This window comes from Mugil cephalus, chromosome 6, assembly GCF_022458985.1.
Source record: "Mugil cephalus isolate CIBA_MC_2020 chromosome 6, CIBA_Mcephalus_1.1, whole genome shotgun sequence".
Taxonomy (NCBI): domain Eukaryota; kingdom Metazoa; phylum Chordata; class Actinopteri; order Mugiliformes; family Mugilidae; genus Mugil; species Mugil cephalus.
Window position 1 is genome coordinate 26,722,419 of NC_061775.1, and position 128,005 is coordinate 26,850,423.

Consider the following 128,005-nt stretch of genomic DNA (forward strand, 5'->3'; position numbering starts at 1 on the left):
CCTGCAAAATTGCTTGATCTGTCAGCTGAATTAGAAGAAACCTTTAGAGACAAAAAAACAGAAGCCTGACAAATGTAGATCAGACAATGTAGCTGGAGGGATCTCAATCCAGACTAAAACACGCAATACATGGAGACATGACCCTTGATCGTTCAGAGGAAATAGCTGCCGTACGCTGTCTCTAAAGGCTCTTATGATTGTTCAAACAGAGGGGTCTGCCATCTGCAGGGAAGCCTGAAAATAGTCTTGAAGCCATTTCCTCTGGCTGTGTGACAGTGCCAGGGGAGACAGCACAATACCAGTGATTACATTCTGATAAAGGCAGTAATTTCATTTCGCTAGGCTGGAGCTGGCATGTGTGTCGAGCAGATCCCAGCGTTTCGCCGTCGCCAGATGTCTCGATGTAAAGGCATGTTTCAGAGCCATGCTGAGTTTAACCGCTCACATCATGGCTGCTTCTTTTCTTGCTTTCTCGAAGATGCTTTCTACTAAGAGCATCTTTGTTCCCCCATTAACTGCTAACCACCAACCAACACCACAGCTAACCAGCTTCCACTGCAGACCTCATGAATCTTTAAGGAACTGCAAATCCATTTTCTTTCACAGCTTATTCTTACGGATGGAGTAAATGATGGGATCACGGATGTTCTAGTCTGGGTCTGGTGGAAAACTGTTCATTCATTCATTCATTCATTTTCTGTAAGCGTCTGTAGCCTATCCAAGCTGTCATTGGGTGAGAGGCGGGGTACACCCAGGACAGAAAGGCCAGTGATTTGAACCTTCTTGTTGTGAGGCATCAGTGCTACAGAAAGATGTTTGAAACCATAATTTGGGAAAGCCAATATGCATCTGTAGCTAGTTCTGTTTTACAGTCATTGATCCCTCTGAAGGCGCTGCAGTCCTATTTGCATTTCCCTCTGGGGTCTCAACCAAACTCTGAGCATTTATGGACTATTTGGCAAAAATGTCTCCAGGTCCTCATCCATGTTTGGTTGGTACAGCAACACATAACAGCTGGTGCTAGATCTGTGGGCTTCTCCACCCGTATAACTCTGGTAATGGTTGACGCTGGTAGCTACGTCCATCTTTTTATTCATTCATATCTATGGCTGCGAATAACCTGAGGTTTCACTAATTGACATTTTGAGTTAATGACAGTTTAAAGTCCAAAGCAAGAGATTAAAACCTTTCTGTAAAAACACAATTCCGTTTAGGTAATAATTCTTACTTGTTTCCATGCCACATATGTCCAGTATATACAGTGCATGTTTATGATTCATTTGCATGTTACAGATGAATTGCATATATACATGAAAAAGACCTGTGCAGGAGAAGATGCAATATTGCACAAAGACTCTGATTAAAAATGTACGGACTGGTCAACAAATTCTTCTTGCCTGCTTGCATTGTCAATTCATTAAAAAAATTAAAAAATAAAATAAAACCACAGTTCTCTCTGTCCTTCTCCTGTTTTTTCTTTTTTTTTTTTTTGGTGGTGTCTCTCCTCCCTGATGTCTCTTGTGAACGTTTAAAAATAGAAAACACGTCTGACTTGTGTATTTAGTACCGGTCAAGACCGGAGGACGAGAGGACAGGGTCATTATGGAATTGGAACAGCGGTGTTCTCGATGCATTCTGGGATACCTGGCTGTACCAGGTAGTCCTGTGCTGAGACACATGGTACATGGGCAGCAACATAACAGTGACATTTCACAACAACAAAAGTATAAAAGGAAAAGACAAGTACCTGAATAACACCCTCTGGTTTGGCCATGCAATCATCTCCTGCTCACCTGAAGCCTGTCTACCTATTTAGCTCTGCAGAATATCTCCCCCGGTCTCTCAACAGTTCAACCTGTGCAAATGACTCACTGACCACGACTGACTAATCTCAGACCAGCTCTGCAGCCAGATCTGCAGTCCTGCTCAGCACCACTCCACCTGCTGATGGATAACTTCTACAGCTTCCCTCCTACCAGCCTGTACCTCAGCCAAACAGCTACAACCAACCACAGCCGGCGGTCCACCTCACATCTAATGTCCCAATTCAACACTTTTCTGTCTGTCGTTTCTCTTCCTTGTGACACTTGATGATGACACAATGTTAAAGTTGATTGGAACCCACCAGAAACATCGCAGTGTCTATTTTTATTTTTGTTATAATCCGTGGATTGTGCCATTAATGCCACTGGAGTTACAGAGGGAATCCATTCCATCTCGGTGAAAGTAATTGGTTCTGAAGAGACTGCGGTCCGAGCTTTTGGATTCCTCTGAGCTTATTTATCCTCGCGACTCGATGCACTGGAATAATCTCTGAAGCGTTGGTTATATCTGTGGGGAACTCTGGATATTCTGGTATCACACATCCTGATTGAGTGACAGCTGACACATTTTCCATGCAATGCAAAGCACTAGCATGTGGAGACAGGAAAAAAAAAAAGCACACTTTTAATAGCTAGAAGTTTGTGACGGCCATAGCGTCCTCTGAGGATTAATGAATTACTCTGTCGTGGGAAGACAGAGCTGGTGAGCACTCACGCTGAGGAATGACTGCAGTGCACTCGTCATTTCTCATCCAGGCCCGTAGAGACGCACGGAGACGAGCTTCAATGGAAAGGCTGAATGTTTTATTAATCACCACAGCGTTGTTCTTTGTGTTGCTTGGACTGTTAATTCTGGACTTAAATTATCTCTGAAGATGCCTGAGGTTTTTCTTCCTCTGTCTGTCAGCAAAGGAGCAGTTTTTTTTTCCTCTCAGGTCGGATCACGTTGCTGTAGCATGCTAGGTAGATGTAGATGAACTCAAGATAAATGCTCCCTTCTGTCTGCAGCATGACCTCTTAGCAGCTGACTGTCACAACACATTTGTGCGGCAACAACGTTGCGCTGTTTGGGGTTTGCAGCTGGTTCAAAGAGGTGATTAATCACGGAGGCAAAACTAGACAGAACCTGCTTCATGCTCATCATGAGATCACTTACAGAGCCATGACTGCTAACAGGAGGATTTTGCTATTGATAATTTGCAGCACGGCGGCAGCAGAGGTCTGATTGGAAACGCTTCAGCTGAATTAATTTGTTGTGTGTTTACAGCGAAAGGAAATTTAGAGTCTAGACTGTTTGAATGAGGCTTAGTGTAAGCATGGCGTTGTTTTGAGCTAAAGGCTAACATTAGCCTGCTAACATGCTCACAACATAACATGCATAAAGTATAAAAACCAACAAAACTGTGACTGAGTCACTACTAAAGAAGAAATGAAGCGATTACGATTCTTCTGAGGTGAATATTGATGTATGTGCCTAATTTTGAGGCAGATAAAAAACAATTGCGAACTTCATAGAAAAGTCACGATTCATTAAAGACACAGAGACAACAACTGGCAAGCGTGTCCACCAGGATCTGTATCCAAGGATTTAATGGAGGTAGATGCCTTGAAAAAGAAGAAAATGAAACAGCAACACTGAATTCTTGTCAGACTAACACTGTTTGGATTTAATTATGGGAGCGTTTCAACTGAGAGAAATAAAAACCACTGCATGCAATTAGACAGGCCTACAACCAATCAGACAGAATTTGTTGGAAATAACTTCCACCACACAGCGTTCAGACGACATGTATGACTTGATTAGCCAGTTCCCGACAGAGCAATTCAACTCGCCACCAGAAAAATGTTGTGGTAAGGGGGACATTGAGCTGGTTTCCAGGAAATAAAAGTCAGGAGCTGACTGTTACGATTCATCATTTTGGCACAATGAATTCCTGCACGTTCTCATGAGATCTGGTTGGCAGTGGAAAGCATAGCATCCGTAAATATACAGCATTTCTAGCTTAAGTACATAAACCTTTTTTCTTGTTGGGTCGCCTGGTTGCAGCCTGGCTCCTTTTTCCAGAGTGCAAATTCAAACATGGACAAACAGCATCAGTTACAGCGACAGAGCAAACATCCAGAAGGTTCCACGCTTTGATTCGTCGTGACGTTAACTTCCATTCGATAACTGGTTAAACACCGCTCTGTCTTTCACCGGGCACACGTTCAAAAAGGCTTTCAGTCCACGTTTAATGTTTTCATGCATGATGTGAATCCTTTGTGCACGTGCGCAAATAAACTGACTCCCATCGTCATTCACCCACATAGAAAAGTTTACACATGACGATACAACAATCTGCTCCTGCCGCTCGCTTGGCTTTTACATGTGCTATCTGATAAGACTACCGCGGGACATTTGCTCAAACAGCGCGGAACAAACGTAGCTGAGATGTGCAGATGTCTCGATACTTTCTTCATCCCGTGGAAAGTAGCATCATTACACAGAGACAGGGGGAATGAGAGTCAGCCAAAACATTATGACCACCGAAAGGAGACGTAAAATAACGTCGACCATCTTGTGAAATTTAAGTGTTCTACTGGGAAACTTTGGGACCTGGTATTCATTTGTGTGGATGTTACTTAGACCAGACCCACCTCATAGCAATGACATTCCTTGATGGCAGCAGCCATCCCCAACAGGATGCAGCCTGACTCAAACACACAAACAAAAACAGTTCACGAGCAACTCAACAAACAACAACAACACCAAAAAAACACGAAGAACAGCACAAGGTTGTTGACCTGGCCTCCAAATTCACTAGATCCCGAACTGACCAAGTATCTGTGAGATGATCCACAGATGACCCTCCCCTCAAAGGCCCCCGCTAACAACATTGTGTTACCAGAGGCATTTTGGATGCACAAGGGTCATAATGTTTATGATGTTGCCTGCAGCTGAGAACAATCTCTCACACTGAACATTGTTTACAGTCCGAGTTAGACTCTCTGAGGCCCCAGTGTCACTTGAGGGTGGTTACGCTTGGTATTTTATGCCGGAGGTGCTTTGTTGGAAAAAAAGTAAACTCCTTCCTGCAGAGTGTGATGATCCTTTAAGTGGGTCCACTGCTCCGTCTTTTTGTTTTGTACTGTTGTACATGTTTATTGGTTGGTTCTGCTGCCTGTCACTACCGGATCAACTGCGATGATATAATTATTATTAATTATTATTAGTGAAATTTCATTTTTTTTGTTGTGTGCACAGTTTACTCAGTTAGGTGCAACACAAAGGCGGAAAGTTGCACCTAATAGGCTTAATATATATATATAGTATAAAGTAATGTACTCTATTGTGCAGTCATGTTTTATTTTGAAATGTGGTTTGAAGTCATCCCAGTGGATTTTCCTTGTTGTCCTGTTTAATCTGTGTACGGTTGATTAGCCTCCTATCGACCGCGGGTTCTTTGTGTTTACCAACTTGGCCTTTTCTCGCTGTCTCGCTGAAATTCACTTAACTTCGCAATTAATTGTATCCATTCTGTTTAACGTTCGCACGCTTTACAATTGAATTTAGAGAGACTGCAATAGTTGCAAGAGTATACTCGCAGGACTCGCCGTTAATTATTACACTCTGACCTTTGAATGACTCGGCTGCAGGTTTTTTTTTCCCCCGCGAGCTCGTCCACATTCACTTATCATTGTGCTGCTGCCTCTCAGCTCTGTATGAGTTCAGTCAACCCCAGTTTCCCTCTGGACCTCACTGCCGCTGTGTGAAGTTGTTCAAAGCCTGTTACCGACTCCACTCTGGGGAAATCTAAAGCTGTGCAAAGAGCGGGACTTCTCAAAAAGCCAAAAACATAAGTGTTGAACTCTGCAGATGTGGAAGAGGCTGATTGAAGCACCGTCAGTGAATCCACGTGTGCCTGTGGGACCATAAGAAGCATTGCATGGTTCTTCCTTGCAGCGAGGCTGCTCACCAGAGTCTCCATGGCGATGACAGAGCGAGGACGAGGAGTGGGGACGTCTGAGAGGACCCATGCGGAGATCTCCATTGATCTGGATGAGGCTGGAGCTGGAGAGGGTGATTCACTCGCTGCAACAAAGAAAACAAGAACTCAGAGCGGTGAGAGAATATAAGGACGGCAGAGAGATCAGAGCTTTTTAAAAGATAAACCACGGCTTGTTAAAGTCGCACTTCAACTCACACTTTTGTCAGCGAGGACCTGACGAAGATGGAGGCTGATAATCAGACTGAAGGGCCATTTCATTCTCACCTGGTGAATCACAGTGACACCGCTCTCCTGTCTCTGTACAGTACATATGGTTTGCATAAGGACAGAAAATGGAAGCAGTTAGACTGGCGTTAAGTCTTTTTTCTTCATTTCGATCTTCTTGTATTAATTTGATGGAATTTTCTACCATTTCCACTTTTTTCCATTTTTATTTTCTTTCATCTCCAAAGAGTTTTGATGCATCATCTGTTCCAATCTTTCTGAACACTAAACATGATTCCACATCATTCTTCTGTATTGCAAGGTGAAAATAAATGTTTGGGCGGAAGTCGTAATCAGTAGCAACAAATCATTTCCTGAGTCAAATTTTGCACTGGGTGACAGTAATCCATTTATTTTTATTTTCCCCCAGGTTCTTCTTTTGAAAGTATGACTGGTTAATTTTTCTTTTGTTCAGGAAAAACAAATAACCTGCACATTATATTACTTTTTATTTTACTTTTAAAAAATGGAGTAACACAATATTTTATAAAAAGACAAAACTAGATTTTTGTGAAAGCACATTTTTGCATCTGTCGCCATCTATTTGTACGTTTAACGTGATTCCAGATCATTCAAATAAATTAGCGACATTTTCTCCTCTCCTCAAGCCAGATGATACATTTTTATATATATATATATATATATATAAAAATGTATCATCCACCTCCACCCCACCACCGCCTGGAAAGGCCGGATAAGCCTCCCAAGGGGTAGCACAACCCAGGAAACATCCTCACCAGGTGCCCGAAATACTGCAACTGGTTCCTCAGACATGCAGGAGCTCAATGATGTTCGATACCAATGATTTCCGTTCCGATCCAATAAAACGAAGACACTGTTCTCTCCTCTTCTGTCCTCCTCATCATAAATGCCTCATATTCTGTGCTGTGGTTTAACCGGTTTTATTTTTACAAGGTTTGTTGTGTTGCCACAACTCAATAGTTTAGTTACTTTCCACCGTGTTCCTACATCACCTCCAATAACTGAAGTATTAAAAGAATGAATATTTTGATTTGAGAAGCGATTTTAAGAGCATAAAGACCTGGTATGGGAACATTTCAGCATTGATCCACACATCAGAGCTTTAGCTGCAAATAAAGCAAATAATTAAGAATACAAAAAGGTAAAACTGGCATTGAAACGAATTTACAAAAATAACATATTTTTACCTTCTTGCGTGAGGATGTTGCTCAATAAACCAGAAAACAGACAATCAGGAAGCTGCAACTTTAGCTGGCCACTGTTAGCAGCTGGCTGGCTAGCAGCTAATCAAGCTAATCTAGCTACGTTAGCTGGCCACTGTTAGCTCTGACCTCAGAGACCTCAGGGTTGAATTTAACTTCCTGAGACACATGCATTTCTTTGGGATGCATCTTGATTTATTAAACATTAAGATCTTTAGTTATTGGGGATTAGCAGGACTGAAGAAGTGTAAAATATAACCATCATCTTTGAACTGAAAGTGGGTTTTTGAAAAAAATATGTGGACATAGGGATTATTTAACTGTATATTACAATTCAAGTGTGTCGATTAAATCCCAATGTCCTCAAACGAGTACTCAGGAATTTGTTATATTTGCATGGCATATAAAACTAGAATAGAATAAATAAACCAGTACATGTCAGGACAAACGTGTCTCCTTATGAAGACAACACGTCTAAATGAAGCTGAATAAGCTGCTTCAAACCCAAAGCATAATGTCCCCATATGAGGACGCCGGTTTCTCAGGTGGTTAACTAAACTAAAAACAAAACAAAGATTAAAAGCTCTCTGGTTCAGTATTTCAATTCCAGACAACGTAGCAGTAGTTTGAACACATCGTGACGCTTAAAGGTTGGAGAAAATAAATAGACAGGAATGCTGTGGGAGGCACAGAGCTTGGACAGTTTCCAAAACAGGGGCAAAAACCTAAAAAAAAATGCAGTTTGGGAAACACTGCTGTGGGAAGACGCTCCCCAGAGACGCTCGGTTATGTGGCTCTTTAGCTCACGTCAGCGCTGAAAAGGAAAAATGATTCAATTTGACTGAATCATGCTAAAGTATAAATGAGTCTTTTGTCAGTGGAAGCAGAGATTACACCGACACTGACAGCAGCGGCGTATAACTGAGAGGAAGAAACATTTTCAGACAATGAGAATAAAGCGAGGCAGACGGAGACGGAGATGGGGGGGGGAGGGAGGGAGAATGAATCTCCTCTCCTGAATGCCTGCCTGGCCTTTAATACCGCCGATCCTTTTCTTCCAGAGTGTGTGTGAGTGTGAGTGTGTGTGAGTGTGTGTGTGTGTGAGTGTGTGTGAAGTGGACTCGTTGTAAATGTTCCTTCCCGGACCTTCATAAATCAAGGAGTGTTATGAGAGGCCCCGGCCCTTCTTTCCTCATTCTCTCGGCCTCTTCCTCCGGCTTCTCCGCAGCCTCGGCTTTTCAGGTAGAAACTCTTGTTGCCATGGCGATCTCAACATCGCCGCCGTTGCCACAGCGCGACGAGGAGGTGCGTTGCATTTTCATTCCCGAACGTTCCCTCCGGTTCGATCCACCGGAATCGGACGTGACGGATCGGACATCACCGGAACTTATTCACGAATGACTGAATGTCAACATGTTCTGATTGACTGCTCTGACCCGGCAATCTTTCCTTTATGCTGAGTGCATTCTGGGAAACGCTCCAGCTCCTCGCGTCCCCTTTGAAAGAACGACACGAAAATGAATCTGCTCATGACAACTAAATATGGACGGCCCTAATTCTCTTCTGCCGGTTTCGCAGCCAGGCTAAATTTACTACAGCGCGAGTGATTAATTGAGCGATAATCAATCTGGCTGTTGAGATGCAGAGAGATTTCTTAATTGGATCTGAAATAGATTTTTGGTCAGCTGCCGTCAAAATAATCTATTATAAACTATAACAGAGCTGCTCAGAGCTGTGGGCGGGTCAGTCCACTAGCGTGCATGCAAGCCCTGCATCATTAAGTCCAATGCAGAGCAGTAGTGATGGGCATGAGAATGACCAAAAATGGTATATTTTTTCATGCATAATCACGTGTTCACAATATTTTCTACTGTTTGTGAGGGATTAATGCAGTAGATTGGCTAAAGACGGACTATTTTACTGTGATGGTGAGTAAATATTGTAGAATAATTAAACACTAGTAGTAAAACTGGTTTGTTAAAACTGGCCCAGTGTTTGCACTGAATGCTCTGAGGATATTTACAGCTCTGAGATTAAAAAAAGATGAAATCTCTTGTCACGGTTTCATTTATTTTGACATATTTAAACATATTTAAACTGCTACGTCTGTAACATCAATAGCAGCGCGATCGGCTACCGTAATAATTATAGTCTGTGCGCAACTTCTCATTTATAAAAAATTAAAATTGGGGACAGGTCATCCAAACGGGGACTGTCCCCGGAAATCGGGGACGTCTGGTCCCCCTAGAAAAACCCAAACAGCCGACACAGAACCTTTGTTTTTTTTTGGCAAGTCTCCTTTCCATCCTCACCACGCCTCTAAGTGACACAGTCACATCGTGTGTGTTTAGAAACGCTGCACTGAAAATGGTCCGGTCTGAAACGGTGTCTTGTGGTGCAGCGATTCCGGATGCTGTGTAATCAAATACACCGTTACAAACCGCCCAGACCTGATAAACATCCCACACTCCAGACTGTGGCGTGAAAAAATCACTATTCACACGGGTGAGTCTGGTTTAAGCCTAGAGAACGTTACCTGCCTGACTGCACTGCATCAAATGGTGAAGGAGGAGGAGGATGGTTTGGTTTTTATGACGTCTTATCTCTGGCGAAGAGCAAACTTCACAGCTCCGCTGCGCTTCAAACTTTGCAGCAACAGTTTGAAAAGCGTAATTTTCTCTTCCATCATGACTGGTGCAGAAAGATCGATGAGTTTGGTGTGGAAGAGCTTCACCTCAGCTCCATCTAGCACCTCCGGGAAGAACTGGAAAGGAGATTGTGAGCCTGTTCTACTGAAAAAAATCAGAAAAACTACAAAATCTTGTGGAAAGCCAAGTCCATATTAAAGTTTATGCATTTGAATACAGTGTCAGTACAGTCCCTGCATAACTAGCTCATGATTCTCTGAGGAAACATCCTTTATGATTTAATTGATTCATTTGGGGTTTTAATATTTCTATTTACACAAGGGTGAGTGCACACAGGACGAGAGCAGCTGCAATGTGGCGACAAGAGACAATAAAGAAATTCGAGGAGTCATAGCGACGCTGGGAGACTTGAGACGAACGGAGATCAAGTTAAACAAATATTAGCTATAAATGGGAGCGAGTATTAGAACTGGTTGACATGTGGAATCAAGGTGCGAAAGGGGTGAAACTTCTTGTGTTAAGGACGATAACGGTTCTTTAGAGTATTCTTCATAGAGGAAAGAAAACAGGATGAAAACAGTTTTCTCCAACTACAGATAAGTATCAGGTCTTATTATTTTAGCTTCTCTTCATTGGCTCCTTTTAAAACCTAGAACAGAATCCTATTACGTAAAAAGACCCTTAAAGGCCTAACTTTGATCTTAAACTGCAGGTCTACTTGTGGTTCTCTTAGCCTTCAGCTATCAGGCTCCTCTCCAGTGAAACCAGCTCCCAGTTTGGGTTCGGGAGGCAGACGCCCTCTCTACTTTTAAAGTGAGGCTTAATTCTGAGTTGCATTTGTGCTCAGAAGTTGGAATTTCCGAGTTCTGAGTTGGAATTTTCTACGGGAACACCCCCTGAAGTCGGATTTACAAAGATGGCTGCCGCGTGTTGAAATATTATTAGAAGCTCCTGTAATATTCCGTTTATTAGCTCTTCTGATTCGTTTTTCTTGCATTCAAACAGTCGTACAGACAGTCTTTTTTCCACATACATATGTTTAAATACTGTTACAGTTACAGTCATTTCTTTCATGTGTTATATGGGAACTACGAGCTTATGTCGCGCTAACAACGGCTAAAAACAACAGCCTGGTAAAACCAAAACAGCACCAAACACCACTGTGGCAAACTGTGATTAATAGTGTATTTCTTTCTACATTTTAATTAAATATTTAAAACTTTTGAATATTTTTTTGAATTTTTTTATGAATTTCTGCCTCTTGTGGTTAAAACTCAGGAGTGGGTTCAAGTTATCTGCTCCATTTACAATTTGTGTAACTTAAATAGCCTAAATTTAGTTTAACATTATTAGTAATAATATTAGTTGATAACAAGATTTAATTTCACATTGCACTTTGCAAAAAAATATTGAACACACTAAGTTATATTGGGACAAGGTAAGAGCTTTGTTGGAGGCGGCCGTCGTATTTTCTAACTTCTGTAACTGGAACTCTGATAACTCTTCCCCAGTGCAATACATGGAACTTAAGACTTTCCTCTTGATGAAGCTTATAGTGAGAGCTGAACTCAACCATCCACCAGCTGGAGGACGGTTGCAATGTTACTACCTTCTTCTCTCTCTGGCTCTGAGCTCCAGTTCCTAATTTCTCATGTGGTTTCATACCATTGTGTGATACGACTTTATAGCATGTTAGCTGGTCTGTGTCCCGCTCTCTCCCCCCTCACGGTTTCAGGCTGGGGTTTGTAAGACGCCTTGAGATGGTTTGTATTGACCTTTCATGCTTAAGACTTTCTTTTTGATCAGGCTTATATTTAGGGCTGGACTGAACCATCTTTACTTGTGCTGCTACAGGTCTAAGCTGCTGGGGGTCGATGCTTAGAGCACATGTCCTCTACTCTCTTCTCTGTCTTGCACCAAGCTCCTATCCCTTCATTTCTTTTCCCCGGCACTGAGCTAAGATTTCTACTGATGCAATTGTGTGATACTGTATTACTACTGCAGCACGTTTCAGGCCAGGTTTTGTAAAGTGCCTCAAGACAATTTGCGTTGTTATTGACGCTATATAAAATAAATTGAATTGAATTCATGCCATCTGTTAAAAAATGAAACCGTGTTCTTGTATCTCTGATCCTCCAGTTGTATTTTTCAGCCATCTGCGTTCTGCCCACCTCCCGACCAAATAACTGCGCATTTGTACGCATCTTCTTGCCTTGTTATTAGTGATCACCAGTAATTATACGTTGTGTGTGTGTGTGTGTGTGTTTGTCAGTTTAATGCAGCTCTCCGGCTCCCAACGTCAATCAATTAAACACGCAGGGTGTTGTTTCTCGCCTCCGCTCCGCCGTGGAGGTTGTTGTTGGAGCTTCGTGCAGAAGCTGAGACTTGTGATCGATCAGGATCAGCAGCAGCTCCGTCCTTCTAATTCTGTTGTTATGAATTGTGAATTGATTGGTTTTCTGGTGCAAATCATAGCTCCGCCCCCTCGGCTCATTAATTAGTGTTGTTTTTTTTCATGATCGGTTCTTTGTGCCTGAAGGGTGTTTTTCTCTGAATCCTCTGAATGCACCACTGAGACACTGAGGTTTTCTTTGCCTTAACTCTTTCTTTCCTTTCATGCAACTGCCCCCCCCCCCCCCCCCACACACACACAGATATCGTAACAGCCACCCCCAACTCCTCCCCACCTCCACCAACCTTCTCCCAACCCAACAACACCCCCCCCAATTACCCCCCGAGCTTCCAGCAGCACTCTCCACATCCTCTTGCATTGAAATGTGTGCCAGTTGCCATGGCAACCCCATACAGCATACAGCGGCATATTATTCCCCCTTTCAGAATTCAAAAGAGGATCAATTAGAGATGATGTCACTGCGTCAAGAGAAACACTCAAATCCTGATCACAATTGCTCCGGAGCGGCCTGAGGCCTGTGTGTGTGTGTGTGTGTGTGTGTGTGTGTGTGTGTGTGTGTGTGTGTGTGTGTGTGTGGTTTTAATGACACACAAACAGTGATATGAGAATGAAGCAAAAAATAAATAAAAGAGAAGCAAGTATTCATTCTTTTCTCTGCAGCTCAGAGACTAGAGGTGTCTGAGTCACCACTACACTGTGTGTGTGTGTGTGTGTGTGTGTGTGTGTGTGTGTGTGTGTGGGAGGGCTGGATGGCAGCGTGTGAGTGGGAAACACAAGAAGAATGAAATACATTTGAAATTCAGCATGAATTTTAGATTAGAAACATAACTAACACGTTGCAGCTCTCAGAAGAGGAGCGGTGCTCAGCTCCGAGGCTGAAAAATGAGCTGCACATCAGATCCGGGCTCCTTCACTCGGTCAGTCCTCTCACGGCTCAAACTGATACAATAAGCCGTCTCCTAATTCTACAACGCCGCTGCAGCTCTGTCGCCTCTCTGACAGAACGCGGAGCAGAGGAACAGGGGACGTTACCCACCGACGCTAAATGCAGCGTTTATTTCCTCCTGGATCCCGATGTGTGTTTAGCCTTTTTCGCCAGGAGAGCAGACGTTCCCCGTGTGTTTTTTCCGTTCTCCTCCTGCAGATACGCTGGGTTTTTTTTACATCAGTCACATAGAGGGCGAGCCGGGGGAGATGTAGAGGATGTATTTTTAGAGACGCTCTCCCGCCTCCGCTGCCAACTGTTAGTAGTAAGAGAATTAGATTCACAGCTTTCACACTGGATTGTGCGTTGAATGTGAAAGTAAAAATCAATCATGAGGTGTGAAATTAAGCTGTTGTTCCAACGCAGGCCTCAAAAAAACACCTTCTGTGCTTTCTAGTCTCTGCAAGAGATGAACAAAAGATATTGACGATGATGATGACGGTGGTGGCGGAGGAGATGAGATTTCAAATCATTCCATGTGAGAGATATACACCAATCAGGCATAACATTATGACCACCTTTTATGACCATGGACATGGGTCTTCTGAGCTCGGTGTTGAATGTTGTTAGTGGGGGCCTCTGATACTCGATCAGTTTGGGATCTAGTGAATCTGGAGGCCAGGCCAGGCCCTAACAACTGTGTCAGGCTCCATCCTGCCGCCATCAATGAGTGTCATCGCTATGGGGTGGGGGGTGTGTCTGGTCTAGGTGGGTGCTACATGTCCTGAAGTTTCCCAGCAGAACGTTAAATTATCACAAGACGTCCTGTCAGTGGTCATAATGTTATGGCTGTTCAGTTGTCTCTCCCTCCAGATGTGTTGAACACCTCCTGACACATTCCGTGTGTTTTGTCTAGTATCTGTCCACGCTGTCCGTGGTCCTGACCACTTTTATTTGAATTTCTGACCCAACATGATGACCTCTGTACAACACGCGCGCACACTCTCACGCGCACACACGCAGGCGCGCACGCAAGGCTGCATATCGATGTATATATAACCATTTCATTTTTTTTTTTTTTTTTTTTGCGTTGAACTCTGTGTGACTGAATTATTTCATTCAACGTAACCATTTCGTGTCTCGCGTCGATCAGGCCAAATTGGATTTGTGCATTGTTGCGTGCGCGCATGTGTGACAGTGTCTGCGTGCGGATGAGAGAGAGAGAGAGAGGGAGACATAGAGAGAGAGGGGGTAGTTGAAATGCGCCTCACATTCTTGTGTGGAGGGCGAAGCGAGCAGTCGTCCGCAGGGCAACGGCATCGAGACTTACAACTGAAGCCGAAGGAAACCTTCTTCCATCTGTGACTTTTCCTTTTCTTTTTTTTTTTTTTTAACTGCAGAGATAAGGTTGTCGCATCTTTCCTAGAGCGACGAGCCGTGGAAGTGCATTTCTGCCTAAAGTTGAGTCTTCCGGAGTCTTTGAACCTTCCTCAGCACCGCGAGCGTTGGTCCGCGTCCTGCGGAGGCGCGCGAAGGAGCCGCAGCAGCTGCGGGAGTCAACGTTTACAACCTCTCGATAAAATGGTAAGATTTGCCGCGGACGCGTGAATTGGAATCGCGTTTAATCTCGATTTTTTTTAAGGGGGAGGGAGGGAGGTCGACGTCCCGGAGGATGAGGAGAGGTGCGCGTGAGGGAGGGACACAGACACGAGCACGCCGGGATCTTGCGGCATGTGTTGGCTGATCTCAGGTTCCTTCTCATGTCAGGGCGCGTGTTTGCACAAGATCAGGCATCAATAAGCGTCGGACGTGAGATTAGAGGCAGAATGTAACTGATAGCTACAACATGCGCTGCGAGATATTAGTCAATTAGTCCGTGTTTATGGTTTTTAAATGAGGTTCAAATCATCCCTGCAGCCTTTTGCAAAAGCCATTTTTTTTTTTATCATTCTGAGTTCTTAGATGAGTCTGGTTGTCAGTGCAGGATGCATTCAGTCATACATGCGTCCAGGGAATTAGATCTGTACGTTGCACATGCAGCAGGAATCCTGCAGGAATTCAATTAGTAATGTTGGCTTTGTTTTCTGGAGGGGTGGATGTGTAATCTGTGATCTGTGAAACCAGGCCTGTGGATAAAACCTGTGTGTGACCTTGTGATGCATCTTTACTGTCACTGAATCACAACTGCTGCTTTTCTGCTTCATGTGTGTGGAAGGTTTTTAAAAACCTGTCGGTCACAGCCGCCCTCATCCACCCATCTGCCTCTGACAGCAGAGCTGTGCTTCCTCTCAGCTCTTACTTTTAGTTTGTTTTTTTGTTTGTTTGTTTTTTTACATGTTCATGCATGGTTGAAAAGAAAGGGTCTGTGTTCACGTATCCCAGCACGGGTGTGAGAGCCTGCATCTCTTTGGTTTGATCACACTGATAAAAAAAAAGAAAGAAAGCGCTACTTTGTTTACATTTCTGAATGCTCAGCTGCAGCCTCATTCATAAAGAGCGATGAATGAGTGACACGTCCGCCCCGAATCCTGATTCGAGGGCTGAGCAGGTGCTTTAAGTGGCGATATCGTAAATAATAAAAGACTCACCGTGAGAGCTGTGTTTGTGTCGCATCACTGAACTGAACGTGTGAGAACCAGTTGAGCGTCTGAGTTGGTTTATCCCAAAAGACAACAACTGTTCTCGGGGCTGTTCTTTGTTTAAATGGACGGTTCACATCAGGGGCAAACCACAGGATCCTGTTTAGATTCTTGCTTGACTCGCCATCACGTCCATAATGCGGCGCTGAGATGTTTCTGCTAAAAGCTCAGAGAAGACACGAGGAATCGTAAGAGCTCCTCTGTCTCTGAGATCTCAGCGATGCTGACATGTAAATGGCCCAATTAGCCCGGTAGTGTTGGCCGGCCTGAGCAGCAGCAGCAGCGGAGGGAGAAAACGAGGGCGGAGGAGAGAGGACATTAGGCGTCGGGCCCAGTCTCAGCACGGAAACCTTGTAACACACCCAGTACATCGCTAGAGCCCAGTGTCATTTAGTCGCGGACGATTCGCTGATGGATGAGGCAAAAAATGTGCAAAAAATGGTTCTAGATGCTGCACATGCAGTGGAGGTTCTGTGTTTGTTTGTCTGTTTGGTTTTTATTGGTTCATGCATTCATGGCTGCGAGATTCAACGGAAGGCGAAAGATCTCAATGCGATTTGCATCATTTTAAACGTATTTTGCTCCAAAATGACATCAGAAATTAAAAGGTTCACAGTTTTTTTGGGGGCTACCGGGAGAATTGAGGATTCAGTGATTCCAACTTGCAGAATATGTGAAATTCCACCTGTTTGCTCTTGCAGGGCTTTGGTGAATGCATAGAAACACCTTTTTCTAATTGATCTACTAAACCCTCATATGTTGTATAAATGACTGAAATTGGTCGCTTCACCTTTGACACTAGAGTCTTTGAGGCAGCTTCACCATCTTCAACAGTTTCCTCCTACGTAGTCGTCCAACACTGAAGCAGATAATCTATTCATTCTACTATATTCAGCCGCTCTGTGTCCCATGCAAACATCCCTCAAAGGGTCGTAGGAGCTTGAAGCCTGTGATCACAGCTGACACCAGGCTGAGGAGGCAGGATTCACCCTGGATGTCAGCAGTGCATCACACAGCTCCCACAGAGACACAAATTACCGATATTCACTCTCACAAGCACAAACTACGGCCACACAAGCAACGACAATGAACCTAACATGCACGTTAGATTAATTGCACATTGAAAAGCATTGTTTCAAAAAGGGTCTGTGCATGTTTTGTTAATTCCACTTATCTGCTTATAAAAACAGAAATGTAAAACGCAACCCACGCAGGTTTGAAGCCTTCCAGCTGTGAGGCGAGATGGTGTCGTGGTTAACGCTGCCGTCTGACAGATGAACGTAACAGATGCATTATGCAGGACTTTTTAAATAATGGTACGTTTTCTGTCTGTTGGACAAAAAAGTGACATTTCATTTATATTTCTTGAGTGGTTGCAAAGTGGAAATATCAAGCTGCACCGAACCAGCGGGAAAGCGACGTGCGGCGTCTCTGTATTCCAGTTCTCAGTGGAGAGTCGTGAATATTAAACCCCATTACCGCGGCTCTTTGACCCGCGGAGCAGAAGCCGTCGGCTGAGAGCAGATCAGTCAGCGGGTCGGTTGCGGGTGTTGTGATTCACGGTGCAGTCAGGCAGGAGACGAGGTCGTCCTGCTGCTCGTCGGGTCACGCTGGGAAAAAACTGTAGGAGTCAAAGGACTGAAACGAGGCTGCACATGCTCCGTCACATCCTCACGCTTCTGCTGCTCTTTACTGTCACACCTGCTTCACGTCATAACCCGTCTGCTTGCTTTGGGTTTATGTCATGTGCACTGGAAGAAGTCGTCATGTAGATGTCGTGCGCTTGCTTCAATAATCTTCATGTTGTTATTGTTGTCCTTGATAAATCCCATTTCCCATAATCCCCGGACATTTTGAATGTCCCAGGTGGAGGTGAGTGCATCACCAGTCCTGACATATTTAGACATGTCTAAGGCGGAGACAGAGCTCTGCAGGTTTCGGTTCTGAGTAGTTTCGTCATGGTTCATACTGAATACAAGCATTTTTGTTGCATTTTTAATATACCAGTATTTGATTACAAAGCGTTGGGAAAGATCCAACATGAGACACTGTTTCTGACCATTTTCAGTGTAGTGCTTCTAAACACGTATGGTTTAACTGTGTCACTGTGAGATGTGGTGAAAATGGAAAGGTCCGAAAAATGAAGCAGCAGAACGAGAAGACTTGTGCCAAAAAAAGGTGCCGTGTCGGTTGTTTGGATGAACAGACATCGGGACAGTCCCTGTTTTGGATGACCTGTCCCCCGACTAAAGCTTTCCCCAAATTTAGCTTTTTATGAATGAGGAAAAAATATTGCGCGCATACTATAAATATTACGGTAGCGGGTCACGCTGCTGTTAACGTTACAGAAATAGCAGTTTAAATATGTCAAAATAAATGTAATTGTCCCTTTTTCTTCATTTCATCTTAATAACATTTAACTTTTTTTTGTTTAATCTTCGAGCTGTAAAGGAATTTACTACTAGTGTGGGATTATTCTACAATATTTACTCGTCATCACAGTAAAATAGTCCATCCTCAGTCAATCTACTGCAGTAACTCCTCTCTCAACCAGTAGAAAATGTTGCGAACATTGTGTCATTTTGAAAAATACTGTGATTTAGATTTTTTGGTCATACTGCTCAGCCCTGGTTCAGGTTTGAGTTTTTATATTAACTGCAGAGATGGAGAGCGATTTGTCTCAGATTCTGGAAACTAACCCTTTAGAGAAGAAAGATATTAAATCAGAGATAAGTTACAGGAGCAGGTTGAAAAGAGACTGGACGTCCTGTCGTGTCTGTCTCTGTATTACTCTACAGAGATCCTATTAAATTTGTCCTCGACCTAAAATAAAATAAAGCCAGTGATGGTACGGAGGTAGGTCAGAGCTTTGAGTGTAGAATATGAACTTGCTGGAGGAGTTTCTGAGTGAAGCAGACAATGTGTTGGCGACACTTAAATATACCGAGGCCCGAATGTGGTTCGGGTGTTACCTGGCGTCCGTCACATCTCTGCTTTACCCTCAGCTTTGCCTCACAGGCTACAGACAGACAGACAGACAGACAGTCCTACACATGGATCCGCTGTATTAATGAGAATCTCTTGGAGTTAATCTCTTGGAGACTCCAGAAAGCGTCTGGCTGACTCATCTGAGACTTCCACCGGCTGAGCGGCCGTTGACACATAAACACAGGAATGAGCCAAGAAAGCTTCATATTTGGTTTCTTCCTTTCTTCACTATAGACACACACAGCTCGGGTTAAACGTTCACCAAATATATAACCAATGACTACGTCCGGTGCTGTGACATAACATGAATAAACACCTTTCATGCTTTGGTCAAAGCAAACGGAACATTTACTGTAGCAGCAGCATTTTGTGACACATTGAACAACGTTTCTGTTTGTTTCTGCACAAAATGTTTGTATTGTCCTGATGTCCTATCTTCTTCTGTCTCTACCCGGCTGGTTTTAGGCAGACGAGTCTCTCCACATGAGCTTAAGGTTCTGCACAAGGTTTTATTTCTATGAAAAGGTAGTTTTTCTTTGCCACTGTTGCCTCCATGCTGCTCTGAAGGTTTCAGAACAGATTTTGTGAAGCGTCTTGGGACTATTTGCGTTGTTATTGAAGTTATATTTAATTTAATTGAACAGAATTGTTGGAGGGTCCGTGCAATCTTTTTTAAGTATTTCCTATTCAGTTTGCCGAGTCAGAACCAGAAACTGGACAAACAACTGTTTAAATCCAAAAATAAAAAAATAAAGCCTTAATTCTGTAGTCTAAAATGAAAACATTGGTATTAGACTTAATTTTCTCTGTACTAACTTCATTTTAAAAACTAAAAGTCTAAAACAAAACACAGCCGTATTGTCCTTGAATGAAGCAGGACGTAGTCTACTCTACATCGATCCGATAGCAAATAAATACAGGGCTAATAAATAAACCTATTAGCTGAAATGTTGTCATTTCGACCCAAAGATCTACATCCCATGGAATTCTTCTCTTCCAACAATAACATCATCAGTGTCGGCTGTGTGATGCTGCTGTGATTCTAGGATGTGAGTGTAAAACTCTGTCCATGTCCACGTTTTACTTCAGGTTGGGATGGAGAAGCTCCTGCTCTTGATATTTAGAACGATACGTCCAGTCTAAGCCACAACCTCCAGGTCTGAGCGATGAAGCCCACGTGCAAGAAGCTGCAGTTCATCGAGTGGCCACTAGAGGCTCCAAAGGGAGCAAATCCCCATAGACCCCCATGTTAAAAAGCCCAACTTTACAGCGTTATTACACATGTTTACAGCCTGGTACAAAAAACAATTAAGGTTTCAAATTCTGCATAATTAAGGGCGTTCCTGCTTTGAGTGACAGGTGGTAGCCTGAGCTAACAGTTAGCGCCCACTTCTGGCTTCATTTTCGAGGTTCAGAATCCAATGGGTGACGTCACGATGGGTTTGTCCATAGTGGAAACAGTCAGTGGTCCAGTTGTAAATCTGTGGTCATGGATCATTGTTTTCAGCACTAAATAAATCTGTTTTTTCTGAGACTGAGACTATAAAAATATTTGAAATCATTAACTGATGAAAACAACTTTTTCTTCTTCACTTACAAAAACTTCTTAACGACTGTTTTCTCCTTCAGTTCTAATCCTGGTTCCTTTTTATTTTTCATTTATTGAAGGACGAAAGGTACATGAACTTATTTAGCCTTTCTTATTTCAATTACCAGAAAACTCCACTTAAAGATTTTCTTTAACAACTCAATCATCAAATACACCATTACTCATTTCCATCTATTGACTCGTTTCTGGGGGCGTTGCAGTTTTAATTCAACAGTTTCCTCTAGTTTTTATTTGACGCCTCAGTCTTGTCGCTGCACGGTTCCCAAAAGAATTGTGGGAAAAAACGGGACATAATGGGAGCAAGAAACCAGGCCAATTTTCTCTCTCCATCTCCCTGTAAATGCGCACGCCTCCCCCCTCCGTCCCCCAAAATAATGAAGCCTAAGTCATGTCTGCGTACATTAATTCCTCCCATAATTCCTTGGGCTAAATGCGGAGCCGGAGACTTGAGTGACTTACTGTGATATTCGGAGGGAATTAAACGGGTCCGGGGGCCGGATTAACACGTTTGGTGATGAATCGTGAAGCGCAGGCGAGATTAAATTTCTTCTAAGGACGACGCGTACACGGAGAAGAAGAGTTGAGGGTTGTTTTAGTGCGTGTTTTTACAGCTGTCAGAGCCGGGACCAGAACGTGTCCACGGGGACCGAACTGCTCCGGCAAAAATCAGAAAGGTGGTGCACACGTTCTCCTAATGAAGAGCTTCCTCTCGTTCTCCTCTCTGCAGCGTCGCAGGTGAGTGATCATTAGGGAATCCTTCTTCCTGCTTTACTCCCGAGAGAAATAACTCCACTTCTCACGCTCCCAGCCGAGCTTTTTCTTTTTCTTCTCACCAACTTTACTTTCATTAAAAGTAGCACGGAGACGAGCGTCCGTCCGTCCGTCCGTCCGTGCGCTTGCGTTTAGTTTGGACCGTGAAACACACCCACATGTGTGTGTGTTTCTTTAATGAAGTGTGTGCTCTTCAGACTGAGCATCAAACATTACACACACACACACATTGAGGCTGACAGTGTTGAACATGAAAAGCCGCTGAGACTCATTAAGTCTCTGATTACAGCTCGGGGAGGAGAGTCCTGAGCAGCTGCTGAGCCAACACACACACAGAGATTTATGAGAGTCATACGAGTGTTTTAAGTTTGGATTAATTAGCTTCTTATTTAAACAAACCTTTGTGCTCGACATGTTGTGGTATCATCAGACTTGAACGCGCTCGTTGGTTTTACCCACAGCTCTGGGTGCGACTGAACGTACACGACCGGTCAAAAGTTATAGAAAACAATCCTTTCTTGCTTTCTTTTTTATTGGAATGTTTGCAGTTTAATGATAAATCATGAAATCAGTATAAAACCCAAAATCTATTCTAAACTTCAGACTCATCACAGTAACCAGCTTCACATTCTTTCTTTCTAAAATAGAAATCAAACATTTTTCAGAGAGTTCTTCCCAGAAATCTGCTTTTCTTTCGCTCTTCTGTCCAGTTCATCATAAACCAGCTCCATGTGGTTAAAGTCTAGAGTCTGGGCCATGTTTCACTCCATGTTTTCAAGCTTTGCATCTTGTTTCTATCCTGAGATAGTTCTGGTTTAGCTTTAGACTAAAGTTTTTGGCTCATTATCTTGCTGTAGGATGAAGCAGTAACCCTCCTTTTGCACATTTATATGTCATCAACAATACAAATTGTCACAAGATGTTTTACAAATACTGTAGCCTGAAACGTCCGGAGAAAAACTTTCCCTTTTAACAGGAAGAAACCTGGAGCAGAACCTTAGATAACCTCACAACTGGTTCAGAACAGAAACAAAAGGAGGTCAGTAGTTTCACGTGATGGGAGGATGTGGAGGATGAGTGTTAAACTTTTATTCAGGAGGATGGAGGAGCAGAACGTTTGTGGAGTAGAGAACACGAGGTACAAGCTCCGCTCTCCACACTGCATTAAGTTTGACAGAAAGATTTATTGGACTGAATCCACTCGACTGAAGGAGAAGCTGCAGGGGAGGAAACTGAGCTGCAGGTCATTCATGCCCAGAATACACAACGCTAACTGTTAGCGCTCTAATGGTTAATGGCTTGGCTGATTGCACTGTCTGTTGCGCATCGGCACACAAGACACTTTATGTAACCACACACTGAGGCACTTCACAATGTCTGTATATCCCACGTGGATCGGACTGTAATTCTTACTTACTTATTTTATTTTATTTGACTCTTATTCCTATGTCTGTGCCTGGTTCATATATGATCTTTCCAATACTTAATAAATGATATTATACTTAATAAAAGATACCTGACCCTAACAAGAGACGTCCGGGCATTTCTAAAACGGTCAGATCGGATCAGGTATCAAGCTTCAGCCTGATCTTCTGTAGTTATTTATTCTAGTTCTGCTATAAACCAAAACCACATCCCTCCCTCCAACTGTTTCCTTCCTCTCGTTGGCCAGATGAAGCTAAATAAAATAAATTAAGAAGCAGACAAAGCTCCCAAGAAAACAAAGAAGAACCAAAATCCTGGTGCGATGAAGTCAGACAGTCAAGGTGATAGTAGTTGATCATCATTCAATACAACCACCTGATGAAATCAGGCAACAACCAGCAGTGAATGCTGCAAAGTTTAAAAGAAGAGGAAAGTTTCCTGGAGACGTCGTGTGTCACGTTTTAGGATTAAAGTAAGATGTTATAATGACAATGTAGGATTGTAGGAAAGAGACTTGGATATGAGACTTGTAGAAGAAAAGTTGCTGCCGTCAATTACAGTAAAAAAACAAAAATAACAGTTTGGTTTCTTGGTTTATTTGGTTTGAATGTTTTATTCGTGCTCTTTGTTCCTGCTCTGATTCCATTCACCTGTGTCGCCTCGTGTCATTTGTGTGCTTCCTTCCCTCATTAGTTTCAGCTGTGTTTGCATATACATGTGACCCTCGCGTTGCCTTTGGTTGAGTCATTTGTTGAGTTACTGCTGTTCTTTGTGCCTCAGTTCTGCTCCTCATAGTTCCACAGTTTTATTTTCTTCTGGCTTTTAGTTTTTGACTAGCTGAGTTTTCATGGCATCATTTTTTTGTTTCATTAAACTTCTTTGTGTTTTCTTCCTGCTTTCCCTTGTGTCTGCGTTTGGGTTCTTCCTCCTGTCGTCATAGCAAGTATGTCCCGACCAAATGAATCCAACAAACAAAAAACGTCCTAGAGACAAAAACAAAGCCCGGATGCCCAAAGACACAAATGTCTGGGGAATAAATCGTATGCATAGTCCACCCCATGTTTGTGTGATTGCTGAATGTCTCTGCTGCCGTTAACACCAGCTGTGTTTCCATTATAGTTTTTCCCAAAACAAAAGTGATGTTTCTGAAATTTCGATAATTGCTCTTTGTTTGTTTTTCCATTGAAAGGCATTTTGCAAATGAGCTGTAACTCTCAAAGTCTCGTCTCAAAATATCCCATAATTCTCTTAAATTCTAATCACTTTGAGAAAGATGGACCTCAGATGAACTGGTCACATGACCCCCTGCATCATCTCTGATGACGGGAAATGCGTTAAAAAAAAAAGTGTTTCCATTGCACTTTTGCGATAAACGTTTATATCGATATGTCTGAAAAACCACCTCATGATCAGTGGCGTTTTCTCTCGGAGGCCAAGGGATCGGCCATGCGTTCTCTCTTTTTTATCAGACTGTAGCTGACATCAAATAAAAACACTCTTCTTTAGAGTTTCAATTGTTCTCTGTTATGTCACCTCATCTCTTCCTTATTTCTCTAATTATTGAGGATTTTACAATGTGTAAAACAGCGCCCTCTAAATGTCACGTGGCCAAATACGGTATTGCACTGTTGTCTGAAGGGAAGCCAGGCAGAGTTTGCGTCCCTTGGTAAAAAAATAATAATGATGATGAACCAATCAGATGAGGCTGCTGTCATGACACTGCTCATCTGTGATTGGCCAGGACCGTGTCAAGAGAAACCATCCACTGTTTGGATTCCCTTTGGTCTGAGGCCAACATGGCGCCATCATCATCAAACCATTGAATGAAATAATGCGAGATTAGTAAATCTGTGTTGACATTTCGTTTGAAGAATTAGTATTTGTGATGGGGGATTTATTTATTTATTTTTTCAAAATGTAGGCGCTTTTATTGCCATATTTCTAGGGGGATGAATAAAGACTTATCTTATCTTATCTTATCACAGATACCAATCACATAATCACTCAAGAGAGGGAACCCAGGCACAAAGTAAAGATTTAATATTTCAAAGTAAAAACAGAAATGCAACAAATTACAAAGGAAAGAGACACAGGTGGACTATTAAAAGTAAAACAGGAGGTAGAACAACAAATAAGAGACAATCCCAAACTCAGTAACATGGGAATAAAACTTAAACCAGTTTGTCTTCCAGCACATTTAGACCAATCAAGGAACGTTTCTCTTCAAGCAAACAACGAATCGTGTCTTTAAAATAAGTAACAGTCCTGATGTAGAGTCCCAGGATCATATAATATAAATGCTCATCATACGAGCAGGAGAAATCCGCCCCCTCCCCTCAGCACACATACCGTCATATACACAAGAGGAAATTACACTTTGGCTTCCTGACAGCTCGATACACAAAAGAACTTTTATGGCTTCCAGTTTATTTTAGATGCTTTCATTGAACCAAACAGTCAGTAAACATTCAGCCCCGTAATGAGACCGGAGAGGTTTTTGCTGCCGGGGGGCGGGGACGCGTGGTGAAATCCCTCCGAATGCTGCTGACCTGGAGAGACCAGAACAGGGACCAGAACCAGAACGGAGACCGGAGCAAAGAGACAGTGAAGTGGATCTGATGAAGTGGGAGGTGTCGATGGTGTCGGTGTTGTAGCATCCGTCTCTCATTCACTGAATCGATGGGTTGAAGTCATCAAGGTCTCACTTTCCACTTTCATAACTTTTACTTCCCCCCCTTTAAAAAAACAGCCTGAGTGCAGATAAGAGAAGACACAAACGTTGATGTAATATAATGTAGTGTAATGGTCTTTTAGCAGTTGTAAGCGGATATAAACAGGATGCTCAGTGAAGATTCAGCCCGGCAGGAATCTCCTTTCAGTCTTTGTTTCCATTAAAACAAAAATAAATTAGTTTTACTTTGTACTAGTCTGTTTATATTCCTCCCTAAAAAAAAAAGATGTTAAAATGAAGTGTTAATTGACACCAGATGGAACAGAGTTTCCTTGTAATGAAGATGCAGATGTTCATATGATTCACTTTGTCCCTCTCGTGTATAAAAATACGTTTCTATGGATCTGGCTGCATGTTTGGGCTCAATGTAAATCTGCAGAATAATTTAAAGACTGATCACATGCCTCGGGATGTAACTGAAAGCTTTAAGAGTGTAATTTTATTTATAATTCGCTTTTCATCCAAGGATCTCAGAGTTAAAAGAAACAAGTATATATAAATATGTACTGTTCAATTGCTTGTTAACACAAATAGCTAATCAGCCAATCACATGGCTGCAATTAAATGCATTTATTCACGTAGAGGTGATCAAGACAACTTGCTGAAGTTCAAACCGAGCATCAGAATGAGGAAGAAAGATGATTCAAGTGACTTTGAACGTCTGGTTGTTGTTCTGAGTGTTTCAGAAACCGCTGATACGCTGGGATTTTCACACACAACCATCTCCAGGGTTTAACAGAGGATGGTCCTACGCACTGTGGTCTCCAAAGCACTTAATGACACACTCCCTCCGGGTCCCATCAAACGCACACAGTCCGTCCATCTCGCTGCCAAAGACCGCACGTTCCCCAAGAGGACGGACGGCGCCGCCGACCCGAATCTCCTTCGCTCCACCAGCCTGGGCGTCCCCAGTGCTTCTCCTGAAGTTCAGCACAATCTCAGGCCTCACACTCCGGGGAACTCAGGGGGACGCTGCGCCGAAAACCACAGCCAAACACAAAAAAAGTCCAGAAAAAACAACACAGAAACAGCACAAAAACGACAAAAAACGACCAAAAACAAGGCACTGAGAATCAAGAACAAGTCAGACAGCAACTGCCTGATGCTCTCATGTCAATGAATGTTTCCAACCCAAGTATGACACCAAGAATTAAGAAGGAGGTCCAGTCTTTTACTATATTTTTACTATATATGTAGGATACAGCCTGACATACCAGCACTTTATGAGTGAAAAGGTTTTCAGGGCAGCTTTAGAAGAGTCCAGGCTCCGTGCAGCCCTCAGGTGGATGGGGAGACTGTTCCATAAACGAGGTGCAGCTCGGAGGATTGTGGAGTGATGAGTTTTTGTGGGTATACGGGGGTGAATCTACGGGGATTTATCTGAAATGGACCGGGGAATCAGCGCAGTGAGTACAGGACGGGTTGTTATGTGCTCATAGCTATAGACTCTCGTCAGGATCCTGGCAGCTTCTGGATGCACTCGCCAGGAATCCTGGTGAAGAGTCCGTTGCTGGAGACCAGTCTCGAGGAGACAAAAGACATGGACGCGCTTTTTTAGGCACCTGGCAGGGTTGAAGAGGGGGCGGAGCCTGGAAATATTTAGAAGATGGCGGAATGAATGCTCGCACCGGTGCTTGATATGGTCATGGAAAGTCAAGTGATGATTAAACGGAGCGAGAGGGGGATGATCAGACTATCAAAGGAAAGTTGGGATGTGAGTGAAGGCCTCTGTTTTATTACTGGTTAGTTGTTTTCCTACTTATATGGGCGACGCCATCTTGCAAGTTTGGCCCCAGAGTCTGAGCAGTACCACTACTACTTCTATACTTATTGTTCCACATTTGAGTGGCCGTCATGAAGTCCACTTTTTATACAAACTCAGAAAATACCTGATTTTTCTACCATACAAATACCAGACCTGTACTTTATGGCTGGACCTGAGTCTGAGTGCGGTTCAGTTATAAGTGTAGGAAGTGGAATTCGATGTGACGGGACGTGCTTCATTTAGCACCAAGTGAAGAAACTCAGCCTCCTAATGATTTCGCTGGAAGTCTTTCTTTCTCCTCGTGTCTCCACTCTGCCAGATCGCCTCTAGTGTTTCAGTTGTGAACATTTTTTTTTTTTTCCCACAGAAATGAATTAATGGCAGATTGTGCCGCTAGCGACTCACCGTGAAAGCTTTTCTATGGAAGAGCATCAGCAGCCATTATGATGGTGGCTTTGGCAAAGCTGCAGACTCCCATTCATATACCCATCGTTTCTTATGTTTCACGTATTTTTTTCACTTAATAAGTCTTTCTTCAGCAAAAATATGAATGAAGGGTCTGTCTGTGTGTGGCTGCGGCTCATTAATATTCAGAGAGCGTGCAGGACTCTTGATGCCACGTAGCTTTGGGTGAAGGTTAAAAGTTAAAATGATTCTTAAATGTTTTTTTGTACGTTAGAACAGAAGGACCAGAAGGAAGGTTCCTGGTCCACGTGGTCGCGCTTCGGGTCCAAACTCAGCAGTTTGCTCAGCTGTTGCTCTTGACAACGGGAGGAGGAGGGGGAGGGGCTCCGGGCTGGCAGCTCCTCGGCGGAGTAGGAACCGCCGAGCTGCCAAACTCTCCCCGTGGGACGAGGCCCGAGCGCTCGGCGCTGCCACTTGGCTTTGTTGGTGCAAAGCCTCCAGGCCTGCGGCGCCGTCAGGCTGCGCTCACACATGCACAGGAGCACGGGCTCGTTACAGACACTCGACATGCTCGGTCACTGAAGCCTTTTACAGCGAAGTGTCTTTGTAACAGAGTCCTGCACTTGATGCTGTGAAGGAAAGAAGATGATCGGAGTGTTTTCTCTGTGCTTCAAACTGATTTTCAATAGAAATTCAAAGCATCAGGCGTCTTATTCTTCTGCAAATGATCAAATCTAACAAAAGTAGTTGGATTATCAATTTCATTTTCAGTTGTAAACAAGACTTGGTAACGAACTGAATGTGTTAACGTTTCCTCTGTTTTACTTTGGTGCAGATTCAAACTTTGTGATTTACGAGTGACGTCCAGTATTGAATCGATTCACCGTCCTAAGTCTAAGTCTATGTGTTGTTGTGTTGTGTCTATGTGTTGCTGTGTTGACCGCTAACGAGTAGAGTCGCCACTGTTACCTTGAAAAAGTAAACCAATTACTAATTAGTCCATTAAAAAATAACTACTCAACTAGACCATAATATGTGTAATGTTTAAATTTAACTGGGCGCCAGACAAACAAGTTTATCATTTAAAATGTCAGGTACAGAAAAAACATATCTGAGGCCAAAAGGAAATAAAAGAAATGAAGGTCAAAAATCAGTTATTCGTCTTTTGTCTTTTCTTTAACCAAAATTTCAGGGAAATATGTAGAACAACAAAAACACTTTTAAAAATCCGTAACAGATAAACATCCCAAATGTCCCAAGAGGTCAAGACACGTTCAATGCCTCAAAGTAGAAAACGAAACAATTTCATTGTGACACCGTAGCTTTGTTACACAGAAAAGTAAACACTCTTTAAAAAAAAAAGAAGAAGAAAGAAACGCAAGCAAAAATAAAATAAGATTAGATTAAATTAGTTATTACTTTATTAGTTACATTCACTTTATTGGAAGTTTATTTGTAACAAATCCAAAATGCGTTTTAAAATTTTGCATTTTCATTGTGTTTTTAACCATTTTAACTGATAAACTTCTTCATCTCTCCCTCACTTACTGTTTTTTTTTTTTTTCATGGTGGAGGACGTCTCTGCTTCTTGCTCTGTCAGCTTCACTAACACTATGACTGCAAATGTTTCTTTAAAATCGATGTTTCTGAAGCTCGAGAGTGTCGCCAGCACACAGATTATACAGAGTGGACAGTGAACCTTAATATTGATTTCTGTAGCTGACACAAACTCTAAATAGAGGCGGTATTTCCATTGTTGTTTACGTGTATAACTTTAATCTGATTACTGGTTTGGAAATGGTAACATAAATATGTTGCATTTCCTGTTACGTCTTCCCCATTAACCCTTAAATAATACCATGTAATACCCTGAATACCCTAAACATCGTTCTTTTAGCCTGAAATTTGACTTTGACCCAAAATACATGAGATGTGAACCAATTTTTCAAGCCACCGTGTCCCTTTAAATGTTCCACCTCTGCTCTGAATCCAGAGACCAGTTCATAATAATTATTATATGATACAGTAGTGAGGACTCAGTGTTCAGTGGTTATATTATTAAGTCCAGAAGTACCAGAATGTCACTAAAATATATTCAAATCATTATGACTTTTAACTCTCTTTAAATTCTTACATATATTACATGACATTATACTGTGTAAGAGATATTTTTCACCAAAAACGAGTGGTGTTAAACTTGCTCTTTGAAACATTTATGAAGGATTCATCATTATTTTTTTAAGTGGCATGGCCTTTTCTGTGAAGGTACAGAATATGAACAGCATATAAGAGTTAAAAGCCTTTCGATGCCAGTGGTTAGAAATAAACGAGGCATATTTCCGATGAAGTCTGCAGCAACAGAGGAGCTGAACAGAGAACCGACCCAAGATTGACCCAAAGACAACAGCTCCACGGCGGCTCAGAGCCGCTGGGACCACACACTGGAAAATGCATCGTGTTTGCGGCTTCACACAGTGAGATGCACAAAATTACGTCTGCGATAAATCTGCAAGAAAAACCCATCACTGCGTGGAGACTGATGCAAGGATGTTACCACAACATTATCGTGCAGCGTGTTTTCCATCCTCCGTTAAGAGAGAAACTCCAGAACCCGGCTGAGCTCAATCAGGATCCTCTAAACATTTTAAATGAGTGCTTTCCAGTTTGGATTTGCTCTACAGAAATGTAAACAGACACTTAAATGAGAGCCGAGGCGATTCAAGAGATCCTCCGTAATGTATGCGTCTGTGTGATCTAGTCAGATGTAATATAGACAAACTGTCTCTCCACTGTTTTTCAGATCCCGAGGTGAAACCGACGTCCCGTTTGTGTTCGTCCGTGCGGCCGTGAGGAGCTCGATCTTCAGAACAAACTCGTGACTGTGAAGTAGAAAATGTCTGCTGCTAACATCAGCCTGCTGACCCTCCTCTTCCTCCTACCTTTGGTAAGATGTTAATTTTTTTCCCTTGTGCTCATTAAATGTTAATTGTGTATAAGTTGAAATATGTCAGACATGTTTAACCATCATCTGCAGACAGTCTGTGCAGCACGCTGCCTTCACATGAAGCCTGTGTTTACCTCCTACTTTCATTTTTGCCTGAGCGTGTTCTTCGTTAAGTCAACCGCTCGTTATCTTGCTAAACTGTTAGTGTCTGTGGTTTCGAGTGTTATTCCGACCTGCAGCTGATTTTCACCAGATCCACAACATCCATTTGAAGGCAGCACACAACTTGTGAAGTTGGGGCTTTCAGCACATTTCCACTTATTTGGTCTAAATAAGGTCTTTACGGTGACCGCGGTAAATGCGACCACGTCGGAACCAGAGGTAAAGAGGGTGGAGACAGGATGAAAAACAAAGAAATTTTTCAGAAAACCAAGATGACAGGCGTTACGTAATGTAGTAAATGTATTTGGGATTTTTTTATTCTGCTTCTGTGGTTAATTTTCAACCACAAACGTTGATTTCTGGTTTAGTCTATTCTGCAACCAGCCTCCAGGGGGCGATCATACATCCCTCATACATACATCCGACCATCAAATGCAAAGCTGTGGATACAAAATATCAACATTATATTATATTGTTGATAAAATATCATAAAATTCTGTGCGACTAAATCAGAATATTTTACCATCAACGTCCACCATTCCTGAAACACTTGTAAATTTGGAAACCAGTAGTAAACAGTTTCACCATTTACTGTGATTTGAAATTAATAAATCACAAAAAACGTTTGTGAAAGCACCATTTTTTTTTTTCAAAGAAAACTATACGACTAAATTGCAACATATTCTTTTTAACCTCCATCTTTTCCTAAAAAAATCAGCGAATGCATCAGAACTTTACCCAACATTTCCACTGAGGTATGAGAACCACAAGCGGCGGTCGTTCACGTAGACTCTTCATTTTATTTAAAGGCAGCAAAAGCCTTTAGGATAAAATATTTTCCTTTGGTTCCTCTGTGTCTGTCTCAGTGAGTGAAGACATCAATATGCAAACATCCTCAGCAACAGGTGGAGCATCGTCCTAAATAAATTCAGTGAGCAGGGATTGATTTTTCACACACTTGTTCGGTCATTCACTCAGTTAAAGGAAGCGCCTGCATCAATAATTCATTGATCAGCACGAAGCCGGAACGACGGGTGACGACGTCTCGTCATCATTTATTCATTGTTCGCTCAACATTTATTCCTTTCTCTCATCCGTGTGTGCGAGGAGGAGGAAGACGAAGGTCCTTCGGTGAGGAAGGTTATTTTATTACCTCGGTTTAACGTGAGTCATCAGCCTTGAAGCTGAAGGGACCGACGTGACGCAGGAGAGATGACGTTTGTTGGAGAAGACGAGGAACAATATGGAGTCGGCAGCCGATACACACAAGTGTTTAGTCGTACACGATTAGCCGTAACATTATGGCCACTGACATTTGAAGACATTTAATCTGTGGTCAGTGGTTGAGATATATCAGGCAGCAAGTGGACGTTGTGTCCAGAAAACCAGTGTTTAAGTATGAAAAATGGTCAAGTGGAAACATCAGGATCAGAACTGGACCAAAAAGGCTTAGAAGAAGAAGATGTCCTGACTCATTTAAGGAACACAACTATGAGTTCAAGGTGTTTGATCTTGGTCTCTAAATTCCTTCAGATCTCAACCAGATCCAGCATCTTCCGAACTTTCTCCAACTTTCTACTTGCAGGATTTTCAGGAATCTTCTCAGGAGGCAAAGTTTTTTATTGTCATTTCAACCAGCTGCACTAGATAGTGAGATGAGAGAACGTTCCTCCGGGAACATGGAAGCTACATGAAGACACAAGAACTGAGCATTTGTGCATGTGTGCGAGCTGATGCAGACATTACACAACAGAACAAACGGTGCAAGAACGAGAGACAGAGCAAAGGATGCAAAGATTTGTGCAAAGGACCGACAGGCTACAAGTAACATGTTGTGTCTGTGCGACCGGCTCAGTATTAGGCAGGTAATTCATGCTGGAGGATTTGTAAAAAATATTGGAGACCACACACATATTTTCTGCCCAGAATTGAAATCTTACTGGGAAGGGATTTGTAGTATGTTTTAGGAGCTTTGTTCCAACTACACTATATCAGTGTAAAGAGAGATTAATGACAGATGGAAACAGCAAAACTCCATGTAAAATATGACTTATTCTTAAACCCTGTAATTGCATATCATAGAATATCCGTGTGAGATCAATCCAGGATTGATTTTAATGTGGCTCAAGTCCACACTTGTGCCACGTAACATATACTTTTTATTTTACTCTTCCGGGGTGATTCTTCTCTAGGTGGATGTACAGGACGCCATGAATGCTTCTTCTTATTATAGATTTTAAACTAGTTCTCCCTGGTGGGTACTTTGCACTGTTTGCTTTGATGCTGATGCCTGAATGGCCTTAAGATGAGGTTGAGTAATTTTGATGTGCATAAATTTGAATAAAAACCTGCAGATGTTTCGGCAGGTGGTCATAATGTTATGGCCGATCGGTGTACATGGCAGTTCTGTGGTTGTGTTATCACATGCAGATATTTATGTGTTTATACATTAAAACGTAAAAATCAGCTGAGCTCAAACTAATCTGTGCTGCAGCTTGTTTTTATTTCAGTGAACGTAAGATTTTCAGTTCACATGGAAGAATTTAACTTTAACAGATTTAAATTTAACAGACATCAGGAGTAAATACAAGTGTGAAAACATGTGTCATGAAGCACGTTCTCACGCAGCGTAGAAGATGTTTGACCTGATTTCTATATAGCAAAGTGATTCAGGGCAGACAGAAACGATATAATTAGTCACACAGCGGAGAGATTAACACAAGCACAAACACTCTTCTTTAAACTTCTTTAAACCCTGAAGCTGCCTCAATCGTTCCATGTGCAGTTAATCTGAATCAAAGATTGAGGCCGAGCCAGAGTCAGAGTTTGAAGTTTAAAGCTCTCAGTATTTTTAATGTGGTCAGCTGCTAAATTTACCCCGTGACCCAGATGTGTCTTTACCCCGGTTTTCCCTCCACAGGTGTTTGTACCTGATCAGACTCTGGTGGAATTAACACCTGAGAGGTTTCACCTGAACGTTTTAGTTATTCTAAAAAACAACAAAAAAAAAAAGTATGAATACGTCCTTATCCATCACTGCATAAAGCTCCACCCAAACGATGTGACTGCCCCGGCCCATCTCTGCAGGAGCATAATCAGTTCCTACCACGAAAAGATTTGAAGTTGGTAAAGGTGGGAATTATCTGCAATTACGCAGTCACTGCAAATGCATCGATCTTATGCATAATATCCATAAAAATCGCCAACTGTTTTAAGAGGACTTGCAGTTGCCAGAAAGAAACTTATTTCTAGAAAATAAAATAAACAAGCTGACATTTGTGTGATCGAAGCAGTAAAGACAAATTACGTATATTTAACTTCACAGTACTATGAGTAAGATGCAATTTTATCTCTGATTTGAGTTTCTGAGTCGTCTCAGCTCTGATTGAGTCACTATCAAACCTCCGACCAACGTATGTGGCTTTAAGATGATTTTCCACTTTAATCACCAGCTGGTCACCAACATTCGCTCCATTTTACCGTGTGAAGTCGTTCTCTTGTGATGTTCACAACCTCCCAAGTGTAAATGTTCACGTCAGTGTGAGTCCACAGTTTGTGATGCGTTCGCTGACGAGAGTTTGCTGCACGATTTTATACCAGAAGCAGGAAACACGGTGGCATCCCTGCAGTCTTCGGTCTCCTCCAGTCTGATTTATTATCAGTGTTAGAGTCTTTCTGCACCAGGTGCCGGTACAGTGGACGATTTATTGCCGCGTTGTCACGATTTATGTCCGGTGTAACCTCTTAAACATCGAGCATTCGGAGAACATGCTTTTACCTCCCTGGCCTTCGGTGCCGGGACATTAGGGTGGTGAGTGCATGCTTAGACTGAAGCAAAGAAGCAAAAAAAGCTAAAATAATGCAGAAAAAAACTAAAATACTTGATGAGAAATGAAGCCAAGTGATGATTCAGAGCTTTAAGGTTGATGTTAGTGATTCTTGTCAAGGAATAAAATGACTGTAAACTCTTATAAACCCAGTAACTGCCATCTACCAAATGTTTTAAGGTGGAATAACATCCACATTCATCCAATAAACTGTGTTCAATCCCACCATGTGTGTCTAGAAATCGCTGCCCATTAATCATTCAGCACTTTGTGGATTCACTTGTTCCACATCATGCCTCCAAACTACCCTGTTAAACCCGTGATGCATGAATCCCTGGAGAAGCAGCGTTGACGTCAGCGGGTAAATGTCCCTCGGCTCATAAAGCAGCGACCGGGCGTCTCCTGGACTGACGCCAGCTCGGAGACGTGAGACGACGTTCTCACACCTCCGTCACCTCCGCGTCTCGTCCTCAGCATCAGCATCTGCCAGAGCTCCCGTGATGAAGGCGTCTCTGGACGCGACCTCCGTGTCTGGAGCGGTGGTTCTCTAACCCGCGTTAATGTCAGGCGTGGACGAGGCCTCCGGGACTGAGTCTGTCATCGTGAACTCTGGCCTCGAATCGGCTGCAGCAGAGCAGTTTTCTCCGCAGTGTGTCCACGGTTCTTAACAGATGGGAGTAACGCCTGGCACGGCCCGATGTGAAAAGTCCCCTTTCCTGCCCTGTTTTCCATGAGAATGATGCCCCCTCCTCCTCTGGGTCAGTTTGCCCTGGAATGAATCTGTGTAACTGGTTCAGGGTCTAAAAAATCCCAGAGCAAAGACGAGGCTTGAACCACATGGAGAAACTAATGAAGCGGCGTCGTGTTGTTTTTTCCAGGTTTCCAGCCAACAGGTTCCCTCCAACTGTGTGACCAAGAGGGAGCAGGAGAAATGCCTGGAGATGATGGCCTTGGATTATGACAATCCAGAATTTGGTAGGTTTTTGTGAGTCTGTTTTTTTGATGATTTATCAGGGAGCTCATCAAACGTTAAAAGAACAAACAAACAGATTAACAACAGGAGCATGTCATCATAAAATCTCTGTTTGTGGCATAAAAATCAAAGGTTGGTTGGAGGACTGTCCAATTCCGTCCCATCAAATGAAACACAGTCTTTCATGAATATACACTGATGCTCTAATATGAACTGGCTACACCAGGTTAGAACACACACTGACAGACTTAGATGTCTACACCAGTGGTCAATCATTTCCAACTCAGGGTCGACATTTAAGTCTCAAAAATGTTTGTGGTCCACCTCCAACTCCATAAATATGGAGAGGCTATATAACGCATTCTCACAGCACTTTTATTTATTGGAGATAGAACATAAAGGACTGAACTGAATGCATGAGAAATATGTTGGAAGCTCCACAGTCACCAACACGGCATCTGTAACGTGTTGCAGTTTTTAAGGAGCTGTCCATCAGCACCACACACATATACACACATCAATCATTTAAGGAGCTGTCCATCAGCACCACACACATACACACATCAATCATTATAGGAGCTGTCCATCAGCACCACACAGACAAGCTTTGTGTAACAGGCTAATTAACAAATGATTCATAAATATCCTTCAACAATGGAGAAATGCTTTCTCATATATAACAATCTGAGATCCAATATCAGATCCAAACAAAATCCAAATATCAAAAAAAGCCCATTAAATCAATAGGCTTATAAATGAACACAAACCTGATGTAAAGACGAGGCTGGTAAATTACAAAGACCTTAAATCTGCCGTCTGAAGAATAACACATTTTAATTTAATTATCAGTGTTTCAATAATTTTGACATGAATTCTGTTTAAACATTTAGCTCTGATTTTTCCACCATGACGAACTAATCAGCCTTAATTATAATTCTATGGTTTCTTTGTCAGTTAACCTTCGTGATTGTATCTGATTCATAAATCTGCTGCAGAAATCTGTCTTTCTAATCATCCGACCTTAAACTGCAGCTCTTAGGCGGCTGATACATTGTCTGCCATGTCACCTGTTTTGTCTCCCCGTCCCGTCCTCAGACTGCCCGTGGTTCTGGGACAACCTGACGTGTTGGCAGCCGGCCCGGCTCGGTGACGTGGTCGAGGTCAACTGTCCCGAGCTCTTCTCTCAGCTGATGAACGAGGAAGACTACGGTCAGTTTCTGTTTAATCTTCAACTTCAAATAGTTTTTTTAGTGTTGAGATTTTTTATCAAATTTTTTGGGAACATTTCGTTTAATCTTTACTTCAACAGCGTTTTCAGGGTTGAAACAATTCACAACGATGCGCACTGATGCATTCATGTTTTTTTACGTATTTTTATCCTGTAAAGTCTTTGCAGTTGTGAACAAATGGAAATATAATATCTTGCATGTATTTGTTACCTGATGTTAGAGGTTTGATGAAGCCACGCATTTAAAAAAAAAAGAAAAGAAAAGAAACTTACAGGCCTAAAAGAAGGTTTTTCAATAAAATGTTTAAAATAACTGTATTTTCATGAGTTTATGTTAAATCAAGTCTCACCAAACAACAAAAAGATCTAAACTAGTTTCCAGAAATATTTGCCTAAAAGTAAATAAAAGATTAAATGTTTCACATAAAAGTTTAAACCCAAAGTCCAGGTTAATTGTAACAGCCCAACTCTTTAGGAATATGATAATTTAACGATTAATTTAACAATTAAACATATTCAAATAGACCAACCAGATCTCAGATCAAATGAAATATCAGATCTGCTACATGCTGCATGTTGTAGCATTGAATTTATACATCCATCTTTAGTAAGAGCTCATGAATATATTGCAGAAATATTCAGCATCCGTCCCCTTGACTCGCGCTCCCCCAGATCTCACCGAAAAAATTATCATCACCATCAGAGGATCTGCATCTCTTCCTGATTTCACTCTAAAAATAAAGCCTGTGTTCGCTCTAATCGAATAAAGAGCCGTGTGTCCACAGAGCCGGGGAAGGTGAGTCGCAACTGCACCGAGTTCGGCTGGTCGGAGACCTTCCCGCACTACGGCGACGCCTGCCTGAGCGAGGAGGGAAACAGCAGCCACACGGTGAGTCTGAAGGCGCCGCGGCGTCTGCAGCTGGTTTCACAGTTTCGCTTTCTACCCCGAGGACGCTTTTTAATCGTGGGCCGTGTTTCCGTGTTTCAGGACACGTACTTCGTGTCGGTGAAGGCTCTGTACACCGTGGGCTACAGCACCTCTCTGGTGTCCCTCACCACGGCCATGGTCATCCTCTGCAGGTTCAGGTGAGGCGTTAAAGAGCGGAGTTCCTCACAAAGCTTTCATGAACCTCACCTCCATCCAGTAGTGATGTTCGATATCCTAATCGATATCAACCGATGTCTTTTCCCGATCAGATTCTGAGTAAAATTCAGACTAGTTACCGATATGTTTTACATCTTAAAGAAGAGGAAACCTCTTCGAGGTCTCTCTTTTAAAGCGCCTACCATCCTTTCACGAGGGAGAGTCATCTGAGAACCTCATCAGCGTAAGATGGAGGGCGGGAGGAGCCAGGGTTGAGGGGGTGGGGAGGATGTTCTGATCCAGAATAAGAAGTCAGACTGTGGTGGTGGAGCTGGTTTAATTCCCTGCAGAGAAGAAGACGATAAAGAGCCAAGAGTCTGTGTTTGTTTTGATTTGGATGTGTCCCTCTTAGTTCTCTGGACATGGAGTCTGCATTCCTCAGATCAGCTCTGAGGGCGACTCAGAGGGGAAAGGTGATGGGACTGGATAAGAAGCGCGGCCTCTTCTGTTCGCAGCTGCTTTTATTTTGACAGAGCAGCGTTTGTCACATGTCAATAAACTTTTAACATTTATTCTTATTAACTTGATTTCGTTTCCAGTTTTGCTTTTGCATTAAAATAAACACATTAAATGACATTGAACTAATATCCAATATTCATTAGTGAAATAACGATCTATTTATATTCCAATACCAAAAGATCCTAAAGATATTAATCTTATCTTCGAATTCCAAACAAATCGTTGGGTCTCAGGAGGTTAACGGAGCAGATCTAATAAAGCATCTTTAGAGTCTTTTAATCAATGAAATCACGTGATATTCAGTGTGTTTATTTTCCTTTTTTTTGCCACAGGAAGCTCCACTGTACCAGGAACTTCATCCACATGAACCTGTTTGTGTCGTTCATGTTGAGAGCTATTTCTGTCTTCATCAAAGACGGCGTGTTGTACGCCAAGGAGGACAGCGAGCACTGCTTCATACACACTGTGAGTAACGCGGGCGCTGCCAGGAACTAGCCCGCTAGCTAACGACGTTTTACAGCCGCCCTGAACTCACGCTCTCCTCTCCTCTCCTCCGTCGGACATGTCCTCTCCTGAAGCTGGAGTGTCGCGCCGTCATGATATTCTTCCATTACTGCGTCCTGTCCAACTACTTCTGGCTCTTCATCGAGGGGCTCTACCTCTTCACTTTGCTGGTGGAGACCTTCTTCCCCGAGAAGAGATACTTCTACTGGTACATCATCATCGGCTGGGGTGAGACGTCCACCACGTCACATGTTAACCCTTAGATGCTCGACGTACCAGCATCTAAAATGACCCCAATTAGTATTAATGCGTTTTATGCTGAGAACCTAAGACATTTCTTTCATATTGGTTAAAGATTGTGTTTTTTATTGTATTTTGGTCGACAAAAGAATTTGAATTTATCACTTTTTATGCTTTTAGCAAGGAAAAAATAACCAATAGTGATCCTTAACATGAGAATGATTTCACATTTTACGTGATAATAATAATAATCGGTTTTATAGAGCGCTTTTAAATACCCAAAGACTCCTGAGGTAGTAGTGGTGGTGGTGGTAAAGTACCTCAGATGTCTTCAAAGCAGTAATTCGATGATGATAACATGACACTATAACACAAAAATTCATGGAGATGGAAAATAAGTTCATATTTTCTAATTTATTTTATTTTGAGGTATGGTGCGTTGTGTGTTGCTGTGTAAAAACAACCGTCTAATGCATCAGACGTGTAGATAAACAGTAAAAGTCAACGACAGTCACAGCTGATACAAATCAAAGGTTTCCAGAGTTAACCTCTGAAATTCCATAGAAAATGTATAGAAAATGATTTTTTGATGTATGTAAAAGTGTGATGCTGATACAAAAAATGTAACATTTAGACACAAATCCAAATGTCCTCATGTCAAAGGCGACTTATTTGAGGAACACATGGAAGATTAAATGATAATAATAGTAATAATATTCCCGTGATCTGTGTCCTGACAGGAACCCCGACCGTGTGCGTGACCATCTGGGCCGTGCTGAGGCTCCACTTCGACGACATGGGGTGAGTTGTTGTCGCAGTTGTGACGAGTTTCATGTTGAGGTTCATGTGTTCATCCTGAGCTTTCTCCTCTCGCCCGTCGCAGGTGTTGGGACATGAATGACAACGCTGCCATCTGGTGGGTGATAAAGGGACCGGTTCTGGCGTCCATCATGGTGAGGACATGAATAAATACAATAAAACAATCCTTCTTTCATCAAAGATACGTTTATTCTTACACGATGCTTTGTTCATGTTTCTTTGTGCAGGTCAACTTTGTGCTCTTCATCGGCATCATCATCATCCTCGTGCAGAAGTTACAGTCCCCAGATATCGGCGGAAATGAATCCAGTATTTACCTGTAGGTACTTTTGATTTGACATTTAACGCCTGGCAATGAATAAAAAGGTTTGATTGGATAATTTAAGATGATGAATGAGCCTGACATCCAAAGAAATTAAATTATATTCAACTGTCAACAAAAATCTAAAGTAATGTGATTACAAGCAACATTTGTCTTTACCTAACATGGTCGAAAACGAGTAGGAAGAAGCTTTATTTGATCCTTCTCTCTTTTCCATTTATTAATAAAATGTATTTACTAAAGAAAATGTACATTTGTTAGCCTGTTTGTATCAACTGCAATATGAGATTATGTAAAATATTTCTCAGCTTTAGCTGATTTTAGTGTTTGTTCATGCTGATATTGTTTGATCAGAGTTTTGATGCATCCTCTCTTTGCATTTTGAACAAGTGCTCAACCTTTTCACCATGAACACCCTCATAACAGATGATTCATGTGCAGCCTTGGGGTATTTTTTTTTTATAAAGGAGAACAATCAGCTCGATGCTAATGTGACTCAAACTGATGCTCGTTTCGGTTTTGCTTCGTTTTTGTTGCATCAGATTTTGCGGAGCTGCAGTTAAACGTTTGAGTCGGTAGCTTCAGGATCCTTGAGGCTGTTTCCACTCGATCATTGACAGAATCCATCATCATCTCATTTAAAATGATTTCATGGGTTTTACAGTTAAAAGAAACTCTGATGCTTCAGTTTAAAATAACTGTGATTGATTGTGATTTAGGATCTAGTTCATCGTGTCGATGCTGATGATGGTTTTTTCGTTTAACTGCAGGAGGCTGGCTCGCTCCACGCTGCTGCTGATTCCTCTGTTCGGGATCCACTACACCGTGTTCGCCTTCTCCCCCGAGAACGTCAGCAAGAGGGAGCGTCTGGTGTTCGAGCTCGGCCTCGGGTCCTTCCAGGTGAACGTTTCTCCAACGGCCGATTCAATTTAGAAGAAAAGAAAAAACGATGCTTGATGTTCGCACAGTGGAAAATTCAACTTTGAGCAGCGGCCAGAGAAAGAAAGGAAGGAGTTTAGATTCTGGTCAGGCCACAGAGAGAGAGAGAGAGATTTAGTGATTCATTCTGCAAAAAACAGACACAAATAAAAAAGCAGCACAATAATTTCACTTAATGTCGGAAAACGGGCGAGATTAAGTCCAGTTTATTTACTCCCGCACATTCTACATAAATTATTAATAATAATTGTTTATCTACCTCTTCCTTTTACGTTACTTCTTATTATTTCTATATATATATACATACATGCATTCATATACACATACAAATATACATATTCAAAGATACAAGTATAATTAAAAACATATATACTTTTTATATATAAATAATATGTACGAAAAAAAACATGTGTTTTCTTCTTGTGAAAAACATTTTTCTACATGTTTTGTAAGTTTATAAAAAGCCTTTTAAATAAACTCCATCAAGAGCTTTACACTTGGAGCATTTGGAACAGATGGTTCATTTAACAACTCTGAAAAGTCCTGACGATAAATGAAGATTTGTTTTGTTTATTGCTCCAACTGTGTTCATCCATCCATTCAATGAAGATAATTAGTTTATTTCATGCTAATTTATTATTAGAAGCACTTTGCATCTTCAGTGGGAAGGTTTTGCAAACACAGGAGGAGTCGAATGTTTTCCTCCTTAACTGAACATTTTACTGAACATTTCAGATGTTTATATTCAGTCAGACCTGTTTATTCTTCTCCACATTAGCCGCTGATGTTTCTGTCTCACGCTCTGACCCCGTGTGTCTCCTCAGGGCTTCGTGGTGGCCGTTCTCTACTGCTTCCTGAACGGAGAGGTAAGTCTGCTTTAAAACAAACCATCCAAAAACACATCATGTCAAATAAAACAGCAACAACAACAACACATATTTATTCATACAATAAGAGCTCAGGTTAGAAGTCTGAATAAGCTTGAGGAAATGATTTTATATGGGAATATTTACAGGAAATCTGATTTAAATTAGAATTTACAAGAGAAACAAACTGATTTTTTGTTGGATGTTCATGTCCAGAATTTTCTTACATGTGAAAAAAGCCAAAGTAAAGACATAAAAGAAAACAACAACTTTAACTTTAAGATATGGTCTAAAAATATATGCAAGAAAAAATAAAGTAATAAAATAGAAAAAAATGTAAACTCATTCATTAGACAGATAATAAAAAATAAAATATATTGTTTAAAAATATATAGTATTTATAAGTATAAATAAAACATACAAAATAAAATAAAAATCTAAAAAATATTAAATGTATAAACATCGTACAGTTATAATGGTAGAAGAAGAAATACAAGGCAAAGTCGTTATAAATATACAATATGTGACAGTATAAAATATGGACATGACCTATATGATGTATATATGTAGATAATTATGTTAAATACAACATACAAACATCCAGAAGTAAGTGCATGTGTGTAGATTGTGTATATATGAAACTATACATGAAGTATAAATACTGTGCAAAACATATAAGATATGTCATCACTTTATCAAGTATAAAAATATAGAATATAGAATAAAATATTCTATAAAAATATAAGTGACTCATGTTCTCTGGTGATTCATCCTGTTGTTTTTAGTGAGTAGAGACCGAACCCAGTGAGTGTAGAGAAGAGTCAGAGGTGCAGTGAGCTTGTCTCTTTCCAGCGAGGTCCATTAATAATGACCTTGTGAAGTATATCCCTCAAGGTGCAATCGGAGATCAAGAGGAAATGGCGCAGCTGGACGGTGAACAGGTACTTTGCTGTGGACCTGAAGCACCGGCACCCTTCGCTGGCGAGCAGTGGGGTGAACGGGGGGACGCAGCTGTCCATCCTCAGCAAGAGCAGCTCGCAGATCCGCATGTCCAGCCTGCAGGCGGAGACGCCGGCCACCTGAGCGCCAGCGGCGGCGGCGGCGGCGAGGACGGGCCCAAACCCGCCCCGCCCACCCTCGTCCCGATGACCAGCCTCACCAACCCCTTCCTCAACCCCTACCCCGACCCCTACCCCGACGACGACGCCATGATGGAGACACAGCTCAACTCCAGCGACCCGGAGCAGCCTCTCGTCTGAACGTCCTCCACCTCCTCCACCTCCTCCACACATAAAAACGAATCTCTGGATCCCTGAACACCTTCTTCATCCAGGAGCCTCGTCCTGAATCTCTGTAAATATCCGTCGTGTTAGTGTCGCCGAGCAGAACCCGAGGGACCAGGTCTCCACCGATCATTCCAGTCTGTCTGAGGACGTCTCCTAGACTCGTGTTTTCCTCTTTAGAGTAGCTGCTGTGTCTTTGTTTGCAGAGACAGAACCGAGAAACCGAGACACTGCTCACCCCATGATGTACATACTGGTTTTAGACACAAACACTAACCCTCTCTTAATGTTTTAATATTTAGCTCGTGTAAAAAAAAAGACGTCTCCAGGGCGACCTCGTCTCCAAGGTGACGCGTTCACTGCCTGTGGGTGGAAAATGTGTTTGTCTCCGCTGCTTCGGTTTGGACATTTTTTTTTTTTTTTTTATTATCATTATTTTTTAAATGTGTTTCGTGGCTGGATCGACCCTTTAACAGAAACAGAAACAGTTCGACTGCCCCCCCCTTCCACTGATCCACTGATCCGCTCTCATGTACAAATAGTGACTGTGTGAAGTTTTACGGCGACTGATTTGCACCAATGTTACAGATGTTGAAGACAGTATTTATCAGAGGGACGTATTTTCTACAGTCGTGTTGAATGCCAAAAAAAAAAAAATAGTTTAAAGAAAGATAAAGAACCTACACATGCACCAGGGTTTGATGCCGCCTCCAACACACACCTCATTTTAAACCTCAGTCTCTTTGCAGATCGGTGCGTCTGTGGTTTTAAAAACAGCCGCTAGTACAGAAAATGTCAATGCATGAGGTCGCATTTACCGTCGGTGTGCTTTTTGACAAGTTTAGTGTTTTCACTGGACGCTGAGTGAAATGTCTCAGTGTTTATTGAGACGCTGCTGAGGCAGAAACAGCAGAAATCCTGTTTTTTTTTTTTTAAAGCCTCAGCAGCAGGAAGTTCCTGGTCTAAATGAAGATGTAGATCAGAAACATCACAGCACTTCACCTTTTTGTTTTAGGGATAAAACGTTTTGAGAATTCTTAGCGTCTCCGGCGAAGCTTAAAAGACGAGTGCGCTGAGACGGATGCGACTTTTCTTTTTCTTAACTCGGTCGGGGTGATTGTCTCTTTTCGAAGACGAGCTCTGTTTCTGTTTTTCCTCTTGCACGGCTGTACCTGTTTGCAAAGGCTGAGCGAGCTTTGCGACTGATGTCACCGCAGATTTCTAATCCCCCGACTTTGTGTCTCCAGAAGTGCCTTTAAAGCACAAACACAAGTATTTTCACTTCTGTTGATCATTTAAAGCAAGATAAAAAAAAAAAAAATAGATTTGTCTTTTAATTTCAAAACAAAACTGCAAAGCAAAGAAAAATAAGGGTTGAACAAAGTGCTTTTATGATGCTTAAGACTAAATCAGAACCTGGAGGCCTTCAAAGAACATACGACCGATTTAGTGTTTGTCAGTGAGTCAGAACTCAACAGGACACGTTTTCATTTCCTTGATTTTAAAGGCACTTTTTTTCTCTAATAAATGGGAAATTACTGGACTCGTGAACCACTGGAGAAGTCTTTTAGAAGATTTTGCAAAAAAATAAAAACAAAAAAAAAAAGAGACATTTTCTACTTTAATTAATGGAGCTCTGTTCTGAATGTCCACAGAGTCTGAGAGAAGACAAACCGGGGACATTAAAAGCTCCAGGACGACGACAACGTGACGTGACTTCTTTGAATAGCATGGTAGATTTCTGCTAACACACATTATTTATAACTGGTGATAATAGAGAAGCACATCTCCTCCTCACCTCAGTGTTTTTACCGTAGTTTGAAGCCGCAGAGTGAACTCTGTTTCTGTTGATTTACAGGGAAAAACTACGTCTGCATGGAGCTTTTGAAGCTGACGTCATTCGTTTTATTGTAGAATGGATTGAATCCGTTTTAATTTCACACTTTAAATTCACGTGTTCAGTTTTATGCTTTGACTTTCAGGGCTCCGTAGTCTCCGACATCAAATCACTCCCGTGATGAACCAACGTCTGTTAAAAGAATTAAAACACCGAATTTAAACAGATATTATCACAGAGGATTCGACCTCAGCGTCACAGAACACGGCCGCGTGTTTAAACTATAACTGGACCAGAAGGTTTTGAGGTTTTTAGACGTCTGGGCTGCGTTTAAGGTTCAGTTCTGATTCTGTTTTTACCAAAATTACCTTAATTTACAACAACATCCAAGCATTTCAACGACTTCCACTGAAACCTCCTGAGACCTGAGCTTTAGTTTGGTTTGCATTTTTAATTTTTCCAAGGTATGTGTGATGAGTGGAACCTAAAAACTATAAAAACTAGGCATCATCATTGAACAGGAAGTAGTTTTTGAAAGAAAAAAATATGTCCTTATATGTGGACATGGGGATTATTTCACTCTATATTATGATAAAGTCAATAGTGACAAACTAAGGACAAATAATGTCCTCAAACAAGTATTTGCTAAAAGTTATAGTTTGTTACTATTGATGGAATTTGTTACATTTGTTTGTCATGTTAAACTACAAAAGTTAATAAAGATAAATAAACAAGTTTCAACTGTAAAATTTGATGAGGTTTTGTTACGTGATCGGCTGCAGAATGAATCCACTGAAATAATGTTATCATGTTTTTACAGCAACTATTGTCTAGTTATGAGGATAAAAGTTTAAATGAAGCAGAATAAGCTGCTACAATAGAACTTAACGTCCCCATATGAGGACGCAGGGTCTCAGGTTAAAAAAGTAAAAAATATAAAATCCATTTGAGTTTTGGAGCTTTTTTTGGAGGACTTTTGGGCTTTTTGCACAGAAAACCAATTTGCTCAAAAGAAATTCTAATGTTTCTCATGTTTATGATTCATCAGGTGACGTTAATGATGATTCTTTGCAGCATTAATACTTGAGAACAGTCTCTGTTTGTGTGTAAATGTCAGTACAGCCAATGGATTTTATTTAAATGACACTGACCTGCAGCCTAGACGTCTAAAAATCTTTCACTTTCAGCTGTTTAGGCGCCTTTAGTCCTGTAACTATCCAGACCAATGAGGGCTACAGAGAGATAAAGAACGAAGGGCTGACCGGAAACTGTACTGTCCTCTTGTTTTTGCTGCTGTTGTTGTTGTTGTTGTTGTTGTTGTTGTTATTGTGAGTGGACGTTCGGGTCCGACCTGCAATAACAGCAGCTGCAGATCCAACAGCAGCCATAAGGGGGCCCCGTTTCATTTGCAGACCACCGGCCTCTTCCCTGGTTCAGCTGAAGTCGTCACAGTCACGACAATCTCGTTTCTGTTCACGTGTCCGTGAGTTCTTCTTTCCTTTCAGTGTTGATATGAGAGCAGAGCCTTATCTTGCCAGTACTACGTTGATGTCAAAAAATGTTGCTATTATTATCATCATTATTATTATTATTATTATTATAAGAATAAATATTCCTTTGACCCTGTGGTTTTTGAACTATGAAGTAGTTAAAGTGTTTGAAAGGTGTGTAGCCGACCTTTGTGACTAAATAAGCTGCAGTTTATTAAATGTGCAAGACAGAAACAAGCTGCCGACGTCGTTCCTCGTAAATGGAGTTTTTCTGTGGTTCCAAGTGAATAGTTTGTCATTTTAAAAACCTGCGCTGTGATTGTTTCTTTTTTTTATATATATATATATATAAATATATTTTTATTCTTCATCTTTCAGCGGTGGTCGTGTTTGCTAAGCGTATATTGATGCCTCCGTACTCTCTGATAGGCCGATGCATGCGTCTTAAACCCGTTTAGATCTCATTTGACCAGCAGGTGTAATCTCTGAGGGAGGGGTCCGGCTCTCGGGTCCGGCTCTCGGGTCCGGCTCTTAGGTCCGGCTCTCGGGTCCGGCTCTCAGTCCGGCTCTCAGGTCCGGCTCTCAGTCCGGCTCTCGGATCCGGCTCTTAGGTCCGGCTCTGGGACGGACCCGTCGATCGAATGCTTTTCCTTTGAATGTTGACCTCTGCAGACATGAGGAAAAGTACGGTGCCATAAAAACTGCTGCCCTCTTTTTATCGTTCTTTACTGCACAGCATGACAAGGAAGCTGGTTTCAGATGCTAATTCTGTTTTTTTTTTTTTTTTGTCTTGTTTTGTCTTTTGTTGAATCGCTTCATTCTACTGAAAAATCTCCTGGAATTGGTTTAGAGGAGAAAAATGGGGCTCAGCAGTTTACTGTGTACTGATGGCTGAATGTAAAAAAATAAAAATAAAGCTGTGAGCCTGTTTCTTTCTGCTGAAGGCCTCTTTGTTCTCACATGATTTCACATTTTATCCTTTTTGTTTTCGTGTGTGAGCATCAGGTTTTTTTTTTTTTTTTTGTATATTAAGGAAATATCGACAATAAATGTTTTTAACTTGTTGGCTCAATGCTTTTGTTTCTTAGTGGTTTGAAGAATGTCATGTTTGAAAGAAAAAAAAGTAAATAAAATTGCATAAAATTGTAGGTTTGCACAGATGTCAGTCAAACCGGAGGAGGCAGTGCGGTTGTTTGGGATTATTTTCTGTGGCGGATGAATACAAATCTGGTGCTGCAGGAGGAAACATGTCGGGCTGAGTCAATGTAAAGTGCAGGTGTTCATGAAAACAAAGAAGCAGCTTTTGAAAACCTGCATATTTTGATCAAGTATGTTTTCATCCGCAGCAGAAAAAAATCTCAAACGTGCACAAATTCCTTCCTCTCACTGCAAAAACTCATCTTAAAAAAACGTAAAGGATGTTTCACTTAAAATATGCTAAACATCTGCCAATAGAAGAGGGAAATTTGACTTGCAAAGATTTTCTAAAAACAAATAGATTTGTGTTAAAAGAGAAATATTAACAGAAAAGGTTTTGTACTGTTTTTCATCTATGGGCACGAGAATAAAACAATGAGTTTCATTTGGTCAGTATCTGTTTTAAGAAATTAAAAGGAGAACACGCTTGAAATAAGAAATTCTAACTAGTTTTGAACTCATTTGTGTTCAAAGTTCTCTTATTCTCAGCCTTTAATTGTTGTGAAAATCTCAATAATAACTTATAAAAGCTTATTAAGATAATTTAGGAATAAAATTAGTCAAATGCTCTAACACACAAAAAAAGGATTAGAAGAGGATTATCGTAGACAAAAAAAACAGTATTCCATGTTTAGTTGTTTTTAGTGAATAACTGAGATATTGTTTAAACAAATACACGTTACAGAAAGATTTATGTCTTCTATAGGAATAAGTGTTGAAAGTAAAAGATCAGGGGTGGCAAACATGTGGCCCGTGGGGCCAACGAGAGTCCACAATCTGACCCACCGCAGGATGAGTGTTTTAGTAAATGCTGCATATATATAACTAACCAGTAGATGGCAGCACTGTGCTGAAATTACACTTTTTCATCTTAAGAATTTTCAGGTTGTTCATAAAAATGTTTTGTAAAAGGATCGTTCATTTAATACGAACGTTATCACAACGCACTTATTCGCACTAAAACTAAAGAAAAACTCATTTTATTTAGGGCATATCTTCAGAGGGGGGAGGTACTGTTGGGGGACTCGCCTTTTTTCTATTTCTTTAATTCTTTCTGTTGCTTATTCTTTAAATACACATTAACAAGAATCCAACATATTTTAGTAAACGGATAAACGGAGGCAGATGACGTTATCTTTCAGCACTTCACTCATTCAGAGATACAGGAGCTGACTGAACAGAGACGCCACACTACACCTGTCAATCTAAGCCTCCTGTAGCCAGTAGGCCCCGCCCCTATCGCTGCTGAGCCAATCACAAGACTGCATATGACACTCTGTCAGGTTCCCTCCAATTCTCTGAGAGCCTCTTCAGTCCCAGGTGAAATCCAGAAGCACGCTGCAACGTTAGCAGAAGAGAAGCTAACACTGCCTGGTGCATACAGGTATGTTCATATTTATGGCAGTTTCACATGTTTGAAATTAAATATATATATATATTTGAACCTGTGTATTATTTTAGTAGCTTAATATACTAAAATGAGTGACTATGCTTCACAGCTGTGACTGGTTCACTTGGTAGAAGCGTGTTTCTGCTTTAGCATTTCCATCGACGATTCATTGTCTAATTGATTGTTTTGGATCAATAAAGATGGAACACATGAAGGAAAAGGTTCAGAGACACAAACATGTGTATGACTCGTCTTTCTGACGCTGAATGTTGAAAGTGAAGCAGGAAGTGGAAACAAAAATTAAGGCCAAAAATGCAGACGCAGCGCCGACTAGTGTTTGGGTGGAGTTATTACAGAAGCAGAAATGTCTCAGTGCAGGTAGGTTGGACGTCTTGGTGTCCCATTACTCTAAAACAGCCTTAAATGTCCCCACCAAATCACCCCAGACCAAAATAATCAAACACCAAACCAGAAATGTTCAGTCGTGTAGTAAACCAGCACCTGTAAGAGAAACACTCACATTTAAGGAAACTTATAAAAAAAAAAACTTAAATCAAATAAAAGCTTTAAAAGTCTTTTCATTTAAGCACAACACAGACGACCATCAGTCCTGATGCTCAGCCAAAAAACACGTCATATTTTATCACAAGCTTCATTTAGTGACACAGATTTTAAATGCAAAAAAACAAACAAAAATAAACTACAGAGCAGGTTTAAATGAACACCTGCACGGAAAAAACACGGAAACAGTTTGAGAAAGGCACTGTAGTGGAGTAATGTCGTCTTTTTTTTTTTTTTTTCCAGGCAATACTGTTCAGATGTTGAGGTGTACATGTGTGTCGCACATACATGACATAAATAAAACACCAGAGCACACAGCCGTCAAACTCAGGGGAAACTTCCCCTTAGCATTACCATTAGCATTAGCATAGCAATTAGCAACCAGGCTTCAGCAAACCTATGCTAACAAACTGGAACATGTACAGTAAAACTTTCTCCACGTTATACAATAATACAGTCTATTAAAGAAAAAATATATATATATGGCAAAAATGTGCACAAACAAACATTTCATCAGCTATTTAAATACATTTTTTACAGTAACAAGGCCATTAAATGTGGTTGTTGTAGAAATAATCAACCGGACGAACTGTAAAGTTGTCGTATAATACGTGTAAACTCTGCTTCAGGTCTATTTACATTCATACGAGGACGATAATCGGGCAAATAAATAGGTTTTACAGTCTCGTGCTCCAGATGTGTGCGATAGTGCACTGTGCAATCAGTAACAACACAGAATAAAACGTCACAGTGAGACAGTGAAGTCCAAACTGGAAAAGAATATCGAATAAAGTCGTGAATGTAAATTTTGTTTCCAAACTAAAGTGACGGATACATTTATTTAGCTGCTGCAGGATTAACTCAGATCCACCGAGATTTAAACTGATGCTCGGTCAGTTTACCCAGAATTCACAGCACGACTTCACATTATGACTTTACACTAATACTTAAGTCATCGTCTGTCTTTGCAAAACCAACCCCGGAGGTTTGAATGTGATCAGGCATAACATTATGACCACCTTCCTAATACTGTGCAGGTCTCATTACTGTGGTGACTCATCAGAGGATGGACATGGTGTTTGTAAACCTGATGTTGTTAGTGGGGGGGTGGGTGGGGGGGTCTTTGAGGGGAGGGGCCTCTGTGGATCATCCCACAGATACTTGATCAGTTTGTAACCTAGTGAATTTGGAGGCCAGGTCAACACCTTGCGCTGTTCTTTATATTTTTGTTGTTGTTCCTAAACTCTTTTTTTGGGGGGGTTTGCATCCTGCTGGGGTCAAGGAGTGTCACTGCTATGGGGTGGGAGGGTGTCAGGTCTGGTCTAGGAGGGTGCTACATGTCTAAGTAACATCCACGTGAATGAAAACCAGCAAAACACTGAATTGTAACAAGACGGTTTAAATGTTATTTACTCCTCCTGTCAGTGGTCATAATGTTGTGGCTGATATGTGTATCTGTAGTTTTACAGCAGGTCAGATACATGTCTGCAACTTATTTAGCTGCTCTGTAGCTTTTAACCTCGGTCCATTTGCAGGCACAGACTGTCTGCTGTTTAACAGATTATCCTGTTTTAGTTTGATAGTTTAATGTAAATGAGCACCACATATACACAGCACACGTTCTTAGATTTATTTATCCTGTGTGTTTTTTGGTGAATTTCTATAAATGACGGACGTTCCCGTCTAGTTAACCGCTGCGAGGCATTTTTGAGTCGCCTCTGGTGCTCACGCTCCTCCTGACTAATAAAAGGAACATCTGTTTTGTTGAGTTTGCAGCTTAGCAGGTAATTATGTGTGTGATACGAAAGATTTTTAAAAGGTGAGAAATGATTTGTTGGTTGCGGGTAAAAGGAGGAGGAGGAGGAGGCAGCGCTATGATCAGTGGTGTGTTGTTTAAAAGGTACCTCGCAACATTCAACAATCAGGCTCTGTGGTTTTTAGTCTCTGTTAAGGACCAGACAGAGGACAGGAGGGGACAGGAGGGGACAGGACGGGACGTCCTCACACGCTGGACACGTTGCTGGGCACGTTGTTGGGCGTGAGCGTGTGCGTGAGGGCGTGCGCCTCCGAGCAAGGCTGCTCTTTGGGGCTGGATTTGTCCAGGACGGAGATCTGGGTGATGGTGCTGCTCTCGGTGAACAGCGTGCGCCGCCGTTGGCTGTATCTCAGGTAATTCTGCATCTGCCACTTCCAGAAACGCTTCTTCAGCTCAGCCTGCACCTGAACGCGAGAGCAAAGGAAACACATTCACAACACGGAGAACAGACACTTTTTTTTTAACCTGCAACGTACAGATTAGTTTAGTTTATTTAGTGAATTGGGACAATGCACATTAATCAGCATCAGTGTAAATGCGCTGGATAAATTCTAAATATCAGCCGTAGTCTCTAAACAACAATCATACAATAGACAGTTACAGAACCAGACACAGACAATGTCAAAAAAAACCCCGTCCCATCTGACCCACAATTATAAAACCTTAAGTATTTTCTCCATCATGTTCACACTCATTTTTTGTTTTGTTGCACGCTTCCTGTTTTATTCTGAAAGGATTTGTCTTCCTAGTGTTCGTCGGTTTTACTTCCCCTCTTTGTTCCTTTTCCCGCCTTTGTTGATTAGTGACGTGTTTCACCTGTGTCTTGTCTCCTCATGTATTTAAGCCCATCCCACCATGTTTTCTGTGTCAGATTGTCTTAGAACCGTGTGTCTTTGTGTTCCAGGCTTCTTAGTAACTTCTGTTTTGCTGTGTTGTGTATGACCAGTTTAATTCTCTTCGTTTTTGGATTTCTGCCTGTTCCTTACCTGCTCGTTTGCTTGTTTCATCCTGCCCTTCCTTGTGTGACCTGCTGCTTCGCTCTGATTAAAGATTCTGGACGTGAACCTTTGCCTTCCCTTCCTTTTGCGACTGGGTTCACGCTCACCAGTCCTTTCACACGTGTTCCTAATTTCCTGCCTTTCCTCTTTGCTGCAGCTCGCAGGTGCAGCCCTTCACATTTAACTAAAATTACATATCTTAAATCAAGACAGAAGATATATATATACCAAAAGGCAAAAAAACAAAAAAAATCTAAACGCAAGACCATTTACCATTAGTTTTGAGATTTCAAATTTGCCTCTTATATTGATAATTATGCTTATTTTAAGTCACATAGCGCTTCATTGTTTTTTTCTTGTACATTACCCTCCTGTGAGCCTGCGTCCTCATATGAGGACATTAAGTTTTCATTTCGACCTGTTGTCCTCATAAGTGGACGCTTTAGTCTAGTGGTAGCAAAGAGTCCGTACGCAAGAACTCGATAGCGAGCTGGTTCATTCTTCAGCTTTTCAGTGGGCGAGGTACAAAACCTCATCAGATTCTACGGTTCAAACTTATTTATGCTTTTTAACTTTTCTAGTTTGATGTGACGCGCAAATTTAACAAAGTCTGTCAATAGTAACGAGCTACAACATCGCTAATTAGCAGGTACTCGTTTGAGGACGTTGGGACTTTGTTATTTGTAATTCTGTCTAAGGTATTAAAATTATAATAAGTTTATGTATTGGTTCATATTAGTGACTTTTTTGTAATATACAGAGAAATAGTTTTTAGTCTGACTATAATATGAGGACATTCTTAGGTCCTACTGATCCCAAACACCCGGAGAAATTAAAAATGCATCTTTGGAGGTTAAGTTGTGTTTTTAAAGCTCCTTTTTAGCTCCAGTTTTCATAAACGTTTGTGTATTAAATTTTAATTTTTGAGGCTGAACTCTTTTCCCAAGTTGTTGAGTTGTATTAAGTGTAACAGTTTATCGATTTTTATGAACATTCTGCAGAAAAATAATAAAAAAATCCTTGTTCCTTGATCCTTGTTTCGTATTCTCATCAGACATCTTTGTAATATATGAAACCTGATGTTGCACCCGAGTTTATTAGGTCCATTTTGTGCAGTCAAGCTTTAAAAATCCACTCTTTAAAAAGGCTGACTTCAGTGTGAATCCCATCAGAGTTCTGTTCACATTCAGTCTAATCAAGAATCTAATCAGCTGGAACAAGTGAAATCACCTGTTGGTCTGCAGAGCCGGTAAAAAGGTTTCTAAAAGCTCGAGAGCAACGTAGTTAAAAACCAGTCTGGAAACCTCAAGCATCATTTAGTTTTACATTAACTGTGAAAAAGCAGCAGCAGCTTCCCCATGAGAATTATTCAAATTTGGAACAAATCAGAAAGAAGAAGGACGTGTAGTTAATGGACAAAAAGATTTACTTACCTCCCCGTTCAGGAAACAGTAGAGCAGAGCCACGACGAAGCCCTTCACGCCACAAGAAATGTATAAAGAAACAAAAAAAAAAAAACACGTCACATTTTGACAGTTTATTTCTTCCTCTTTATATTTGAGCCTGTGTTCTGTGTTGTACCTGAAAGGATCCCAGACCCAGCTCGATGAAGATTCGAGCATCTTCTCCCGTGTTCTCTGGCAGGAATGCAAACACCATGTAGTGCATCCCAAACAGAGGGATGAGCAGCAGCGTGGATTTGGCCAGTCTCCTGCACGACAAGCGAGACACACGGTTACTACATGTGTGAACGCTTCTCCTCGGTTTGTGTATTTGTTCATTGTTTGTTCCGGCTCACTTGAAGTGGCTGGTGTCGTTGCCTCCCACGCCGGGAGACCTCAGCTTCTGGACCAGGATACGGATCATGTTGATGAAGATTATGAAGTTGACCTACGTTGGAGAGAAGACATTTAAATGCTTATCAGCCAATAAAGATATTGGCTATGGCTAAATGATTGAGATGTAACAACTGGAAAATAATATGTTTTCTTAGTGACTCAACCATTTTCCAGAGCTCTAACACAAATAGCCAATCAACCAATCACATGGCTGCAATTCAATGCATTTATTCATGTAGAGGAGATCAAGACAACTTGCTGAAGTTCAAACTGAGCATCAGAATGAGGAAGAAAGAGGATTTAAGTGACTTTGAACGTGGTCTGGTTGTTGGTCTGAGTGTTTCAGAAACTGCTGATCTACTGGGATTTTCACTCACAACCATCTCTAGGGTTTAACAGAGAATGGTCACAAAAAGAGAAAATATCCAGTTTGCAGCAGTTGTTGATGTGAGATGTCAGAGGAGAACAGTCAGACTGGTTGGAGATGATAGAAAGGCAACATGATTTATTTATTTTTTTTATAAAAACTGCTTCCTGATCAAGGATGACGCTTAATTTTCATATTTCTTAGGTCCTACTAATCCCAAATACCTTGGAGAATTTAAAAATGCAAACCAAGCTTAAGCTCAGGAGGTTAAGTTCAGAACCAGGAGGCTAATGGCGTCATGTCTTTGTGTCGGTCAGGTCTCAGTGTAGCTTCCCATGACTTATTGTTTTTGTTAATGTGAGCGCAAGACAAGAGTGTGCGACATCCACCGCAATCAAGAATACAGCCGGACAAATCCAAGATTGAGGACTCTTATAGCAACAGCTCCCACTTTAACGGCGCGGTACTCACCAGTAGTGACGCTGTTATTGGGGCTTTTATGATCCACCAGATGAAGGCCACATCTGTGTCATCCCAGCACCTGAGACGCACATCAGGCAACAATGAAATAAACACGACAATGTCAGGTCTACAGTGTCGTACATCTCGACACGACAACGAGTTTAAATAACAACATCTCTATGAGGAAATGTACGATTATTTTCTTACGTTAAAACAGCATGTTCTTCCAATCATTGTGTTAACAGCACGATGTATAAAATAAATTATGGGGTTAAGGTTTGGACCCACCATCTCATTCAATGGGTTTTATTCCTTTCTCTCTAAGAGATTTTGCTTTCATGACGAATTCGCACACATTTTAAAGATGATTTGAAACAAAATCATCATCAGTTTACTTCTCTGAGCAAATTTGTACAGTAAATCCTCACCAGCAGTCCACACCCTCCGTTATCGGTTCTTAATGGCACATAAACTACATTACCCAGGGTGTTCCTTTTCTTTTTTTTTTTTTTTTGATTTAGAGCATAATTTACAAACAAATCCAATAATATTAATGAAAAACAAAGAGAAGACATGTATTGCCCCGTCTTCCAGATTTCTAGTAGCCACGTGTGAGTAGTTGAGGTGGTTGGATGCTATGGTTTGTTACTACAACTGCATCGCTTTTCATGATACATGATGACGGGAGCAAAAAACTATTTATTTAGAAGATTTATGTTGGTTTTAGTGTTTTTTTTAAACGGTTTTTGGGCTGGAAACTATCATCTGTATCTGGCTACACTAGACCCTAACACCCTATACACAATAAAACTTGTGACTACAAAACCAATCTGCATCTGACTAATGCTTTTGGGTCCTTTATGAAAGTCACTATAAGAAAAAAAATAAAATACCTGGGACAAGAGCCCCAGTGCAAAGACAAATACTTTAGTTCTTCCAGATTTAATGAACTGTTGACACGGAGTTTTGTTTAAACAGAACCAGGTTATATTTTTCACCGGTTCCCACCTAAGTTAATCAGCAAACCAATAGTTTTGTTTTTATTATACGAAAATTCGACTTTTACTAATCTCCTCATTAAAGTTAATGCAAGAAAAGCAGCACTAACATTTTATTCCATTTAGCAGTTTGTCCCTAAATATGGGTCCATGCTGTCATGATACAGAAAACTATGGAGTCAAATGAAATTGTTTTCCCTTTAAGCTTAACATCACTAAGTCACTAGAGCTTTATCGGACATTCTTTGGATCAAGAACTATTTTTATCACCTATAAATGGAAGCAAATCATGCATCCTGGTGCAAATCTGTTGCCAAAAAGACAAAGTCTTTGTCTGTTTGTTTGTCTTTTTCATTTAGCAGCAGCAGCAGCAGCAGCAGCAGCAGCAGCAGTAGCTCACCCCCTGTTATCGTAGAAGTTTCGCGTTAGGATCCAGGCTGTAATGATTGTTGTTGGGAGACCTGGGAGGCACAAACACAAGTCACGTTAGTAAAGAGTCAAAGAGGACTTTAAACAGATGGAGACGCAGAAACTCACCCCAGCCGATGAGTATGTACCACCAGAAGTATTTCTTCTGGAAGACGAAGGTGAGGGCGAGCAGCGTCTGCAGGTACATGCCCTCCACCAGCAGCCAGAAGTAGTTGGCCAGGATGCTGAACTGGAAGAAGGCCACAGCCGATTTACAGGACGCCTGTGGGACAGAAAGAAAAACAATAAAGAAATGCCTTTCTAGCCAACATAAAGCTCCTGGTGTGTGCTTTTATTAAAATAATCATCAAGGTCCAGTCCTCCTTAGTTACTGTTGCTGTGCCCATCAAACCTTCTGGCATAGCCTTAGTCCTCCTATTATTTTCATTTGACTTATTTTAAAGTAAACAGATTGCTCATATTTTTCTTTTTTCTTATATTGTTGCAGCATATAAGTATATATTTTGAACCATGACCAAAACTTGGGTATTCTATATGTCTTTTACATCCCAACTATTCAGTATCTTCAGCATAAATAAATAAGGCTGTGGTTTTTTGTATTCTGTTGCCTAAAACGATGACAGCTATGAGTATCAGCTGATTCACATTACAGTGAGAAGGCTGTCAATGTTAAATGTGCACATGATACATTATATGATGCCATGATGTGGGGACTGCACAGGTCTCTAGCTTGGTAACTCAGTATCATATACTGGTAGCTAATTCACGTATCGAGTTGACAACCTGGCTAGTGTGCGATTTAGGAGTTTACCAGGTTTTGGAGGACATCGACCAGAGGATTTAATTGTTTCTCAAGAGGGAAAAGTCAAAACCAGATTCTAAATAGAACTGATAATGTAGTTTACATGTGTTTGAATTATAATAGAATTTGGTTAATGCATAACTGCCGATAAACATGTGGAACTGTCTGTGGTGCTGAAATGGCCGCTTGGCTGTGGTTTATTGTGTGTGGTGACTTTGTATGTTGATTGCTGTGTATTTGGTGTGCGCCGTTCACAGCATGAGTCGTGCATTGTGTTTTTATTTTTGTCACATTACAGTTTGGAACTTGAGTATCTGATATGGTGCTATTGATATGATGATATATGTGGTCAGATTAGCATTGATTGTGTGATGGTGTGTGAGGGTATTGATTATATTTCTAGATTACATCATAATATTTTCCTGCATGGCCCCACCAGAATTTTCAAGCTAAAATTGCCACTGATAATAACATGTGCAAACTATGGATAATACAGACTGTAAGTTTAAGCTTTTGGAGTTAGAAATGTATAAATATTTAGTACTACAAAGACTATTTTATTCTGTTTGTCAGTACTGCAATGAAGAAATGCAACTAACCAACTGGAAATCTGAAGATAAAGATACTTTATTCTTTAAGACTCTGTCTCCACCAACGTCACTTCAAGTCTTTTTACCTGATTTCTTGGCTTTACTCATTTTTTCACTTTTAACCCTTCTCTGGAGCCACCTCCTCATCCATTTGTCCTCTCATCTCCTTGTTGACTCACAGCCTTTATCTCCACTCTGAATGAGTCACGGTGAAGCGCTGACTCTCGTCCCTCTTCATGGGAGGGACACTTACCTTCACTCCATGAAGCCTAATTGATGAAAATACTGGAGGTGAGACACTCCTCATCATCAGTGCTCTCTCTGGCTCACAGCCTTTCAATCCCTCCTTCTCTCTCTTCGAGGATGAGCTCCTTGGAGTTCATGTCAGGAAAACTAGATCCAAGTAATCCTCACTGATGCTCAAACTCAAGAGCCGTTGGCTCCAGTTTAAAGAAAGACATGAGTGGATTTTTCAAGACAGAATCCTGCAGCTAACACCTGGAGGTCTTATATCTGCTCACATCCAGGAATGCAGAACACTATATTTTTGTGAAATATGTAATAAATATGTGGAGTATTTCCCTGGGAAATATTCCTCCTGCCGATGCAGCTCAAGTGTTGCACACTCACCGTAGACATGAAGCAGTGGTCCAGGTTTTCATCGGAGAAAAGGACTCCGTCTTTGATGAAGACGGCGCTCGCTCTCAGGATGAAGGAGAAGAACAGGTTGATGTGGATGTAGTTCCTGGTGCAGTGAAACTTCCTGCAGAGTTCGGAAAAATATTCATTCACAGGCTAATTTGTATTCTCTTGCCACTCGGTTGGTTTTAATGGGAAATTTTCCAAGTCACCTGAAGACGGTGAAGACGAAAATGGCCGAGATGAGAGAGATGAGGGAGGTAGCGTAGCCAGCGGTGTAGACCTGTTTGACGTTAGAGAAATATGTCGTCTGAAAAAGGAAAAAGAGAAACTAAATAAACCAAAGTACATCATCCTACTCATAACCGTCAGCTGTCTAATCCAATCGTTACAGATGTTATAATATAATATGTAGGAGTTGTTCTGTGACCAATTACTGGGATGATTTGTTGTGCAAATAGTAAAACTAAATTATTCTTTTCACATCTGACAATTTTAAGCAAAAGTAAAGTCCCAGATTCTGTGGCACTGACTCCTCAGATACACCATCACCTTGAGACCAGTCAGTCAGTTACTAACGACTATTATTGGTTGAAGCCTTTAGTGACAACATTTATTAGTGATTAACTGATAAAAACCTCTGGCTCTGTCACTTCATCCTCTGCAAACTCGCAGGCTTCCTCGTAGGACGGGTAGAGGTCAGACCAGCCGTCTTCAGTGCAGTTCCTATAGATGTAACCTGGAAGACACATCAAGCTTTTAGTGACTCTGTGGAAAAACAAGGAGTCGAGATTATGTCCAAGGAATATTCAGTTCTTTTTTTTGTGCATTTTTCTTTTCAATTGCTAAATAAAAGAAGCCAATAATAGCTGCACACTTGAAAACAAATCCATCCATTATGTGTCATCAGCCGAATCCTAGAGGAATTGCAAGTGGGAATGGAGCGAGAGGCAGGGTTCAACATGAACATAATGAAAGACACAACAACGACAGCACTCACCGTCTAAATTATAACCGTGCTATGTAAACAACCTAGATCTATACTGGGTGACAGTTTGCACAATAGTGTACATATAACTGTATATTCCATGCTCATATTTGTTTGTTCTCCCCTTTTTTAAATACAGTTTCTACTGAGTATCTTCCAGAGCTGAGAACAAAGTTCTGTTGTGCTGCACAACCTGTGTTCTGAAATGACAGTAAGGGAAATAATATCTATTCCAGCGGTTCAAGAGGACTTCAGGGGAGAGAAAACTTAAACCTGAACAAAATGTGATTAGATACCTACAGTGCATTTGAGGAGCAAACACAAAACGGAGGAAGTTTGACGCTGATTATTTAAAGTTTAGCTTTTCTGTATGGTATTGGTCCTTACGGTGCATGCACAGTTTTACTGAGCGATGCTCCAAATTCAACTCTCTGAATGGGGTCCTTGTCCCACCTCACATGCACCTTACAGAGAACATATGTCCTCCGCCTCCACACTAGGCGTTGTGGCATTAACCCGCTGAAAAGACACATATCGCCAATATGTGTCTTTTCAGCGGGTTAATGCGATCCCCTTTTCCGGATGATCTATTACCACTAGAGCTGTTCATGTGGCAGAGCAGCATTTCAAACAACAACCAGATGGATAATAGTTCAGCTTTTTTAATCTCGTACGTAACGTACGCGCTAGCCAACGCAAACTCCGATTAAGGCGTATACATGCTGGAGAAAATCACTTTCTAATCACATTATCTGGGTTTCTTACTCGGGTAAGGAGATATCAGTCGGAATAATGCATTTACATGCACTTAATTTGTCCAGTTAAAGTCGGATTAAGGCAATAATTCTTAGTTTTACGTGCTGATAAACGTATTGAGTGTTATTTGCAAAGAGGTGCTAGTTATGCGACCATGTAACTTCCTCTGTCATATTGAAACCAAGACCAAGCGTGTGTGGCACATACAGAACATCAATTCTGTCATATTATTCTACTTGTTGAGTGTCGAGCTGCATTATTCTTCATTAAACTTTAAGACTTGAGCAGATTTTGCCATTTGCAAATAAACACTTTCCCCTCTTTGGTGAGAAAGAGCATGACTCACACGCACAGAGACACGACCTAAACCCCACGGGGCACCTTCACAAAACTCAGAAGAGTGCATATTCAATCCAAACCACTCAGTACGTTCACACTTAACAACGTTAATGTGTCGCCTGATTAATATTCTCTCAGGATTCACTGGTATTAACATGCCATGATGGTGTCTATTAGTTTTAGTGGGACTCTAATGGAGAAGAATTCGTATAAACACGTGTAGACACATCAGCACAGATGTTTCTCAGAAATGAAATAAAACGCCGCTCTTCATCAGGATTCAATGCACCGTCCTAAAACTCCATCTGCCCGTTAATGAGGTGAGTGTCTGGAGACGCGTGTCCTGCAGAGGGAACGGATCACGACGAACGCACGGAGCTTTTACTGCTGCCACCACAAACAAACTGGAATCGTAATCCACTCACACACACACACACTGGTGTGTAATTTCACTCACTATTTCCTCACACCATCAGTTGCTCATCACAGCCCACTCTTTATTCCTGTTATTTTTCTGCCCCTATTTATGCTGTTGCAAATTCAACGTTTTCTAATATTAACAAAAGGTAAAATAAAAATAAAACATCACATAAAACCTTTTAATACGATGAATCTCCCTTCACGTTCCAAAAGGCTCTAGGTAAACTGTTAATTCAACCCGGTCAGATAAAGTCTGAATTTAAACGAGCTGAATTTAAAGTGCTCTCCCACCATGGCCCGGAGTCAAAGTGATGGACAATCACCGAGCTCCACGGCAGCCGTGACGCACACCGAGGTCACCAGGTGCTGAGTGTGAGTTTATGAGAAGGAGGAAGCGAAAGTTTACAGCGAAATAACAGCTTTCGGTTTCATGATTCAAAAAAAAAAAAAAAAAATGCCCGTCCGGCTCCTCGGCGCAGAGCTGAGTGTGGAGTGTGGGGGTTTGAGTCGTGGGTGGATGCGGCCGCATCCAGCTGCGTTGTCCTGCTCATAACGTGGCGAGTGGAGCCTGCGGGCCCCGGAGGTTGAAGGCCGGGGCTCTGGAGGGGTGGGGGGACGCTGAGGCTCATACCGCCGCGCTTAACAAGCAGCGCCAACTCCTTCCTCTCGCTCTCGGCTCTCACGGTTAACTCTTTGATTCTTCAGTTCATTGTTTTCTCTGCATGGAACAGCTGCAGAGCTGGACTCCGACGGGTCGTCTGTGGAGGAGGAAACGCAGTGAGGTCCAGGAACCCGCAAACACGGGAGTTATGTGGTTATCAACAGAAACCTCCACCTCCTGATCCCTCCACGCAAACTGTTCGTTCACTAACAAGCTGCTCGATTTTTTCTCCTGCTTCTTCTTCTTCTTCTCGTCTGTTGGAAATCGGACAAGCGCACAGAGCATCCCACATAATGTACTACCGCTGAAAACAATTACAGAACAGTAACTGACATGATGGAAATGCACCCTACACCCCCGAGGACGATCCCCATGGACGGGTCCATCACTAGGTAGACAAGCATGTAGCAGCAGAGGGTGAACACAAAGACCCCTGACAGTTCACAACACTGTTAAACTAAAGCATCACACTGTCAGTAAAAGCTGGTGAGTTGGAGCAGAGACTAATATTCCTCATGATCATGACCATGAATAAATCAGGTGAGGAGTTTCCAGGAGGATCAGAAACCTGGTGAAGATGAACCAAGCTGGAGATCTTGGTTCATCTTTGTCAATAAACTATGGTTATTGAGTTGTGTTTTCATCAGATCTGACACTTTGAAGCAACAGAACCACTTTTTCTTTCAGCAGTAGTTGATGTTTTGGGGCATGTAAATATATTATTCTCACAAACAATAACTCTACGTTAATTGTATAAACTCCATTGTCAAGTCCATTGTATATATCTGCTCCTGACCTTTATGTTTCAAATTTATGTTGCACAGTTTTCTATTTTTTTATGCTTTTATTTAAGTGTTTGGGTTTTGTACCAATGAGCACAGAGACCGGGGTCAAACTCCTCGTGTGTGCACGCATACTTAGTCCATAAAACTGATTCTGATGTCAAATTAATTAACTTTGAATCTCTGATCAGGTTAAATACGTTTTGTCTGCATTGAGTGTAGATCTCAGTGACTGGACAGTGTCACCTACACCTACAGCACCTACATCATGTGACTGCATATTTATCTTCCAGCTGCGAGCACATCCCACTCAGCAGTTGTGCTCAAGACCTTCATTTATTAAAGACTTGCAAATGAGTTGAACTGAACCCCTTTAAAAAACAAAATGGAAATGAGTCAGTTCGCCTGTGATCTCTGTTTTCTGATTCATTGATGCAAATGATACAACGGTGCTTTGGGCTAAACGGTAAAATGCTAAATGCTCAGTTTTACGACTGCTGAGGCAGAGGATGACAAATAACCATCATGAGCAAAACTGTGGGTAAATTCAAGTATTCGAGTAATTTCTGTAAATGTCTGAACTTATGGACAAATCAAGCATCATCCTACTGTGACCTGAAATGTGGGAACGATAAAAACTCTCATGATTCCTCGAAGGCAGTCGTCCCTCCAAGTCCCTTTTAGAGAGTTCATCCTCTCCTTGATCTTACACTGACTTCACTTCCACGTTTGCGCTGGAACAATGTTTTAACAGTGTCTCTTCTTTCGGTGAAGGTTCCTGTGTTTTCCAGTGAACACAGCGTCTCTACTCCAGGTGTTTTTAGTACCGAGTCTGTTTGTGACAACGTGCAGATTTTCCTGTCACGTTCGTCTCAAACGACCAGAAATATATTTTTATTTTTTTCTTTCATCATATTAACTGTGTCTGTATCTGTCTGTCAGCCATTCGATGCTACATGAGAGATTGTGGGAGTAGTTTGTTTTCTTTAGACCAGCCAGCTGGAGGAGACAGGAGGAGGAGGAGGAGGAGGAGGAGGAGGAGGAGGAGGAGGAGGATGGGTGCAGTCAGCACAGCATCGTTCTCTGCAGCTTACTCCCTCCACAAATCACTCAAAGAAAGAGCATTAGATGAGAGCTGTAAACTGAAAGATGAGCCCAGGTTCATTGTTCTGTTAACCTCCTGAGACCCTGCGTCCTCATATGTGGACGTTAAGTTTTAGATTTGTTGCCGCTTCTTATTCTGTATCATTTAGACCTGTTGTCCTCATAAGTGGACGCTTTAGTCTGCCATCTAGTGGTAGCAAAGGGTCAAGGCTGAAACTTGTTTACTTATGATTATTAACTTATAGTTTGATATGAGGCGCAAATTTAACAATTCCTGTCTGTCGCTAATTAGCAAATACTTGTTTGAGGACGCTGGGATTTAATTGCTTGCAATTCTTTTTTTGTTCAAAGTATTTTTTATTGTTTTTTTATAATAAACAAAATGCAGTATTCGCAGCATTGTACCATTTAGTCACGAGACAGAAACAACTGTTAAATAATAATAAAAACTGCATTAAATTTCCAAAATGATGTATAAGTGAGAAACTAACATAACGATAATAATCAGTAAATAAAGTAAAAAGAACGATAAAATAATAAATATTTTAATACTTTACTTTTAATACTTCATACTTTTTTAATTTGTTAAACATTGGTGACTTATACAGTGAAATAATCCCCATTTCCACATATAAGGATATATTTTTTATTTCAAAAACAACTTCCTGTTCTAATATGTTTAGTTTTTATGCTTTTTAGGTCCCAAATAATCCCAGATACCTGGGAGAAATTAAAAATGCATAGCAAACTAAAGCTCGGGTCTCTGGAGGTCACTTCTCTGCTCGAGCAGCGCTGCTGTGAGCGTAAATAAAAACCCCAAATAAAAAATTCAGAGGATGAATCTGCAAAAACTCCCGACAGAAAGGCCACAGCCCCCGACCGGCAGAATCACACCTAGAACCTCTGACGGTGCACAACACCACTGCACCACAAGGTGATTCATTAAAATAGACGTAAGGGAAAAAAAAAAATCTCACTGCAACTGTAGCGACAGGACAGGAATCTAAAAATAATAAGGCTGAAAAGTGACATCGTTAGTAAAAGTTGTTGAGTTGGAAACATGCCAAGTTTACATTCGTATTCCTTCAATAATCAGGATAAAATGCCTCATTCAGTCATCTGGTAAATAAGTAAGTAGATGTAGTTTAATAAGGAGCAAGTTAACAGATAAAAACACATTTAAGTTGCTTTTTTTCCTGTTTGTTTGTTTGTTTTTTGTCCTATTCAGTTCCTCCAGACTCGTCCTCTAGAAGCACATTCAACCAATGATTGAAGGAGTTGTTTTTTTGGTCTAGAAATAATAATAAAGAGTTATAAAATCTATTTGTGTTGTTTGATTTCAGGTATTTTACTGAATATATCAGTAATTAAAATGTCAAACAGGTTGGATAAATTGACTAACAATATTAACAGTTACTAATATCTTATATTGTCTCTTTACTGAGACCGGATTCTGCAGGTGAGATTACAATAATGTGACTGGAGTTGGACTTGCCCCAAATACAAATTACTTATTTGAGACGTGCACATGAGCGACTTGATCCCATCTCTGGTCACCTCAACCACCACAATGATCTCCTAACGAGGAGTAAACTACCGATGTGCTGATTTGGAATAAATCCATTCTCTCTGAACACGTCGGCTCCACGTTGGGTAAAAACATCAGGTGGGAAGTTTCCAGGAGGGATGGAAACACGGAGGTGGAAGAGATGGTAGGAGGATAAAAAGAAGATCTGCTTGACTGTTGGCAGGATTACTGATAACTAGCTGCTAGACCTCTGGCAGCGCTGGTGTGTTTGCCCTCGAAACAAAAAGTGAACATGAGATAAAGTATTTACAGTAGGGATGGAATAACTGACAAATACGTTCACCTGTCAAATACAGCGTCCACAGAATGTCAGAAAATCACAGCTTGTTAAATAAATGAAGACAAAGATCAGTTCGGTTTAGCTTGAGTTAGCTCCTCTCATGTCTCAGTGAGGTGCGATGCATGGAGTGATTTACCTTCGTTGTTCGCAAAGAGCTTGGAGACGTTGGTGCAGGAGACGCTGACCACCTGTCCAACCTCAGCACGATACCAGCAACGAATTCCGTCCCAAGATGTTGGACAACCTGAGACGGGAAGACGGGAACATTCAAGGCATGATATTAAAGGAACTCTAGAGATTCATCAAAAAGCTCAACCTTTCTGCAGCTTTTACATGATTCAAACTAAATTTTGGTTGAAGTCTGACTCTCAGCCACAACATTATGACCACTGACTGGTCTGGATGTTAATGAGACATGTAGCACCCACCTAGACCAGATCAGGCCCCACCTCCACCCCATAACAAAAACACTCCTTGAGTGTCAGAACAGCACAAGGTGTTGATCAAGTGTCTGAGCCCCCCTACACAGTATTAGAAAGGTGGTTATAATATAGTGACTGTATGATGACCCTGGTGGGCACAACGAGTCCCAGAACCCTCACAATAATTAACTGGATATCACAGAATAGCTTTTGATGAATATGCAGATATCTAACATAATGCATCTTTATAAACCAGGTGCAGGGTGCAGATTTACCACGACCCCTTCCAGCCACCACAGCCACATTACTGGGAGACCATTAACAGATCATTTAATAAGAGAGATAAAAAGAAGACATTAAAATGTTGTTGTGTACAGTCCTGGTGATGAAAGAGCGCGGTCCAAAGTGCAGTCCAGGCAGATATAATCAACACACAGGTTCCCACATCGGAGACAAAACAGAACAAAGAGAACACGAATGTGAGCAAACATTTAAAAAGCGCGGATGCGAATGAGATGCTCGTCCAGTAAATCTGCACGCCTGGTTTCTGTATCATGCAGATGGAACAAAAGCTGACCAGCGCTCTAAGTCAGCGCGCTACACAGCCGTCTGCAGAAAGTCGATAAACGTTATTAATTTGAAGCAAATGTGCAGAGTCTGTTTTCGCTGTTGAGGAGCGCTCGAAAGCACTCGCAGACCTTTTAGAGCTCAGTCAATTCGTACAATAACTGTTTAATGAGTGACTGGAAGTGAATCCGCTATATGATGATTGAGTAGTTTTTTTTGCAAGATGCTTTTACGCAGATGATGATGTGTCGTACTGGTGGAATAACCCGGTGTTTGAGTGTCTCCTAGCAGGGCTACTGGTGTTTGTCCCTTAGCTCTATGGCTTTATTATACTTGGATATAGATGTAAAGGTCCTGTTCAGGCCTGGCTTTAACATCAACATGACTGAGAACCTTGACAGACAACTTGACTGCACTGCAAAAACAGTGTCACTAGAAAGAAGCAAAATATTCTTATATTCAGTCAAATCATCTTGTATTAAGAAAGTAAAATCGGCCAGTGGGTTAACCTGTTTTTACCTGACAAAAATTCTTAAAATAAGCACAAAGTTCTTGTCTCTGCACAAAATATTAGATGTATTTCTTTGAAACAAGGATTTTTTGCTTTCTTGCAGTCTGAGTCTTGTGGCATCGTAATCCAGCCACCTTAAATCATCCTAAAATCCTTTTTTTTCTTAAAATCTCCTGTTGCATCAGAACTTGTCTCTCAGCCAGAAGCTGACTCTAGTTTCAGTCTGTCCTGACCTGGAAGCTAGATCTACTCACTATTGGGAACTGATTCTGCTGCAGATTCTGTTTGTTGGACTATCCAATAGCATGCAGAGGTAAAACCAAAATTTGTACTTTAACGCTCTGGAGTCTAGAGTATAATTGGCCGTTTTTGAGTACTTCGGTTTTACCTTTATATTTCGTCATTCTTTTCAGCACAACATCACTTGTGTTATATTCAACTATTTTTTTATTTAAAACAAACTGCATTAACACATTGGACCTAAAACCAGACTAAAACCATTAAAACCGAGTAGGAAAAAGTTCGATTTTTCTCTGTGAAAACCACAAACGTGTTTAACGAACCATTTTTATAACTTAGAATGTAAATCTGAAGTGTAAATTTCAAAAGTTTATCAAAGCCTTTCAAAACTACCCTTACCAACGTTTGACAGATCACTTCCTGATTTCCACTTCGCTTATTAGCGTTTTCCTTATCACCGTTTCTCCGTGCACCAGAAACAAGACAAGTATAATATTATAATAAGTCTAGTTTTACATGGTTTATCAACACAATTTAAAAGCTGGTCTATAGTTTGAAGTCAGCTCTTTCTAGTTGATTCAGTGATGCAGCGTCTTGCTGCTACATCGTCTTAAATTGGTCATGATGTGATTTGAACGCACCAGCGTTGACTCCAGAGGGTTAAACCGCTAAGAAAAAAGAAAACACAATCAACCAAAACACTCCTTAAAACTAAAGTATCTGCATCTGGAATAAGTTCACAAGGACTTCCAGAAACCTTCCCCTATTTTGTAAAAAAAAAGATTTTTGCTTCTGATCATCTAAACATTCATTCTCCTCTTTCTTCTTTAAAATTCAAAGCCGGTTAGACCTTGAACATTTAGTCAAGTGCAGAGAATCAGTCCTCTGATTTATTTTATCTTTCATAAAGGGGTTTCCCCCGAACTGAGAGAGCGGAGGGGCGTTTGATTCGGTGACGTCCTCAGCCCTCCTCCCCGCCCACGCTGTTCCCCTCACACGGCTGACGAGCTCTTCCCCGCTGCCTCCAATGCTAAGGAGGAGAGAGTGTGTGTGTGTGTGTGTGTGTGTTGATGCATTAATGTGTGTGAGAGCAGTAATGAGGCGCCCGTCTCCGTCCGCCACCACCAACGCCTCGTACATCAAAGCTCCTCTGCCCCGTGTCAATTAAAACGGCAGCGTGCCGACCCACCACCGCTCATTCATAATAAAACACAGCTTTTGGCTGCTGCTGGAGGTTCTCCTGCCAAAGCTGCAACGAGGCAAACGCTCGCCGGATAAATGTGACTTTGAGCTCTCCTTTAAATTAGCTTAGCTTCATCGGCTGCTGTTTGCACGAGCTGCAGGTGACATTTGCATAGTTGGTCTGCAGCATCGATTGGAGATGGCACATTATTAGGTTGTCACTGTAAACGCCCTATTGACCCTGCGGTAATGAAAAGCCACATCACACTGGTGGTATTAATGGTCTGAATGTGACAGGGGCTCCACAGGTGGTGATGGAGTTCCTTGATTAGGCGCTAATTAAAGCCGAGCTGGTGACGCCACGGTCGGTCGATACAATGGATGAACGACCCGGCGCCTCCCATCAGGTATTAATGGAGACTCTCTCCGTCCTGCTGACGGTAATTACGCTGAACACAAAGCCCTTTGTTTGCATGACTTTCAGTGAATTCCTTCACCAAAAGCCACAGTCCGCTGTTACGTAACGAGCATCATTATGCTAACGCACACATCGACGTTGCACCTCGGCACATTTTAACAGAACAGGCCCTAAGGCGGCGAGGGAAACAAAAGGTCCAAATCACATGACCAGTTCAAGATGACGTAGCAGCAAGACGAAGCGTCACTGAATCTGAAGCATTAGCTTCTAAATTTTAGTAACAGATCAAAATATTGCCGTCTGGAGCACGAAGAAACGGTGAAAAGCAAAACGTGAGAAAGTGGAGATAATGACGCTAATCAGCTAAAGAAGAGGGAAAAGTCGTGTCAGTGACGCTATATTCAGTCTATGGAGCGACTGCAGCCGAAGAGAAAGAAGCCAGAGATTTGTGACATTTAGATGTTATTACTGATTGTCACACCTGATATTTTTGTAAATTGTAAAAATGCTTGATGCATTTTCTGCATTTTAATGGAAATAGTTATAAATACATTTGTTGTTTGCTAAATTTGTACGTAAGCTTTTGAAATTTACACTTTAGATTTGCAAGTTTTATCAAAATGTTTGGTTAAACATGTTTGTGGTTTTCACAGTGAAAAATCAAACTTTTTCCTATTCGGATTTTATGGTTTTAGTTTGGTTTAAGGTCCAATGTGTTAATACAGTTCATTAAAATAAAAAAAATTAATTGTAAAATGACACAGGTGAGATTGTGCTGAAAAGAATTAAACCAAACAAGGAAACCGTTTTTAAGATGAAATATAAAGGTAGTATAGTTGTTATTTTAATGAGGAAAGTCATTATTCTTTATAAAATCCAGTTAACAGGTGGAATTTCTTCATTGGAGTTGTATTGAGAGGTGTGTTGATGTGCAGCAAAAAGAGGAACGTCATTACGTTTCTCATTAAACATGAAGGTCTTCTCCCAATTCTTTTAGATATTGTGATTCAGATTTTGTGGATTTAATCCCACATTTCGAGGGCTGCACCAAATATTCGTAAAATGATGGGATATGAAATCCTTTTCGGCATCGTCAGAACTTCTACGAACATGCTGCAACAACAACGTTACGTCACTGTTCAATTTTGTGATGAAGATTTTGTGGATTTAATCCCTTATTTTTTTTTTATTTTTTTGCAGATATGCAATCCTTTTTAACGTCAAAAACAAACGCATTTTCTACAAATATGCTGCACAGTCTGATTCTTCTGCAGGAAAGGATCCAGGATTAACTGCACTGCTTTTAAGTCAAAGCATAAAAAGGGAGACCTTCAGTTGTGGTAGTGTTGGTGTTTCCTAAATATCTCTATTTAACTACAACAGTAATTCACAATCTGGCAAAACGTGCGTCAACCGCCCATCAGTACATTACTCATTCAACATTCAAGTGTTTTCTTTTTAGATATTAAGATTTTGTGGATTTAATCCCACATTTTGGGATTACATACAATCCTTTTTGGTATCAACATAATTTCTTTTGTTTTTTGGATTTAATCCCACATTTTGAGGGATGTACCAATATTCAAAATGCAGTCCTTTTTGACATCAAATTACAAACATCGTTGTTACAAACATGCTGCACAGCTTGTGATTTTGCTGCAGGGAAACGAAACAGCCAGGATTAACCATTAACTGCTGCCCTGGAGACTTTTGTGTATTTGCCATTTTGATGAGGAGAGCGTTCACTCTGAGAGAAGAAAACTTCATGAGACGTTCAGCTGTAGTAGTGTTGGCATTCAGCAAACAGCTGTTTAACTACTGTAGTAATCTGTATTATAGCAAGAAGAGGAAAACCATCATTCATTACATTACTCATTAATCATAAAGGTCTTCTGTCAGATATTTGAGAGTTTTTTTTTTTTTGATTTAATTTCTTATTTTGAGAGTTGAACCAAAAATAATCGGAAATGCAGTTCTTTTTGGGATCAGCATAATTCCTGAACACTATTTAGCTGCAGCAGGGCTACGAGGATCCATCAGAAATACGGGACGTACATCATTGTCTGAAGTGCAGTTGTCATCTACTTTGATTTATAGGGATAGCTGAGCATAGTGCCATTTATTTTTTATTTTAAATGAGCTCAGGTTCAACTTGTGCCGTTGTTCGTTGCCACAACTACTCAAAGAAACTGAAAAGTTTATCAGACACTGTTTTTGGTTTTAGCATCTCCATGTCCTGCGCCTTAACGCCCTGCACTCCATTACCGAGGAATGACGAACGAACGCTAGCGTGATTTGCAGCTTTAAAACTAAAATATCCTCCGAAGAAAGTGCATGTACCAGAACTGCACCCAAATCTGGAGAATTCACCTTAAAATGATTCATTACAAGTCTTAAACTCAGATAAATTTAAGTGCAAAAATGACCCAAATGATGGACATTAATATCATAAATGATAGTTTTACGACATTTACTATTTGCATTTTTTTTTAATACTTTCTACTTCTGGTCCATTACATCTCAGAGGGAAATATTGCACCGTAGTTAACAGTGTCAGTGTAATATAACGTCCGGCCATAGCTTTAGGTCATCTGACCGGTCTGTGAGAAATCACGCATGAGGTGTTGTCATAAAACTATCCCCAAGACTTTTTAAAACATCCACCTCTGATTTTACCCATTTCTGTGATATCCACAGCTAAAAGCCAACGTTTACCGTGATGGAAACATAGCGCTACCGCAAGAGCAAAACCGTCCTCTGCTATGAATCATGGGTAACATTCAGAATTCAGGAAAAAGGTGGATATTCCAAAAAAGAACTGGAACGTGTTCAAGAACTGAGACCACAGACCTCAACGCTGTGGTTCTTTTTCTAGCCCAGACTGAACCATTTCCTGCATGTCCTCCCGTCTCTTTCACCCACAACTTCCTGTCTCTCTCTATTAATCTGTCCGATGACTGTTTAAAAACCCCCAAAAAAGAAAAGCACAGGTGGACGTGTCAAACGGAGTCAGTTCCTGAGCAGAAGTTCAGGGCGTCTCTTGCATGTTGTGACCGACAGAAAGTAGAAACTGAGTTTCGTGCTACGTTGTGTTTAGACTGAGTCTCGTCTAATCTCCCTCCAGCTCCACAAACCCAAACTCCACTATCTCCCCCTGCAGCAGATATTCACACTGGACTGGTGATAAAGCTTGATCCATATTTACAGAGCAAATTCTCGAGCAGGTCGCTAGCAGCGATGCTAAACGTTATTAACCGTTCCTTGTGTTTTACTCATTCATTCTCCACTGGTACTGGGGAGAGCAGCTCTGCATGGCCTCCCTTCAGTCTGCGCTGGTTGGGACTGAAAAGCATTGAAAAGCATCTAGAGGTGACAGCTTTCTAGATCTGTTGAGCCTGTTTTTCTCCAGGCTACATTAGCCGCTGCTAGCATGATCCTCCTGATTCTCCAGTTTACGTTGACACGTACCACTCACATTGTTGCAGACCATGTGCACCAGCAGATACCACAGCCTCGATGGTTTATTATGGCAAAGGAGGGACCTTCACATTACTAGGCCCTGGGGTCATAATGATATGGCTGATCTGCATACTTTTACGTCTCATTTCTCCTGTTAAATATTTTATTTGACCCAAAGCTTCACTGCACTGATCAACTCATGTTGCACCTTCAAGCCTATAAACTAAACCAACTATGGCTGCTGTATATTTTTTTCAGTCTTTAAATAATTATCATGTATTTAATTGTGAATAAATATATTATTTTTTCTTATACTAGGTCTGCAAAGATTTTCATTCATAGTATAATTTAAAAAAAACAAAGCTAGTTCAGAACAACACACTCTAATTACAGAGCGTCTCGTTGTTAAGTGAAGCGGACACTCGTAATAATGAAAATAACAATAATAATAATAATGATAATCAGGCCTTTGTTTCAGCTCTGTTTTTTGGAAGTATTACAAAATGCAAGATGATTTTTTGAAGGGTGTTTAAATGACTTTTGAATATTCATTTATGCAATTAATTTATATTTAACTCATTAAATGTTTTGAACTCCACAAAACTGCAACTGCAACAACCGAAACAAAAATACACCAACGTTAACAAAGAGACAACACTCACTGAGTTTCATTTTATGATGTGTTTGTGACTGCGCGTCCCTGGTATTAAGTCTGTGTAATTACTCCCGATAACGACGGCCGGATGACCGCGGAGATCTGCAGAGGGCAGGACAGTGACGGTGGGTAATGATCTGTGGAAATGCCAACGGTGGAGGAGCGTCCACGTTCACATCGCTCCACCAGGCTGTTAACCTCCTCTCTCACATTACTCCCACAGTTACTCCCTAATTTCCTCTCTGCCTGTGTGTGACTTCCTGTGTTTCTGCTCTTGACGGCGTTTCCTCTGGGACTGGAGGCGTGAAGATAATTAGACACCTTCCCTCCGTCCAGTACGAATCACTGTTTCACCGGCCGCACTGACCTCTGACCCCGACGTCTCCTGACTGCTCAGGCCTCAGTCACACACATCTGTTCGTTCCACCCTTTGACAGGAGTAAACAGCGTCACAGGACTTGATTTCATTTGTTATAGACTTAGACTTAGACAGACTTTAATGATCCACGAGGGAAATTACTTTGTCACTATAGCTTCATGGCACATAAAACTAAAAACACTCATAAAACCACAAGAAAGATGAATACAATGACATTAAAGTGAAGATATGAGTTTTAGTTTTACTCAGTTATATGTTTTCATATAAGCTTTTGAAAAACTGCAATCGAATTAATATTTTAAATCAAGGTAGATTGTTTCTGACAATGAATTCCTTTTCCTTTTGTCTGTTATGCAGAGTTTTGTTCCTAAATTATATTAATAAGCATTGTTCTTTTTGTTCTTTAATTGTCGGTTTCATAACAACTATGCATTCCCATAGATAAAATACAGTGCAGAGCAATAAACGTTGTTGCTAATAAACGTAAACTGCTCCCTTCTGATTTCTCACGAATCAAAAGAAAACTTTTGTCTTTGAAGAAACGTCCTGTTCTGTTGTCGGATCATTTTAAGTCCTGTGTCCCAGTGGGGACATAGGGAGCAGTTTTCAGACCAACTTGTGTTCTTGTCCTTGCGTAAACGTAACTCAGTATCAGCTGCTGCTGTGTGACTTTGATAAGCTACGCTAGCTGTGCAAACTGGGGAAACTCGGTCACTACTGAGAATTTAAGAAGTTGCTCTCATTGAAAAAGTTAAAAGTTTTCAGATACATTTTATACGTTGTTATAAAATGTTTTTAAATGTTAACAAACTCAATAAAGTCGACATGTGGAACTCAATGTGCAACCAGAGCTTCATTTTGATGGACTGGTTTGTTTTTGTGGTTTTGTGGCTTGTTGAGCCACTGGGGGAAAGCTCAGTAGACCAGCTGGGACCCTCTTCTCCCTGCAGTCAATCCCGTTTTGTGAAATCCGACAGAGGAAATGAAGCTGCAGCGCGGCGGCTCTGTATGCGTCAGTCGGTTTTTATTCAGCCGTGAAGCAGCAGCTCGTACCCGCGCGTTCGAATCATCACGTCTTTTTTGCTTCGGATGATCACGGAGAAAACGGTGGCAAATGGTGCAATTAATTCTGAGCGACACCAGCTGTGGCGTTTTTTGCAGTCGCAGTCCCACCGGCCACCGTCGCCGGCGAGTCTTTAATGACGAGCCTTTCAGAGCGGACAGGAGGCGGCTGGAATGACCCCAACGTAAAACTCAAAACACTTTGAAAACAAAGATTTCATTTTTTTCAGAAGTAATAACGCGCTTTCACTGAGGCATTGAAGGGGAGGATAAAGGAACAATCCCACATAATTCATTCGGCTCTCCTCCTTCTACCTAAGCTGCAGATATTAAACAAGGCCGGAGCAGATTGAGCGATCAGCCTCTTTAATCCCCCTCATCTGACTGGATCCACTGATTGTTTGGGCTGCTCTGCCAAGTGAGAGGCTGTAATTTAATAACTGGAAGCAAATGAGCTATTAGGGCCTGATTAAAGAAAGCAGTAGATACGGGGAGGACTTCCAGACACGTGGGGGGTCGAAACTTTCAAGCTTTGTTCCAAAAAAAAGGGATTGAATAACTTTAGTCTGATGATATGATGATGATATTAATGATGTGACCAAGAGAAAAACGTCTTTAGATCCACTGAAGTTTTAATTAGCTTCGTCTCCTTCGCTCTATTACTATGTCGACGCTTCACGTGACGTCAGTTTTTCTCCTGCATGGATGGAAGTGAACCTTCAAAATGTCTAAGACCAAACATTTGTCAAAAGTTTGTCTGGACTTCACCTCTAAAGATGCAACAAGGGAGGTAACACCTGGAATTAGATTCATCATCTGACCACACATAGCATTTTATTAAAAGAACAGAAATGTAGCGTCTCTGATGCCTGACAGACCCAACAAAATGCCTTAAAAAATAAAAAAGGAGCTGTTTTTGGACAAAGTTTTTATGTTTTCATTCCTTAAGAACCAACATTGCTTCAAACCTACCAGTTTGGTACCAGTATCAGATAAAACCTTAAAGATAACCATCCCTATCTGTGGACAGATGACTTTAAGGTGTTCACACCACCAAAAAGAACCTGGTCAAATACGCTTCAAACCGACTTCCACATGTCTTCTAAGATCAGATCGGTCAAAAGTTTTTTTTTTATGTGAAGCACTTTGGGCTGGTATGAAAAGTAAAATATAAATAAAGTTTGATTGAAATTAATTCTGGGTTTGTTCACATCTGTATTTTAAACTGGACACTTGGGATCGGATCAACCTCGAAGGATGTTAATGTGAGTCCAGTTTATTCAGCTTGTTTTGTGAAACAGGAAGTAGAAACGACTGTCAAAGACACAGCGCCCACTAGTGTGTGGGTGGAGTTTCTACAGCGTGAGCCACACTGACTAGCACACACGTATTCTGATGGCATTGAATCTTCCAGGTCACTTCCTTCAAAGCTTTTTTTTCCTCCTGGCTCCATACTGCCATCCACACCTTCATAGTTTATTAACAGCATCATCTGTAACTTACTTGTTTCTTGGTGTAAAAGCAACATGTTTGCATCATTTATTAGGTTAAAAAGTGACACTGGAAAAATGCTAAAAATTGTTAACTTTTAACCATCTGTTGTCGTGTGTAGTGCTTTAACTCTTTCAGTTGTATGTGATTATGTGTCCAGAGCGCTATATCATGCAGAGACTATTTCCACCTCAAGACAGAATATAAATACAGTAGAAATGGCTCTTTTTATTATTATTATTATTATTATATTCAATGAAATCAGTTGAATGATTCTCTTAGAATTGGAGCTGCCACTCGTGGTGTTTCTTCCTCTAACGAGGAGCCTCCAGAACAGAAGAAGTGTGGGGGCTCACTGACTTTTCCTTCAACTCCTGACATTCAGCGTTGTAGCCGTTCACAGTTCTCTGATGATGGAAAAAAAAGGAGTCCTTCAGCCTATAATTACCTCAGGAGAGAGGTATCTAAATTCACTGCATAGTCAATAAGGGCTACATTTATTTAAAGAAGAGATTAACAGTATCACAAAAGTACTAATATATATATATATATATTTTACAATCAAACCTTTAGCAGATGCCAGATTCATCCTGACTGGCTTTAATTTACTTCGCTCAGCTCACAATGAAGGTGCTGTCGTGGAGGAAGGTGCTTTTTAAGGCTAATGTATCAGGGGCGGGAGGTGGAGTGGCTCTTAGCAGATTTAATTTTCTGAGGAGCTGTTGAGGTTTATTAAACGAAAAACTAAAAGTCAGTAAATGGACCTGTAGCAGCTGAGGCTCCGGCTCCGGCTGCTCTGCTTATAAATCACCTGCTGGCAACGACTTGACTCGGCGGCCGAGTTTAAGTGACTCGTCCTCAGGACTGAAGAGATGGTGAAGACGACACAGGTGAAATATTTAGTGGTTGGTTTAGATTTGTGATTTCTCTCAGTTTCTTCTTAACGTACATTTTAATTACATTTGTCACTCCTCTTTAATCCCTTCATGTCCTCAGTCACTCAGACATACACTGATCAGGCATAACATTATGACCACCTTCCTCATATTGTGTAGGTGACTCATTGGAGAACGGACATGGACCTTCTGAGAGCGTCCTGTTTTTTTTGTGTGTGTGTCTGTGTCAGGCTGCATGGGGTGGGGGGGTGCTACATGTCTAAGTAACATCCACATGAATGAATAAATGAATGAATACCAGGTCCAAAAGTTTCCCAGCGGAGCATTCAGTTGTCACATATGATGTTCGCTCAAATCCAGCCCCATCTCTGTCTCTAACCCTCACATTAACTCCTTTATTCTACTTTTCATACAAAACTATTAAAGGCGAACCTCAAATCTTTGGAAATCTGGAACATTTAAGTCATTAAATTATTGTCATATTGTTTAGGGTAGACCAGGAGTGACCGAATTCTTCCCAGCAGTGGACGGCCAAAACTGATTCCATGGGGAGGGTTGTGGGCTCAAAATGTTTATTTTGTGTAGTAGAATAAGTGAAATGTGGGTATATATAGCATCTGCAAAATAAACACTATCACAAATTAGTTTTGAAAAATGAATGACGCCATTTATCATGCTTCATGTTTATGTTCAGAGAATTTCTGAACATCTATCTGGCTTCTTTAGATAAGAAAAGTATTTGAAGCACTCTGAAAATTTTTAGGACAGATGTGGAACATTACTGGGCCTTGGACCTACTATATATCTAAAGTAACACGAAACATCCTGCAGGCTTCAACGCGATTATATAAGATATATAAATTAATTTTAACCCAAATCTATTGCTTAACCATGCAAAGTCCTGATTTTAGTAATAATAACTATTAAAAACACTTCTTCAGCTCCTTCATAGTTTTCTCAGTAGATGATTAAACCCGGACTGACCCGTCTTAGCAGAGCGGTTGTTCTCCTCCTGTCTGAGGATGGCGTTGCATTCTTCCTGAGCCTTCATGTGCTGAACCACCAGGGCACAGTCTGGGTGGATGGCCTCCGTCTGAAGAGAGAGGCACAGACTCCATCACAGTCCAGCTCCACAAGACAAACACGAAAAAAAAAAAGAGATGCTGAGACAGAGTTCATGTTACAAACCAAAAATAATCATTAAAAAAATTAATACATTTATATGAATATAAATGTTTTAAATGGTGACGTTTAGGGGACATTAAAGATTCACTGGAAACTGGAATAACTAATCCTATTAGAGACATTTATTATTTAATAATCATTCTCTGGGATGTATGAGGCAGCAAGTGAACGATCCGTCCACCGAGTTGATGATAGAGGAAGGAAAACCGCAGCCTGTCATCATTTGTGCTTCATTATGAACCGATGCGGAGAAAAGAAACACCTCTGCATGCAACTGCATCTGAGTCCTCCAGTCAATCAGAGCTGCTGGAAACAAATTCAACTCCACGGGCTCAGACTTGATCTTTGTCAGAGACACAACCAGTTCTGAAGGGACAGACACCAAAGACACCAGTCTAAAACAGTGGTCCTGGACCCCCTGCATGTTCTTGATCTACCTTAGCTTAATTCCAAGTGATAACCTGAACATACACGTTAATGAGTTTCCCACAACACCTTCCTGCAGATGTTTCACAATAAGAGCATTATAAGAAAATAATCTCGTGAGAGATCTCAATAAAATACGATAAATTACACTTGTGAAACAGATGTAATTAGAGTTAACACCACTAGGGGGCCACAGTTGCGAATCACGAGGCTGAAGAAACCAAAACCTTTATGTTCATATTGTCTTTTAAAACGTTTGTGCACATGTTCATCTACAACCAGCTCTGAGACTCAGAGGATGTTGGGAGATGAACCTCTGTCCATAACCAGCGTCCTCACAGCAGGAACGTTGGTGTTTGACGGCTTCGCTTTGAGTCCTGACGTCTACTGACATCTTTCATGCATCTGAAGAACAAGAGCAGGAGGCAGAAACCTGCACACGTATCGTAATCCAACATGATGTATGAATCCACATATATGGCTATAAACGTAGATTCTATCAGCATCTCTCTCAGTCAGATCATAAAGTTGATCTGCTTTTGCAGAGGAGTGAGAAACAATCCTGATAACTGCTGTGTTGAATTGATTTCTCTGGTGGTGGATGCATTTGGTTCGACTTGTGAGAGTCATCGGGTTGAAAACCTGCCTGTAGGACAGATGGAGGCGCTGCAGGTGAGCGTGACCTTTGACTCGGGGCTCTGCAGTGTCCAGGTTTTAACAGGAGAGCAGAGGCTCACTGCTATCGAAACAGAAACACCTCCGGTTCTGCAGCAGGATCTTTTCCCTCTGCATCTGTCAAGTTGTCGTTGCTCTGTGTGAATGTGTGTGGACGGAAAATGTACAGTACATATGTCATAGAAGCAGCTGTTAAGAAACAAAAACATGAAATAAGGAAAAAATAGAAAAAAATGGTTTGAGAATAATTACAATGTCTCTAAAGTGAAGCCAAACCATGTGGTGCTCCCCCGCGTGGGGGAGTGGTTGGCTATGCGTCATAAGCCCCGCCCCCTCCATATCAGTGGATGGGATTGGTGCCAAAATGAAAACTTTTTGATACAACTGTCAACTAGAGCTACACGATTATGGCCAAAATGATAATTATTTTAATCAATATTGTTGTCACGATTATTCACCATGTTAGGGAAAACAGCTGTATATTTATTGCACTACTTTTAAACAACCAATATTTGAACTAAATGAATAAATGTTTAATAATGAAAAATTAAATTTAAACAGATGGTTGCCTGGGTCGCTGATGGACACGGACATGGATCGTTCATTCCTTGCACTTTGGAGTGTAATGTTTTTTCACAACTCATAACAGTCTTTGCATATAACTTGTTCTTGTTTCACTCGCCCTAAACCCAAAACAAGTCCATAATGATTTGTAAGTTGTTAGTGCTTTGAGCATATAAAAATGGAAAAGCGCAATATAAATCTAGCACATTATTATTATTAACTCGTTAGTGCACTGCGTAACTTGACTCCAAGGTACACTAGTGTGTTATTTAGGCAGCTTAATGACGGCTGAATGATGTGATCGCCCCCTGGTGGTCGGCTGACTACTGGTTGAGAAACTGCTGGATTAGATCTGCAGCACAGATCACATTTTAAATATGGCCAACGATCAGATTAATTTAATCGTTGCAGCCAAAATCATGATCATGATGAAAATTCGATGTTTGTCAGCTGAGTCAGGGATGAAGCAAAGGCGTATGATTGGCTGAAAGTTCACCAGAGGAGCGAGAAAGAAAGACGTCAGCTGTAACTTGATATCATCAACTTCCTTTGAAAATGTTTCAACTTCTCACTCTGTTAGAGCAAACACACCGTTAGGACACCGAGCTTCAAAATTGCTCGTCTGAATACGTCTGGAAGACGTGATGCTAACACTGTGATACCTTAAACCTTTTTTTAATATTCCCGTTAGGTCTGTTAGGTTTGCTTTGTGTTTCTTTCAAACATAAACTACGAACACACAGTGTGTACGTGGACACATCGTTTGAATACCATTATCAGATCACAGGCCTTTGCACTGGTTTCTGCTTGCACCGCGCTCACGTCTCAAAAATGTAAATGAAGCCGGCCGAGGCTGGCAGCTTTGTCAAAATACTTCTCATCCCCGCAGCCTCGGCTCCACAACATTTTAACCTCTGCCAGTGGAAAAAAAAAAAAAAAAAAATGCAAGAAGAGGTATGAGGGAATGACTCCTCAACACGTCCAGGTCAAACTTAAAAAGACATTTGTTCAAATATCCAAGGTCCTGCAGCATCTAATCTGCAGTTCAGAATACTCAAACATGTAAGAGCCCTACAGGACAATGATCTGCAATTTGCAAGTGACATTTATTTGTGCAGCTTCTTGGACTTTTCCTGGATGAACGGTTTAATTGGAGCATTTAAACAAACAAGTTTCATTTAAGTAACATTTTAATGACAGAAGTCATTTTGTGCAAGAGATTTTCCACATGATTGTCTACGTTTAGAGGCCGTGTTTGTCTCAGGTTTGTCTCTCTGCTGCTGTCTTACAGTAAAAATCCACACTTTCCGATAAATAACCCCTTCGCTTCCCCACATAACACCCACCACTATCCTTGGATGAGCTCGTAAGATACCAGATAAATCCAGCTTTGCCAAACACACATCAGAGCGTTAGATTAGGGAGAATTTACAGAGAAAGGGCTAAATATATAGCCATTATTTATTTCATCTGGGTGGCCCGTATACTCCTACACCATTAATGGTTTATACCTGCAGCAGAAACAAAGCGGAGCCCCACAGTGACACGAGGCAGTCCGGTCATATCTGTCCTGCAGGGTTTACGGAACAAAGCTCCTTCATAGAAGTCAGATAGCGGCGCGGCATCACATCTTAGCGCAGAGAGTCTGGAGTAACTCATAGGACGAGGAGCTGAGTCTGACAGATGTTTCCCTGACTTTAACGGACACTCGAGCATGCGCTTTAATCATTATTGGGGCCCCTCCCACCTCTTCATCCCAAATGGCAACACTTTTCACGGCAGCGCTGTCGTTTAAATTCGATCACCGTCTTAACGCGGTCATTATCGCGTGTCGCCTGAAGCCGTCCCCCGGCGAGCCGCCATCGTTTACATCCACGGCCTCATTGTGATTCAAAGGACAGGTTATCAGCTGCTTTCTGGTGGCAAGACCGGCCCTTTAATGCCTGAGGGCCAACTGTGGCATCCACTTTTAATTGGCCTGCAAATTAAAAAAGTATGGGGAATGGGGCCTGTGTTCTCCCTGTGTCTGCGTGGGTTCTCCCCGGGTACTCCAGCTTCCTCCCACCCTCCAGAGACATTACGTTACGTTCATCTAAACTGGCCGTAGGTGTGGGATAGGATCCAGCCCCAGGACCCTCCCTCCAGAGGTCAAGCAGTTACAGAAAAAAAGTGAATGAATAATAGAATATGGCCGACACATGTGGAAGTTTCCTTTGACGCCTATTTAGTTTCAACCGTAGGTGGACGCTCCCCAAAAACAAAATTAACCAAAGATAAAGTTTTGCAACAGCGGCTCAAAAACGACAAGATGGATACGGATGATTTCAGATACGGTGGGAAAGTAAAATGCAATGAAATGAAACTGTTGCTTTGATTAATGAGTATAATGTACGATAACGCTATGAAATCAAATGCTGCTGAATAAGAGTGGAAAGTTAAGCAAAAGACTTAAAAGTGCGACGATAGCCAGTTACGTGGTAGCTCAGTTGACTTTAATGCACAGTTCACTTCACCTGAGTGGCTCTTTGCATGTTTCCGTATGTGGACGTCAGAAAACATTTGTCTCTCATCTAACCCGAACATCAAGTCTTTCATTTTAAAGTGAAGGTAAAGGAAGATAAATCATTCAGAGCCTGGTAAATAAACTTGTCACGAGAGTTCATCCACACCTGTCTAATAAATATGAAGTCATCCAGCAGCTCATTAGCTCATTTTAACATCGAGACTGGAGGCAGAGGGAAACATCAGGCCTGGCTCTACGCAACGGCAGCACAAACACAACTCATTACCACGTCTTCATATCTTGTTATTGTTCATTTTTATTCTAATGTGAACTGAAGATGAAACAAAAACGATCCTTAACTCATCGAGCTGGTGGCTGCCAACGTCTGGGCCCTTGGTGAGCATCTGTGCTCCTGTTTCTGGTGGTTGTTCTGGAAGCGCTGCCATCAGTCACTTAAATTCTCCCTACGTCTGGCAAACATGCTCAGAAAGAATGGATTCGCTCTAAGGCAGAGAGAATTAAGAGTTAACATGGTTATGAGACCAGATTTGGTTTGTTATAAAGATTATTTTGGTTTTCTCCTCTGCAGAAAAGCTTAGCTAACTGCTAACTTAGCTAAAAGCTAAAATCTGGAAAATGTTGGATTCTTGATGCAATATATTAACAAAGTCTCTATTCTCCGATTTATTTTTTTTTATTTTTCACAGATCTCTCTGGCACGTTCCTGATCCAGGTTTACACCTGGAGAGTGAGCTATTACATATTATTCTGCTCACTTTTTTCTTCGCTTTGTGCTCATCCATTGTTTTTAGCGGCATAACAAAGCTAAAATTGAATCCGTCTTTTCATTTCCAGCCATAAAAGTCCTTCCTGCCTCGATTTCCTAGGAGCACAATCGCCGTCACTCATTATTCGCCCCAAAACTCAATTGCCTACGTTCGGTTTAGGGCGAAGAAAACCAGAAAGGCGCAGGATGTAGGGGGAAAAATTGACTTTTTCCCTCATTTTGGCCTCTCTGCACGGACTACCTGTGGCCTTTAGATTTGATTTGGAGGTTTTTACGACTTGCCTCCGGCTGCAGACGGAGGGTAGGAGGTCATTTGATGTCAAAGCTCAAGTGGAAGAGACATATGCTGGAAATCAGAGTGGAAACCTCACGTATGCATGTAGACAAGGCCTGACACATTCCCACTTGTTGGCCATTTAACGTGTAATGGTGAAATATTTGCAAGCAACCTTATGTGTTTCTGTATTTAAACTCTATTTGTTTTTCCAAATGTCACCAGAAAGAGAAAGGACAGAAATTAGAAGTGATGACAGTAATTACTCCTGTCAGCGCAGGTCAAGAAGTGTCGAGGTATCCACCTCACTCCCATCGATGGAAACAGATCTATGATCGCATGAAAGAGAGGCTCAAACAGGCACCTTAGTCCTGCTAAGAACCAGAAGTATCCGTGGGAAACCTCTAATAAAAGATCCTGATGTGAGTAGAAAGAAAGGAGCAGAAATCCAAGTTCAAATAAGATAAAAAGGAATAAAACTGGAATGTTCTTCTCTCAGAATTGTCTGCAATATTTGAATTTCAAAACTAGCATCTGCACATATGCAAGAAGGAAAAAAAAAGTGTGAGAAAGATATTAATGCTTTCTCTTTGCTGCTGCACCCAAAGGCAGCGGAGTCAACGGAGGGCCCGGTGTTAATGGAGTCACTGGAGACATCGCTCTTTATTTATTCAATACATATATATCAGAGGTGTGTGCGTGTGTTTTCACAGCTGATTTCTCCTGCTGATAAGTCTATAAGTCTATTTATATGCTTCCACCGATGACACCAAAACAAAGGGAGAGAGTCCGACTCCGGCAGGTTGAAAATAGGATCATTAAGTCATGTGATGCCCGGGGATATGACACCAACTGGGGACAATCCATCAGGTAATTATGGTCCTAATTCAGCTCCAATGTATATGACAGACTTGACATGAGAGCAGCAGGTCGATGTAGAAGACATCTCCTCACTTCCTCCAACATTTCCACCTTAAATTCTCTTAAAGCCTCATTCAGCTGTTCATAGATAACTTTGTCGTTCCGTTGGAATGAATCAAAAACTACTTATAATGAAACACCTTACATAAAAAATATGAATTAATTAAAAAACAAAATATTAAAAAAATAAATCTAAGGAGACAGTCAGAAAATTACAATGCAGGAAATGTGGAAAATATTAAAAAAAATATATATAAAGATATATTTTAAATAAAATAATAATAATAAAGAACAATACAATATAAATTAATGGATTTATTGGGGGGAAAAAAGCAAACTGAGGGAGCAGCCGGACCATCTCAATGCAGAAATTAGTTTTATTAAGTAAACTAACTAAAAAGAATAGATTAAAGACTTTAAATTAAGTTATAGTGGCGTCAAATGAGAAATATGTGTTGAGATATAACCCTGTCAGTTTCTCAGTTTGTAAATGTTTGTTACCACAATACAAGTAAAAGCGTTTTCAAAATAAAATCCTTCTTTTTGCTCTCTCTCAAAATAAAACTCACCGTTTCCCAAACCGCCAGCTGCAGGAAGAGAACCAAGTGAAACAATGCGTCCGTCCTTTTGAGCCCCGAGCTTCCAGAGATGAGCAACATCTTCTAATGTTTGTTCGCTTAAAAAAAGAAAAACAAAAAAAGTAGAAACACAAAAAGCACAAAAACGTCCAAGCATAAGGAATAAATATTACAGAATAAGATATAAGAGATGTGTATATGTTCATATAGAATCCATGAAGGGGCCGGTGTGAATGTGGTCAGGTGCGTGGAGAGAGGGTCCGCGTTACGCGCGGAGCAGAGTCCGGTCCTCGACTGAACCAAACAAGGTGCGCTCCTCCCCTGAAGAGGAGGCAGAGCCCGAGCCGGAGCCGGAGCGCACAGACGCAGCAGAGCCATGAGGGAGGGAGGACCCAAAGCTTCACCTGCAGGAATTACAGCGCATTCACGAACACAGTGACTTTAAAGTGGTCACACTTCACCGCTACGCGATACACGTTCACCCAGAATAAAATAAACCGGCATCAACGTATAAACCAGACACAGGAGTTTGTTTAAACTGAACACGAGTGCAGATTTTATGTCTTTTCATCACACTAGAAGACGCGGAAGCTCACCTCTGTTTTCTGTGCGTAACGAGGGGATGTAGCTCAGTGGTAGAGCGCGTGCTTCGCATGTATGAGGTCCTGGGTTCAATCCCCAGCATCTCCACCCTTTGTTTATGTGCAGAGCTGCTGACTAATGATTGGATGGTGCTGCTTAGTTCAAGCATAAACTCCCTGGGTTTTGTTTTTTTATGTTTGAGGTGTCCTGAGTCCACAGTGGCTGAGGTCAGACAGAGAGAGAGAGATGACACATGGTTTGTTTTAAAAGATTATTTATTTTTCTTAATGTTATTATTTGATCATTTCATGAGGTTCTAAAAGTGTCACTGTTTAACTTATAAAAGGTGAAATAGGACAGTAGAAGAATGTACACACACTCTTCCTCAGTAAATCGGTTCATCTCTCATGTTTTAACCAACGAACGACCAACGACCAACAAAGACGTCTGCAATACATTTCCTGAGTTAAGGCTCAGGAGCAACTTGTGATAGATGTGATATTAGCTGTGTGTGTGTGTGTGTGTGTGTGTGCATGCGTGCATGTGTGTGTGTGTGTGTGTGTGTGTGAGTGTGTGTGTGTGCACAGTAGGCATACCCCTGCAGAAATGTTTCACTGCTCAGGACACTTTATATAAACAGTTGGAATAAACCTAAACAGTGCAGCTCGACAGCAACTCACAGGCCACCACTCTGTGTGTGTGTGTGTCTGTGTGTGTGTGTGTCTGTCTGTGAGTGTGTGTGTGTGTGTCTGTTTCTGTGTGTGTGTGTGTGTGTGTGTGTGTGTGTGTGTGTGTGTCTGTTTCTGTGTGTGTGTCTATGTGTCTGTGTTTGTGTGAGAATGGGTGAGGAGGCTCATGCAGAAATCAGTCCTGACAAATGAGTTTACGTGTGTTTACGGTGCAGCCAGTCCAAACCGATGTGTGTGTGTGTGTGTGTGTTTGTGTGTGTGTGTGTGTGTGTGTGTTTGTCGTTCACTCTGACAACTCAAGTATTTCTTTTAAATTCTTTTCTCATTGGGAAAAAACAACAACAGACTGTTTGTTTGACGACTGTTCTCTATACAGGTGAGTTTCCAACAGTGTTAAGAGTAACACATTAAAAAAGCAATGCAATTACTTTTTGCTGTGATGTGATAATGTAAGACATTACAAAAGAATAATTGTAATATTTTACTCCGTACAAATGTCAGTAACACGTGTTACAATGGGTTTGAAAACCAAAATTAATTAAATCAAGTTGTGTGTTTTCAAACAAGTTCAAGATTAACTTCCTGTTAGTAGAGAACAGCTGAGAGAGTCCGACTCTACATTCACCAGATGAACATAAACTCATTATTTTCAGTTCGTCAGAGAAAAGGATACGAAGAACATTATAGTTAAGTTCACTCTGAAACCAAAAGATCTCTGTTACTTCGTTAAATAGCTCAAGTAATTTAAGGAAACATGCAGCGTGGTGCAGCTTTCTTCATGTGTTCAGTTACATTATACAGTAGTAGCTTCTAGTGATATTGATTTCAATATGAATACACCTGAATTTACAGTATCTCTATCTCAATATGTATTGAACCATGAGTCATAACTGTGGCCATTATATTGTACTGCTGTTAGCGTTAGCTTAGCTTAGTCATTCTACATCACCATCTACTGGATGTGGAAATGAGCTACACATAAGATCTACTGAGAACGCACAATCCATATTTACAGTTTTTTTGGTGAAAGTTCCATAAAACTAATGTGATGCTTTACAATTCAAAGACTTTAATATGATAATGTACATTACATTTTTGAAGTAACTTGTCCAACACTGGTTTCAAATGACTCACTCACTCATTATTGCCTCATTATTCACTTTTTTCAACTACAGAAAATATTGACCTTACTTTGATTTCTATTGTCTGAAACATAACATCCATGATCTGCAGACCAGGACAGACAGACGTAATAACACAGACAGACATAACACACTTAAATTAGTGTTGATTGGTGCAGAGCTGCACTCCTGGCGACATTCGTTTGTGCTCCGTCTGTTTCTGCCTCCTCTTTTTCTGGTGTCTTCTCTCTGTGCACGAGACTAAATGAAAACACCTCTTTGAGTAGTGGAGGTTTGTTTAGAAAAGGTCCTTCACCCTGTGTCTTTCTCCGAGTTAATGGGGGATTAGCTAAAACGGCAGAGCCCTCACTTAGCATGCGAGAAGTAGCGGGATCTGTGACCATGGGAGGAGTGTTTAGAGCGTTTGGATGAAGCTCTCAGGCCTCAGACGACTCCCCAGACGCTGCACAGGTGGAAGCCCACACGCTGCTGTGGGAGGGAATGGATGAGCTGCATGCAGAGAAACTGTGGTTGTTTAGATGTGGTCCTGCCTTTCTGTTTGTGCTCTCTCTGTTTGTCTGCTCTCCTGCCCTCCGTTTACCTGTTTTACTTCCCTGAACGTTTCCCGTCATTCTCTCTCTGTCTTCGTCTCGGTTTCTTTTTAGATTTCCCTGCTCCATTCTGTAATACTTTTTGCTCCCTCTGTTGTCGTCTCATTATCATCTTCATTATTTCATCCAGCCTGCCTTGCTTCCTTGTGTGCAGTCCTTTTTATTTCTTTGCCAAATCTAAACTGCAAGTGGTTGATCAGTGGAACAGTATGAATTCTCTTGAGGGTAGAGGAGATGAACATTCATGGTCCTGTTAACAGGGAAGTAACGTGAAGGAACATCACGTCCTGCTCTGGATCCTCGGTCATGAGTGCTCTGACGCCGAGTCGATGATGAAGTGGTGTCAGGACGGAGGAAGATTGTGGAGGATGGAGTTTGTGGTTCTGTTAACACTGGACTGAATAGGGGAGGTGATCCATATTTAGGGCTGAGAGGTAAACTGGTTCATACCAAAAACCATATAGCGTACAGTAGATTTCTGGGGAAAATGTCCCCAATTTTATCTTTTTATGAATGAGAAAAAAAAAAAGGTTGACACAGACTACAGTTATTACGACAGCTGGTCATACTGCTATTAACATTACAGACATGATAGTTTAAATATATTTAAATATGACTAAATATAAATGCAAACCTGTTTTACTACTAGTGTTTAATTATTCTACAATATTTACTCATCATCACAGTAAATTAGTCCATCCTTAGTCAATCTAATGCATTAAATCCTCTCTCAAATGTAAAAAATATTGTGAACATGTGATTATGCATGAAAAAAAAATACTGTGATATACATTTTTGGTGATACCACCCAGTCCAAGTTTTAAATTTAAGGTTATTTCATGTGTAAAGCAGCTTAAAAGCAAAGATGATTTGCACCAAAGTGCTTCACATTCAACATGTCGTATAAAACTTGCAAAATACAATGTATCAAGAAATGAAAAGCGATTAACACCCAGAGTGACCAGATGAAAAAATAAAAACAGATCAAACTGAACTCCAAGGAACAAAGATGGATCAGAAGAGTTTTGAAGTGGATGACGGATGATGTGGTCTCGCGTTTGGACTAGTTGGAGACAGGAGACGCTGGTCTATGTAACACCTGAGTAGAGGGAGTTGCAGGAGTCCGGTCTGGACAATATGAATGTGTAAATAACTGTTTCTAGGTCAGAGACCTGACAATGGACTTTACATGTCTGTTGAAGCTTAAATTAATGTCAAATAAGACACCCAGGTTCTTTGCATGTGGTGTGATATAGGAGGAGAGGAGGTGGCAGTAGTTCGGGTCCAAAGAGTGAGACGTCTGTCTTGTCCTCATGTGGCTGAAGGAAGTTCTGAGCAAACCAGTGTCTTCAAAACAAGCCACATTTCAAGAGTTCTACAAACCACAGACGAGCTCAGATATTTATCTTGTGATATTAGTTTAGTTGAGCACTTGTGCACAACATTTCATGACCTCAGTGTCTTTATGAAAACGCCTGAAAGCCTGAGCTGGGTGATAATTCTCTCGTTCTTTGTTTAGAAATATTCTTCTCATGTGCTGAATGGATTTTTTTTTTCTCAAGTTAAATGAACAGCATGCAAAACGGTTTCAAATCTCAGTGACATCAGCGCCATAATTATATATTTCACCAGCTTGAGGCCGAAACGTCCTCAACAATAACAGATGGTCAAAGTGTGTTCCAGACCGGACGCTATCAGCTCACGTCGAGGTGTTAAAAGATCTTTCCTCAAACTGTTTTTGCCTCCCGTATATGATTCTGTCATTTCGAGTGCGGGCATTTCCTCTTTCCGTCCCCGAGAGTTTTAGTTAATCTGTGACATTTCGCTGTTTGTTTCCAAACCGTGTCATTTCCTGAAGTCTCTGAAGTGCAGCTCTGCGCCGTGTCCCCGTCTCCGTGTGATTGCATTTACATGTCACCAAATTGTTGTCTGAATTAAATTGGGCCTGGCAGACTTTTTTTTTTAATTATTATTTTATTTTACTTTTTTCCTGATTCAAACCAAGATCTCAATCTTACTTTTAACTTCAACCGAGTGCTGCCAGTGAATTAACATAACCATAAAAAGTTTAATAACCGTCTGTCGTGGAGGAAATTGGACCGACTCTGAACATTTTACTGTTGAGATCAGTGAGCACAGATTATTTGAGTGGAAACGGGAGAAGCTCTGTGTGCTTGCAGATCACTGTGTGTACAGTAAATAGTTATGAACAGCTGCCCAAATAGACATTTCCAAATGCATGAAGCATAAAAACTGCCAAGTGCGACTCTTGTGTTGTTGTTTTGTCTCAAAAACTTCAGAAAATAATTTGGTTAAAAATGACCTTTGGCCTTTAACTCACAGCCGACCTCCGCTCTTGTTTGTCCAGATTTGTTCCGTCGTGGACTGCTGCTGAGTCTCAAACATTCCTGTGGACAGTGTGTGTGTGTACTTGTGTGTGTGTGTGTGTGCTGTCATCATTGCTGGACGCCTGCTGTTTGCAGCTGCATGTCCCCGCACAGCTCACAGAGACGATGGGAGGCTCCGGACCTCCGAACGGAAACCGGTGAAGGCGACTCGTCCACGAGTGTCACGTACCAGCTCCTCACCTCGGCTCCGCGTTAGTCGTTCGGACAGATTTAATCATGTCCTTCACCTCAGCGCTGCTACCGTTGCACCAACACAGGCTATAGAGGCTATAGAGAGTATGCATGTGACATCACAGGAAGCTGGAGTCTCCATGGTTACGGCCAGTGAATGGTAAAAAGTGACAGATGAACATGGAGATTAGCAGCATTAGTCTGAATCATAGATTTCAATAGCGTCTAAACTTTTAAAATAAGTCTGTGCAGATTTATGTTAGTGAGTCGCGCTGTGACTGACATTACGGACATAGTTTAAATATATTTAAATATGTCAAAAAAAATGAAACCATAATCATTCCTGTTTCTACATTTCAGTTTGATAACCAAGCTGTAAATGTCCTTATCATAATGGCAAAACTAATGCATACCTATAATGTTAGCATTATAGGTATGCATTAGCTAGCCGCTGATGCCGTAACATAATGCGTTACAGCTGCAGCCGCTAGATAATGTACAACCAGTCTTAAGTGTGCAGCTACTGCACATCTAAAGCCTTGGAGACCACTGCTCCCTCATGCAATATCCTGAACTATAATGCGCCTGTGCTTGTTTTAATTTTGACGTCCACTGTATGTCCCACGTCACGTGCAAAAGGTCAATGTTGTGTAAAGAACCAAAAGGTCATACTTTAATCACGTCCATATCGATATCAGGAGAACTGATTTCTGGTCACATGTAAATGTTCGTGTTGTTATTTGGTTTTCGTATGGACCATTGTTGACTCCGATTGTCCTTAATTTGCTCTGATAATCCACATTTGTTCCTGGTCTCCCTGTATTTACTGATACATGTTTTAGCCGGTTAGTGGGCAAAGTGACATCAATGCATATCCTCTATAAGGAGAAGAAATCTTCAGTAAGATGTGGAGCTGTGTCCATCCTTTAATAATTCGTAGCAAACATGAGCTCAGTCACCATGGAAACACTTGATCTGATTGATTGGAATAAATCCATTCTTTATGAGCATGGTTTCCTCACACTGAGTCATGATGAGTGTCATGTTCTGATTCATTATTTGGTACTTGTATACTTTGGTTTCTCCGTTCTTGCCAAATGTCGCTGCCCAGGTACTGCTCCAGTTCAAAGTACACCTCTGATAAGCACAACCCAGATACCTGGATGTGTTCTGGGCCTGGACGTTTTATTGGAGGTAACTTTTATGTGCTGCTCCAATTCCAGAATGACTTTCCTGCATCTGCCCGTTACTGCACAAATCCAAACTGCACAAGTCTAATGTTTGTGTACGTATTTATAACTGCCCCTTGTGTCTTTTAGTTTCATTTTAGTTGCTGTCCCGCCTAATTCTTATTTACTTCCATTCTGTCTTGCTTTGTTTGTTTTTTTTTGTTTTTTTTGAAGAGCACTACCAGTCTCCAGTCTTTGGAAGTACTGGAGAGGGGATCTTCCCTATGTCCCAATCAGCCCTTGCTGCGATCTTGTGTGAATCTTGTGTGAATCTTGCATTCCCTGTTGAGGTCCTGCATGATTCTGAGTTATTCCTGGTTCTTTGTATTCTAGATTTTGGATTTATTTATCTTTTGTTTTGGATAATCCTCCCTCGGATTCTAAATTTGTCAGGGTTCTATGTCAGTCTTTTATTTTGTCATCACGTTTTGAAGTTTCCTGTTTTATTTTGTCATGTTTTTCCTAGTTTCCTGTCTTGTGCCTCCTTGTCTCGTGATTGTTTATTGGTTTCACCTACGTTGATTGTCCTCATGTGTTTCACCTGTGTCTTGTGTGTATATGTAGCTCTGCCTTTCCCTTTGCTTCTGGTTGTGTTGTTAATGTTAACTCCATGTCCTCATGCCATGTTTCATGATTCCTCGTCCTTGTTCCACGTTATGTTCCATGTTACCTTGCTATGTTTGATGGTTCTTTTGTGTTTTTGGTTTTCCTGCTGTGCGCAGCGCTTTTTGTTAATTATTAAAAGCCTTTTTGTTTTGGAGATCCTGCCTCATCAGTAGTCCTGCATCTGGGTCCTCACCTACAACAACTTTCCTGACAAAACTGGCCATAGGTGTGAGTGTGAATGGTTCCCTGTCCCTCTGTGTTATCCCTGAGATAGACTGGAGATAGATGAGCTCATCTGGAATCAACTAGCAACAATAAACTCTCTTAATAAAACTATGAAGGCCACACAGTGCAGTAACAAAACTCCCCCTCCTGTCCACCCTGTCACGAATTTCTCCAGTCTGGCCTGGGGGGGAGAAAGCACAGGTACGTCCTTGCCTGGGGTCACCACACACATTGCCACTGGCTACAAGCAACTCACAATAAAAAAAAAACTCACAAAATCTGATGTAATGAAGTGAAAATAATTCTAGCCCTTTAGCTGAATATATAGCTGCGCAGCCCCCTGTTAGAGAACCTCAAGACTAAATGACAAATCTGAGAGATCAGGTGTGTGTTTGTGTGGTGGTGGTGGTGGTGGTGGAGGACGGCTTTTCTCAAGTATGAGAAAAGCTTAAAGGACAAGTGGTCAGTGCATAATGGAGAGTCCAGCATCACTAAGGGATGGTTCAAGGTCCCCTCAGCCTTTTGAATTACACAACCATGGACGGCTCAGGTTCTGTGGACCATGTCGTGGGTGGACTGCGTCAAACTTCACGTTGAGCAGCCGTTCATTTATTTACTGGTATATATGTGCAGTACTGAGCTAAAGTTTCAGGCAGGTGTGGGAAAAATATGCTGAAAACTAAGAATACTTTCAAAAATCTAAATAATGATTGTTTATTTGTATCATTTTACAAAATTCAAAGTGAGTAAACAAAAGAAAACCTAAGTCACATCAATATCTGGTGTTACTTCCCGTTATCTTCAAACCAGCATCAGTCCTTATAGGTTCATAAGGATCGTAGACGCAGTGGTCGGCCAAGGAAACACATCAAGATTACTCAAGATTTCCCTTCTGAATCTGAAGATGTCCAGCAGAGACATCAGCTCAGAACTGTCAGAAACCAGTGAGACCCAGATTCACCCATCTACTGTCTGGAGAAGTCTGGACATAAGTGGTCTTCATGGAAGAGTTGCAGCCAAAAATCCATAACTCTGACATGGAAACAAGGCCAAGAGACTCAAACATGGCAGGAGGTGATCTGGAAGGGCTGGAGAAAGCTACAATAATGAGTGTCTGAAGGCAACAGTGAAGCATGGAGGAGGCTCCTGGAAAGTTCGGTCATGATTAATGGTCCTCAATGCTGAGAGATAAGACAGATACTGATCCATCATTAGTACCATCAGGGAGGAGGAGGACTGGCCCCAAATTTATTCTGCAGAAGAGCCCAAACATCCAGCCAAGGTTATTACGAACTATCTTCAGAGTAAAGAAGAACAAGAAGTCCTGGAAGTGATGGCATCCCCCCGGCTCTAATTATAAAATTTAATTTCTCTGAGTGTCAATTTAGAGGATGATAACGACGAGATTAACACAAAGAAAACCACGAAATGGGCAGTTAAAAAACACTTAGAGACTTCCTGGCTCAGAAAAACATGGGGATCAACTTTGAGAGCTACACTGCCACTACTCTCAATGACATTTTGTGTCTGTTTTATGCCTCTGTCCAGTCGACCAAGGAAGGAGGAGAATTACAGTGTTGCCAGTTTTAGGAGTCTGAGCGCCGGCGATGTTTTAAATAGTCCGCTCAACCGCTTGTTGTGAAAAATGTATGATTTAAAGGGTAAAAAACAACATTAACGTATTAATAATTGACCTAATATTTATTTATTTCGTAAGTGACCATGGTATAAGCGGGTTAATGCCCTTTGAGGTGTCCATAATCAGAAATGAATGGACTTCATGGAAGCAACCATCTGGTTCACGCCTCCGCGTCGTCCATTCATTTCTGATAATGGACACCTCGTCGGGCATCATCCTTTACACACATGTATATATATATATATCAGCTCATGCCGACTCAATACTTTCAAACAAAAACACATGACTGAGCTGCCCATGCTGCAGAAGCTCTGTTAGCTCTGAGGTTTATTTATCTCTCATTCACAGGAGCACACGACCTGACCTTTACCCACGTGGGCGTATGCTGTGCATCATCAGGTCTCAAACGTGTCCCTGTAATCTTTTGTGAGTGCAGCGAAGGTAAAACCCCCTCCTCTCCTTCCTTTTGACGTCTGCAGACAGAGGGATGGCTGCTCCTCCTTTGACGGACGTTTCACTGACGCTCCTTCAGACTCCCCTCTGGAATTCACGCAGAGACATTTTATGAAGAAGCAGATGGATGATTCAAGCGATGATACCCCAAGAGTCGTGATTATTTAAGTTTTCATATTTTAGTTAGCTGGAAGGCCACAGTGACTTTTAAATTGGCTCATGAAATTTCTTTCCTGGAAGGTGATAATCTGTTCTCATTTCCTCCGTCCTCACGTTTTGGGCAGTGATTCACGCTTTGAATTCACTAATGTGTCCTAATTGTTTTCTGTTTTGTATTAAATGTAAATGTATAAATGTGCAAATCTGGCCAAGAAGAACCATATACCCAAAGCTTTGTGACATTTGCTGATATATCTTGTCAATTCCTTTCTTAAAATCTACACAGGATGGTTTTAATTTCCTACTCTCCATCTGTACTGCAGAGTCTTGGCCTGCACAGAGGAGACGGAGGTTAAGGTTTCTGTGTGGATTTTCATGTTGAGATGATAAATGAGGAGAGTTTTGAGACATGAAATACTTGAAGGTCAGATGTAATTGTATCGCAGCGATGGCAGTGAACAGCACTGACAGTAAAAATGATCATAAGAATTACAGGAAGTATAATAAATTAAAAGACTGATAGCGTGCAGGTTTATGTAATGCAAGAAAATTAATAAATTTCATAAGAACTTTTGTACCAAGAGTTCACATCTGGGGTATTTTGGTAAATGGTCTTGACTCAAGTGCACACCAATGCCAAGAACTGGGATCAAATCTGGAGAATGAACCTCTAATCCTCTGGTTAGTGGACGACCTGCTCTACCTGCCCACTGCCTAAATACACCTCAGCATGAAGGTCCGGGTTCAAGTCTGACTTGGGCCTTTCTGGGTGTTTGCATGTGGGTTCTCTCCAGGTTCTCCAGGTTTCCTCCCATCTCCAAAGACGTGCTTACCTGTTTACCTTCTTCTTCTGCGACTGACTTTCATGGTTGTTTTTGTTCTGGGGTCATATGTCAACGCAGCGGTTGTGGAGCATGCGCACACACGTATTGTCCAGTTAAAGTCCGATTAAGGCGTATACATGCTGGAGAAAATTGATTTCCAATCACTTTATCTGTCTTAGTCAGATAAGGAGAACTCTGATTTTTACATGCACTTAAGTTGTCCAGTTAAAGTTGGATTAAGGCAATAATTAAATTTTTTTTTTCACATGCCTGTAAATGTACTGATTCACATCATCTTCCAACTTTCCGAAAGATCTTTCCAACAGATGCACAAAGGTTCTGTGTCAAAACTGACTGGTACTCGTGTCTGTGAAGGTTCTCAGTCATACAGGTCCGTAGTTTATATCCAAAAGCATCAAAGAAAGGAAGCTGAACTTTTAGAGTTCCTTGAAAATGCTTCATGCAAGTCTGATGGAAGTTACCCTTACCCATTATTTATTGATCCAAAACTATCAATTTGAAAACTGCAGAGATGGAGAAGCAGCTTGAAACACTAAAGCGGAAACACATTGCTACCGAGTGGAGCCTATAACTCCCCACGATCTTCTCAGCTGCCTCACAACTCTCCGAACCTCTCAAAAGGTTCATGTTTCCCTCTACTTCCTCTTGAAGAAGCTCCAAACATGATGCTGTCACCACCGTGCTTCACTATGTATCCTTTTGTCTTTTGCCAATGTGCTGTGTTGCTTTTGTGCCAAACAAACCTTTTACAATTTGGGTTAGAAACAAACAACAACAACAAAAAAAACATTCAGTCTTGGTCCTGTCAGATCGTCCCACTGAAGGTCAGAATCTTATCTTGAATATAAAGGTCATGCTCTATGAATCCCTCCTGCTTTGAACACACAGTTTGAATTCATCATCAGAACACAGAGAAGTTTAGTGTTTCTAATGTTGTGAGTCCAAGTGCAGCGCTCTGCTGCATCTCTCCTCAAAGCCCACAGCGGGACTGCTCCCACAACAATTAAAAATAAACCCGATCAGCATAATCTGAAACAAGGACACGGCAACAACAACAGCAGCAGCGGCCACAGCTGACTGAGAGGAACCCTTCGGAATGAAAAGTCCTTCCTCTGTTCTCCTCAGACTCAGGTCAGCGAAGTGAGCAGAGGTAACCGGAGTTCAGAGGAAAGTGGAACTCACTGATGAGGACAGGCTAAAAAACAAAGTACCAAGAGACAGACATGATAAAACTTTTTCTCTTCAATGCTCGAGATCATCTCAGGTAAACGCCATGGAACCCTAGATCATTTAGAAACGGAAATAACTCTTTGTTGTGTTAGCCTGGCATTAAAAAGTCAGTTATATTTTACGATCAGGTTGCAGCAGTCGACTGACTAGAATGTAAAATGGACGCCGTCGCAGAACCTCACAGGTGGCGCTAAAGTAAGCCCCGCCTCCTCCATTAGTTAGTGGGCGGGACTTGGGTAAAACACTTTCTGTTATTCGGTTTCTGTCATTTTCAGGTAGTTAATGTAATGCTGATGTATGTTCAAAGGTCACTAACAGTTGCCGTGACAACTGTCCAACATCTCCTTCAACTACCCTATTGAGCGCAGTGCTAATTAACCCTTTCATCCCTTTCATCATTAAAATGTTCACACGATTGTACAGATTCATATAATATAAATACTGCAGCTGTATGATGTATGTATGTATAATATTTTCAAACTATGATCATCTGTTCAAAAGCGCTATAGCTCAAAAAGGTATCAAAGCCACAGATATTTGTATATATAATGTGTTCACACATGGGCAAATTTGTGTATCTTACAAACTGAATAACTAGCAATGGTTAGAAAATGGGTACAAAATGAGAAATTAAGCATTTTATTGTCTATTATTACTTCTACTACAACCGTGTGGTTACAATACCATTTAAAGGGTTTAATGCAAAACAAATAATCATGTTACTGTTTCTCTTCTGTTCGTCATCACTTAAAGCCTCGCCCACATGATTTGATTGGCTCTGCAGATCTTTGTTGCAAACTAGTGATGTTTGATTCCACCAAATTCCTTTGCGATCCGATACAGAGTAACTGATACTGATACTTGGTGTAAATACACCATAATGTGTCTGGTAAACCTAAAAAAAGAAGTGTATTTTAAATCATAAAGAATACAAGACATCAGAGTAATTTATTTATTTATTTTAAACTCTGAAGTATATTGAGGTAGTGGCCTCATTTACTATATAGCCGAGCTAATACGACAACAGATAAACCAAACAGAGACACAATCATACAAATTTGTGAAAATGATGTTTCAAACACAAAAAATAAAAAAGACTATTAAAATTAATTATTGTTTAACCATTAAGAATTGCTATAAAATGAAACCTCACATCTTAATTGTGACCCTGTTCTCTCCTCATCATTAATGCCTCATATTCTGTGTTGTGGTTTAACCTGAGGTGTTTCACAAGGTTTGTTGTGTTGCCACAACTCAGTGGTTTAGTTACTTTCCACTGTGTTCCTACATCACCTCCAATGACTGAAGATATTTTGATTTGAGAATCGACTTTAGATTTTTTTTGCTGCAAACACTCCTTCATTTTGTAGATCATTTTGTTTGTGTGATTGAATTCCATGAGATGAAGTAAGCTTTTGTAGTATCTTGACTTTGCTTAGTCTTGACCTAGATGGAGCTTTGGGCTCCAGGTGTGGTTGACCCTACCTACATCCAGGAAGTCTATATGAAGTAGATTTTCTGCCCTGTGTGTGTGCGTATGATGGCCTGAGGCCTAGTAAAACAAAACCTAAAGAACTCTGGTTGTCCTGCATCATCTTTTGCTTTCGGCACAATGTTAAAGTTTTAAAAAGTGGTTTAGTTTTGTTTCTTCTATCCGCATCAACTTTGTCAACTCTTTTTTTGTTTAAACCAGTTTCAAAGTGATTCTTGACTGATTAGATTTCTGATGCTAGCCCTGCTGCTCAGCTGTCGCTCCCGTGTTGCACTACTACCGAAATCCGACCTCTCCTCTTTGTTCTGACTTGTGATCGTGGTTTAATGAGGATATCAGGCTGGAGACAGATATCTGGCTCCTAATTATGTCCTCATCCAAAGCCTGACATCGTGTGCCTTTTAGAGAGGCCTCATTGATCTCTCCTCTGTTTACATGTTGTTTCTGGAAAGAATGGAGCTTTCTGCATGATCACGGTTGCTATAGAGTTTCAGAGGTCTCTGCTTAATCAGATGAAAGAGCTGAACCGTGCACATTATCCTCCCTTTTCTGATGATGTCCCCTAATTGAACGCTCAAAGCCTCGCATTCATCATCGTTATCTGTGAAGTGCACAAGCACACATTCCTTCCATTAGGACGGCTGCCATTCATTAAGATGTTGTGCTGTTTAAGGTCCAGCGTCGCTTGCACATGCGTGCTGATATGCCTAAAAGCTCAAAACATTACGGCAAGATTGCATTTCATGATTCCAGCTAGTGTGATTCCCCACCTGTTGTCGAGGCCAATTGTAAAGGCCACAAGCTGCTTATGGGTCTTGTTTTGAGAAGAGAACATCCAACTTTTATTCAACCAAAAAGGAGCAACAGCGCAGAAATTGATCCAGACTCCAGAGAAGTTTCTGTACGCTAACGCACAGCAGATGTCATACATCAGTCAGGAGAGCGCTTTTCATTCCAGGTCGCAGTCAGAGAGATGTTTGTGGCATCTGTGGCTGTGCTTTGGAAACGTGCAACATGCAGCTTTATGTGTGCGCGCACGTCCCTCAAAGTGCCGATATTAAGGTTGCAAATCAGCAGCAGCATCCGCATGACATAAAGTAGAACACAAAGCCACCAGTTGCATGTTAGACCTGTGGCCCGTGGGGATCCATGAGCGGTTTCTCACTAAAAGCCCGGCTCCCGGCCCCATTATGGGAGAAAGCTCATCTCTCTGTTTATTGTGATGGATAAATCAGCTGCCGTCCCAGTGGGGCTGGTTCTCCCCGAGCACGACAACACGAGAACACACAACGCGCTTTATTATTAGTCATAATTATCGGGCTTCATGCAGCCGATGTCCTACGCCACGATCTTTTAATTTTTCACATCACATCCTTTCACATTCATGTGTCAACTTCCTCTCCCGTCACATGTCGGAGCTGTCCGCGGATGTTGGCTGAAGTAGAAAGCAGAACACAGGCATGGAAACCACTCTGGGACAAACTTTGAAGCTGCAAAAGAGACTGCGTTAACCTTTTCCACAGCTAAATTATGCAGATGCGGGATCGGCCAGCCGGTGGAGTTGGAATGCTTGTGGTGGTGGACGTGCTCACCTGTGGGAAAGAGGGTCCCACGGGCGCTGACATACAAATATCTAAAGATCATCACATCCACTGCTACGAATTAATTTCAGACTCTGGAGATGCAAGGCACACAAAAAAATCCCCATAAAGACAACAGTATTAGAGCTTTAATGACACATTTATGAGTGCTAATGCTGATAAGTAATTGAAAGAGCATCTGGCTGTGAAAGCAATAATTCTCTTGGTGTGGAAAAGCCTGTCCTCTCATGGGAGAGGTGGAACTTTTTATTTCATTTTTAATCAGTCTTGATTAAAAGTGGACTCGAGGAAGAATGGAGATGTCTATTAAAGCGTTAACACATGTGTGACCTTTAATGCAAATGGTTTATCAAAAGGAAATTGGCCCAAAGAAGAAAGAAAGAGTCCAGAAAGAAAATCCAGACTGAAACCAGGGCTAAGTCAGGTCTCCAGGTCTCCAGGTCCAAACATCTGGTGGGGTGTTGAGGTTTTAATGTGAACATCTCAAATGTTATCACCAGTATAACCCTTCTCACCACAGGAGCTCTGCACGCCAGGATTCACACTGTCCACAAAAGACAAAAGACACCCCCACTGAGGACAACAACTTCCACACTTAAGTCAGAGAAGACCCGCTTATGGTCCAGTTGACCTTAGTCTCAGCTGTTCTTTTGGATAAGACCCAATGAGAAATAAAACAACAGGAATAATCTGGTCAGAAAAGGCTGCACAGTGATGCAGTGGTTGGCGCTGTCTGTGCTGCAGGAGCACAGCAAGAAGGTTTTGGGTTTAAACCCACCGGCTGACATGGGTTTGGGCCTCTGCAAAGGAACGTTAGGTCATTGGGTTGTTTGAAACTGGCTGTAGCTGTACACATGAATGTTAATTGCCTGTAGTCTATCCCTATTAACCATATAACAGACCAGCTAAAGATGAAAATACAAAGATTACCATTGAGACTGGTCTTTCTGTCTTCTATCTGTACATCCTGCTCACCAGGGCTGTTTCAAGACACTCTGGGGGCCCAGGCAAGAGGCACCTTGTGCATTTTCCTTTTAAAACTGCTGCTTGCAGCCATCATGTCTTCAATGTCTAAAGACGCCTCGACCAACATTAGCTGTTGTTATGCTTTGAACAATAAACTTTTCTGATGCTTGTTGGCAATAACTACTTTAAACCTAACTTTTCACTTAAATTTGCGGCAGCAGCTAGTAGGGGCCCCATTAAGGAGCCTCCCAACATGTCATCGTTGCAGCGTTTATAGGGTTTCCATCATTGTCACTGATATGGACCAATATGAGCCATCTCTGGGGGCCCCCTTCCAGCCTGGGGCCCTAGGCAATTGCCTGTCCACTTGTAGAGGCCCTGATTCTGCCCACTTTGGGCCAGGATTTAAGTTCGGACGAGATGGTAAATGTGTTCTTGAGCTCTTTTTTCTACTAATTGTGTTTCTGTGCAGAGTTTGCATGTTTTCCCTGGATTAACATGAGTTTTCTCCAGGTGCTCTGGCTTCCTCTACCATATTACAAAGCTCTCCACGTTAGGCTAACTGGTGGTTCTAAATTGACTGCTGTAGGCCTGCATGCGAATGACTGTTCATCTTCCTCTATTAGACCTGGGATGGACCTGTCCAGGGTTCACACCCTGCTACCTATCTATAGATAAGCGATAATGGATGGATGGTTAACGGAGGTCAGAACACAATGAATTCACATTAAAACAAATGAACAATGACCCACACACACATAAACATCACACAAACACTAACAGAGATGAATTCGACTTTGTCGGCTCAGGCATCAGCAGCTAAAAAATTTCACATCGGAGCAGTTTGTCAGAATCTGCTGTCACCAGCTGTCAGGATAAAGACGGCGTACAGTCCTCCAGTCCATCAGGATTGATAGTATTTGACGTCCTTCCTGTTGGAGGCTTCCTGGCTGCACACAGCGAGGATGAATGTGTCCAGATCAGGATCGGATAACGAGCAAACAACAATGTCCTTAGAGGTGGAGATGGACGTTTGTTTACCCGCGTCTGCATGACCATTTATTTCTATACTGCACATGAGGACGAATCTTTCTATGTGCATATGCTTGTTGACACCTCGGTATCTGTACCTCAGGTGTTTAACTTATCTCTCCTACAGGAGTTATTCAGGATGTTCATGAAATTCAAAGTCTTTTACTCCTGTATATTTCCAGCGATGTTTGGCTGTTCTTCCTCACATTTTTTCTCTTGGATCTCCTGGTGTCTTTGATTCTCTTTGGTTTGCAGATGTTTTAATTTCCCTTTGTTGGACTCTGTCTTTATTTATCCTGCTCTGACTCTCTGACTGTTGTAGTGTTACTGGTCTTCCTCTCGCATTTGGGTCCTACAAAATTGAACATATTAGTATAGAAAGTAACGTAAACTCTTTACTTTTTATCTGGTATCTTTAAAATCTACCCACAGTTTTTTTTTTTTTTTGGGCCTAAGTCTTTTCCAGCTTTCTTCATCTCTTCATTGGCTTCCCGTCAAATTTAAAATCCAACTCAGATACTGAAACCATGCAGGCAGGAATCCTAGGTTCTCTGATTAGGTTTGTTGGTTGTTTCTCACTCCTTAAAGTTGGACTGAAAGTCTGAGGTCTTTTAAAAAAATATCAAAAGTCCTTCTAATGGTCATGTGAGTTTCAGGTGGACACCAACCACGAATGTCACAGATGCAGCAAGTAATGGAAAACAAAAATCCAGATGTGGAGATGGCAGGTACAGGAAATAAACGTAATGAAACGAATCCTTCAGAACTGAAGAAGCTACTTGTTTGAAATCAAGAAACCTGAGAGCTTAGACAAACTGTAACCTGGATACATCCTATGTTTCAGCTACCTCTAGTCTCTTTTTTTTGTCTTGTCTGTTATGTGGCCTTGTGCTGGTTTCTTATGACTCACTTTGTGCCGTCAGTCCGGTTATGGAGATACACAACTATATTATCTCTGCTTGTCTGCAGACAGTGAGTGACTGAACCAGAACTGTAAAGATAAGCAGACAACTACACAATGAGCTCAAGGCCCCACTTACTTTGTCACATCACATTCTTTCATTCACTCACATACACTTGTACATATTTTTGTATTCTTATTTTAATTTTCTGCTTATTCTTACATGTTCTTATTGCCTACACTGCTCTTTGTTCTGAACACTTTGAGCAGGAGCTGCTGTAACGAAAAGTAATTTCCTTTTGGGATCAATAAAGTGATTCTGATTCTGATGGTAACTGAGGGTTTTATTGAAGGTGATCAATATTTCAAGACGTTGTCCTTTCTCTTAATATGTGCCGACTTGTTCTGTTGGACCTTATTAGAAAAGGAGAAAGTTGTGAGGGAACACTGGTTTATATTGACAGTTAATAGTGGTTGTTCTGTAATATACACCGATCAGCCACAACATTATGACCACTGACAGGAGAAGTGAATAACATCAACCATCTTGTGACAATTCATTGTTCTGCAGGGAAACTTTTGGACCTGGCATTCATTCATGTGGATGTTACTAAGACATGTAGCACCCACCTAGACCAGACCAAACACCCCCAACCCGTAGCAATGACACTTCTTGATGGCACACACACAAAAAAACACACACTAGGAACAAGTCAAAAAAATAAAAAATAAAAAAAACATAAAAAAATGGGATGATCCACAGAGGCCCCTCCCCTCAGAAGGCCCATGTCCATTCTCTGGAACACTTAAAATCAAAATAAGTAAACCAATAAGACCATTAAAGTAAATTATTGTTTAACTTTTAAGAACGACTATAAAATGAAAACTTGCATCTTAATTGTTACACTGTGCTCTCCTCTTACGTCCTATATTTTGATTTGAGAATCGATTGTCATGGTTTGTCTGTCTCTTATTTTGTGAATCATGTTTTGTGTTTCCTGTTTTATTTTGTGAATTTCTGGTTTTCCTGTCTGTGTTCCTTGTTTGTCCCTTGGTTGTTCATTGGTTTCACCTGTGTTGATTGTCATCATGTGTTTCACCTGTGTCTCGTCAGCCCTGAGTCCTCTTGTGTATATATAGCCCTCCTTTCCCTTTGTTGCCTTGCTAATGTCTCCACACCAGGTTCCATGTCTCCATGTCTTGTTCCATGTTTTTCCATGCCATGTCCATGATTCCTGTTTGATTTTTGGATTTACCTGCCTCGTGCCTTTTGTTAATTATCAAATACCCTTTTGTTTGGAGTTCCTGCCTCATCTAATGTCCTGCCTTTGGGTCCTCACCTCTACAACCTCCCCCAACCCTTGACATCGATTTTATAGATCTGGTATCGGAAATATCGATTCGATTCACACATTGCAAATAAATGTATTCACTTCATAATTTTATCAACATATGAGTGAGAATAGGAACATGATGTTTCCTACAACTGGACAAATATCTGCTGCTTTGTGTGTTTGTGTGTCATATTTCAGCTGTGCAGCTCTTTTTGCACACAAACACTCACGAACAGGAGCCTTTTTTTTTTTTTTTTGTACCTTTTTGCATAATGTTGAATACAGCTGAATATGCTGAGCATGCCGGATTAAAGGAAGGCTGCTCTGTCGAGTTTCAGGGCCGCAGCGAATCAAGACTCAAGGCTGCCTGTGCCCTCGAGTATACAAAAGAGCCCAACTCATCACAGGCCACAGCAAAGCACAGCACTCCTAACTAGTGTAGAGGTCACTCAGAGAGCTGATCACAGCGAGACGAAGGGGGTGGGGGTGCACGGTAGACAGCAGGATCAAACGCATCCGGAAAGAAGACAAATATGAAGTGAGGCTCCGCTTGGAACGGAGACGCAGCTGAGGAGACCCCTGCTCTTTAATCTAAGAAAAACCTGGAGTGCATTCAGCTCACGTGAAGATGAGCTACATGCTACATCCGGCCGATCAAGTTCAGGTTGGCGTGACAACCGGGCGCACTTCAAAGCCGACAGAGCAGCGTTTTGTCGTACTGTAAGTGTAACAGACGTCTGAGATCACAGCGAGGATCTGACTGATGAGACGCTGAGGTGTGTTAACAGTTCATTCTCGGCTTGTTCTGTGCTCCACTGCCTGGAGGAAGAAGAGTTTAATGGGACGACTGACACTGACAGATAAATGGTGATTATAAAAGAGATTTTAAAATAGATTGGTGCATTTTTATTATTTACTTCAAACAGCCAGGGAACTCAAATTGATCATTGTATCACAACACTCACAGTTTAATTTTCAAAGCAGCAGCATTGCAGCTCAATAGAATTCAACATCTTGCTTTTATGTGCACTCAGTTATTCATGAACTCAAGCTGCCAGACAGTAATTTAACTCTGTTGTTAAAACAACTTGACATTTTCGTGCCTAACTAGCAACTCATTCAGTGATTTTTGTTGTTATTTATGAACGCAATTCAACTTTTTTCCCCCTAAATATGTGTGTTTCAGACAATATATTTTTTATCTGATCTTTGCTTTCAGACAGGAAACAATGAATGATTTTGACAGGAACAAATGATAACGTAGGATTCCTAGGTGATGTGTGTACAAAATGAAAAACAGGAGACCCAGAACTGATCCCTGGGGGACACCATGGAAACTCAAATGTGGTAAATTTGCTTAGGACTCACACTGCTCAGGATTCACAAATTAGGAAGTTATTGATGGAAGTTTGAATGTATGAGGAATAAATCATTAATTTGTCGAAGTCCAAAAACACAACTGCAGCCAACATGAGATTTCCCTTTTTTCATGAATGCATCAATTACTTCCAGATATTATGTTTTTATTAGATCTTTATCAAATGATAACAGGATTCCTGGATGTACAAAGAACACAGGACAGAATTGACCCTGAGACCACAAAACTTAAATTGTAATTTGCACAGGCTCACGTTATGAGGAGTTATTGTGGAATTGTTTGAGCAAAAACAACGCACAAAACCATCTCTATTTGTGTTTATTGATTGAGTTCATTTTACCAGAACCAGCAGCAATAATACATAGCAAAAATAGAAAAGTCCACAGCCAGGACCTCTAGGCAGCCATTTGTTTCCCCAACTGTTCAATGATGAGCATTTTACTATAATCTCAAAAATGACATCACTGAGGACGCTAATAGATGCAAAAGAGCAATTTACTGTTTCCTGAGCTGGATTAATAATAATAAAAAAAAAATTACTCAACCATATAAAGTTAACTGATCCAGTCGCCATCCGAAAAACCCGATTAGAAAACATCTAGTTCCAATGGTTGAGATTTCGGCCCAAATTAACAATACAGTATATTCTCAATACAGCCGTGTAGTGATATTCATAACCACTCTGAATCAATACTATCTTTGCTTTGGTGGATTTGTTTCAGAAAAAAAAATTGATTTACTTAAATTGTAAATACAATTTTTAAATAGAATTATCAAACATCAAGTGAAAACATCGAACTATAAAATTGTACTGTTACAGTGCAAAATGTCATTTATGTCAATCACACGTCATGTTGCGATTGTCTCTTCTTTTTCTTGAAATTCTAGTGCAAAATCTCACTGAAAGCACAAAGTCAGTTTGTAATTCGCATCAGGAAATATTTCAGAAGTAAAACTTTTATTTTTTCCATAAATTATTCAAAGCTGTTAACACTTTCCCAGCTCCAAGGATGAAAATGAACATATATACACAAGGTTATTTTTTTACGTAATTTCACATATTCTTATGTAAACTGTATGAACAGAGCAAAAAAAAAAAAAAAAGTACAATCCTGATCTTTTTTATTCCCGTCTGTCAGCGATAGAGACACATGCTGGTGCTCTGGTACAGGTACATGTAGGCGTCACAGAACAGACGCTTGGCCACGCCTTTCATGTCTCGAGGCACCTGATTGGCCAGCTCAGCGAGAGGCATCTCCAGGTACATACCGACCTCGGGACAGGCGTGCACCTCGGGGATGTTGAAGCCGTCTCTTTCTCCTGAACATGATACACAACGGTTCCCGGTCAGTGCTCGTCTTTACATTCGGTTAATGAGTCTTAAAAAAAAAAAAAAAACACTCACCTTGTCTGTCCGCCATGCTGTCAAAGAAGATCCAGTCTTGGTTGTTTGGGCCGTATTTGACAAAGGACACGTAGTGGCTGGTCTCGATGCAGAGCACAGCGAACAGCTCCAGTTTGTCTCTGGTCAGACAGTGAGAAAGGCTGTGACCCACGTATTCCTTGGGAACCTCCAAAAGCGACGTCTTGTGGGATTTACGCTGAGGATGAGAGTGCACCTACGAAGAAACGCTCACTATTAGTGTTTTCTAGTCAACATTATTTTATCCTCTGGTCCAAAGATCCCTGAGCCCAATGAAATATGTTTTTAATTTGATATTTGATATTTAAAAATGGTGGGAATAATTTATAGAATTAGGAACAATAGTCTTCTGGAGGGTATACAAAAACAATTCATATTAAGAGAAGGAACTTATAATTTAAGAGGGTTAATAAGTGAGAACCAGATGTGTTTCTATTCTAGGAATCAAACTATGGACAAACTGAAATTGTGTAGCTCACTGGGGACTTTGAGAAAAGCCTTAATCTCCTGAGACCCGTGGGTTTTATTTGCTATGCATTTTTAATTTCTCCAAGGTATTTGGGATTAGTAAGACCTAAGACGTATAAAAACTGAGCATTAGGAAGTAATAGTTTATGAGCAATGTCCTCATATTAATTATTTATATTATAATGAAGTCACCAGTGTGTGACAAAATATAAAACTGTTTATTTTTAAACCTGAACATGACTGAGCAAAACCAGAACAATGAAGTCCTAACGTCCTCAAATGAGTGCTTGCTAATTAGCAACATTGTAGCTCGTTGCTATTGATAAAATTTGTTAAATTTGCAGGTCATATCAACTAGAAATGCTAATAAGATTAAATAAATAAGTTCTAACCGTAGAGTTTGATGGGGTTTTGTTCCCCGTCCACTTTTGTCCTGTGATCATCTGTAGAACAAATCCGATAAAACGTCCACTAACATGTTTTTACCGACTATGTTAGTGACCCTTTGCTACCACTAATGAAGACAACGGTTTAAATGAAGCAGAATAAGCTGCAATAAAACCTAAAACTTCACGTCCTCATATGAGGACGCAGGGTCTCAGGAGGTTAAAATAAAAAATAATTAAGGAGTATGAACATACGTAATAGTATGAATGTGAATCAGAAGCTAATTTCTTTTCTCTGGTTCTTATTTTGTTTACTTTTCATTATTATGTACTGTTGACTAAGGTTGTCTAATGTTTTGTATAGGACAGGCAATAAAAAGCATTTTTCGGTCAGAATATACCCTTTGTGTGTGATCATGAATCTCAGTTTCTGCCCATATTCCCTATGCTAACTATGCTAATGATAGACGAAATAACTGAGATAATGTGACAAACCTGAGATGAACACGTCTTGCAAAAGACTTTGAATCCTGTGGAGCTGAAAACAGGATCTTTGAAACAGTCGGTGCACTCTTCCAACGCCAGGTTTCCACACAGGATGCACTGCTGAGGACCTGAAACACACACACATGTGGTTTGTATTCAATATGCAGAGTCGTGTTAGTCCGGTTACTCTGCATGTGTGTGCGTGTTTCTGCTTAATGTCACCTTCAGACAGGAGGTCAGTGATGTCCAGTTCCAAGGAGGGAATGATTTTATCAAACATCTTGAATTTCTTTCCAAAACGAGGCATCTGGAGGATGAGGCAGGACGGCACCTGCAGAAACACCACCACATAAAAATAAGAATACAATGACTCCAGGACATCTTCTGATAACACTGTGCGATGGAGCCACCTACTGGACAATCAGTACTAGAGGGGAAACTCATTATCAGAAACAGAAAAAAATGTATATTTATCCCCGATGGGGCGATTAGGAGGGCGAAGAGCGGTACATGAAGTTAAAGAGCAAAAGAAGAAATACACAAAAGTGGGTGGGAAAAAGCAGCATATTGTGTGTAATGGCAGAAACACAAAGAGAGTGAGATGAATCGTGGTAAATATAAAAACCAAAATGTAAAATAGTAGATTCAGTACAGTGATAAATGATATGAAGCACGGATTAAATTAAGAGATCGTAATATTGCACATGGGGACATAGTGATGATTAAGTTAAATCTTAAGTTAAGAGTTAGTTAAGAGTTCAGGAGGAGAAAAACGCTGGGAACAAAGGTTGCTCTCCTGCATTAGACTGTACAATAAATGGTGAATGACACTTGGCTTCACAAAAGTGAAAGTATGTCAGTTAAGGAGAAGGAGCTGCAGGTCTGACCTCTGCCAGCTTGAGTCCCGCGCTGTGGAAGGAATGTTCCAGGAGCTGCTGCACCGTCGGCAGGACGAGGCTGTGGTTCTGGTCCAGGAAAATCTGGTAGCAGTAGCTCTCCTGCACTTTACCTGCAGCTGAACTAAAAGGGGAGAGGATAAAATAATGTGTGCTTATTCCAATGAAAGTGCAACTCCCATAACAAATGATGAAGCTACAGTGTGTGGCGGTGGTAAGCTAACAGTTTTAGCAGCGGCTCCAGGGCCAGAATGTGGTGCATTATGACGGTGAGGAACTCCTCTGGATCTGAAAGACAGCAAGACCCATCAGCACTTAACATTTAACTTAAAATATTATTATTCTTTTTAAACAAAAGCTTTTAGATGAAGCTAACCTTTCTCATCTGTGGTGAATGAGTGACTGTAGCCGTGCCTTTCCAGCTGCTGACGGAAGTTCATGACGTGCTGGCCTTTCACAAAACCCTTACTGCAAACAGCGCAGGGCAAAGCTTAGTTTGTTTTTTTTTCCACTTACAACATTTTGCATGACAAAAAATGTACAAAGTCTCACACCTTCGCAGCGGATTGACAATGTCATAGCGCAGTGTTTTCTGAATTGGGGCGTCTTGAGGTGTCGTCGATTTGAACAACATGGAGTCGAGCACCGAAGAGCAGGAAAACAAACTACAAGCACAAACGAAATAAAAGAAATAAAAACTTTGTTACTGTATCTGAAGCTGCTGTTGCAAACATTTCCTTTAGCCTTAACTTTTCAAATGACATTTGGTTCACTCCTGGAAGTCGCATGCAGTATAAAATACACAAATGTGACAGGTGCAGTTAACCTGAAAAGATCTGTAACGCATCACAGATCGTCATGTGTTCAACATCCTGACCTGAAGAGGGCGACGTCCATGTAGCAGGAGTTGTGGTGCCCTTGGATCCCCCTCATCCGTCCAATCAGCAGGTGGTTAACTTGCTCCGGGCTGATAGGAGCTACAGTCTTCTGAAAGTCCGTATCGAGACCCATGTCTGCGTGAAAACGAGACACAGACAGTATTATTTATCATCATGTGTGTAAGTACGAAGCTTAACTTTAACTTCATGTGAGATCTAAAAGTGATCTGCATTTTTACTGACAATTAAAGACCTGCCTTTTTAGCCTTGCTTTCAACTAAATTTTATTTACCTTTTAGCCTGGTTATTTATTGAACTTTATTTATTTTATATTTTTTAGTCTGACCTTTAACTGAATTTTACTTTTTATTATTATTATTATTTACATCTTTTAAGTCTGGTTATTTTAGCCTGGCTGTTAACTAATTATAACTTTTTATAACTCTTTTTAGTTTTACCTTTTTAGTATGGCTTTTAATTGAATTTTGTTCATGTTTATCCTTTAGGTAATTAATGAATTATAGTTGTAATTTATAGTTGGTGTGTATTTGTGTGCACACCAATACAATCAGCAATACATCAGAAATACAACATACAGTATAGACTGTATTTAAACTACCCCAAATCTGTGTTGTAGTCTTAACATCTGTCTACAAAAAACTTTGATCCTCATTGATAAACTACAGTGGACAATGGTTGGTTAGAGGTCTTATTCTTTCATTTAAAAAATAAAAATCATCTCTGCTCAAACACAACAACAGCCTAACCTGTGTCCTCCAGTTTGGGGATCTTCTCGTTGTGGTTGGCCGAGACGCTCTGGAAGCGTGAGTCGGGACGGCAGGAGCTCAGCCTCACAAACAGAGCTCTCTTCGGAGGACAAGTGAAATATCGCTCATTTTTAAAGGTCCCATCACTCACTCCCATCTCGTCCTCCTGTGGACGGAATGACAATTTAACCAAAACCTAAACACGTAGAGCTTCTTTTGTTCTGTCATAGACTGGCTCACTTTCTAGACTGTGTTGAGTCCAGACAACAACTTTGTAGTCATGAATCTGCACAACAACAAAATGTTTACCAGCTCCAGTCCGGCCGAGATGTCCTTCCACCCAGGCACAGTTCCGATCCAGCGGATAATTCCATATGCATTGCCTTTACCTAGGGCCACCTCGACCACAGAGTTTAAACCCAGACCAATGTCATAGTTATGAGTGTCCAGTTCCTCTGGGGACGTATCGATGTCCATGCTCACTGGATCTATAGTGAAGAATATACCTGTGTCACATTTATTACAAACGTTTAAAATTCTTCTCTGTGTAAAGAGTTGCTCCAACCTGCAGGAACCTCCCCCTTAACGACAGCATCTAGAGGAACCTTAATTTCGCCTCCTCTCTTCCCGGTCTCATCTGTGTCCTGAGATTCCAAAGAAAAAACCTCATAAAACTCTTCGCACTACTTGGAGATTCGAGCTCTTCCCTTATTCGTAACACCTTCCATGCGAATTCATCTAGAGTGACTTTCCTGACGCTCTCTGTTTCCTCTTTGGGCCGTCGTACATGACTGCCGGAGCTACTCTGAAACGGCAAAAGTCCACAACTTTCTCACAGCAAAACTCGTATTGTAAGTTCGTTCTTACCTGTCAGGTCCTGCAGAAAAAGAAGCATTTAGTTTCATCACATATCCTAGCTGAGTACATCCACTAGAATTCCGAAATAGGAATTTTCCTCTTACCTGTTAAGACATTAACTCATCGTCACCCTGCAGCTTCAAGACCTTAGATTTGATTCAATCTGTTTTTTTTTCTGTTGCTAACCCTATTTGTGGTACGAGATCAAGGCTGTCCTAAGGTATCTGTGTATAGGAGGTGAACAATGGAACATGGACAAAATCCCAGGAGAGTCAACTGATTGAATCTCATCAGAAGAAAGACTTCAGAATGGGACACCAAGAATTGCTCATCAATTATTTCATTTACTGTGGCTGCAAGAGATCCAATGTCAAGTCCTTCTGTTTGGATATACCACTGCTTGACAATGTAGGACTTGTAGTTCACTAAAAAACCACCGAATATATAATTCAGATAAATCATATATCCCCAAGGAAACGTTACTATTTCCAAAATAAGTTAAGTACTGTATTATCGTACTAGCCTGACAGTCACATACTTAAGTGCACTTCTTTAAAAGAGTAACTTTTTTTTGTTTTGTGAACATTTCCAACATTCCCATTCCCCGTGCTGAGGTGGATCTCAGAGTTGCAGATGAGCAAATGAAATCAAAACTATTCATTTTTGATCTGTTGGAGCCGACACGTTAAAGACAAACCTGCAGTTCGATCCCAAAGAATGTTCCTGATATGGGATAGACTGAGTTTGTCAAAGGTCCAATATAGCGAATGACACCTCTCAGCTTCTGTCCATCTTCCTCCACAATCACTTCTGTTTCCTTCGTGAGTCCTAGCGCTGCCTGGAGAGCAGTTCTCTGTTTGAACCACTTCAGTCTCTCAGCATCTTCAGGCAGGGCCAGCAGCATCTGGGCTTCCTCCTGACTCAGATCCTCCAGGCTGCTGGTATCTACGATATGATCTATCGCTGACTTTGAACCAGTAAATAACACTGGCAACTTTTTGGGAGATTTTCTGGCTTCCGATCTGTGCTTGTATTTGCTGATATAACATATGCGTCCAGCGTTGACGTGTCCTGGGGAACCAGCAGTTTTTGTTAAAATGAAGTAGTCGAAGTTTGTTGACGTCATGGTGCTAATGCCAGGAGCTCTAGTGCTGTAGGAACAGTACAAACAAACACACACATACACAGAACACGACAAACACATGTTAACTACACAAAACAATAACCACAAGTTTGTTGTTAGCAATGCTTATTTGCTACCAACCCCGAAGCTAGCTTGTAGCTAACTAGCTACAAAGTTAACCGCATTAAATCAGAGCTTCCGTGGAAAACAGCACAGCTAACAGAACACATCCAGGACAAAAAGAACTATTTGTTTTACTTCTTCCGACAGGTGTGTGTGATAAAGGTAGCGTTAGTTCGCTTTTACCTTCTCTCTTCAGACGTCTTTAGAGTTTACTTTCTGTTCTGTTGTGTCTTCTCTCTTTCTGCTGCCGTAACTTTCACTTCCCGTTTCATTTCATTTAATTTTCATGGAGGCGTAGTTCGCTTTTCACGCTTTATTAATTAACGTGTCACAGCCTTTAAATTAAGTAACTATTGTTTCTGGAGCACGGCGCACCTGTTTAAGGTGGGTTATTAATATTATAATGCAAAAACACTTGGCTATTTTCAAAGTGACGCTGTTGTTTTCGGAACAGTTGACAGCCAGCTGGCTATGAGTGGGCAATGATGACCTCAGCGCTGACTTACAGGCAGCATGCGATTACGGTATTATATTACGTGAGTACGGTATTATAATTATTCGAACTGATATAAAAAGATGTTTTGGTCACATAGTACAATGTGTGAATCTTGTTATAAATAAAATTGAAAATCTAAAATAAAATGAAAGAAAACCGCTGTTATTAGCGTAACCTTCATGCCTGTAAGTCACTGTTGAGGGCCATATGCATGAGGGCCACCTCAGTGAGCGTAACTCGTCTCGTGATTGGCCAGTATAAATTAGTATCACAGGACGCTCCTTCAGTACCATTCGAAACAGGAGGAGAAAGCTAGAGCAGATAGACTTAAGTAGTACTATTCTAATCACAGCTGGTTAGACGCAGAAAAAATAAATAACGTTCTTACTGCTCGTTTTAAAGTACGTTCGACCGAGAGACTGGTCCGTGTCATTCTTGTCCAAGCTCGCTCTGTAAACATTTTAGCGTAGCTGAGAAAGTTGATACAGTTTGTAAAGCGCATGAAGAGGCGGAATCGATACTTTCTACCCTAATCGTAACAAGTTTTTCATCTGAGGTGAGAGATCTAATCTACCTTCGTAACATCGTCCTAGTTACAACGCTAGATGTGTCTTTTCAACTTGTCGCAGGCTGCTAGCAGGTGTGAACACATCGCTCAGCGACACATACACGCTCACGGTGACCACTTAAATCCATTGGAACACCCCAGCACATGGACACTTTAAGTGTCGAAGGCCGCTGGCGTGTCGGAACACATTACCTCATCTTCATATGTCAACAACTGAGTCTGGTCCCGTTAAAAACCAATCACTCAACAGGGCTGATCTGTGGATCGTCCTGTGCCGCACTACAATAATAATAAACTATACAGATAACTAAAAATGACGAGGACAAATGTGAGAACTTAGTCATATTCTTCTGGAAAACTCACATATTGAAATCATCCTAGTCTGAAAGCATAAACCGTCTGTGATAAGCAACACAACTAAAATGCATAACCAGATCAGTGCAGGAGATCACCCATGGTTACGCCTTACGTAAGAGCCAAAGTGATATTAATACACCAAACTTATGAAAAAAAACATTAAAGCATTTGTGCACTTATTCAGACATTTGCTCTCACCTTGCCTTTATGTGCCCACAATGGTTAAGAAAATAAAGGTTAATATATACGATGTGTAAATATATATATGTATAGTGTTGAAAATGTAATGATCCATGTCATATTGCAAAAGTGATAAAAAACTCATGCACAATCTATTATATTTTTTTTATCTCATTCACAATAAACATAAGCTCATGCGACGCCGTACTACAAGCACAGAGCGTCGAAGCTCAGCATCATCCAGGCCTCGTGCTCTGCCTCGTCCTCAGTCAAAGGTTACGCTCCTCAGAGCACGGATGGAGGAAAACCTACTCTGAAAAATAAGACCGCAGTCCAGTTGACACTTCGCTCCACATCTTTTCTCAGTTCGACACATGGTAACTCACAGCCTCCTGCCACAAGTAAGAGTGATCACCAAACGCCCGTACTTCAATTAAGCAGAAAGAGGATCTACAGACAAGGTACAACATAATAAACACACGATCCTTAGAAAGTAACGCGTGTCTCACGTGAATGAAAACAAACTAGTCACAGGAGTCACAGACTAAACTCCGTACCAATCGGAATTCACAAGCTAAGCACAGTCATCCTGCCAGACAAACCATGGTCCATCCACTGAGGTCAAGGCCTGCCACTAAGACAGCTCTCAGTACAGATCATCCCTGCCGAACCACCGTGAGACAACAACTCTACTAACCGACGGCCCAGCTTTCAATCTTTTACTCACGCCTTCTGCCTGTCCACATGAACAACCCACCTTTTCCGCTCAGCCCAGTAGCAACTATTGAAATCATCACTGGATAAGTCCAGACAGACTGAACTAACCGTGCCCCGAGCTGACAAGCGGTTCCCAGTCGCCAAAGCTGTCACTGCTCGAAGCCCATCATCACTGTAGTCAGTAAGAAAAGCCGCCAAGAGTACTCGAAGCTAGCCCCTCACCGAGCCCGACTCAAGACAATGGTGTCCACGACCAGGCAGACTTGAAGCCTCTCCAACTGTCCTTTCTCAGCGAGCTGAGCCAGAGCTCAACAGCGCCCTCTTAACTGAAACGGGATTGAGTCCTTGTGGCTCGTCCCAGCCGTTACCGTGGAAGGCAGGGACAGGCCACTCGGCGGCGACGGGGCGGCACGCCCGTCCAGATCTGCTTCCACTGGCGGGGAGAAGCGGCAAGGGAATCGGCGGTTGTTTCCCCGACGTTACCCCACCGCGCCTCCCTCCCATCTTCCTCTCCCGCTGGGTTCAAGCTCCGCAGCAGGATGAATCATAGAAATCTTAGCAGTAATAATGCATCGATATTTCATACAACCCTCATGACATTATTTATTTGCCGTAGGTGCAGCCAAGTGTTTATGTGACATTGAGCTGCTGCTCAAGTAAATGAGTTTCTGTCATCGTGCTGACTTTTCGTTCGCTCTTGCTCTTTATCGTGAACACGTGTCTGGACAACAAGTGAGCACCTCAGCTCTCAGATCTCCAGGGGTCGAATCCACCTGACCGTCTACGAGGAGGAGACGCCCCGGAACTCGTGTCTTTGGGAGACACAACTAGGGTTCCCAGTGTCGGACAATAGGACACATGAGTTCAAACGATCCTTTGTTATGCAAAGCCTCAAACAAATCCGTAGAAACCTGATTGTTAAAGATAGTCACATACAGTTTATTTTTCCTCATAAGCAGCATCACAGTCAGACTGAGTTTAATGGACATCAGATATCATTCATGGTGTCAACACAAGTACAGTTACTTCACTTTCATTCCTAGTTCATGCTTCCACAGATTTCTCATAGACTAAGACAGTCTGAATGACACTTTGATATTCAGTCGTACTGCAAAAGTCACTGATATTGATATTTTTAGTTACAAATGGTACATACCGCACCAATGCCCGTCAGTTCTAACAAGCAAAGACTGAAAAAACACAGATTGCCTGTTTGATTTTAAGTCTATATATCACGTAGGTTTAATCTGCTGGATGAGTACTCATTCAAGACCAATTTGTCAGTTGCTGACTTCACTCTAAAGATGCAACAAGGAGAACACCGAATAGTTTCTTGACACACATAGCATTATTAAAACCAGAAATGTTAGGTTTGACCTGACAGGCCACGACACGTTATATGTAATTATAATTTTATTATATGTTCATTTGTTTCTAGTCTTGTTGTATTAATATTTAAGAATATTCTGTCAATTCACGAAAATGCTAATTAAAAGCATTTTGATTTTTTTCTTTTTAAGCACGGACATAAAGTACTTTAGATAAACGTAACTAACCATCTTATCTTATTGAAAGTCTGTGCAGCTTTTCCTTATAATGGCAAAGGTAAAGTGCATTTAAAACATAAGTGAAGAAAAAGCTTTTGGATTTAAACTTCTTCTTTATTGCTGTTTTGCTTCTCGTATGATCTATCATTTACTAGCCCCGTTGTGAAGATCCTTACTTCGTAGACGTGATTTTCCATGGCTGCACTTGTAATCCAAAGAAAAAGTCGATGCTACTTCTCTTCAACATCCTAAGCATTTTTTTTTACAGTTCTGTGTGCATCAAACATGATTGAGTCTCGCAGTGTTCTTGTTCTTCTTCGCTAGTCTGAACCACTCAGTCACACACTATACGTGGGTCTGTAGGGGACGCTCTGAGGACGCTATGCTGTCCACCCGTCACGAGCAACTCACTCGTCCGCTAGGCCTGTGTGTGTGCTGCCAGCACAGAGCGGCACCAGAGAGGAGAGAGGAGAGAGGAGGGGAGGTAATTATGCAACAGCCGATGGCGACAAGTGCCTAGCGGGTAATTTGCAGAGGTGGAGCAGCACCCCGCACAACCTCACGCTCTCCCCAGTAGAAAAAAACTAATGAATATCCTTGCAATTGGATGTTACGACGAGAATTGCCACTGAGGGAAACAACTTTTAAGCCCTCCTCCTTCCCCCTCCCTCCTCCACTGCCCCCTCCACCCCGATTGAGTGTCCTACCGCTCATGCCTCTTGTGTCTCCATACTCATGAGTCAAGACATAGAAAAGCATCACTATAACATTAGCTTACGTCCCATGGCCGTCTTCAGTCGCTGCTCTTTTCTCAGACTCATCATTCTCACATCCCTCGTCTCTTTTCGTTTTCTTTCTTTATTATTCATGAAAGAACGAGCATCACCAACACTTCGTCTAATAACAGCCTCGATCGAATCAAGAAGGTGACAGGTACTGAGGAGATGACGGGGGAGTGCTCTCAGCGTTGCCCCAGAAAGAGCGTATAAGACATGAATTACTAATGATGGAAGGAGATCCCTATAGAGAGCCCGTAAAACCACTTAGACCACTAACATGCGGATAATAGCAAACAATTTCTATTCCTCTCAATACTAGTTCAGCTCTCGTACACGCCGTTACCGAAGGTGCACGGTTCGTGTTATTAAGAGCATAACCAAGTACGTAGACAAGAATCAGAGGTGTGTGTGACCCAAGACGCATGTAGCCCGATAATAATAACAATAATTCAAACGCAACACAGAGAGAAGATGCGACCAGCGTCGCCAGTACAGACTCTGGAGGTTTCAGTCTCTTCCGCTCGCATCTGCTCTACCCTACATCTCCACATTCTTCTGTGCTTCTTCTTCTGTAATTTAAAATATTTAGCCCAGCACTGTGCACACTTGCAGACGCAAGTTTTGGAAACTGCAAAGTCAGGAGGTCATTCAAATTCTAATCACTTTTAAGAGCAAGAATCAGAAGAAACATTTGACAGTTAAACTCAGCGTGTCGACACGAGTTTCCTCTCGCCAGTATGATCCAACTGTTATGATATACGTCTATAATGAAGTAAAGTAAGAACATGCTTTGAATCTCCATTAATTGGTCGCTTGTAGTAGTCAAAACTTAAAGTGCCTGTTCTGAGACACAATTATGTTATGCTGTAATTCTCCTTTTAACTCTGTTTATCATTGACAGTTTGAGGCGGGCTAACGGCAAACATCCAACTGTCCCCTTAATGACATTACAATTCAATGATGTTGCATGAGGAAACTATTTAGAGAGAACTAAAAACCACCTCGGCTGTATGTTATTAAAAGTGCTCTGACTGATGGACTATATTCCTGCCCCACACTCGATAACTGAATGGTTACCAAGACAAGAAACAAGTCTGTTGTCTTCATCAGTACATACAGAGATTAACGAGATACAGAAGTGAACACTGGGAGGTAACGTATAATTAACTCTGCTAACCTGTGAAACGCGGTTATTAGCATGACAAGAGCCAAATAAACTTAAATTTTCAGCACATTATGATAAATAGATGATCAAATGTGCACTGCAAACAGAGAGGATGAGCCACTCCGATTTCTTCAATCGCTTCGACAAGTTCTACAACTCGTTGGCTGTCTAACTAACATGTTGTAGCCCCAAAAATAAGCAGACGTTTCAGGTGACAAGACATCGTTCACCTCAGTCCCGTTTTCCTAACTAGTGTGACACCACAGTGACATAGGCCATGAAGGGGTCTATAAAACCTAAGCATCATCTTTGAGCAGGATGTTTAATCCCAGTATCATCAAACGGGTACCTGCTGATAGAATTAGTTAAATTTTGGTCCATCAACTGACGTTAATAGATAAATAGACAGTTGACCCTCAGTGTTATCAGAAGCAGAACAAACTGCCGCAAACCTAAAATCTACTGTCCCCGTGTGAGGACGCAGGGTCTCGGGAGGTTAAACATGCTGTAAAAGGAATATTTGATGTTGTTGCCTTGAAAATGTAAGATTATCCAAATGGCTGATCAACAAATGAGTCGATCATTTCAGCTCAGCTCATAGTTTACGTTCTGTCCAGTTTATCACAGTAACGTGTGATTAGTGAGATGATTGATCAGATTCATGCTTCACTTCATCTCTATCAGGTTGTTGACTCGTTTGTTAGTTTGTAGTAGGAGCCGCTGTTTCTCCACGGCAGCGTTGCCACCTTTGCTCTCTCAGCATCAGCTTACCAACATGCAACCCCCTCCTCCTCCCCCCCGACCCCATGGAGCCCATTACCACCACAAAAGACATCCCCCCCCACACCCTCACACCCTCACTCCTACTGGGATCGTGTTACCGTGCCTACACTGATCCCATTTATTTCTCCCATAAATCATACGTGCTGCTCTGCATCGAGGCCCCTCTCGCTGACATTTTCCACTTTCCCCAGTCAGACGTATGCACGCGCTGCCGTGTGTGGACATGCAATCGGCAGTCAGTGATTTCACCACCACGCGTTACTACCTTATGAAGAGGTTCAGCTCGGTTTTTATTGGTAACATACCGTTCTGTGTTTCTTCCTGACTGACGCCTCTTCTTCCCTGTGATGCTCGTCGTCCAGATACACAGAAACATTTTAAGATGCAGCTAGAAAGTTTATCTGCTTTTAAAACCGCCGTCGGGTTTCATTCATTTATATTTTGATGCATCTTAATATGACACTTAGACAGCATGTGAACAGCAACTCTAACCTGCTCTATCTGTGCAACACGTTCAGTTGAAGTTAAATATTCTTCCTTTAAGCAAACAAAAGAAGACATTTTTGATACTGCTAATATTCAGTGTGTTTATATTCCTCTATAAAGATCGCCCTATAATTTAATTTCCACCAACTACACTTACATGGTTAGTATTTTATACTATCCCAGCTCCTTGACTGTTTCCATTGACACTCAAATAACATGATCAGATCACATCAGTCACTAGCTGGTTTCGCATGGAGCCGAATATTCGGTTTAAAAGCCCAAAATGCTCCACATACAGTAAGAACCTCAATTGGAATAAACAGGCCCAAACCAAATTAAATTTTATTTGGGGTAAAATATTCCTTTTCCTAAAACGATCGAAAGTCATGTGAATGGGGAATCTGAATGAAGTCAGGCTCCGTTCTGTCTTTGACGCAAATGTGCAATAACGTTCGAGTGACGTTTCCTCAACTGGAGAACTTGTTTTTAGCAAATGGAAACATTGAACTGTTTAGAAAGGTCCATCAAAGGCCTTGAAGACCGGCTACTAAAAGCCTAAACAACTCAATAGCAAAAGTGGATATGACCCCACAGACTTTCTGAATTTAACTGTTGCTTTAATGATAAAACCGTAAAACCAATAGCAACTGCTGCTGATTAGACCCTCGACCTCCATCTTTGATCAGTCATGTGATGTTTCCATCGATCTGCTCATGTCACACGTCTGTAAAAACGGCCGTTCTGATTAAATGTAGTGGAACATGTGAACATCAGATGGGAATAGATCACCTCACATGGGGACAGTTGACCCAAAACCTTCAATCAGAATGAGAAAAAAGCCTCCATTGGCGCTGAAATCTGCTGGAAAACATGATCTTGACCAAGATGTTTCCTTTGTTTCCTACTTAACCCTAAGACTAACCCATGTTTCTGTCCATCCTGGAAACTAGGGTTGGACGTGTTGATCCAAATATTGATAGTATTGATAATACGGCTGGTATCGGTATCAAATCGATACTAGTGTGATGTTACAGTTTCTCCTCTGTACGTCCAGTAAATTACTCCTCACAGAGTTCATGTGAGAGCAGCTTCTCTCCAAATGTATATAATCATAATGAGCGAACTAAAGGCAAAATTACAATGTTATTCAGTGATGATGACATTTCAAGTAAAAAGTAGGGATACTAGCCCTGTATTTCCTTGGTATCAGATCAATACCAAAATTCCCAGTACGGCCCGCCCCTCCTGGAAGCGTCTCACCTGATCTTTTTACCCCACGTGGAGCAGACATGCTCGGAGAGAATGGATTTATTCCAATAACCAGAGGGAAGCCAGTACATCAAGCGTTCACGTGGTTATTAAAGGTTTACGCCAGCGCCCCTGCATGTGACTGAAAACTGATTCTGATTCTACGCTGAAAAGAAGACAAGTTGCCAGAAGTCAACGTCAAGAGAAGAATATTCCAGAGAGGGTCAGGGAGTGAGACCACTCCATTTCTGTAGCGCAGAGAGAGAACACAGGTTTTCTGGAGCCCAGCTACAAGCTAGCGCCTCCTCGCCACATTAACTTTGACAGCTCTATTTATTGGACTGGATCAAGCCACACGATGCACTCATGATCTAGGAGGATGAGTAAGATGAGAAAAGCCTTCACGAATCTCCAGAGGAGGACGTGTAGTTTATGTAAGAGGGGCTCGGGCCTCGATATTAAAACGTCGGTGTTGGATGGAGGTGCAAAAAAAACTTGATAGGGACTAGAAATAACTTGAAATCGTGTCAAACTGGGCATTATATGTGAATGACCTTATACTGACGTGGTATAGAGATATCCTTCAGCTGATGTAACTCAGTAATCAAACAAGTATAGCAGCCAATAAATGTTTCCCGGCGTGGTCACATGTCCTCCGGCCTCGTCTGCCCTTCTTTGACTTCGCTTTGGCACCTCACGCCTTTATTTATTTTTGTTTGTTTATTTGCATCATTCTCTGGTTCACACTTGCTCCAGTTTCTCCCACTTTTCCTTCGCACCGCGGCCACTTGTCCCTTCGCTGACTCACTCTGCCACATTTACGCACACCGGCGACATTAACTCACACATATCGGGCGGTCGCCCATATCGCATGCGTTTGTGCGCTCAACTTATTTTTATTTTTTTTTATTATTGTGAAGTGATTTTAATAGTTTGTTTGTGCGTGTGTTTTCTGTTGCGTGTGTGTTGGTGTGTATGATCCTCCCATCAGCTGCTTTTCTACATACCGTTCTCTAGATGCCATTCCTCCAGCGCTCCCATAGTATTATCAGTTGGTCGAGCGTATGGACGTTAACCTAATGCACACACAAACACACACAGGGGCATTCTGCTCATTCCTCTCCACTTTCTCAGGCTCTCCGTGTCAAACAGGTGGACCTCTGTCTTCCCTTTCTGTCTGCTGCTTTCTCTCTCCTTCCTATCTCCTTATATCCGTTGCCATTTGTCCGTCTCGCACACATGCTCTACAAGACATGTGTGCCCACACACATGCAAACAATCCAGCCGCCCTGAATCGTCACACTAATGGTTTACTCTGCTGTTTCCTTTTCTTTTTCTTTTTTGTTGTTGTTGTTGTGGATGTATAAAAAAATAGTTTCTTTCTTTAAAACTTTTATTTTGTGCACAGACAAGCTGGGTACAATGGGATTTTTTCTTTGTGCAGAGAAAAGAAATCTAAAATTGTAAACCTAAATTTTCCGTCTTCACGCTTTTCTCTGGATGCATTCGTAATGAAGACGCGTGCATGCGTTTATCTCAGCTATACTCTTTATATATAGGCACTATTCGGTTGCATGAATGATTCAGTTTCTCGTGTGCGATGGTGTCTGGTGCAGGTCAGGCTCAGTATAGCCTCTCTGCCGTGGTGCACGGTAACATTTGGCATTTTGATTAACCTCTCAGGACCCGTGAAGCCGCATGCCAGCGATCAGACCACTGTACCTACAGTACACTCTCACTAGTTACCCCCTCCCCACGCTGCGTCGTAGGAGCCCTCCCCTCGTCCACTCCGGATCCTCATCAAACTGTCAACTGGCCGTATTTAAAATTTCGTCTCATTTGAGTTCGTCGCCCTGGCAGAGCTCGCTGGCCTTCCTGCAGACACACAAGTAGAAACACTTTGCTAAACCTGTTTGACTCGTTAAGCTTTCACATGCTTTCTCCAAATAATATCCTTTTATTTTATATCCTTCTCTAGATGCGTCTTTTAGCGTTTTACTCACATCGCTGCGTCAGTGAGGCTGAGTAGGAGGGGGTGGCTGGGTGGGCAGCATGTGTTGAAATGTGTAATCGATACCATTGAGTCCAGAAACTTTATCCTGAGATGATTGTGACTCGTTCCCAGTTAAGGAGGTAAATGTTTTCTTGGTATCCAGAGGAGTGGCACATGTGTCAGGCTGTCTGAATAAATCAGAAACCTAACAGGACGCCAGCAGAGCCCTCCTAATTATTTGAGAACACATGGCAGGCAGCACGGGTGTCTCATTGGTTAATGGCTCGGCTGGCCCGAGGCGTAATGACGTCTTTAGCGGAGAGGACAGCTGTTTTTTATTTCTGCTGAAAGGATGAACTCAGTCCGTCCGTCATGACTGGAACAAGGTGCATGTACTTATGCAACTCACAGATATGTAATATTGGCTCATTTACCCCAGTACACAAGTATAATATTTCTGCTTTACTTGTTTGTTTGGCTTCTCTTTGTCTACTGTTGGGACTTGGGTAAAAATCTGCTGAGTCGTTTTTATGCAGAAATGTAAAACTTTATGAGGGATGCAAAAACTATTAAATTGGAACTGGTGTAAATAAACTTTGGAGTTTCACCCAGGATGACCACTGGTCGCAAGAGATTGTTGCTTTACGTGATATTACATAAAAATATCATTTCTTTTGAAAGGAGTGCACATGCTACAACAAGGTAAAATACAGAATGAGGAATGTATTGTTACTGAACATGATATAGCTGTGTACTCCAATGTATATGAGGAACATGGTTCTTTATTATGTAGTTTGACCTATTAATTTTCATATAGCAGTAGAATCAGTGGAAAACAGTATCTACTTTAATGATAGGAAATTAAAAACTAAAAGTCTGCAGCTCATTTTGCAGTACTCTATACTACAGTGAGTGGAGTTTTTATAATCTGGATTAAGAAATGCAATGGCAACCTAAATTGGCTAAATGAATTTATCAGCGTGTTGCTTCTGTGCAGTCTCGGTGTATTACGTGAAGGTGTGTTTGTTCTGGTAACGGGGAAGGGAACGTCAGGGGGCCAGGGGCAGCTCCTCCATAAATCCCCACCTTTTGTCAGCTGGAGCGCATGCTGGTGTAGCTGCCCAGGCCGTCGCCCTGCTGTACCCTGACCCTGTGACAGTAACCTTATCCTGCCCCAGCTCCCCTCCTTATGTCTGCGCACACTGACGTGCTGCCATAATAATCGTTGGAGGGGGTGGAGGGGGTGGTGGGTGGGGGACGAGCAGGAGTCTAAAGATCGCTCGGCATGTTAATTATGTCCTACACACACACACAGGCGTGGACACATGGGCAGAGGCTTTACACAACATTTTACAGAGTGGAACTAAACTGTGGATTAATCTAAAAAGGCTAATTACTGACTGTTTAGCAAAAAATTAACAAACGTTGGCATGTAGCAGAAATTGGTCTCAATTAAATTATTCTTTTTGTTTTAACATAATATTTTATGTTGGTGAAATGGGCTAATTGCTTTCCTTTTTGAAACGCAAAAGGCTATCTCGTGTTTTTTTTGTCAGATTAGGCAGCATAGAAAGCAAAACCACACGATGCAAGATAAAGGTTGAGGAAGTTATTTGAACATTGTGACCGAACAAGTATAAGTGTTCACTGCACAACATCTGTGTCTAGACCAAAAAACTTTAACGCTTTGCAAAGACTACAGCCACCACATGGAGGGAAAGGAAATAACCCTCCATACCTGCAGGTGGCAGTAGTTCGTATTCATCATTCGGTAACAGGGAAGGGAAGTGGGAGAAGCTACTATTAGCTGGGAGTCTTAAGAAGCAAGGAGGAGCTACAATTAGCTGGGAGGTGAGGAAGGTTCCCACACATCAGTGTTTGTCCTTTTGCTAAGACGTGTCTCTTCCAGGAGAAAATGACAAATGTCCAGTACTTTTTAAGTCAGAATCTTTTATTTTTGGACGTCTCTTCATGTTAAGTTGTTTGGGATCTTCAGGTTTTCCATCCCTGCAGAGTTCACACTGACCACACACAGCGTTCAGGCTGTTTGCTGTACCTTTCATCCTTTTCTCTCTGCACTATCCTTTTTTTTTTTTTTTTTTTTTTTTTCTGCAGTCACATTCTGTAATTGCTCACCCACTCCCTCACTTTATTCCTCTACGTCCTCCGTGCCCAAAGGGATTAAACAGAATCTCTTAATTGATGGCTTGGCTTCATGTCTCGGTGCACTACCAGAGCCAAGTCAGGGCTGAGAACCACAGTCCTACGATAAAGTGAACTGATCCATCTCTTCTAGTCCAGTGCTCGGCTCACATATTTTTCTTTTCTTTGATTTTATTTATTTATTTTAACTCGGCCCTTCTGTCTCAGTCTTTTTTGCCCTCCTCTCAATCTCATGCCCGCTCTACACCTGCCAGCTCCACCTTGCTCTCCATCCAAGTCTCGGGGGCCAGGCTTCAGGTCGAGGTCCCTGCTGGAGCAGAAACACGACCCCTCTCCATCTTGACGTTGTTTTTTTTCAGCCTTTCCAACTTTCCATTTCAGTCATACCGGCCTGGACATCCAAACCTCCCCAAGTCTATTCTGGTCTCAGTGAGTTATTCACCGAGCCCCCCAGCCCCTTTCCCATCCATCTAAGTGCCTCCTTTCCTCTCTTGGTCACCACTTGTTCCCTCTTATCCTTTCTCTCCTTTGCATCTCTGACCCTCCCATGGGGGGCCTTAAGTTTTCTCCACTTTCTCGGGGCCCCTCGGGTATTTCACCATGCGCCTCCAGCCACAATTGGCATCTGAACCTCTAAGCTCAATGACCCAACTCTCCCTCGTGTCCCTGACCTCCCTGCTCACAGGCACAGAGGGAAGGCTTCCTAAGGCCCACGCTGACCTCCCTGCAGATTTAACCATTAGAAATAATGTTGTCAATGTTGGGAACAAATGTGGGGTAGGTTCTTTAGCTTAGAGATGATGGAGAAGGATTTAACTGATTTGAGTCGGAGATGATGGAATGTGTCGACCTCTCTTTTCTTATCTCTGGTTCTGTTCTGTATATGCAGATAAAAACAACCGATACAGAAACTTGAAACTGTTTTCAAATGTTTTTAAGGGGATGTGATATTCAGATATATCATCAACCATTTAAATATGATGGCAACAGACAGACGATTTTGGAGCAAATCTCACATCTGAGAAGTTGGACCTAGCTCACGTTTCGCTCTTTTGCTTGGAAAATTGCTTAAAGGTTTCTGGTTTGTCCGGCCAGTTAATCAACTAATTATTCCCGCTCTGTGCTGCTGCCATATCCATGTCTTCTTTAATTTGGTCAGTTTAACCCAAGGCGTTTTTGCTTAGCGTCAGCGTTAAGTTTGTCGATTTCTGGCACAACTTCTCCCACTTCCAAAGTGCATGGAAGAGGGGAAAAAAACATGAAATGGTCACTTCAGCAGCACGAGTATATTCTAGATGACAATTAAGAAAGCCACAAGCGGAAACACGTTGGTCTGATATGAGTCTGATGACAAGCCATTTAGATATTGTTATGGGGCGTGTTTCCTGCCAGGAAAAAAACAATACTTCTACATGCAGTCGTCTAGTCCTCTAACCAACCAGAGCCATTTATTTTGCAAACAAGGTCAAAGTCCAGTTGCCTTTCTTCCCCGGGATAAGTAGTATCAAAAATATATTTTTATCATCCATTACAATTTGCACAGTAATTAAATCTCTGACACACAGTGGAGTGAGTTGGAAAGTAGCAGAGCTGTAACAACGGAACATAGATTTGAGTAAAACAGTTTGTTTATCCAGTGTGAACGCACCACATGAAACACAGACGTAGGAGGTAATATACGAATCACAGGACGTCCTCAGGTAAAACTAATCCCGTGCGATTAGGGCTTTAGTTGCTGATCTGTGCTGCAGCCTAATCGTTTCCAAACGGAGAGATTCCAGACCTCCAGGCTACTTCTATATGACGCCGCGTTGCTTGAGTTTTGAACACGTCTGAGTTATATTGTTTGCAACCATGAATGTTCAGTGGAAGGCTTCTTTTTCCAGCTGTTCAGAAAGTTGACACCGACTCTACATGAGTAGTCAGAGAGTCCTCTAGGGTTTAACCATGGAAAACAAAAATGAACTGATCATTCAGACAGTTTTATAAACAGATTTTTTGCCATTTCAATTCTCCCGCAAAATTGTTTGTCCACAGTTTCCTGTTTAGTGAAGGGCCGTTATCCATATTGTGAGTGCTTTCTTTTGGTTTTTGTCCCTAAAGCAACGTGTTTAACTAATCTGAATAAGATGTTGCTGTTCTTTTAGATGTTCTATGCCCTGCTTTGCTTCATTTTGAGACGTCTGAGCCCTTTAATCCCAGTTCTTGTCGCACATCGCACACCTATTTTATTTTTACTCTGGGTGAGTCTTTAACAGTAACTATTTTCCCAAAGATAAGAAGTTGTAATATAGTTTATCATTCAACACTTCCTCATTCTTCTCAATTTAATTCCAACGTTTTTCTTTCCAATCCTTCAATCTCACTTAACCTCACCCTTCTCCCACCACATCCGTCCTCCTCTCGTCTTTTCAGGGCCTGGGTTGTGTTTAGTTATTTATTAATGGATGATTGTTTGTGTTTGTCAGTCAGTGCGCTCTTGTTAAAGGGCTTTAAGATAACTGCTAATTCCAGCAGGGCCGTATTGATTAGCTGCGCTGGGTGCGGTTTGTTTTATAGCCTGAGAAGAACACTGCATCCCCCTCCATCACCCCCTTCCCACGCTCCCTCACTGCCTGCTCCCCCCC

The 128,005-nt window shown here is 41.4% G+C and overlaps 3 protein-coding genes and 1 non-coding gene across 5 annotated transcripts; 2 read left to right on the forward strand and 2 right to left on the reverse strand.

The window, feature by feature from the left end:
- Positions 1–14,469: 14,469 nt before the first annotated feature.
- adcyap1r1b (adenylate cyclase activating polypeptide 1b (pituitary) receptor type I) lies at positions 14,470–44,840 on the forward strand. 2 transcript variants are annotated; one of them, XM_047587903.1, is made up of 14 exons: positions 14,470–14,830; positions 30,380–30,523; positions 35,391–35,487; positions 36,581–36,694; positions 37,499–37,602; positions 37,702–37,799; positions 38,649–38,781; positions 38,895–39,048; positions 39,801–39,861; positions 39,944–40,013; positions 40,107–40,198; positions 40,972–41,101; positions 41,965–42,006; positions 42,888–44,840. In XM_047587903.1, the coding sequence occupies exons 2-14, from the start codon at positions 30,473–30,475 to the stop codon at positions 43,263–43,265; spliced, it is 1,524 nt and encodes a 507-aa protein (XP_047443859.1). In that variant the 5' UTR covers positions 14,470–14,830; positions 30,380–30,472; the 3' UTR covers positions 43,266–44,840. The 2 variants fall into 2 exon arrangements, with proteins under 2 accessions (XP_047443859.1, XP_047443860.1); XM_047587904.1 differs by having other exon boundaries at positions 14,474–14,830; positions 42,901–43,244.
- A 6,576-nt stretch (positions 44,841–51,416) lies between these two features.
- On the reverse strand, positions 51,417–85,225 carry LOC125008918 (pituitary adenylate cyclase-activating polypeptide type I receptor-like). The gene is made up of 13 exons (XM_047586325.1): positions 84,808–85,225; positions 77,888–77,996; positions 65,758–65,865; positions 59,342–59,442; positions 58,916–59,013; positions 58,695–58,827; positions 56,781–56,934; positions 56,644–56,704; positions 55,255–55,324; positions 54,377–54,468; positions 54,160–54,289; positions 54,012–54,053; positions 51,417–51,984 (listed from the first exon to the last, which is right to left on the reverse strand). Exons 1-13 carry the CDS (start codon positions 84,895–84,897, stop codon positions 51,766–51,768), a joined length of 1,407 nt encoding a protein of 468 aa, XP_047442281.1. The 5' UTR covers positions 84,898–85,225; the 3' UTR covers positions 51,417–51,765.
- A 209-nt stretch (positions 85,226–85,434) lies between these two features.
- On the forward strand, positions 85,435–85,506 carry trnaa-cgc. The gene has a single exon. It is a non-coding gene; the product is annotated as a tRNA-Ala (tRNA).
- A 20,284-nt stretch (positions 85,507–105,790) lies between these two features.
- On the reverse strand, positions 105,791–111,450 carry cyldl (cylindromatosis (turban tumor syndrome), like). The gene is made up of 12 exons (XM_047588388.1): positions 111,358–111,450; positions 111,102–111,280; positions 110,793–110,958; positions 110,025–110,160; positions 109,702–109,812; positions 109,524–109,615; positions 109,372–109,435; positions 109,139–109,271; positions 108,474–108,582; positions 108,261–108,379; positions 106,894–107,107; positions 105,791–106,808 (listed from the first exon to the last, which is right to left on the reverse strand). The coding sequence occupies exons 2-12, from the start codon at positions 111,267–111,269 to the stop codon at positions 106,624–106,626; spliced, it is 1,497 nt and encodes a 498-aa protein (XP_047444344.1). The 5' UTR covers positions 111,270–111,280; positions 111,358–111,450; the 3' UTR covers positions 105,791–106,623.
- Between the last annotated feature and the right edge of the window lie 16,555 nt (positions 111,451–128,005).

What these genes read in the sequence shown, in the direction of transcription:
- LOC125008918 (XM_047586325.1), bottom strand. Translation starts at nt 84,897, where the DNA reads ATGTTGCTCATCTCTGGAAGCTCGGGGCTCAAAAGGACGGACGCATTG. An exon ending in GCTCTTTGCGAACAACGAAG is followed by an intron (nt 59,443 to 65,757) that starts GTAAATCACTCC and finishes TGTGTCTTCCAG; the next exon opens with GTTACATCTATAGGAACTGC. An exon ending in ATGAAGTGACAGAGCCAGAG is followed by an intron (nt 59,014 to 59,341) that starts GTTTTTATCAGT and finishes TTCCTTTTTCAG; the next exon opens with ACGACATATTTCTCTAACGT.
- cyldl (XM_047588388.1), bottom strand. Translation starts at nt 111,269, where the DNA reads ATGGACATCGATACGTCCCCAGAGGAACTGGACACTCATAACTATGAC. An exon ending in ATGGACGTCGCCCTCTTCAG is followed by an intron (nt 109,813 to 110,024) that starts GTCAGGATGTTG and finishes TTGTGCTTGTAG; the next exon opens with TTTGTTTTCCTGCTCTTCGG. An exon ending in ATTCACCACAGATGAGAAAG is followed by an intron (nt 109,436 to 109,523) that starts GTTAGCTTCATC and finishes GCTGTCTTTCAG; the next exon opens with ATCCAGAGGAGTTCCTCACC.
- adcyap1r1b (XM_047587903.1), top strand. Translation starts at nt 30,473, where the DNA reads ATGTCTGCTGCTAACATCAGCCTGCTGACCCTCCTCTTCCTCCTACCT. An exon ending in CGGTTCTGGCGTCCATCATG is followed by an intron (nt 40,014 to 40,106) that starts GTGAGGACATGA and finishes TTCTTTGTGCAG; the next exon opens with GTCAACTTTGTGCTCTTCAT. An exon ending in ACTGCTTCCTGAACGGAGAG is followed by an intron (nt 42,007 to 42,887) that starts GTAAGTCTGCTT and finishes GACCTTGTGAAG; the next exon opens with TATATCCCTCAAGGTGCAAT.